This window comes from Rhododendron vialii, chromosome 6a, assembly GCF_030253575.1.
Source record: "Rhododendron vialii isolate Sample 1 chromosome 6a, ASM3025357v1".
Taxonomy (NCBI): Eukaryota; Viridiplantae; Streptophyta; class Magnoliopsida; order Ericales; family Ericaceae; genus Rhododendron; species Rhododendron vialii.
Window position 1 is genome coordinate 40,494,983 of NC_080562.1, and position 121,896 is coordinate 40,616,878.

A 121,896-nucleotide genomic window follows, 5' to 3' on the forward strand; every position below is an offset into this window, starting at 1 on the left:
CCTCTCCATTTTCTGTTTAAAAAATTAATTGTAACAGCTTTAATATTTTTCTAGTCATGAAATAACTTTATACTAAAATTAGTCTTAATGAGGTTTAATTGCAACCCTTTTAAATAAAATAAGGCTATCAACAACAATTACTTAAAGTAATGGGCTAGAATTAAATAAAAGAGTAAGTAATTGTTTAATATTGTCATTTGAACAAATACTAACATTGTTGTCATTTGAACAAATACTAAGTAACGGTTTTATGGTGTATATTTGTTTAATATTGTCATTTGAACAAATACTAAGTATCAGTTTTATGGTGTATATTTGTCCGTCCTACGTATAAATCCTGGCTTCTTCCTTGGTCGTTTGGCTCGTTTTTCACCCCCTAAGTGCTTGTGATTAGCTAGGCATAAATAAATTTGAAACTTGGTGGGCCCAGAATGGGCTATAGCTTGGACAGGCCTGACCTGAGTTCAAAGAAGGGAGGGGATGCCGGGCCTTTAGCCCGGGGCTCGTATTTGGGCTCATCAGTTGGTGCCTCCTATTGTGCCCATGTACCGAAACATAAAGGTCCAATGAACGTCTAGCGAGGCTGAAACGACCTTTCACATTTAAAATTTAGAGGGGAAAGACATTTTCAGCGTTCTGACTATCTTAACCTTTCTCTCTCTATACTACTCTCACAGGCTCCCACAACCAAACCCACTTCTTTACATCTTCTCTCCTGAGTCTCCTCTGCTCTCTTTTTTTCCTTTCTCATTTCAATTCAATGCTTCGATCTGGTCTTATATAGCCGACAGGCCTGCGGCAGTGGGACAGAGTGGTGGTCTCAATTTCATCTCCCTCTTTAGTGAACCACCTTACCCAGCGCTCAATCTCTGTTTAGATTCTTCCATCTTATAATTAGAAAATACTAGAAAGAATGTAAAAGAGATAACCAACAACAGGCCAACATCAAATATGGAGAGGGAGGATTGTGTTTTTCGATTTGCTTCTAAATAATCAAAATCTCTCGGTCAATTACATGTCATAAGCTTAATTGTGTGCACGGAGAGTGAAATTTTTTATATGATCAAAAAGTGTGGGAGGTATAATTGTCAGACAAAGCATACAGTCGTGGCATTAAACAAATGCATCGATCATGGCATTATCAGCCACCTTAAAATTTTGCTAACCGCACTCCATAATCCATATGATATACTGTATGTTGGTAAAACTAAACAAGTATGTTGAAATAGAAGAACAAAATGCAGCAAAATATCAAAAAGTGCACGGTATTTTCATTTTTATTTTTTTATTTTGGCTTTTGTCCCTCAAATTAGGCACTTACTGGTCAGTGGCGGCTCTGGAAAACTTTGGCAGGGTCTTCATAAATAAGGAGAAAGCCGAAAGCTATGCTATGGTAAGTGCGCATCGAACGTAGAAATGATCCACATTCTTCTTTTTTTGACAACATGCAAGAAGCGTTAGTTGTTATCCTCTTCTTTTTTTTTTTGTTTAGTGACCTTACTTACGTAGAGGTGTGTACCTTGGAAGTACATGATACTTATAATTTTGGATCACTGTAAGCACGTAAAACGCATGTCTTGGCAATTGCAACCGGAAGTGAGGGACTAGGAAGGGTAGTGTGCCAAAGTGTTCTTAGAGTTGTTTGGTGTTCAACATGAATTGGATAATGGATAGGGTGTTCAATCAAGTGGGTTAAAATAAATATACAGTTACTCTCTTTTAGGGTGTTCATTTGCATACCCTAACAATGTTGAATAGGTATCCAAATATAATTTTTCACATAACTGATGAAAAGATAGCGATTTAAAAGATGAATCGTTCAGATCATAAAAAAATAAAAACATCTTGGTTTTCAATGACTTTTGTTTAAGGATCACATGAAATTGAATCAAAGCCTTTATTTTTTGTTTTAACAAAAACCAAGTACAAACTACAAAGCCTGGTTCTACACTTCACATTTCTCTTCGTATTTTTATTTGTTGGCCAGGATGCTTCCTCGTCATTGTGATGCATCTTGATCCTTATCATTTTAATCTTTGTACTCCCTTCGAAGATTAATAAATTCTCTTTTACCTTTCAAAAAAAAAAATAATGGACTATTCTCGAACTTAAACCCTGACTCTGCCACCGAAAGAAATAATTGTAGAGTTTATCCAAACTACAGACCATTACTTGTAACCAAAGCCCTTTTCTTGGAATATATGAATCCGTGAGCCAAATTTAAGACGAAATGAGAGGGAACAACTGCACGTGCATCAACGTGCTTGTCACATTCCTTAGGTTCCTAGGAACCGAAGACTCACCGACTGGCTATAGCCTAGTGAGTAGCCTTCAAGTTACCATGAGTGCATCATGCACTTAATCAATCAATGGCAAGTGGTATTGTATAGTCCCACTCCCGAAGAAGGTGGTAGAGGGGAGTCTAGATACAGGTCCATCTGAATTCAGGCATTCAGCTTGTTCATTCCTCTGCTCCTAGCTAGCTACATTTTCTACTACTACTGGTTGCCATTGCAAGCTAAAGGTTGTGCTTGTTAGAAGCTTTACATATTTTAGGTTGTCTGTGTCTCTTTTACGCACACTTCGACTATAATCTACGCATAACACAAGTTAGTTGTTGTTTCTAGGGCATTGCCTAATGTGAGATAAAAGGAGAGAGGGTTGATATATACTTTAGTAACTACTTCGACAGGGTTTAAAGAAAGAAAAAAACAAGGTTTCAATGAACTCGAGATGCTCACATGCACTAAAGATTGTAAAATATACGCGATCAATTTTTGGAAGCTGGTTCAATTGACCCTGAAACTAAGCTAGACTAGTCGTTCCTGGCTATGTGACGAAGAAGAGTCGTGCATCACAACTTAACGGTGCTTCAAAATCACATATGTATTGTATTAATTAATTAATTAATTGTGGGCTCCTAGATACATTTAGTACTAATACATGTTGCCATTACCCATCAAAAGTGTGAAAAAGAGAGAAATGATGTATTATTGCTTGTGTACAAACCATAACCCTAACATGCTAGGCTACAGGATTTTGTGACTAACTAACCAATAAGGAAACATAAATATTAACTTAGCCTAAATAGAAAATATAATATTGAAACCTAGAAAATACGGTACTAACATAATATTTTTTAATATTATGTTAACAAAAAGGTTGTGCTTTTTACAAAAAAAAAAATAGTTTGAAGGGCATTCCCCAAAGTGCTAAAAGAGTCGCACAACTATGTGGACCCGCAATTTATTGGCTCCTCTGATAGTTGGGGCGATGTCCAAACACTAGATATCAACTACTGGTTTCATACATTTTGGAACCAATTATTCATACACTAATCAATAGGACAATACTCCGTGTTTATGCAATTCAAAAGTCTCGATCGGGACCCAGAGCAAACTTTTTCCCACAAAGCCCGGTTATCTTTCCTCGGCTTTCATCGTAGTTTAATCCGTCTGTTGAATGGAAACCCAGTGCACCACCATTAAAATGGATTCCAACGGCGGCCCGGTGCTCCACCATTTCAGCTTTTTCTTTGGACAGTCCTTTAAGAATATTCTCTTATGTATCCACGTCAAAAACATCATGCGATGTATTTACGCCAAATTACTAGAATACCTAGACACCTTTGACGTATTGTTTGAAACGGCAAGAAATTTATTACTATAAGAAACTTGATCATGAGACACCTTTGACGTTGAAATCTGTCTCCAACTGATCCTTAATTGTCATCTCTATATTCTTGATGTATTAGCTACCCGTGTCCTTTTTCAACTTCAAGGGGTTGTAACCTGGCAGAGACAATGAAAAAAAAGGAGAATGCTACGGCTTAGGGAAGATTTTCATACGCTAGTTTGCGCAAGGGGTCTAAGCAGAGCCTCAAGTAGACTCTCCTCTTTCGAGTCCCTTGTGTCACTGGTTAATGTAGGTTTTGGATTATGGTTAGTGTGATATCATCTGCATGCCTTGAACTGACTCTTAAATCTGGCTTAGCCAGGTTGGCCCTTAGCGGCTTTGTCCCAACAATCTTTAGTCCAATCTTACTCACTATGCTCTCTTGGGCCTTGTCGTTGAGGCACTCCGAACGTCTTGTAGAGTATATATAAAATTGTGCTTTCCTTTCGTTGTCAAATTAACCACACGTTAAAAGATATCCGCTCACAATGAGATCGCTCGCACAGTTGGAAGAGGGATGTGTACGTCTCCTAAGTTGTGCACGAAAAGAAGTTAACGTATCTTGTCCTTAAATCAAGTGATGACACTGGTTTTGGAAAACTTCGTGGACGAACAATTGTTTTGCCACGCGCAGGTGAAAGAGAGGCTAGCTAGGTCCAAAGGTTTCGAGATGCCACATGGTATGAAGAAATTTTTCAGTGCTGGGTGGATATCACGTCACCTAGCTGACATGGTGCCCGAGCGGGCACATCCGAGCCGTCCAAAAGTGTATTGGACGGCCCAGATTGAAACACTCTGTCTCCTCTCACCCCTACACTCTCTCTCCTCTTTCTCTCTCCATTTTCTCTCTCCAAATTTGAACCGTCCAAAAACAGAAATGGACAGCGTGAATGCACCGAGCGGGCACCACGTCGTACCCGCTCGGCACTGGAAAATTTCTCCACATGGTATTTGCTGATTGTACGTGTTGAGATCGCCTCATGGATTGAGCAATCAGATCTTGTCAAGGATATATGAGTAGTGTTCAAATCATGTATCCTCTCTTGGCCGTCCTCTCTCTTTCGTTGAATACTAGTTCATCGGGTCATTTTTTGAACATGACCGTTAGATACAAGAAACTGGAGAAGGGCGTGTGCGATGAAGAGACGTGAAAGATAAATTAAACGCATTCAGATAATTTCGCCCCTCGATAAAATTTTGTACACATGTTGTATCGTGACTACACTAATTATTAAGACAAGGCATGAGATTAAACAAACTAATCCAAGAAAATATATAATTGCCATAACCAACGTCTTCAAATGTCCTGATCATAATCTACAAGACTACAACATTGTAAAAGGTGGGGCCAATTGCTTTCATTTTCCTCACCTACATTACTTGTTATTTATTTCTATCATCTTCAAGGCGTTTCATTGAACTTGGTAGGTTAGGTTGACAGTTGATCACTGCCATCGTTGTTTTCCTTACCTATAACTAACCGCCAACATCAACCACAACCACGTAGAGTTGTAGACTAAAAAGGCTAAAAATCAACACAACAAGTATCATGTGAGTGACCCGGGGAGTCGGGGACTTACTTCTTCCTTTTTTATGATTCGGGTGTTTGGGCTAACTCGTAGTTTAATTAATCCTAGGAGCCAATATTCTATTGTTCACTTACGGGGGTTTCAATTAAAGATAAAGAAAATCTCTGTATGAACTAATCCCAAAAGAGATGATAATCCTTGAGAGGTTTCGAACCTAAAACCTTGAAATAAAACAAACCCTTAAGTCTGAGACATTGACCAACCAACCCTGGTTAACCTGAGTTCTACTTGCCTTTATCACACTCTTGAATTGCAAGCAGAAAAGAGTGATACTAGCTAGTAGGGGTTAGTCAAAAATAATGATTGACCATCTTATTCTCACCTACTACTCTGTGTGAGCTTTCAATTATTTGGCCATCAAAATGAAAAATATTAATCCCTAATTAGTTTTATTGATTCCTTGTTGGGTCTTAGTTTTTGAAGGAAAGGGTACGTTAAAAGTTATCCATGCCCTTTTTCATTCTATTTCCTCCCTTCTTCTTTTTTATTTTGGGTCGACTTTGTAAATTTAAGTTGTTTAGTTGTTTCTTCTTCTTTGTAATATGACCAAACAGGATAAAGTTATCTTTTTTATTTTCTTCTCAGCTATACAAAAAAAAAAACTTTTATTTTATTTTCTTCTCATAGTAAAAAAATGGTAAAATAACCAACTTTGCTTGAAAATAATTTCACTTCTCATGTAATTGTTCATCTTTTCTCCGTCACTTTCCCTACTTTTCACAAGTTCCAAAAAAATATTTAAGCTGTGTGAATTTTTGAATGTTTGGAGAAGTAAGAAAAGTAATACGAAAGAAAAGTATGAAAGTTGGATACCTAAGGATCTATTCCCCTATCAAATCTATTAAAATGAAATAAAATCCATTCAAATCAATCAAAACCATAATTCAATTGTGAGAAAACATTTTATATGTGAATTATCATAGACTGGCCTACGATTAAGCTCTATAGTCATCGATTAAATAATACTTTCATGCTTGAAAATATGTATACGTGTGTGTATATATATATATGGATCTTATCAAATCGATTTGATTTCCATAACCATTATATAGAGTGGTGATAATGCCAAAATTATTTTTGCTGGTACCAAATTTTCAGTGCATAAAAGTATTGTACATTGCACATGGTACAAGTCTTTTATGCACTAGAGTTTTAGCACCAACAAAAACAGTTTTGGCATTATCATTTTTCTTATAATATATATAGTGGATCGTATCAAATCGATTTGATTTCCATAACCATTATTATAATCAGCACACCAAACTATTTAAATTCGATTGCTTATTTTCTTAGGGGCTATTTGATAAAACTTAAAACTGAAAGCTGAAAAATTAAGTACTGAAAGCTGAATGTTGAATTTTTTAAGTTAAAAAACTGTTTGATAAACATATTAAGCATTAAATTAAAATCAATGAATTAATTTTAGTTCTAATTTTTTTTAGTTTTGGTGATTGTGGTGGTGGTGGTGATGGAATTGTAGTGGTGAGGGTGGTGGTGGGATGGTGGCGGTGGAGAGATGGCGGTGTGATAGTGACGGTGGAATGATGGTGGTGCAATGGTGGCGTTGTAGTGGTGGCGGTGGCGACGGCGTGGTAGTACTGGTAAGGGTGATGTGGTAGTGATGGTGGTGGCGGAGTGATGGTGGTGGCGTGGTGGTAGTGGTGGCGGTGGTGGCGGAGTGGACTAGTGGTAGGTGGTAATAGTTGTGGTGGTGGTAGCATGGTGGTGGGGGTGGTGAAGTGATGGTGGTGGGGGTGGGTGGGGTGGGTGGAGTAGTGGTGATGGTAATGGTTGTGGTAGTGGAGTGGTGGTGGTGGTGGCGGCGGCGGTAGAGTGATGGTGGTTATGGTGGTGGTAGTGTGGTAGTGGTGGTTGTGGAATAGTGATGGTTGTGATGGTGGTATCGTGGTAGTGATTGTGGTGAGAGTGGTGGCGGTTGTGGTGCAATGGTGGCGTTGTGGTGGTAGGGGTGGTGTGGTAGTGGTGGTGGTGTGGACTAATGGTGGATGGTAATGGTTGTGGTGGTGGTAGCATGGTGGTGAAGTGATGGTGGTGGGGGTGGAGTGGAGTGGAGTAGTGTTGGTGGTAATGGTCATGGTGGTGGTAGTGGTAGTGGAGGTGGCGGTGGAGTGGTGGTGGCGGTGGCGGTGGTGGAGTGATGGATTGTGGTGGTAATGGCTGTGGTGGTGGTAGCGTGGTAGTGGAATAGTGATGGTTGTGGTGGTGATAGCGTGGTAGTGGAGTAGTGATGGTGGTGGTGGAATGGTGATAGGAGTGGTGGTGGAAGTGGTGGCGGTTATGGTGGTGGTGGTTGAGTGACGACGATGGTGGAGGATTGGTGGTGGTGTGGTTGAATGCAAGCATATAAGAATTCAACCAGAATTAAATAGCTCAAAGCTACTTAATTTTTATCAACTTTTTACACTATATTTTAAGTGGCACTTAATCTGTTAAGTAATGTAAAATATGATTATCAAATTTACTTAATCACTTATTACTTAATTGTTTCAATTTTAAGTGCTAAATATGGGATATCAAACAACTCCTTAATCAGTTCCAAGTCACTCAACTTAAAACTAAATCAAAGGCGTGGATTCGGACTGGTTCGGACTAGATTTGCGGTTACGAGGAATTTTTTCTCCTCACACATGAGCAAAAAAACCAACAAAAACAAAGGGTATTTTGGGGCACTCTGTTTTTCATGTTTTCTCGGAATCATTTTTCCCACCCTCTCCCTCTCCCGTAATCTGCTCTCAGATTCCTTCCCCCTCCCCCCAACCTTCGCATTTCCTTCACTCAATTGTGTTTCTCCAAAACTGTTTCCTCGAAACACTTTCCTGTTCTCTGGGTAGTAATTCCTCTGTCTGCTCACAATCACCAGGTAACACGAATTCGCAACAAATTTGTACCCACCCGTTTCTAATTCCGTCTTTTCGGACATGGGTTTCTGTTTTTTTATTCAGTTTTTTGTCATTCATTCTTGATCTCGACATTCTCCTGTCCGTTGGCTATTTTTTTGGTTTCATTTTTTTTTTTCTCTAATCCGTTGTTTGGATGTTAAAGAAAAGTGATGGAATGGCCAGAGAACTGGTATTTAACCGTCGTTAATAAGTATTGGACTTGTTTGTTTTAGTCTCGTTTTAGTGTAATAATTTTGTTTTGTCAACCAAACAAAATAAGAAATGGATTAATCGAGCAGTGAATCTATCTAGCTTCTGATTAGGTAGTTTTTCCTTTGAATTTTTCTTCACTGGTAGTGCTTCTGTTTTTGTTCTTGTTGTTTCCATCCCTATTGCTCTTCTTGTTTTTTGCTCGACGAATGTTACTATTGTTTGAATAGTTAGATTAGCACGTTAGAGGAGCCGAACTCCTTACCCCTAGCACCTAAGTGCATCCCTAATGCCGTTAGGCCAAAGACAACCTCTTGGTGTTTCCATCCCTATTGTTACTTGTCAAAGGTAGAAAATTGAGAGATTAGGAATTCTGTCTTGCATGAATGAAATTCAGTGGTTTCACGTTCATATTGTCCTACTATTGTCATTCATAAGGGGAAAGCAAATTAAGTTAGTTTTTTTTTTTTTTCACAACCATAAGTAGAACTTGTCTATGGTCTAATGGCCAAGAATTTTATGGCCTTGCTAAATGAAGTTTGGGACTAGGATTCACAACTGTTATGGTAGTTCAATAATTTACGGGAACGGGTCGTGTTTTTTAGGAAAGCTGGATTTTTATGTGTATCGATGAAGTTGCATACACAATGACTTATTTGAGCTTACTGTTTCTTACCGTAATCTTTATTTTTTTTTCCTCAAGTTTTTTGTTAATATGTTGGCTTAATCCCCGATTTAATTTTTCCTACCTTGAAAATTCAGCATCATTGCTTGTTAAGAAGATTGATGTTTATTGTTGTCTAAGGCTTGTATGCCCAACTTAGAGCTTTAGTGTTGTCTTGGAAGGATGTCTTCAGGTCTGGGCTTACTTTCCAATAGGTTTATGTCACTTCTCTTCAAGTAAATTAGACCCTTTTTTGAAAGATAAATGCCCAACTTAGCAAGCCAAAATGCATACTGGGGAAAAAAGTTTACGTATTTGATAATCACTTGGAAAAGAATTGACACCTATTTGCTCATTTGTGCTTCTAAAAGTTGTTTAAATCACTTCAGGTTTGTAGATGGACTGGATGCTTGAATAGCAAAGCACAAGCAAGGCGATGAAAGTACAATCATCTGGGCTGATAATTGGGATCTCCATAGGGGTGGTAATTGGAGTTCTTTTGGCTGTGTTTGCACTGTTCTGCCTTAGGTACCATAGGAGACACTTGCAGATAGGGATTAGTACTTCTCGGAGGGCAGGAACTATCTCAATCCGCTCTAAGGGCGGTGATCCTTGTACAGAATTATCGGACTCCTCTGTTTGCACAGAATCATCTAAAACATCTAAACAGAATGGCATGCCTTTGTGGCTTGGATTTGGAGGACCTAGAAAGTCTAATGTGGTTTCTGCTTCTGGAATACTCGAGTATTCCTACAGGTATCCCTTTGACAGACTTCCTGATTAAATTACCTTAATAACTTTAATTTTCTTCAGACACGGACAGAACTATGGAAGTTTTCAGTATGACGAGTTGAAGTGTGAAGAGTATGTGTATTTAAACTATGTGAGTTTAGTTATAAGAAGTTTGGTTGTAAAAGAAAGGGCAGTGGACTATATAGTTTTCATTTGGACAAGTGGATCTTTATCTTATTCTCACAACAGCGGCGGAGATGCTAATAACTTTTGAATACGCGTATGATCATCTGAGACACTAACTTCATGTGATTGTTTGACTAATGAAGTCTACAACACAGTATGGATGCTTTATGTTTTATGCTTGTGGAGTTCTTCTTGGTTTCTGTCTACTTAGCCTTGCATCATCATAGCTGCAGTTTCTCACTTCCTGTTGTAAACAAAAGCCAAACTTACTTTCGCTGGTTGTCTTTTGATTTTCATCTTTTGGTTCTGTTTGTGGTGTTAACTTGAATTTTTCTTACCAGGGATCTCCAAAAAGCAACCTGTAATTTTACTACCTTGATAGGTCAAGGGGCATTTGGTCCTGTTTATAGAGCTCAGATGTCAACTGGTGAGACAGTTGCTGTTAAAGTGCTTGCAACTGATTCAAGACAAGGGGAAAAAGAGTTCCAATCAGAGGTTAGTGGTTATTGATCAAATACTTGAGACATGTGGAGTTCAATACATACTAACATATACAACTTGCTTAGACAGATGTGTCGTGAAGTTAACGCGTCTGGTCATTTACTAGTTAGTTGGCAATTTATTTTCCTAAAACCCTCTTTAATACTTTTTTTTGATGAATGACACTCTTGGAACATTTAAGAAATTTAGAAACTGCTTCTAAACCAAATCGAAATTGGCTTTTAGACCCTAGTTCAGAGACATTACTTCTCCATTATAAATGCATCTCACATAGTTCCTGAAATCTTTCGTTATTTTTATTTGTTAACAGGTCATGTTATTGGGAAGGTTGCATCACAGAAACCTAGTGAATCTGGTTGGATATTGTGCAGAAAAGGGCCAGCATATGCTTATCTACGTTTACATGAGTAACGGCAGTCTTGCTTCCCATTTGTATGGTAAGCTGGCAATGAACTCTATATATAAGAGGAGCAATTGTTTACACTGAAAGCTGAAAATCTTGAATCATTCCCATATGTGCCCTGAGAAGGGGATCTTGCTCATACTTCGTGATTTAATTTGAGATTTTTTTTTTTTTGAACGGCCATGATTTAATTTGAGATGAGCTCATACACTGTGTAGAAATGAGCCTTCTTATATATCTGAAACATGGGTCATGCTACAGGTGTAGGAATGATGTTTTTTCAGACTATAATCTCTGAATCAGTTGGTGCTAAATGCTAATCAAATAATAGTTATTACAAAAGAATGCACTAAAGAAAATATATGATTATTCATCAGTCACTTGACTCACTACTTCTTGCAGCCGCAGTATATATTTGTTTTCAAGAAGGATAGCATGGTTTTTATTCTTCAATGTTAAATTTTTTTGGAAATTTTCAGGGGAAAATCATGAACCCTTGAGTTGGGGTTTAAGGGTTCAAATAGCTTTAGACGTAGCAAGGGGCTTGGAATATCTTCATGATGGGGTAAGCAGTTTTCTAATGCAGCAAGAGTGCTCCTGTATTTTCATGATGCACTTCATGTGCCTTATGGTCTTGTTATTTTGGTGTTGTTTCTTGCCTTTATTAAATTCAGGCTATTCCTCCTGTGATACACCGCGACATAAAATCTTCCAACATTCTGTTGGATACTTCCATGAGAGCCAGGGTATGTCTCTTCTATTGACTGTTATTTCTTTAGGCCAAGTATGACAACTTAACATCAGGCTCCTTTATCTGGCCATTTTGGTATATTTTTCCAACTGATGCTTTCTGAAAAGAGGCAAAAAGAAGCTATAAGTACATATGGTCTTGGGGGGCTTTTTGTGCAATTGAATGCATACTATACTGCTTCAAGCAGGTAGCTGATTTTGGGCTTTCTAGGGAAGAGATGGTCGACAAACATGCATCCAACGTACGGGGGACTTTCGGGTATCTTGATCCAGAATATATTTCGACGCGGACTTTCACTAAGAAAAGTGATGTTTACAGCTTTGGAGTGTTCCTCTTTGAACTCATTGCAGGCAGAAATCCTCAACAGGGTCTAATGGAGTACGTTGAACTTGTATGATTTCTCTCCCTCTTTATGGAAATTAGGCCAATTATAGTCCAAAATAACTTAACAAAATATGGCTGGCAAATAGGTAGCTGCTTTAGTGATGGAAACACAATAAAACTTTGGAACTAGTAGTTCATTGTCTGTTGTTTGGTAGTTGCTGGTTATCTAAAGGAAACAGTGGTGCTAGTAAACATTTGTACAAAGTGTATAGTCGCACACTGCTGAAATTTCAAAACATATTCCACCCATTTCAATACACTTTCACATATTTCTGTACGATTTCTTGACATATTCTTTGAACCTTATCACCGCCTATTCAATGTGTTTGTCATGGATAGGCAGCAATGAATACAGAGGGGAAAAAAGTCGTGTGCGAGGAGATTGTGGACTCCCATCTGGAGGGGAAATTCGACGAGCAAGAACTCAACGACGTGGCAGGTCTTGCATACAAGTGTGTGAAACGCGCACCAAGAAAACGGCCTTCCATGAGGGACATTGTGCCAGTGTTGTCACGTATCGTAAAATCAAAGCACAATAGAAAGCATCACCGGCATTCCTTGTCAGCGACTCCAGATGAGGTTACCGCCAATGGGGACGTACCAGATCGCCGGAGTCCACTGTCTGAACACCTGCGGGTGGAGTCTATGGATAGTGCAGTTGATACATATGAAGTTTGAATGGTGATGCTTTATTTTCTCGTTTGTGCATATGTTTTCCTTTGGTTGCTTTTGGTTTTTCTTTGTAAAACATTTTCTGCTCATCGCAATTAGAAGCAAAGCAGCCTTGGTGTCTGCTTCCATATTTGTGCTCTATGCAATTATTTTTTCAAAAAAAAAGGTTCGGTCTCCACAGAAATGGTTAAAAAAAAAAAAAAAAGTTCGGTACCTCTCAGCGGTCAAAAGAGGGAGGATTATTGGAGCGACAGAAAGTACAAAAATGGACCAACAACGGTGGACAAGGGAGCAGAAGAAGAAGATCGAGCTCAAAAAAAAAAAGGAGTACAAGATTATGGGATCGGTTGTGTTTTCTCGGGTATTAAAAATATAAAAATATGATTAGAACCTTTCATTTTTTTTATCTCATAAAAATTTGTCGAGTAATAGAAAGTTAGGTTTATCAAACTGAGTTGGACATTGGTACCCAAATGAGCCAAAAAAAAAGTTTTATTGACTTTGTATAATTCTGAAAATGAACTTCAAGATAAAAATGTTTCAATCATGTGACTAGTGATCATGTATGATTACTGCTTATAAAATTATATATATACTCGACCAGATAATGGTTCAAATTGTTGGTTTTAGGGCACAAGCATCGAGACCAAAAAAAAATATTGCTACCACAACTGCTACCAAATAACAATGGATACTCTCGGGAGAAAAGGTTCATTTGGTACGAAGCAATCCAATGAAAAATTCCAATATAAGCATAAAGTTGAGAAAAGTTTCACTAATGGCAGTGTAAATTAGAGAGACATGAAAAAGCCTACTAAATTTTGAGTAATGATTTGAGTCTCCTGGTTTGAGGTAAAAATTTGAGTAAAAGTCACTTTGATAGTTTTAGTTTGAGTCAAGAAGTGCAGTTGATTTTGTGGTGTTTTTACTCAATTTTTTTAGTTTAAGTGAATAAATGGGCAAGACCTTAGACATAGGGGTTTTTTCTCGACAATAAAGCTATAGGTACATATGAGATTGTACATATAATGTACACATGGGTTTTGTTAAAGAAGATTCGAATCGCCCATTATTTTTGAAATATTTTTTTATAGAGCCTTATAAAAAATCAGTTCAAACCGATATCGATAAGGATTTTTTTTGAATTTGTGGGGGTAAAACTACTTAACTGCTCAGTTTTGCCCTTACAAATTCAGAAAAAAATTCTTATCAATATCGGGTTGAGCTGATTTTTTATAGAGCTTCATAAAAAATGTTTTTAAAATAATGAGCAATCCGAATCATCTTTGAGGGACCTGAGATGGGCCTCACAAAAGCTATATGTACATCGTATGTACAATTTCATATGTACACATAACACTACTCTTTTCTCTAATAAGTTTTTAGATTAGATTCTTCTTTCCAAAAACTTTCGGGTTCTCTTCGGCCACATGCATAAGCATGTGAAATTGTTGTGGGATGAACTATAAAAATTACTAATTCCAAGTGCACACGAGTTGACTTGGAACACCCGCGTTACCAAAAGAAAATGGGCAAGGGTAGGACATGCTTTAAGTTCTACTCCCTTCGGTCCTCCACTTTTACCGTTAAGACCTCTTACAAAATTGTCTATATTTTTAAATTTATAATATATTTTATGTATAATATAGATTTTGTTTGATAAATTTAATTAGTTACAAATTTTTCAAAATTATATACTCCCTTCGTCTCTTTTTTAAAATTCAGTATTTTATTTTGAATTATCGCTTAATTAGTGTCAGCAGACCCTCGGAGGGGACTCCCTCATCAGAGTCAACAAATTTGCCTCTCTAAAAGTGATATTTCTTGAAAAGTCAGTATGTGCGTCCAAAATAAACCATATGTAAGGGAGGGAGGAATAAACAATCAATATGTAACAGAGGGAGGAATAAACAAACACGTATCATGGATGCACAGTTGAAGACATATACTACTATATTTTTTTTATTTATGCCATTGGAGAGGGGTTGAGAGAGAAAATCAACAGGGAAGATGGAAGAAAAAGAAGAAAGAAGGGGGAAGGGAAAGGGGAAAGGGCTGAGCTACTGTGTAACTGGGGCAACAGGGTACATAGGTTCATGGCTGGTCAAGTCTCTCCTCCGAAAAGGCTACACGGTTCATGCCACGCTCCGTGATCCTGGTCTGTCTGTCTCCCTTCCCACCCATCCCCTTCTATTTCATTTGTTTTTAGATAACTTGGTATCAGCTCCAATGGACTTTTTTCCCATTTTTTCTACTGCCTTGAGAAGTAAAATTAATGGAGAAGTACTCTATTACTTCCTCAAACCAAAACATCAATGGTTGATTGGTGGGTTTGCTCTCCACGTAATTTGACCACGTTCGTTTTTTGGGCTTAAGCTGCAAGAAAGTGATTTCTTGTGATCTTTTAGTCTCGGCATGGATAGTCTGCCTTTGATCGGGACGGGAGGGGATTAGTCTGAATTGTGCGTACGCTGACACCCTGATTGTCGAACCGAAAGAAAAGAATGAGCAGAAGGCGGATTAGCTACGGCGATATAGGGAAGGGACACAGGGCTAGACTTGTGGGCAGGCCAATGGGCACACCCATTACATTAGCTGCCCGATTGCGCCACTTTAAGAAACATGTTGTAGTTGCGGTCAAAATTATCAACCTTTGACCCAAGAAGACGGTTTGACTCACCAATTGGCTGAGGGCACGTGGCAGCAGGGCCGGCGCGATAGGAAAACTTTGGTCACCAATTGGCTAAGGGCACGTGGCAGCAAGGCCCGCGCGATAGGAAAACTTTGGTCAAATCTTGACCGAGAAAAGACGGTTGACCACCCAATTACAAAAGAACACATGTACAAATTTTGGAGAAGTATCTGCGGAAGATGTCCGCGGGGAGCAACCTCCGCAGGACAGAATCTTTAGCCCGCGGAAGTCCGCCAAAGCTAGCGGAAGGAAGACGAGCCCCACTACCAAGGCGGCCTCTGCAGCGGAAGACCGTGGATCGAGTCCCGCGAGTCGCTACGATTTCAGAATTACAAGAGAGGGACTCAATTAAAGAATCTCTAGAGTTCCATCCGGGCCATAAGGAAGGGCTCCGCAGCAAGAGAACAATCGTCGCGGGTCGCGACCTTGCTCCAACGGGAATGGGGGAGATTCTCGTGGCTTGGGAAGGAGGTTGCGTTGCGGGGATCCGGCTCTCCCGCGGGAAGAGTCCGCGAGAGACTGCGTTTTCCCCAAGACCCAGAGGTACAGTAGGGACATGCGTTGGGATTTTATAGGGACGCCGTCATGGGCCTGACCTAGGCCTAGGTGTCCTATAAATACCTTTGACATTCCCCCTAATTTGACAGTGCTGACTTTTTCTAGAGAGAGAAACTGGTGAGTACTGAATTTGAGAAAGGAGAACATTCTTCCCCCGAGAAAAGGTGATCTCATCCAGTCAATCTAGGAAAAGCCGGTCACTACCCCCGCAGAAGAAACAAGGGACACGCTGCCTTTGTCTCTTCTGTACCTCTTGCTCCTTCTCTCACCCCACAAGATTACTCCTCCTTTCTCCTCACTAATCATCAACCAATTGCACCTCTCCGGCTCACACGCAAGCACACCTCAGCGTAAACCCAACCTACGCATGCTAAAACATATGATAGCATTAACGATGTTTTGAGTTTCCCATTGCCCTTTAGATCCAGCCTGAGATAGAAGGTTAATGAGCATTTGACAATCAGATTCGACAACCATTCTACTCAGATTCCAAGCATGAGCCATAGCAATAGCAACTCTGATCGGTCCACATACAGTGTTAATTCTTTTCTGTCCCCTGAAACTTTCCAGACCTTAGCATAAAACTGATTTATAGGCAAGCCATCTTTCTTATTAAGGAGTTGCATCATGGTTCCTACTTCCATAACAGTAAAAGCTGCATTTACCTCCGAACATTAGATTGCGGCCAATTATGTAGTGTTTGGGTCAAGAATTTGTGGAGAGAAAGGAAAATGTGAAATGAAAAGGCTGAATTTTCTTGGCTTTCCAATTATTTTCTTTAACCTGTCATAATCCTACAACAAATCCCAAAGGGTTTTTACTTTCTGGGGAAAAACTAAACATCGTTCCATTTCTGCCATATCTTAAAAGAAACATTCCTGTATAGGAAATTAGCGTACTAAGTTACTAACCGCTTTTTAACAGTTACTCTCAAATTAGTTAATGAAAACAGGACCTGTCAGTATTATAATGCCATCTTTTTCCTTAATATTTGAGTTATCTGAAATGCCATCTGTGCTAAAATATCTTAGCAAAGGCGTTGCATCTGATACCATTGTGGAGTGGCGGTGACCGCTTGAGAGTGTTCAGAGCTAATCTGCAAGAAGAAGGAAGCTTTGATGAGGCAGTGAAAGGCTGCAGCGGTGTATTCCATGTTGCAGCTTCAATGGAGTTTGAAGTTCCAGCAAATGAGGACATTGGTATTACATACTTCTACTATCTTCAACTTCTTGAGCTTGTTAGACCAGCTTGAACAGATGATAATTGGAAACAAAACTCTATTATTTGTAGGATTCTTATGAAGTTATCTATCAGAATGACATGACAGTGGCATTTCCGCATTTGTAAGCCACCCATACAGAGACTTTGGTTTTCGTGAAATTTGCGTAATTATAAGCCACCCGCACAATTTTTAATGACAATGACATGACACTCTTTTGATGTTCTGAGCTTTATAAATAGCAGGAATGATGTGATTCTTAACTGTAATTCTTGGCTAGAATGATGTGACAGTCGTTCAGTAACTTCAAGACATCTAGATGGAAATTTTGCTCTAAAATGATGAAGTCAAGAGTAGTGACATCACTCCGAATTGATTTGCTTATATTTGTATGGCATTACTGAGATGGAAATGTTTCACACTTGGTTTTCTTTTGCAAATTTGAAGATAGTTATGCCCGTGCAAACTTCATTGAGCCTGCAATCAGTGGAACCTTAAACCTTCTCAAATCATGTTCAAAAACAGAATCTGTGAAGAGGGTTGTCTTCACATCATCCATCAGTACCTTGACTGCCAAAGATAGCTCTGGAAATTGGAGAAACGTTGTCGATGAATCATGTCAGACTCCTGTTGATCATGTCTGGAAAACAAAAGCTAGCGGCTGGGTAATAATGCCTTCCCTTCCCTTTCTCATTTTCTATCCTCTTACAATTGCCCTGACTTTTAGTTCTCTGATATTAGAAGACTCGTGTCTTTTGTAGATTTATGTACTTTCAAAACTTCTAACAGAGGAGGCAGCATTCCAATTTGCAAAACAGAACAAAGTTGATCTTGTATCAGTCATAACCACTACTGTAGCCGGTTCATTCCTCACTAAAACGGTTCCCGCAAGCGTTCGAGTTCTCTTGTCACCAATAACAGGTGATCATGCTTTCATCTATGTTCAATGTTGTTGCATTGAACAATACATACAATAGCATCATGTTCATGGTCAATTTGAAAACATGGCTGTCATTGTTGGTAAAGTTGTAGTAAAATTAATTCACGACATATAGCCAATAGAATTCTTGTGGAAGAATAACCGAAAAACGTCCATATCCTGCAGCTCCTACTCATTCCCAGTATCCTAACTTACCCCTAAATTGATCCAAAGAGTGAGAGTCCCAATTATATTCAGGCTGATGTTCTTTACATCTAAATGTTGTTCTTTCCACCATTCATGAAAGATAATTGGTTAAAAAACGGATCCTGAATGAAGCATTAACATTTTCCATAGCCTGCAATTAATGGAATTCATGCTATGTTTGTGCACAGGTGACCCTATGTTCTCTAACATTTTGATTTGGGTACGCACAGGTGACCCTATGTTCTCTTCAATCTTATCTGCTGTGAATTCAAGAATGGGTTCAATTGCTTTAGTTCATGTCGAAGATATATGCAGTGCCCACATGTTCCTCATGGAGCATGCTAGAGCAGAAGGTCGATACATTTGCTCCGCCCGCAGCTGTGTAATGTGTGAACTGGTTGATCATCTAGCTAAAGAATATCCTTTCTCGAATTTGCAGAGGTACTTCTTTCTATGAAATTGGGGGTACTGATGTAAAAAATCAAATAATGTTTTTAGTTATATCTCTTTCTCTATTTTCAGGTGTGCACTTGTAGAGGAAGAACATGGTTCTGTCCCGTCGGAGATTTCCTCAAAGAAGTTAAGAGATTTGGGCTTCAGTTTCAAGTATGGCTTGGAAGATATAATGAACCATACTGTAAATTCTTCTGTAGATTGTGGCTTCCTATACCCTAATGTAAAGCTAGACTGACTATTTAGACACAGAATGAAACAATTATCAGAAACATGAAGCAAAAAATACAACAAAATCCAGGATTTGCAACTTGTTTGAAGTTCTGTACTCAATTACCACCTTGGGAAAATTTTAGCCTTGTTGTCAGTTGTGGAACACACTAAATTTCTGTCCCTCATCAAATTTTTCGGTCACGAGCCTTAATCTAGGGATCCTAACCATTTTGTTCTGCCTGGAACCATTTTTCCAATACGTGGTTCTCTCACTCACTCATTTTCGCTTTCATGCAATTTTTTTGCGTAAGCACTTCATGATAAAAGCTGTTTTGGTCAAGGAGCTACACGATTGAAACTTAATTTGCCATGGAGCATTTTGGAGCTGGGATCAGTGTAAATGCCAGTGCCATTGTTTTCTTCTTCTTCTTTTTAGAATTGGTAATATGGGCTATTGTTTCTAATACATAGGAAATCATTAGCAGTGATTATATTGTACTACTACTACTGCTGGAGTATATGCCTTCTAAATTTAATTTGATAACCTATATAGGTGAATATAATAGATACAAGTTAATGAACATATACAATAGATGAAACTCTGTCCAAAATCATAACTTTTCAAGAAAACTATTTGCCTATTAGTACTAACACTATGTCCAATTAACACAATTTAGGAAAATCCAGGACCCAAAGCCACAAAGCAAATTAAAGTCAAAAGCAAGAACAAAAGGGTATCTTCCCAATTGAAAGATTCACCTCCATTGAGCCAAAGAACCAGGGGCTAAGAAGAACGTTCATTAAACAGCCTCAACAAACCCATAGAACAGGGCCCTCCCAAATTCCTCATTGACTGTGACGTAGCCAGAGTAGTGTGCAAAACTCGCATTGAAAGCTTTCCCAGGAAGCTCTGTACTCTGAAGAAAAACTAGAGCTACAGTTGTCCATATAGAATGATCCTTGTACAGAATCTACGAGCGTCGCCGTTTCCAGTAAAATGGTTTTGATACAGTGTTGCCAAATTTATTTTCAGAAAAACAAATTCATTCTTATCGTCTACGATCCTATGTTTATAGGAATTTGATTCAAATAATCTTTAACATGGTTTATGATCTTGACAAGATCTGAAACATGAACGATTTCGATTGTAGAAAAAAACCAGAATCAACTCACAATTTGACAAATTCTCGTTTTCAAATGACTTGGCAGGTTGAAGACGTGAAGTTTTGCGAGTATGGCGACGTCGTTTTGGAGAAACCTCCTGTGGTCGAAGCCGTTTTGACAAAGGCTCACGTCTGTCATATAGTAGGAATTTCTGTGAGTGCCAACGTTCAAAAAAAAAAAAACGAACACCAATCGTGCTCTCTCTCTCTCTCTCTCTCTCTCTCTCTCTCTCTCTCTCTCTCTCTCTCTCTCTCTCTCTCTCTCTCTCTCTCCGTGAATATATATTTATATGCATACTGTATTTCATTAAATCCGCATTCAATCAATCCTCTGCAAACTGATTATGACATCACATTTTCAAGTATGCAAAAGCTCAAGTTTTGACCAAATTGTATTTCACTAAATCTTCGTTCAAATTATGCTTTTGATTTCATCATTTTATGTAACAAGCAAATAAAATGGGTAGGAGGAAGTGTCATTATCCCTTTCTATAGATTTACCTCTATGGAATATCTCGAGTGTACATTGGATAAGTTTATGGTATAGGTGAATTTGGAAGTGTTATTGCCCTATATTAATTAGCTGCTGGATCTTTGGCTATGGTCGGTTCTTTTAGAATAAAGCCCGATTCTAATTTCAGAAGGTTTCATATCATAAGCTGTTATAGTGCTATGTCATTTGAGTTCGTTCAAAAATGCTAGGCACGCATCAAGATTATCTCAACTTTTTGAAGTATTCCTAACATACATATCTTTTCATATTCTCAACTACTATAAGAAACTGAGTTCATTATTGGCTTTTTTGCCTTTTTGGTCCCTAAAGTATTAGCGAGTTGTCAATTTCGTCCCCAATGTATGAATTTAGTCAATTTGGTCCCCAACGTTTAAAATGTGTGCCAAAATGGTCCTCCTCCCCTAACAGCGTTTGCCTCTTCCGTCAAAAGGGGGGCATGAATGGTATTTCACCCCTATACACATTTCCTTCTCATGGAGAGCTTTTTCCTATCAAATGTCATCCCCCACCTCTTATATAGATTGTAACACTCAAAAGAAAACACAGAGAGAGAGAGATTTTGTTTACTCGTGATTTTTTTGTCGACTTATTTATTTTGTCCTTGTTCAAAAAAAAATTGCATCTATTAGTTTTTTGTCGATTTTTTAAGGATTATTGCTTCTTCATGACAAGAGGAATTTGAAAAGTAAAAAAAATTACAATCAAACCCAATCTTTTTTTAATAAAGACAAAAGAAAAACCGATAAGCCAATTTTTTCTTCTTTATTAAAAAAATAGATTTTGATCTTAATTTTTTACTTTTTAGATTATTCTCGTCATGAAGAAGCAACATTCTCGAAAAATAGACTAAAAACTAACAAATGCAATTTTTTGTCCAAAAAAATAAGCCGTTTGTCTTATAATGCCAAACTAGGCATAAGTTACGTGTAAAGGGGGTGAAATACCATTCATGCCCCCCTTCTGACGGAAGAGGCAAACGCCGTTGGGGAGGAGGACCATTTTGGCACACATTTGAAACATTGGGGACTAAATTGGCTAAATTCATGCATTGGGGACCAAATTGACAACTTACTAATACTTTGGAAACTAAAAAGGCAAAAAGGGGGTTCATTATTCGTCTTTCATAGCAATGAGAGAACCTTCGTTAGAATGAGGATTAAGAGCGGAAATGTCAAGCGATGATTGAGAACGGGGGTAGAAAGTCCTGCTGGATGATTATGTGACCTAGATTTTAACCATCTGATTTCAATTGTGCAGGTTAAGGCTTGTTAGTTGTTGCCTTCCACGAGAAAATAACATTGATTGCTATGGTTGACAAACAAAACAGTCATTAATATGCTTTCTCTTCACTTCAATGTGTCTCAAGCGTATGAAGACTTGAATCCGTAAATTCCGGCACCAAACTAATTCATAATTTCAATTTTCTCGTCAAGAGACATCAACCAACTACACCTTCGCACATTTCAATGATCTAATTATTGTTAATACAGCAGCTATGACATCCCTCTTTGACAAGTTCTATGATTTCTGTACATGCAGTTTAGATATGCTCTAAACTTGGCCCGACGGCTAGATAAGACTATAACGAAATCACTCTCTCTAACAAACCCGACGGTTATGTAGCTAGTAGCTACATTTTGGGTACAATGAGATTGTGGGTTCAATTCCTATGGAGAGGTGCCCAAAAAAAAAAAAAAACCTATGGTGATGAAGATGATGTCAGGTTGGGTAGGGGTTTTGGGTGGTATAAATTCTTCTGACTTGTGACCCTAAAATGATTACTGTTCTACATCTTTATTTCCACGACGTAGAGATTGGTGCGTGGCATCCGATATTCAGGCTTCTTCGACAAAACTTAAAATTTTACACAACTTGATTCTACAAATCAAAATCTAAATCAAAATGCATCAAAATTAGCTTTTAATTAAGCAGTTTTAAAGCTATTTTTTGACACCAGAAATCAGAAACAGAAGCTGACAGAAAATGTTTGAGCAGCCAATATCGAAAATCACCCAACTCCAAAGCTCTGCGATTCTATACTACCATCCAACCTCTAGATGGTTCACGATTGGTTTCCCCTATTGTCTAAACGGGCTGAAGCTCACAAAAAAACAGATTTCGAGACATGTCATTCAAAAATTGGTAGTTCTCTTGATGGGTTCTTACTTCTTATCTTAGTACACTACAATTCAGCAAATTAAAATAAGTCAGAGAGCTCAGCAATTTAGCATCTTCACCAGATGAAGGGTCTGAATCCCAGCATTTAAGAATACCAGCATCTAAACTAAGTGAATGCCAGCTGCACACATATCTTCTCTTGTGCTCATCTGCTCCCAGGCTGCTCCTACCCAGCATTTAAGGATACCAACTGTTTGTACTCTATTCAATCTTGTGGATTCAAAAGAGCCATTGTGGACCATTTACTTTTATCTATGAGTTGTTGGTTCCTACCAGAGTCCTGGGACTTCAAAAGCTATGCCGAAATTGTGCAGCAGTAAGGAAATGTTTATCATACCCATAAAGATGCTTTCAAGACCCTTCCAAAAGAACCTATGGAAATTACCATTTTGAAATCCTAAGGAAAGAGATGGGGTCCCCATTCCCTAACCCTCTTTTCTACTTTGCCGGCGTGATGGGTCCCTGACCTTATCTTAAATGGTTGTTGCATCCAGACCCAAGAAGATCACAATCTCCTAAGGAAAATCAAACCCAACAGCTGAATTTTAGGACTGGAAGGAATTGGGGTACTCCGACATGTGGACGACACCTACGGCTGGTGCAGCTGTTTGACACTTCTACTGTGACGAAGAAGACAGATAAAATTACATCAGAGTTGCAGTATCACTATAGCATTGAAAGTAATATGACTTGATGTACAGTATTATCATATTCCACACTCGAACTGCATAGCACAGCGGAAATTCTAGTCGAGGAGGGGAAGGGTAGAGACAAGTTTTTGTGCCCAGACAAATAGCACGAGACATGTAATTCTTGATCTTTGTCTGCTAGCACTAAACTTTTTGCGAAACATAAACATCAAACTAAGGACCACATGCCCTTATCACACTAAATGATCCATGTGGAGGAATATTCATTAGTGTTTACGTAACCATCCTAAAGTGCAGATATATGCCCATGATGGTTCCATCATCACAGAAATTTTTGTGAACCTCCTCCAAATCACATGGAAACCAAGTTGATAGCATAATTTCTAATCCATCATTCTACAGAAGCATGTGGGTATGACACTGTCTTGCTTGTTGAAGATTTCTAAGCACACAGTTGCCATTATTGCTTTGTTTTATGCAGCAGCTGAAGTTCGAGGTTTAAGGGCAAACTTGACCATATAAGCAACTAGCTCATAACTAAACGGGCTATAGCCCACAAGAACACAGATTTCGAGACAAATCATTCTCCTCGCATACATCAACTAACAGTCCATTTAGCGGAAACAGATTCTCCAAAGTCCTTGAGCTATAGACAAACTTTTTAGGAGAAACTAAGCTTGAGGTAACCCAATTCGTTCAGATGTAATTCCCTACTTAACAATCACCTCGCATAATATGAAAACTAAGATATTGTTACTTGTAAAACACAGCTCCACACATGGTCAAGAGAATATACAGATCCTCCACGCAGAACAAAAGGAATGTACAGATTTTTCTGAGTATCTGATTTACCAATACAAATTACTAATCATGTAAAACACAGATACCATAAGCATGGAGTAGCACTGTAGCACAGATATTGATCTATGAGCAAGAAAAGAGATTTCTAGCATAGGAAACCCCCAAAAAATGACTCACACCTACTTCATAAGAGTAACTCAAGCATTTCTTTTGATTTTAGGGTTTGCAGATAACCACAAAGCAAGGGAGGAGAGCTTTAGGATTGAGCAAATAAAGCTCCTCAATATTTGAATAAAGACCCACTTTCCCAGCCAACGAATCGAACCCCGATTGGCCGGCCATTTCTTGTATGTTCTCCAGCGGCCTATGAACCCTTCCTGCAATGACTCTGCATACTATCAAAGCTTTCTTCACAGATGGATCATCACCGTACATTTCAATAGCTTCAAAAGCTCTCGCACTTGTAGAAGTGGTGAAAACACCTATTCCACCTTTGCTTTCCTTTTTGGTGGAAAACCCATTCCTTATTATTTGACAAACACAGCATTTTTCAGACACACAGAGGCTGGAGGAGCCATGGATGCCGAGAGAGCAAGCCACGGTTGTCCCATAGAACCTCAAGAGCTCATTCCCATCGGCTAAGCACCGCGGGTGTTTCTTGGGGAGTTTGCTAGCTTTGGTTTTAACCGTTTCTCGATACTCTTCAAACCGGGCCAGAGTCTTCTGCATGTTGTGAACTTTCAAAACCCTCTCGATTCGACCCCATTGATTCTCCGATTTCTGCCAGCTTGTCCGGCAGATTATTTCGACGATTTTCCTTGACGAATCGCCCTCCACTAGTTCAGTAACTGCACAATAGAGCATTGAGTGAGCTGGTGACAAAACTCCAAATTTCAGAGGAATTATAAATTTGTGGAAACCAATTTCTAAGATTGCTGAATTTAACGATATCAAGAAATTGGCCAATTGGGTATATAAACTTAATAATATGTGGATATTCTTAGCATTTGAACAAATATGGAGGTTGAAATGTCAAAATCTTTCACCAAAGGATAACGAATGCCTAGTAAAACAAAACAAACCTAGCCTCAAGTCCCGATCAATTAGGGTAGGCTACTTGAACAAGGATAGCAAATGCCTAGTAGTGCCTTAAAATGAAGGCAAAATTGCAAGGGAATCAGGATATGGGATTCAAGCAAACAGCAGATAAAGAAAGAAACTTTGTCATCAGAGTAAGATAAACAACTGACATTGATCCAAAAAGTTCACGTTTTCATAATTCACACTCGTCTTTTTGGATTTGCAGTGAAGTGCACTATTTTCTTTGCGAAAAAACAATAACCCATTTTGACTTTTGATATCAGGGAACATAATCAAAAAATCCAGAAGTGACAACAAGCAGAAGATTACTACCAGCATGCTTAGACAGATGATGGGCCTCAAGAGCTTGCCACTTCCCAAACTGTTCTCCACACTTGTGGCATGTCACAGCTGATGGCCCATTTGCATCTACTCCCAATGTACCCTTAGGGTTTGAGAAATTCCCACCAGAAATACCAGAACCCCCAAATCCAGACCCTGCCCTCTCTGACCAAGGAGAAGCATTAGTACTCTTTCTTTGAGTATTGGAAGCCCTAAGTGAAGGATTGAAGTAGTGCATTGTAGGGTGCCCTCCAGGGCCAGGTGTGCCAGGCCTTAAAGTACCTACAAATGTTGATCCACCTCCACCACTCTCTCCGCCGCCGCCGCTTAACCCTTCTTGGAAACTCCCAAAGCCAGTGATTTTGAGCTCACACCTTGAATTACTCAAAATCACTTCATGGGTTATTGGGTTGAGGAACTCATTGCTCCCTATGGATCTTGGACTACAACTTGGGGGCTTCTCCAAGTGCCTTTTGCTCCCATGAATCACGTCCTTGAGGTTTGCTATGGACCTTGAACAGCCAGACCTAGCTACTTTTCTAGTCAAGATTGTGCTCAAGTGTTTCTTGGCCTTAGGATCATGGACATCTGACGGCTCCGATTTGCAGTGCAATGATCTCTTCAAATTCAACCAAACTGTTGGCATGATTCTCTCTCTCTCTCTCTCTCTCTCTCTCTCTCTCTCTCTCTCTCTCTCTCTCTCTCTCACCACTTCAAATCTCCATGCCCCCCTTCAAAGAAACCTCCAGCCTTTTTATTGCTCACAACTTTCTTCAACAGCATTACAAATCTGTTGCCATTTTCCTTCTTTTTTTTCCCTTAATGAAAAGTTGAAAAGTGCTGCCTTCGGTATTCCCCCTCTTTTGCAAGAATATTAGTACTTTCTAGCTTTGGTAGAAAATCTCCTCCCATGCGATTTCCTTTCCATTTTCAGAAACCACTAATAACCCAATCAAAGTTGCTTAGGAAAAAATCAAACAGTTTTCCAAAACCAAATGATGGTAATAAAGAAAGCCACTTTTTGAAAGGAGACTGCAACAACCAAGAGAGAAGGGCTCATAGCAAGAAACCAAGGGGAAAACCCATTGGAATGGAAATGGGGAGAAAATCAAGAAAATGAGAATCTTTGGTTATTGAGGAACATGACAGCCATACTGATAGAAAACTAAACCCTTGTGCATTGGACCAAATACTCCAAATGGCAGTAAATTGGAGTGAGAGACAACTTCTCAAGAAAGGGACACATTGAATTGACTGACACTAATGAGTCACCTCAAGTGAATTGGAAAAAGTAAAGAAATTCACAGGTCTGGGGGATTTTGTTTTAAATGAATCCAACAAGGATTTGCATTCTAGACTAGGCATGGTTCCCTGTCGTCCTATTTACTGTAACATGAACCTTTTGAATTCGGCGGTGAGGCACATTTTATTTCAGGCTATTAATTTTTTCATTTTTTTTTTAACATCACTGTAAGTGTATTTTTGATATAAAAATACACTTGTTGGGGAGTGCTGTTAATAAAAAAGGGAGTGACAAAATTATATCCCTTATTTTATTTTCTTTATTCCTTTCTTAAACAGAAAATTCAGTTTTCAGAAAAGAACTCTTTTTGTGTAAACCCCAATTGGGAAATCTGACAGAAGACAAGAGAGAAACTCTTTTTGTGAGAGAGGTTTGTAAAAAGAAACTTAAGTCATAAAAGAGGTTAACATGCATTAAAATCATTTTGTAACAGAACTTAAGTACTCCAAAGCCTAGCTCAAGCGACAACAAAGACGAGTTGTAAATCGAGACATTCTTAGTTCGAATTCAAGTGCAAATGAGTTACTATAATACTATCATAGCTTAAAGTCCATGCTATGCACATGAAGAATTCAAGTGCAAACACTTAATGTAAATTAATCGAACAAATTTATGTTTAGTTTAAATTGTCAAGTCATAAATCATTTGCCACATCTCAATAAAGTTAAATTAAATATTGTGCACATGTTTGTGTTCGTAGATTTCTCTTAATAGAATCGAAAAGCAATCCCTTCATGTTAGTGGAATAAATCGTCATCACATGTTTGCATTTATACATAAACCAATCTCCAGATCATGTGATCCCACAAGCAAATCAAAAATTTGAAATGACATGAAAGAATCTCAAATGGTAATCAATGAGAAAAGCTGGCCTACTAATAAAAGGCCTTAGATTTAGGGACTCTGAGTGCAAGTTTAAACTAATGTTTTGTGTTTCCAAAGAAAAAAAAATGTTGCACATGCACAATACAGTTTAATAAGTTTATTAGACTAAAAAACAGCTTCCTTTCAGGAAAAAAAAAAAAAGACTTAAAAACAGCTTAGTGGGTATATTTGGAGGCCGTTGTTTTAGGCCCAAACTATATACATCATTTGGTGTATATCAAACGTACTACATCAGATTGAGCGAAACCCATTTCGATATCTCATACTAGTGAGTGCGGTTGTTTTATTTGTCAAAAATATTAGTTTAAAGTTCTTTAAAAAAAAAAATTAGTTCATTCAAATAACGGTAAGTATTTGGTCAATTCATTAAGTTTTTGTCCTTTTAAATTTAGATACAAAAATAAATCAAGCCCTTACTAATATTCAAATCAGCAAATTTTTTTATCTAAACTCTAAGAAACATATTTCAAATAAATTGAATCGTTTCGATCATTTTTGTAAGACTCAGAGCTAGATCCCATACAATCTAATGTATATTTGGTATACTCAAAATGGTATATCCATAGTTTTTTTTTTTTGTTAAGTATTATTTTAACATCGTGCCATGAAATTCCAAATAAAGATGAAACATGGCCCTGACCCATATGTTGACATATTTACAGCTAGATTTACCCCACCTCAGAAAACTTTATGGATTCCAGGGAAACCATAATGAAGTTCAGAACTCCATAGAAAATGGTAAAACTGGAAAAAGAGGAGCTTATTTTATTAAACTCTCGACACTATTCTCCATGTAAGTGAACTAAATTTGATAAATAATTTCATTACAAGTTGATTCTTCACAACTTTCATTGCAAAAGGAAGTGTTTTTTTTTCCCCCCTTACTTCAATGGGTACTCCAGGCAATTCTATAAGTTCTATATGGACTCAACTTTAACGGGATCAAATTCAAACCCGTAGTAAAATATATGCTTCAACCCTTAAAATTATTCTGCGTACAACACTCTTGTTAACACTCGTGTCGTAGACATCCACCCTCTGCACCATACCATACTACGAGTGTGGTGTGAAAAAAAAGGGACAAAATTTGGGACATTGAGGTCAAAGTTTTGGGGAGGGGGGTTGGAATTTTGAAATTTTCCGTATTTGCACCCACAATTTTTATTAGGGATTAGTCCTGCTGTAGGGGTTTCATGTGCCTTTATTTTTTGTTCCCACCATTAGCTACTAGCTAGCGAGGAAAGGAGAAGAGGGGCTAAGGGGGAGGAATCAACAATACTACGTACACTTCTACCGATCACTCATCTCTTACAAATGTGTCGGTTCCACATATTTAACTGTGAAATAGGCTTCGCACACATGCGAGAGAGGAGTGGTCGGAAAGTGATCAATAAACGTGTCTGTAGCATTATTGGGGAGGGATAGGGATGGGCCTTATACAGTAATACCAGAAAGAAACAGTTGGAGGGCCGGTATGTGTGAACATCTACCAACTTCAATGCAAGCACATGTTTGTTTATTTATTTTTACTTTTTTTAGAACATACAAGCACATGCATGTTTTGGCCTTCTCACATTTCATTTCTCTCTTTGCCATTGACATGTGCCCAAGAGAGTTCAAGACCGTTGCAGCTTCTCTCTTGTTCAGCTTTGGTTTAATTATCGACTTTCATATTAGCTGCCTGTTGGGCGGCTCTAGAATTTGAATTTAGCAGTGAAAAACGTGTAGATAAATTTTTTTGATATAAAATTCTATCCGAATGATCACACTGAGATCCTTTGAGAAGAATTTCTTGAAAAAGTAGTCCAAGGACCGGTGGCGTGTCCGGTTCGTGAACCCTCTAACAATCAAGTTAATTAGATTGGTGAAATGGAGAAAGAGTTTCTATATAAGTTGGGAATGATCAGTGCGTACCTTTTCTTCTCTTTTCCTTCCTATACTTATACATTGCATCTTTAGGTGTGTGGAACGTGGGGTCACCTTCCAAGTCGTGGGGCTACCTCGTGGAATGATGGGAGGAGTGGACGTCGGTCATGGGAAGTTATGAGATCTTGTGAGGGAGTTATAACAAACATGTCTGTCTCATGGGAGAGTGATTTTAGGCATGATACGCAGGATGACTCTACTTTTTTATAAATTTTCTTACCGTGCAAGTCTGCCGACCGATTTGAGCTTTGCCGAGCACCTGACCACGTGTCATACCTGTAGTGCTCGGCATTAGTGATAAAAACTCATACTCGTCAAATATTACATTTTAACTTCGTGCTATTGATACAATACAGATAATGCTAAAGAAAAATCAAAGTGCATATAAAAAATATATGAAAAACTGAGCATATTTTCCGAACCTAAGGGTTCCCTTGAACTCCCTCGAGTAGTAGCGGAGCCGCCCATGGGTGCTTGCTTGATATACCGTCGCTGCAAACGAACTAATTTGTTCACAAGAGGATGAGCACAAAAACTCGTTTGAATTTGGCTCGTTTTGCTTAATAAACAATCTCAAAACAAGTATCAGTCTTATTAACCGAGCCGATGTCGAATGTACCTGTAGGCTGGTCGGCCCAAGGAAGGAACATACACTTTCCAGTCATTCCCTCCAAATAGCCCTGGGCCTTGGGAAAAGGGCTTTCTTGGATCGGGTTGGGCTCATGGGCCGTGGAACTTAACAATGGCTTAGGTCCAATGGCTAGACAGCAGCCCAAATGGATCACGTCACCAGCATGTCCATCAATAATATTTTCAACTCCATTAGGCCCAATGGGTTTGGTTGCTGGGTAGATGTATGAGAAAATGACGGTCAATGACGTATTTTGATAATTAATACCCACCAAAGATATTTTTAGCATTAGCAATTGTTCTAAGCATGTCCTTGGTGGGTATTAATTATCAAAACACGTCTTGGGCCGTCATTTTCCCTAGATGTATATGAACACATTCGTCTTTAAAAGGGAAAATGACGGCCCAAGACGTGTTTTGATAATTTGTACTCGTTAAGGACATGCTGAGAACACTTATTAATGCTAAAAAAGTTTTTGGTAGGTATTAATTATCAAAACAAGTCCTTAACTGTCATTTTCCCGTCTCTAAATATTCTTATCTCTCAATTTATTCTCATCTTTAAAAATACTTTAACATATTATTTTTATTCTCATATTAATTAATAAATAAAAAGATATAGTCTCACATTTTTTCTACCAATACTTTATCATTGTAATTTTTTAGACTTGTATAGCTTATGTTTACCAAATAATAAAAACTTCTCATAGTATGGCATAAAAGAAAATTTACACTTACTTATGTGACTATACTAAAAAAGTCTCGCATTTTTCTTGGAATGCTGTAAACTCAAAATTTATCAATTTTTTCTAATAACAATTTGATATGGAGTCGACATCTACCGGAGAGCTCTAGTAGTTGCTTGGAACAATTTACAGAGATAATTTGTTATGGTAACAATTTAATGCAGAACCGACACTTGTGAGAGAGCTCCAATTAATTTACAGAACATTTACAGTAAAAGCATTTATTGCAAGTATAAATTCCTTTTGGTATGCATGCACGAATGTAAAATAGGGTTACGAAGGTCTTCACAAATGGCTACACAAAATAATCTCCATGGATAAAACAGCACTGACACTCTGACAGGGGGTGCATAATTATTTATGAAACGCGGAGGGGTGGGAGTTGGCATTAGATGAAACCTCGGGGGTTTAAAGGTTCTAACAGATCTCCCCAGGGCCCAGACAATCGCAATCCATTCAAAGAGCGAGATCAACAGGAGATGCCAATCTCCACCGTTACTTCCTCTCGAATCGAACGGCTATCCACCTCAATCCGCGTACTTCTCCGTCATTGGTCCAAATTCAAAACCCAACCACTATATAAACGAAGAGACCGACTCACCCTCCTGCACCAGGAGAACCCGTACCCCTCATCCTTCTCTCTCCTCCACCAGTTAAACCACCCACCCTCGCTCTCTCTCTCTCTAGAATTCCCAGTATTTCCCATACGAATTAGCAATGGCCGGCCGAGGCAAAACCCTAGGATCCGGAGCATCGAAGAAGGCCACGTCGAGGAGCAGCAAAGCCGGCCTCCAATTCCCTGTCGGCCGTATAGCCCGGTTCTTGAAAGCCGGAAAATACGCCGAGAGGGTCGGCGCCGGAGCCCCAGTCTACCTCGCCGCCGTCCTAGAGTACCTCGCTGCTGAGGTGAATACATCCTCTCCTTCCCCTCATCTTTCAATTGAATTTGAGTTCTTCAAAAAAGCCCCAATTTCTAGGGCTTTCATCTCTTGGGTTTAGAGGTTCCGTGTGTTTGTTCGGAATTATGTGATTACATCAGCAATGGTGTTTCAGATTTGATACCTTCTGATCCATTTCCATGAGCTTGTTCTTGGGTTTGTCGAGTTCAAGGGATTGGCCCAAGTTTTTGAGTTTCTAATTCTTTTCTCAAAGAAGCCCTAATTTCTATGAATTTTGATTCCATGTGCAATTGAGTTAATTCTAGGGTTTGCTGAATTCAAGGTTTCGGGCCCAAAGAAGCCCTAATTCTGTGGTTTTTCCAATTCTAGGGTTTGTTGAATCTCGGGTTTCTAATTTTTGCTCTAAGAAGCCCTAATTTCTCTTATTTTCGGTGCGGTCTCAGGTGCTTGAGTTGGCTGGGAACGCAGCAAGAGACAACAAGAAGACGAGAATTGTGCCTCGACACATCCAATTGGCCGTGAGGAACGACGAGGAGCTGAGCAAGCTCCTTGGAGACGTGACGATTGCCAATGGTGGAGTCATGCCCAATATCCACAACCTCCTGCTCCCCAAGAAGACCGGTTCATCAAAGCCTGCTGCTGATGAAGATTAGTCTTGTTGTCAATTTGAAATGATATGAGAGTCGTTAGTGTTGTTTAGGTTGGAATTAGGGTTTGAGAGTTGGGTTTCTTGTGACGTATGTTTTAGTAATTTGTAGTAGTACGAGTAGTGTGTAGAAGTTTCGTTTCAGATGTGAATATCGATCGGTATTCTGTTATTGTAGCAGATGCGGTTACACTGATGAATGGAAGAATGATTGTTACCATCTCCTATGGTTAATACATGTTTTGATTCCTGCTTTTTGTCTTGTGATATCCAACTTGTTTGCATCTCCTATGATTAATAAGTTGCTGTTTGTGTTATTGCTGAATTGGGAATTTGTTTTCACTGATTCGTGACTCTTTCTTTGCTGGGTAAAACTCTCTGGAAGTTGGATTTGGTGATGTGATTTGGTTGGGTCATGTACCTGATTGCCAATCAGCGTTATACTGATGATGTGGAGATGAGTTGAATGTGGTTGGCAAAGAGTTGCTGACATTGATCCGGAGAATTGGTTTAGCATTGGGATTGGATTGGATTGAATTGCCAAATTAACAGTGTCATTGTAAGGACATACTAGAAGGAACTAATAATAGTAGTACCACATTATAACGGAATTGTGTATTTGCCACTCAATTGAGTCGTTTGTTAACTGTTCAATACGTGACAATGGTTGAGATTTGTTTACGGTTTGATACGTGACAATAGTTGACATACAAAAGCCAGTACTTCGTGAGATGTGACTAGAAAAAGTGCCGTGAAGCTTACTTTGGTTTGTATTGGAGATAAGCAATTCCGTGAGCATAAACAGAAGGTTAGAAAGAACAACCAGATCTTGAGCACCAAAATGATTCCCAGAGCATTTCAAGAAAAACTTGGCAACGAAGAATTTGAGTTCTGAGAAGTCTGAGGTAATGTAGATTTTTACACAACCTAAAGAAGACAGTTAAGTAAGAGCATCCGCAATGGTAATAATCAAAACCAATAACTAAAATGTGTCATGTCAGCATTTGATTATTCATTTAGTCTAAAATCAAACATAACAACATTTACCTTCACATTGGTTATTTTGCATCCCTAACAAAAAAAAAGCCTCACAATACACATCTATCCAATCGCAAATAAGTTTCAATCAGCACCTCACCACACCCAATTATTCATCTCAATAAGATGATTCCAAAACTGAAAAGCCGGTCTCCGGAAACATTTTCACACGCCCTCACGCGTCGCCTAAAGAGGCTGCGCGTGATATCACGCGCCTTTACGCGATTTGGCGCGTGATGCGAGTGGACCTCACTTGATTCTTCCTTATGTGAACAACACAGTCAGGTTTTGAACTAATTTTATACCCCTTGTTGAACACTTCAACCGTAAGGATGGCAACGGGGCAAATCGGAGGCGGATATTGCAATATCCGAATCCGAACTCTCCACCCGCCCTCCGAACTCCGAACGAATTATATTTTTTGTCCTCCATCCCCGCTCTGAACGGGGAACGGAGATCCAATCGGATATCCAAATCCGAAATTGGGAAAAAAAAAAAAACAGATTGGAACTCGGAAAAAAAAAGTCAAATTGAAAAATAAATAAATAAATAAAACTAACATGGGGAGGGAGTCTCGCTGCTGCGTTCCTAAGGGGAGATTGCCCCACATCTCTTCATTGCTGGAGGGTTTTTTTTGAGAGAGAGGGAGGGGGGTTGGGGAGGAGAGAGAGAAGGTGGAGAAGTCATGGGCGAGGAGGGTTGTGTGAAGTGAAGTTGATTGGGTAGGGGACTGACTGACTATTGACTAACCCTAAAAATAAGAGGTATTGATATAGTCAGATATTCGGAGGTGAATCGGATATCGGATTCGGGACGGATCGGATCGGAGGCAGACTAATATAGGTCTTAACTCCACTATTGGAGATGGCCTAAGAAAAGAAATTAAAAAAAAAAAAAAAAGACCAAAAAAGAGAGGCTACTTCTCTCCCCCTTATAGAGAAGACTGATCTAATCCCTTCGTACCAATTTATTTGTCTACTTTTGACTTATTATTATCCCAAAATATTTGTCCATTTTAAGTTGACTTTTGAAAGTTTTCATTAAAGCCCTTCCTTTTTCAATGTATTGAAAAAAGTGCCCTTATTTAATGCTAAAAAGATGAAAATATTTTTGGAAACTCTATGTCTTTTCATGGTAATCATTATGTTTCCTTAAAAAGTTGTGATCCCAAAATTAGACAAATAAATTGAGACGGAAGGAGTAATATCTTGAGCTGGGATTGAGGTTGCAATCTCTGATCATAATATAGGCCAAGTAGAAAAAGATTTTTAAACAACTACTACTAGAAATTGGAAAAAGAAAAAGAAAAAGAAAAAAACCACTACTCAAATAGCAGTCAAAATACCATAATACCCCTGTAGAAGTAAGCAAAGACATTGAATTGCAAATTAAAATGCTCGAACTTTCGGACATTTCAATTGTTTGAATAGCTGATTTATGCAAGTACTCAGTAGATGATAGAGGAGACTTTGGGTATTAAAAGCAACACAGCAATCACAGACTTGGCCACTCTGCCCTTACTTTGATAGTTCATTTAACACATAGAATGTTGATAAGAATGACATCCAATGGGAATTTCTTTTAAGAACTTGATGAATCAAAAGTTCAACAGCAGAATTTCATACATCTTTCCTTTAACCAAATCATTCACTACATCGGAGTAATCCCTACATTTTGATACAATTTACCCACTACACTTGCGATTCCCAACTGCTGAAAAAATTATCGACAAAATTGTGGCTACAACTGTGAATAGAACAATAAATAAATAGATTTTTCAGGCACTGTTTTTGCTGCGCGAAGGACTAACCAATGTTGAAAGTACAGAACAAAGCCCTCCGGTCCAACATACAACAACGTGCTGGTGTTAGCTTCTTCAGTCAAGATGTATATTCACCAAAATTTAGTTTTTGTGAGTTCCACAAGGTGGTTTATCATCATTCTATCAATTTTCTTTTAACTTCCGCGGACTCTGAGCCACCTGATACATCCCAGGGCAAAACCAACAAAAGTAAATTTGTTAGATATAGTTTGTTAATCCAATTACTTTAAGCAAGACAAATGGATGAGAGGTTCCTAAGAATCTCATATACCTATTCTTAGCAAAGGCTTAAGGTGTGTCGTCATCTGAACTAGAACTATCCATCCGCCGGTCTGTGATAGCTGGAAAAAGCCGCTGACGAGGATCAGAAGGCAAGCGAGGGTCAGGAGAAGGTTTAACAGTGGACCCCTCTCCATTGGGTTTCCTATTTGGCTTCTTTGGTGCGTCTTTAACCTCTTTGCATGCCTTATCTAACATTATCAAGAAATCCCTTACAGTAACAAATAGTCGCAGCCCCTCATCTTTTCCGGCTTTCCCATGGAAATAATCAGCTGTACTGTTAACCAGAGCCACTATTCTCTTTTCTTCCTCTATCAATGACATGATATCACCCTCAGCATTCTGCACAAAACTCTTTAAAGCTCGGTGGAACCCATTTCCTTCGTCAACATTCTTCATATCTGCGTTGAGGAAGTCCCTGGCTTTTACAATTTGACGACCAAGTTTGGCAACAACTCCTGTTAAGCTGTCAGCATCCAAAACTGCAGCTCGCTTCACATTCTCAAGCTCTGTGCTCAAACCTGAAACTGCCTGAAGACCAAGGCTACGATAGTGCTCTTCTGAATCACTGGACGGATCGTCAAGGAGATCATCAGATCCGATGGTGGACACACTCTGGCTCTCTCTGGCTGTGCGGGCAGCCCTTACACCTTCTGAGCGTATTATCTCCAGCACAACAAAGTGGAGGAGAGTAGTTTTTCCGTCTATTCCTTTTACATCTGATAATTTCAAAAGTGTGTCGAGTTTGAAGGCTTGTGCACCACCACGGAATGTTCCAACATTCATGCGATTACCAGTTTTAAGAACAGCTTCTAGGAGCTTGAGGAACAGCCTACTCTTCCTAAGTTCAGTGCAAGCAGCCTGCGATAGAGATACCACACGGTTTAGACACAATAACGGATATTCATACACTTAACGATCTCCATATGAACAGTTAATCTTGTACACATATATATGAAGTGTCAAGTTTACACACTAATTAGGAAGGAAATTCTATCTCTTGGCTTGCCAATGGCAGATCCTGGCTGCAGAAGGTCAGCTATTTATCCAAAATATCTTGCATTGAACTCTCTCAATGGTATATGATTATAGACCTCAACTAAAAGTTATCCATTTTTGTCCGCTCCATTATCCATACAAAGATTGGGATACAAAGGCGAAGTTGTAGGCTTATTTTAGAAGGTAACTGTTAAAGCTTATCCCACATTGTGGAGTAAATGATCTAGGATGGCCTCTTGGCTCATTGCCAATTGATTTGGAGTTGGATGTTTTAACAATAACATTAGTTCAAATTTCAGCATCCATGTCAATGTATTCTTATATCCACCCAACAACAATTTTGTGGAAATGCTACAACCAGAGGGATACAGAAACAATTAAATGATGCATTTCTGAGGTCCAATGTCTTACCTCTAAGGTTGTGAAGGAATCCTGAATCATCGAAACCTCCTCTTTAAAAGTGCCCATGAAAAGCAACGACTCCATCCTTTTAAAGGCAAATGGAATGTCACCCAAAACTTTTAGAAACCGGTCGGCAGGCCCAAGTCGAGAAAGATCACCACTGAAAAGCCTGAGTTTGAGTTCTTCTTCTGATGTTGGTGCCATCTTGAACAAAGTCTGAAGGAGCTCTGAGGGAAGCTCATTTCCTGTTTAAACCAACAAGGTTATATATTTTGTTCCCAATGTGAACTGCGTAAATTAGTGGCTATTAAGCTCACAAGCTGCATCTAAAAACAAACCAAATGTTGACACAGAGTGCCACCATTCCAACTATGATACTCCAGTAATGATAATTGATAACCCAGGCAGATAGGTACCGCATTCATCTGCCTCCCTAAATGCGAGTGTTTCACTGCTTCTGTCTGCTTTTTGAAAATCAGTCAAACAGAACCAAAAGCAAATTGTTATTCCAGTGACAATAACAATGTTAAACTTGTGACAACTCGGGTCCACATAAATATCCAGCTTTACAGATGAATTTCACAAACACCAGGTGCTAGTGGAATGTTGCATTTGTAAAAGTCGTTAAAACACAGATCATGTTATTTAGGTGGATATCTGATGTCAATGAAAGTATCTGATATTATGTTTTGCCGTCAACAAATAATTGACTGTTTTCCAATAAAAGCACCATTAAGTTCCAACTTCTCAAATCAATTATCAAGACAGTGCACAGCCAGATTCTAGTAGACAATCAAAAGTTTACTAACAATCCAAAAAAAAATTCACTTCTTTATGGCATAAAAACTTGAAAAGGAAAAAGGAATAGAAATTTACCTTCTTGAAGTGCATCACAAACTTCTTCTGTCGTCACGTTCAACGCACGCAAAAGAATCGACAAATTTTGAGCTTTTTTTGAATCAATAATTTGAATATACTGGGTTGAAGGGTCTTGGGATGATGACTCTTTCTTGGCCTCATTTTTGTTTCTCTCAGGAGTGGCATAACCAAATAGAGTTTCTATCATCTCTTCATTGAACCTACAAGTTGTTACAAACATATTTACTGCACTTCAGCAGGTAGAAATATTTAAGAATCCACGAGTACCATCAATAAAGCAAAAAATTTGACTTACTGGAAAGAACCTGATCTAATTTCATTCCAAACCATTGACTGATCGGGGTTCGCTAGCACCTTATCCCAGAAGAATGGCTTTAGCTTAGCTTTGGTACCATCAGCTTCACTTCCTTCACCAGCAGGATTTGGCGGATGATTTGGTCCAACGGGTGAAGGTCGAAGTGGCTTTGAGCCCACTGGTGGGGGCCGAGGAGGAGGAGCACCACTTCTTGGAGGTGGCGGAGGGCGGGGACCTGTTTTTATGCCAGAAGGTATAGGTGGAGGTGGTGGGCCTGAAGGGGGAGGCCGTGGGGTGCCAGAAGAAGCTTTCAGAGAAGATGCTGGTACAGGCGGCGGCGGCGGAGGACTTTCCTTGACAGGAGGAGGTTGTTTTGAAGGCAAGCTATCTTCCCTGCCAGGAGGAGGCTTTAAGGGAGGGAATCCAGCAGGATTGCTCAACCTTCCAGGTGGCGGCTTCAGAGAAGAATGAGAAATTGGTACAGAATCCCATGTTGAGGTTTTGGCAGCACCTACTGACTGAGTATCAGCTTTTGGAGCACCGAAAATATCTGATTCACCGTAATAATTGGCATCCAGAGGTGAAGCCGCATTACTATTGTTTAAGTTGGTATTGAATGACTGAATATCATGCTTCTCTTTGTTGATAGAGTTCCGCGGAGAAAACATTCTATATGCAGAACCTGAAATGCCAAAGTTCAAATAACATCAGAATGTCTAAATGCAATTAATGGTAGAAATTAATAAGATTGCAGAGGTATTGTGTATCTACCAATGGAATAGTCGCTTAAGCTTAAGCTCAGAAGAGGCCTCTCATCATTCCTTCCACCTCCAGAACCCTTCCTACAACGGTAGCAGATAAAAAGCAATGCAGCAAAAACGAACGACAATGTTGCAGTTACAACAACAGCGACAACAACTGGTTTGCGGTTGCTATTTTTTTTATTTGTTTGTCCACTTGTGGAAGAATTAGAAGTAGCAGAAGAGTGTCCATCAGCTGTAGGTTCTAAGGTCGAACCACTGAAATTGGGTTGGGAAAAAGGGACCATTGGAGATGGAGATGGAGATTGAGCAGAGAGCTGAGAATCTGAAGGTGATGGAGCAGAAGATGGTGACGGGCTAGATGCCGGGGATGGGGCAGGTACTGGTGCAGGACTCTGAAGCAAATGACGCCGTCCAGGAGCATCAGTTCTGGCAGAAAAGAACTCCAGATATTTGGTGTACCAATTCTTAGACCCACCCTCTTCTCCATAAATAAGGGTCTGGAGATTTTTCTGTCTTAGACAATCCAAAATCTGATTTACCTCCGGATTCAGGACATGGACAGGTTTCTGAGTGTCTTCTTCTGCTAACAGTGTCCTTGAACCAATTGTGGTATCAAAACCGAACTTTAACTCTGCTGCATATAATTGAAGATCTTCAACAGCCTCCTTTGCATTGATCAAGTCAACCCCACAATGGACCCATAACAGCTCTGCCTGCATAAGCAATGCTTCATCAGATATCATTTACACAAATAGGACAAATATGTTAAACCTCAGTCACATGTAGAACCAAGCGTATACTTCTACTCCATCAAGGACTCGCCATGTGCAGTAAGTCAACGTAGAGAATAGAATCCAGTGAAATCTTCATTGGGGTATCTCCGTAAACAAAAACAAAACCTTCATTGGGGATGCCTCTATTACATAGTTACACTTAGTTTGTAAGCATGTCTAATGTATTACACTAGCTGGGTTCAAGTTCAACCGTTCAACAGAACATAACATGCACGTAGAATGTACGCATAGCATCTTAAAGACAATAGCATGGTCAAAACCGAATTCCATTAAGTAACAGTATTTTAATCCCATCCAAGTGGAAATAACACTGCACAGCAGAAACTTCTATTGACAAGGAAACTGTTTTGTTAAGAGTTGAACAATGGACAAGGTAATTGTTTCCTCAGACTTGAACAAGGGATAATACAGGACCCCTCTGTTCAGACTCGAGACTATGTATAATAAAGTCACCCCTCTCCAACCGTTTAAGCTATTAGATGAGTTGGCAGTCCACAATCTAATATGGTCATAAAGCAAGCAATATATAATGGATTCAAAACACATCGTCTACCCATTAATGAAAATATTTGCATATGTTTGAGACTACAAATAATAAAGTTCCCCTCTCTCTGATAATGTAAGCTTTCAGAAGAGGTGGTAATCAACAATCTAATACCCTGCTACTGGTAGCAAGCATACATGACTGAGATAAGATGAGTTTAGGTCTTCCTCTTCCCCTAGCCCGACTATCCACTACTATCATGTCACTCTTCTTGTCTATTGTGTCTGTAGGTCTACAATATATATGTCCAAACCACCTTCATCTATTTTCTCTCAACTTATCCTGTAAAGGAACAACTCCTACCATCTCACATATAGTTTCGTTTCTAATTCTATCACTCCTAGTCTTACCACACATACACCTCAACATCCCATTTGAGCTACACTCATCTTACTAACTTGTTGCTTCTTAATAGGCCAACACTCCGTCAGTCCGTCCTGATTCTACCTTAAATAGAACCATTGGAAGCAAATGGGATAAAGCTTAATTGCTGTTACTGCATTCACTCTAAGGACTAAGTTGGGAGTCTTGCAGCATGTTGAAGGTTGAAAAACAAAAAGATCAAGTAAAATGTGGAGAAGAACCGTCAAGTAAAGAAGATGACCAATTGTGAGAAAACAAGGACTGTGCATATCAACCAGTGCAATTATAGATGGACAATACATTTTGTCAACCATTGATCAACCCATATGCTTTTTCCAACAGCAAAACTAAAGCATCATGCATGGTGCCATTCAACAACACACACATATATCTCGTCTATAAACATGTTGATGAAGTAGTTAAAGGATCATTCATTTTGCCACTATTGCATTGCCGAAAGTGGCAACACACTTCTACTGAGTTCTCATATCTTCTGCACCTAATACCAGTAAGCATTTAAGATAATTAGAAAAAGAATGCCCTTTCAAATCCTTCTGAAACTAAGCGGCCACAAAATTGAACCTCACAGGAAAAATGTGAGAGCACTTAGATTAGAGCCTCTAGAGGTACTTGTCGGCATTGGGAAACAACATTAGAAGTCCTTGTTTGCATTGTGTAAGAGTTTTGGCTGCAAAAGCAAAGTTGTATTTCCACAATATAAAGTTCCCACAGATACCTAGCACAAGATCAGGCTTCGTATACTATAGTATCCAAATAAGAGTTCCAAGAAGCACTGAACCAATCATCACGTAAACTACACTAAACCACAGTAACAGCATCAACCCATGAGCAAATGTGCATTAGGAATAAAACATATCAAAGCATAAGCATATGCACATAGGTATCTAAAGTCCAAACATATTAAAAAACACACAGAAACTGAATCAAGTTGCATTCATGAATGGTTTCACTGCTCTTAAGTAAATATCCAACTGTACCAGGTCCTCATTTATCTGCCCCAAAGCTGAGTAGAATCGATATTCCAAAACTAGCTCATCAGCCTTCCTATTGCCTTCTGAACCAGCTGCTGCCAAATTGGAACACAAAAGAGCAATTGCAAAGAAACGAAGCACTCCTCTGACATCCATTTGAACCTCAATCAATAGTCTAAAAGCATCCTATCTAATTCAAAAAAGAAACCCAAAACCTTATCCACACTGTAATTCCTCAAATCTACCTCCAATAAACCCAAAAAAGCATTAGCCATAAATAGACACCTTGAAATGTGCAATATTTCCAGCATTAATCACCCAAGCAATCCAATTTTTCAAAAGAAAACCCTTGAAACGTCCCAATCACAATTCCACCAATATTCTTGCTGGCCCACCGCAAGAATTACACAAAAGATAATACACAGAACGTCTGATCGAAATCTGTCAATCCAACCAAAACCCAGAAAATTTTCTACCAAAAGATAGAATCTTTGAGATACCCACCCCGAAAAATCAACCAATTGGAGCTCCAATCAACTCAATCATTCGAAAGAATGCATGAACGTGTCTTTTCATCTGAAATCTGACCCAAAAAGGGAATTACAAAGCAATTCCTTCACTTGGGTCTTTTTGTTTATCAGCAGATCCAACAAAAAGAAGCCGAAAAAGCGATAGCTGAAGAGAACGGGTACGAGGAGCCAAACGAGTTGACCAGGAAAATTCTACGAGGAGAAAAAATTACTCCCTCGGAAAGCTGCCGTATAATCAAAGCTACGAGGCTTTTCTATTGCTGTAATTTGTAGGAGTTCTTGTGTCTTTCGTGTGAAATCCTATGTGTCTTTTGTGTGAAATCCTAATGTTATTCCGTTCGAATCTCGATTGGATTAATAAATCCAAAAGGACGCGGAGAGGAGCCTCTATTGGGAATTTCCTTGGATGTTCTTCGAGCTGTGATCCTGTGTTGGAGGACCCACAGTTCGTATACTCTTGGGTGGCCCCAACACACCATCACGGGCACACCAATAAATAGGAAAAAGAAAAGAGATCACCTTTCCATCGTGGTAAAAACGGTGAGTTTTCCACCACTGTTGTTATATGCCTTACTGTGCATTTATTGCTATAATCTGAATCGTTTACTTTGTAGAGCCCATAACGTAGTATATTCGCGCAAAAAATTAGATTAGTCGGACATCGATAAATATATCAAAAGTTTTAATATTGGTTCATAAAATGGACGGTCAGATTCTTTAAAATTAAACTATCCATAACCATCCATTTCATAAACTAAAATTCAAATTTTGATTCATCGATCGATGTCCGATCAAGCTAATTTTTTTAATGAATTACATTATTTTGCAAATCCTACAAAGTGAACGATTCAGATCACATAACAAAATGAACGATTCAAATCACATGCAGTGAGGCCTGTAATGACGGTGGTGGAAAATTCATGATTTTCACTGTCGGCAGAACGCATTTAATCTCGAAAAGAGATTAGATTGGAGTATAACTTTTTCTGCTTGGTTTGGTTTATATCCAGATTTTTTTCCCTGGTCAATCTTTAGGTCCTTTTTTCTTTTAATTTAACCACATGTCCGGATCAACTTGCGGGTTAAAGTTAATGATCAAACAAATCTTTCAGTGGCCCCAATATTTGAAATCGTCAAGCTTTCTTTAGAATAAAGGGAAAGGAAAATAAACCATGGGAAAGTTTAAAAAAAAAAAATCATTCTCTTGTTTGGTTTGAAAAAGAAGATTAGAGAAAATAGTAAAACAAAAATAGAGTATCAGGCGTAGTAATTTTTCGTTCTAGACTTTTCTAGGCTTCTCACATTTTTTCTTAATTATTTTCTCTCGTCCTTCCTCTTTTTCCATAAGGTCCAAACATTAGTATTTAGAAAGAGTGTAAATTCCATCCACTTGTGGTGGAAAATCGGGTTTTCCACCACTATCAATTGGGGGCCCCACCGTGCATATTTTATAGTAATCTGAACCGTTCATCTTGTAGGGCTCACAAAGTAGTACATCTTCACAAAAATCAACTTTATCAGACATGGATAGGTATATAAAAATTTGAAGTTTGGTTTAAAAAATCGACGGTAGATAAGTTTAAAGTTAAACTATCCATAGTCGTCTATTTTATAAACTAAGATTTAATTTTTTATATACCTATGCATGTCTAGTAAAGCTATTTTTTTTTGTGAATATGTACTATTTTGTGAGCCCTACAAAATGAACGGTTTAGATTATTGAAAAAAATACACGGCGGAACCCGCAATGCATGGTGGAAACCATGGAATTTCCACCTAAGGTGGAAATAATTTGTTCTCATTTAGAAAGCCTATTGGCCATGTTGTTTTTTTTTTAAAAAAGAGAGAAAATCTATGTTCTTCCTTTGTTTTTTATACTCGATGGAAGACATGTTCAAACTTTATAAGAGTTATCAAATATCTAGATTCGGTCAGTGACATAGTTAGAAAAGCCGCTGATTTTACTATTTCTTTTTTTTGTTAACACCACTCCTCTGCAAGTATGTTTTTAGTGCAAAAATACACTTACAGTGGAGTGGCGTTACCAAAAAATAGAGTGGCAAAATCATTTCTCAGCTATAAATTATGTGAGGGGTAGCAATTATTGCATTGAATCTCATTAATTTTTTTCAAACTAAGAAATGACTAGAATACTAGGTAAAAGGACAACAAAAATAAAATATGAATAGTTCAACTGTCTTCACCATTTGCCCATTTGTCTCATGGGTATTGAGAGTATCGGAGTGTAATATAGTTTATCAGGACGCGGGGGGCTGCTGTCCCAATTTTGGGGCTCACCCCGGTCTCGCTCCGATAATCTGAATCGTTCACTTTGTAGAACTCGTCGAGTAGAACAACTATGCAAAAAATCAGCTTAATTAGATATCATTAAGTACCTGATCGGAGCCCATATAACTCTCAGTCCATGGGTTACAGTGGATTTGATCCAGTGTTTCGGATCCATTCTTTTTAAGATAAAAAGGTTCCGATCAGGTACTTAATGATATCCAATTAAGCTGATTTTTTTGCATAATTGTTCTACTCGACGAGCTCTACAAAATAAACAATTCAGATCATCGGAGCGAGACCGGAGTAGACCCCAAAATGGGGTGCAGCAACCCCCCTCTCCCTCCAGTTTATCAAATGCAATGTAACCGGTGGTTGGTTAAATTATGAGATTAAACTCACATTGAATATGTGATTTTACAAATTGTGAAATACTATCTATATCTATCTATAAAATATGGAGCAGCGATTTTTAAATTATCTATATTTTGAACCATCGAATTTGTACATATTTTTTCGTATAGTTGAGATTTACGGATAGTAAGACAAGAAATATACTTGGAAAGAATTAATATTTGGAAGAAGAATAAAAAAAAACTAAAATTAATGTTTCCTAATCTTATATATTCTGATTATTTCTTTTCGATTTTTTCTTACTTTCCTTATAGTTATCAGTAAAAAATGATTACTGTGATCTATGACTGTCTCTCTCCCTCACACGTTAATCCCAAAACGGATTTCAATTTTGAATCCAAAACTGCTCTCTCTCTCTCTCTCTCTCTCTCTCTCTCTCTCTCTCTCTCTCTCTCTCTCTCTCTCTCTCTATATATATATATATATATATATATATATATATATATATATTCAAATTGCTAAATGTTTAGTTGGTTGAGCGATTGAAGGGAAAAAATTGATTAATTATATATTTGGTTAATTGATTCATTGCAATATGTTGGTGATAGCAAATGTATTGATTTTGTTATATCTTTATTCTAAGTCATAGTTTCATCTTCGCCTTCATTGGGTTGAAATTTGAAAGCCAATAAAAATATACATGTGCCTGTGTTTCTGCATTGGAGTTAATTTTCTTATTTAACTTAATTTTCTATAGTACATAACACAAGGGTGCAGGGTCTATCCATACTTAACAAAAAATAAGTTGCTACAATGGATGATTACTTTGATCCAATGATTTAGGCTCATTCTCCTCCTTTCAGTGATTGCTCACACTTTTTGCACATATTACACAATTACCGTGTGGGTTTATTTACTCCTAACAACTGTACATTAATGTCTCTGTGAAAAAAAAAGGAGAAGACTACCAAAACTTTCCAAATTCTGTGCTAATTTGAAAAAATATATATATAGGGGATCGTTCTGGAGACATAAAAAAAGACACTTCAGCTCAACCATTGAAGCCAATGACTGATATTATAAGTTCACAAAGATTTACTATTGGCCGCAAAGAATCAGTCTTAGCCACGATGAATTACTCTTGGCCGCAAAGAATTACTCTTGGCTGCAATGAATTACTCGTGGCCTCAAAGAATTACTCTTGGCCAAGAATTACTTTTGGCTGCATCGAATTGCACATGGCCGCATTTAATTGCACTTGGCCGCATTTAATTGCACTTGGCCGCTACTAGTTGCACTTGGCCTTGACCACATCGAATTGCACTTGGCCCCTATGAATTGCACTTGGACGCTACGAATTGCACTTGGCTACATCGAATTACTTTATTGTCTCGCAATTCTTTGCGGCCAAATGCAATTTGATGCAGCCAAGAGTAATTTATAGCGGCCAGAGTAATTCTTCGCGGCTAGAAGTAATTTGATGCGGTCAAGAGTAATTCTTCGCGGCCATGAGTAATTCTTCGCGACCAAAAGTAATTCTTTGCGGCCAAAAATAATTCTTCGCATCAGATTCTTTTTCTTTTTAACTAAAATGGTAAGAGAACAAAATTGTTGTTCAATACAACTTGAGCTATTGGTTTAGATGATTTAGAGTTTCATGATCTATCTGGAATTGAAGATTATAGGTTTTTTGATGGAGTCTTTGGGGTGGACATAGTTTCAAACTCTACTCCTTACTTTGTTATATGTAATCTTGGCACTATTTTGCTTTTCTATTTTTCTAGGTCAGTTAAGAAAATAAATATGATAGTGGTGTCACTTTTGAGTAAGTGGACGTTCAAAAAATTGAATTCGAGTTGGAATCCTATATGATTATACATTCTTAATATCTCTGATGCTATTCCTGAATGCAACTAACGGAATAAGAGTTATATGTAATTGACGAAATTCTAGCAAAAAAGTAAATAGAATATTAGTGAATGAGAGAAATAGAAATGAGTCTCTATTTGGGAGGTGATTCTCCAAATATGGAGAATGAGAATTGAGTCTCCAAAATGGAGATGGGTTGGAAGACATGAATTCTCCAAAATGGAGTTTTGGTGTCCAAATGGAGATGAGTTGGAGATGCTCTAAATAGAAGTCAAATCATAGTATCCACGCTTAGCATGGCCGCATAGGCTCATACTACACATGCCTAGCTAGAGTGTTGCACTCCGTTTTTTCGCGAAGGGAATGATAACACCTTCATCATAACAAGAAACTATCACCATTATTTCCATGCTTTGAGTAAAACCTTAATCGTAACAAGCGGTTCTTTGGTCAATTTTACACAAATTTCCTGTAATAAGAGCCCAATTGTGTTGAAAGCGCAAATACTACACATGCCCAGCTACTTCATGTCATGTGCTGTGCCCCACTGAGAAAAACATACTGTACTTGTTCCAAAAAAAAATGGGTCACAATCTACGGTAGACGTATGATTCCAGTTGATTAATTTGTAATGGGAATTACGTACAACACTAATCATCTTTGATTTGGAAACACTATTTTCATGGCAGGAAATTCAAATGCTCACCAATCTGATACTTACCAATCCTTGAATGGACAGGTTTGTGTGTGTGTGTGTGTTTTTTTAATAATTGGATTTCCTGGCTAGCTTGCGCGCACCTCGACTAATTCCGGAGCCCTGAAAGTAACGACCGGACGTATTCCCCAGTGACTCTAAAGTTTGGAATGTTTGACCTTCACGAGAATAAAACATGTGACCTCATGAAAGAATATTTATTGGCTATTACTATCTCACAACCATTTCGCCAAACCTCCTGGGGTTCAGGTTTGTGTGTTCCCAAGCCTTTGGGCTTTCGGGCTGTCATAGAGCAGGAGAGGCCCATTGAGAATCTGAGTATCCCCGCCTGCATGAAATGGATCAAAGTGGTATTGTTATTAACAAGGGATTGGAACAAATAGTCCATGTTATGGTCAATGCCTGTGAAATTAATTCAAACACTACGACCCAAAATGTTGAACAAGTTTTTTGGTTAAACAAATCAATTGTCTTATTTTTCGTCTTTATTCAAAAAAAAAATCACATTTGTTAGTTTCGCGTCAGTTTTTTGTAAATTATTAGTTCGACTCGACGAGAGGAATCGGAAAAGAAAAAATTTATGGTCCAACCATAGTTTTTTTTAAAGTCGAAAAAAAATTGGCATATTTTTGTCTTTATTCAAAAAAGTTGGGTTTCGATCATAAATTTTTACCTTTTAGATTCTTCTCGTCATGACGAAGCAATAATCCACCAAGGATTAACGAAAAACTAACAAATGTGGAAAAAAATGAATAAGCACAAAAAAAAAAAAAAAGAAGAAAAAAGAAGCCAAAAAGATACCCACAACTGGTTTTGCTCCCGTAGACTAGTTTAAGTAATTGGCCGAAAGGATACATCCAAAACCTCCTTTTATATATATATTTTTTCACAATCAACAACCAAATCAACAACAATATATTTTGAAAATTCAATGCCCTAGGCCCCTAACTAGGAGAAATTTTTCAGGCTACATGGTGCCGAGCACCATCTTGGTCGTCCAAACGTGTTTTGGACGGCTCAGATCTGTTTGGGTAATTTTTAAGTGTAAAATTATCAAAACACCCCCTCAAACAAATCTGGGCCATTCAAAATACGTTTGGACAGCAAAGATGCGTGCTCCGCACCACGTGACCCGTGCCCATCCGGCACTGAAAAACTTCTCCCTAACTAGACATTTCTGAACCTGAATTAGGTAAACCGAAATGATATTGGTACCGACAAGTACCGTAGGAAAAATACATCGACGGTCGCGCCAGATAGTCTCCGGCCACCGGACGGCCGATCCGAGCCGTCAAATTTTTTTTAAAAAAAAAGCCGAGTGAATTTTCGCGGTAATCATCGGTATCCGACGTGCGTAGGTACTTGATCCAAACATTCATTTTTTCGTATATTGGTCGGTACCAATAGCACATTCTTAGGTAAAATATAACGTAGGGTAAACTATAGTTAACCGCCTCTAACTAAGCCTCGCGTGCACTTTGCCCCCTCTAACTTCTTTTTTTGGCACTCAACCCCCTCTAACTAACTGAAATTCAAACGGTCATAATTTCAAACGGTCATAACTTCTTTGTCTGAAATCGAAAACATGCAAATTGTATATCGTTTCGAGGTCTTGAAGTCAACTTTCTAATGACACTAAAATCACATCACGATTCAAAGCACACAAAAAGTTATGATCAAAAGAGTAAGGGCTGGTAGACAGAAAGACCATTTTGATCATAATTTTCTGTGTGCTTTGAATCGTGATATGATTTTGGTGTCATTAGAAAGTTGACTTCAAGACCTCGAAATCGATATACAATTTGCATGTTTTCGATTTCAGACAAAGAAGTTATGACCGTTTGAATGTCAGTTAGTTAGAAGGGGTTGAATGTCAAAACAAAAAGTTAGAGAGGGGAAAGTGCACGTAAAGCTTAGTTAGAGGGGGTTAACTGTAGTTTACCCTATAACGTATACTTCACTTATCAGAGGTAATGGGACAAGTACTAGAATTTCATTGGCCGGAGAGATTAATTATAATTAATTAATAGTCTGAAAAACGAGCAAAGAAGGGGATGTAGCTCAGATGGTAGAGCGCTCGCTTAGCATGCGAGAGGTACGGGGATCGATACCCCGCATCTCCAATTTTTAGTTCCGAAGATAGATATATAAAGATCCCGTTCGTTCCCAAGGTTTTAAATTTTGGATTTTAATAATTATTCTATCTCTTTTTAATTATTATTATTTTTTTTCTATCTCTCTCCAATCATTAACCCTATTTTCAATCATTACTCTATTTCTTTTTACACTCACTACCTGCAAATCAAAATCCAAAATTCCAAAACGAACGGGGTCAAAAGCCTTCTTCCATTTCTGTTTTTTATAGTACTTCTCTTTCCCCTAAGCATGTTCAGTAACCAAGCATAACCGCATTGTGAATTAATGGTGCGTTTCTACTAAACAAAATGGACAGATCCGTTCCGCTAACTCAAACAAGTACTTAATTTTTGAATTAAAAGTAGCGTATTACAAGAGAATGACCAATCTCGTATAGCAGAAAATTAATAAATACTTAAAAAAATAAGAACCTTAATGGAAACAGCACTTAAAACTCATGTATTTATGAATTTTTAGGCAAAACATTCTTCTCACATATATAAACTAAAATACTATCTAGTGAAAACAATTTGACTATTGCCATTAGCTTGTAGTCCATTTAGTTTAGCGGGAACGCACCCTAAAGATATTACAAATGAGTGAAAAATGAGAACTAATGCCAAGTTCGAATTTGTGTTCGGCTCGTTAAAAAAATTAGTTTTTTTTATATAAATAATTAAGCTCGTTAAAATTAGTTTAAAAATTAATTTTTAAACTCTCTGAGTTTTCAAACCAGATTTAACGAATTCAGTACTCGATCCATTCGTCTCGTTTATCATCCCAACAAAAACAAAGAGAGGTAGGTACTGATCATTTCAATGCTGCCATTTGTTTTATTTATTTTAATGGGCAGATACAGCGTCACATTCTCTATCCACTTTGTGATTCCTACGTACCCTTCGAAATTAATGAGCCCCTATCCAGTCTATTAAAATCATATATATTAGTTGTTTAATTAATTTAATCTAATGAAGAGGAAGTAAGACATGATGGATCGATATAATTAAACACACCACGAAGTATTTTCAATTCTTTTCTATCAGGAGACGTCCCCGAAGAAACAAGCCAAAAAAAAAAAAAAAGTATTTTCATATTTTTTTTGCCGAGCAAAAAAACATGTTTTCAATATTTTGCTGCCCAACCTATATATTTTGAGGAATGCTAGGTACAAAGAAAATTTATCCTGAAAGTATCCCGAAAAAAGCAATCCGTGGTTGAGAATCACTTTGATGATTGGGTCACACACATCAAAGTGAATCTTAACTACTAGTTGCTCTTTTCGAGGTACTTTCGATCATGATAAGTTTTCTTTGTACCTAGCATTTTTCATTTATTTTCCATGGGACCAAGAACTGGGGAGAACTTAACTAGTGTCAAGGTCAACCAAGTTGTGCATGCCCTCCGGGCCTCGAACCTAGTTTCATGCTAGATTTTCCTATTGTTAAACGGGTTAAAGTCCACCAAAACACAGACTTCGAGCTAAATTATTCTCCTAACATACACTAGCTGAGAGTTCATTTAGCGGAAACAACTCGTCTAAACTCTAAAATTAGTAAGCTATAGACATATACTCCCTCCGTCTCATAATATTTGTCCGGTCCGTAAAACGAGGACTATAAAATAATGTATTTCTTTCAAGAAAAAATTCAAATTTTTTTCATAAGTTAAAAGAACTCGTCAAGATTTAGTAAATTGTTGAATTTTTTTCCAACTTTTCTTACAAAAATTGTACTCCGTATTATTTTTACGTCTCCGTTTTGCGGACCGGACAAATATTATGGAACGGAGGGAGTACTTTTTAGGGAAAACTCATTCTTAATAAATTGTATTCAATTCAACAGCTCTAAAATCTGACACTTGAATTGCCTCTTTCTTTTTTTTTTTTGTGTGATTGGTTCTGAAATCCTTAGGTTCTAGTTCAATATAATTTAGGTCTATTGTTTGCATACTACTTCTGTTTTTTTAGAATGGTATATAGCATTCCATAAAATAAGATTCGATGTCAACTTTATCATTATTATTATTTTTACCTCATGTCAACTTTTATTTCTGAAAGGCTTTAACTTGGGTGGCTTGTAGGGGAAATTATCGATTAAGTTCAAGATCTTGTATTATCTTTACGTTTGCACCAAGTCAAGAACTAGAATGCTTGATCATGAGGCAAATATGAAGTGAGGCTATTGCTAAAAATCTTAAACGGCCGGCCCGAATCTATGATGAGGCACGCATCACACGATATCACGTGTACCTAAATTTAATTAAAGATCGATCTTAAATGGACGAAGACCTGTGATGAGATACGCATGCATGATCTTGTGTGGTTTTATGTTGAGATGCATATTTCAACATCACACGACATCACGTGTGCCTCAACTTAATTAAAGATATTAACTGGGTTAGGATCTATGATGATCAGACACAAACGATCATCTGTGAATTTATGTTGCGATGTATATATATCTATATAATCAGTATTCAATCTTTTGATAAGAAAAGCAAATGAAAATAATTTTGACACTTTACTTTTATCCCATGCACTACTTTTATATTGACGTCCTTGTACACATGGAATATCAAACTATCCTTCTTAATTTAGTTTTCAAATATGAAGAGTAATTTCCTAACGCTATGTGAACATGGCCAAAAAAAAAAGTGCAGAAGAATAAAAGAAGAGTGTGAAAATCATTTATAGAAATTAACAAAATTCACAATTTGTATATAAGATACTTTATTAATTGCTATCGAGATCCACAATATCCTAATTCCTAAGTTATAGATGGAGCTCTTAGCTTAGCACATCTGGTTGTACCTCTTGCCTTGCAAGGGGCGGGAAGATCTAGGGTTCGAATCTATAGAGAGAAATCAAACACTTTTTGATTGTTAACAAACTAATTAATTTTCCGCTAATCTTCCAAAAATTGTATACGACAATGAAAAAAAAAAAAAGTACTGTAACTAGTTACCTAAAAATGGCAAGCAATTAACATCAACAGCTTTGGAAGAAGTTCAGTCTTTGTTCTAGCTAAACTAGGTACGGAGAGAACCCAATTGTCCAAGTGGGCATGAAAAACTAATAGTAATGTTTATTCTTCATGACGTTGCATGTTCGAATTTTGACGGAACGTTAGTCGCTCGAGGATTTGTCCGGTCATTAATTTAAGGGCTTCTGAATCAGTTGAGGTGCGCAAGTTGATCCAAACATACCTAGTTGTTAAAAAAAGAAAAGAAAAAAAAGCATGTTAGTACTACTCGATTATCTTTTCAGTGAGAGCTGAGAAGTGTTAGTGCTACACGTTTGGCATAAAAAATGAGAGAGAGAGAGAGAGAGAGAGAGAGAGAGAGAGAGAGAGAGGGGCTAAAGAAGAAGACTCCCAAAGGGAGAGTAGGGAAAAAGACCACATCAAAGCACCAAGAAACGAAATGGAAATTCCAACTGCTAACACTAGTACCCATGTGAGACGGGCATCTTTTATGTTTGGTATCATATCCAAAGAGGGTGGAAAAGTTATAGGAGAATTTAGGCTCTGAAAAAAAAAATTCTTGACGGCCATTAGACGCAAGTGAGAAAACATTTGTTTTGCTTTTAAACATTTGGAAAGAACTTGGGAACTTTGATGAGTCATTTGGTTTGAAATAATTGCATTTAGTACCTAGAGATTTTGCAATCGAACTAAATGCACCTAAAGTTTGCTGGAGCAAACCCCAGGTCCTGTGCTGGTTAAGACTCGCAACTTAGAAGTTTGCTTCATTGCGAGGTTGTAGGTCCGAAACTTTCGACTTACTATTACTCTTATGAGATCAGTTTATAAGAGACTTTTGTTCGGAGTTAAATGACATAGCTAGTGGATGGTGGAATTGGTCCTAAAGATCACCCATGATGCGCACAAACTTAGCCGGACACCCTGAGGTCTGAAAGGGAGAAAACATTGCTAGAGCCTAGAGCAATCATTAAGTAAGAGATAGATTGCAACTACTTATATGGCATTTTGCTTTGAGTTTCATCAACATGAAATACATTTATCTGTTTTCTTAGGTACCTAACAATTCTCCTATCTAAAGAAGGTACCTAACTGTCTATGATAAAACCAGGTGGTGACCGATAATTGACTTGGTTCGTAATGGAGTTTGGCTCACCCTAACCCCTTTAACTCGGATCCGGGAACCTTGCCAAGCATTCTCTGTCAAGCGGGCAAAAATACCATCGTTTTGACCATGCAAGCAGTACTTGTTTGGTTGGCAGAACACTTGTTATTTATTGTTGATTTTTGTGGGCCCATTATGGGTCCTACAAAGATAATTTAAATCTCAAATTATTCTTAAGATGTTTTTTTATGGGTTCTTGAAAAAAATTAGCTCAATTCGATATCAATAGTATTGGATTGTGCTAAATTTTTTTTTCTTCAAAAAGTCATAAAAAAAAATTTAAGATTAACTTGCGATTTGAATAATCTTCATATATAGGACTTACCCACAAAAATCATTCTTCACGGGCGTAACGTTTGGCACGATGCTTGGCAGGCTGCCCGGATCCCTTTAACTCCTAGCATATTGTATTCTGTTCTTGGTTTTCTTGAAAAAATAATCACATGCATGATGTGGTCTTACAAAAGTGATCCAAAAATAATTGACTGATTGGATTTAATTAGTAGTTACCTCATAAAATGTGCACCATATTCTATGGTTCGTTCGAATTTCAAGACAAGGCTAAACTATTATTTTGAGTTTGGTCGTTGAGCTTTATGCATTTTTAATGTCACTTTCTATTGCTTTCAATTGTGCCCTCAAACTTTTATAATTCAACCAATATACGTAGTCCGACTCATTAACTACTGTGTGAAAAAATTGTATCCTAAAAATCGCTTGTTATTTCCCATTATTTCTTATTTTGTATCTTCTATGTCGGTTTATTTTTTATTGGAAATTTCATAATTAACTTGAATAAAAAGCATAGGAAATGTCATCCTAGTTTTATTGAATTAATATATGTGTTGCTTTCTATGTAAGTAAAAATATTGACATCCTCTATGAGAGGGTTCAGTGAAACTCAGAATCCAAACTTAAGGTCTTGAGTTTTTACTCCTAAGAGCCATTCCTTAGCCTCATCGACACAACAGCTTGGTTTGGCAGCATTTTCCTTTAGAATTCGTTAGAATATACATTTTTACATTTTAGATATAATTTCGAAAATAACGTCAAGTCACACATAAAAATATACTACTTAATAACTTCATATACGTAAGCTAAACGAGTCAAATAAATAAAAAGTATTAATATGTATGAAAGCTGAAGTGAAATGACGTTTCAGATGCTTTCTTCAATTTATTGTTCATAGATTTTTCTTTTCTTTTTTTCTTCTAGAAACATGAAAATATCGTTTTCATAAATACTAAAGAAGAAACAAGAAAATATTTTTTGCACTCTATTTTCTTAAAAACGAATTTTCAAAATTCATCTTGTCGTGCGAGAAAGTCATCTTCCAAGGAAGAAAAGAATTATAAATGGAAAACCACAGTCGGCAATATCACCAAATGATGGGGGCATACTGGTCATTAAAGATTTCTAACGAATCTGTCCCCCACGGCCCACACTACCGCCTGATTCCAGTTCAAAAATATTCAAAAGCCCCAACGCTCTCCTCTCTTCCTCCAACTCACTGAGTCAATTCTATATCACCAAAACGTCCAATTAGGTTTAGAGAGAGAGAAAACTGGTGGAAAGCTTCACACAGAGAGAGAGAGAGAGAGAGAGAGAGAGAGAGATTTCTTTTCTTTAACTTCTGATGTCAATATGTCACTGGTAGGAGTATTTCTTTGTTTTCCATTATTTTAGGGTTTAACAATTGATTTTTTTTTAAAGATCATGAGTTCCCTGCAAATCAAAGCAACGGCTCTGATGCGTCGATAGCTTTGATTGCAATCCACGGCCCCACCAGAATCAAACCCAACCCTCCCCACAAACTCACTCTCTGCTGCTCTCTCTCTCTAAAACCCTCTCTCTATCACACACTTCAAATGTCTACCAAGAACCAGAACAAGCCTCCAGTCCCCTGCGCTCCTGCTCCCCCTAGCCCTTCAAATGTAAGCTTATTTTTTACCCATTCCTGACTTCATTATTTCTTTTGATCTGTTCTTTTGGACTTAATATTTGTGGGTTTTGAATCTTTTTGTGAAATTCGTTGTGCATTTGTACAGCAGTTCTGTCTTCTTTGAATAAATATTAGTGGGTTTCGAATATTTTCCCGAAATTTGTTGTGGGTTTGTATAGCAAGTGTAGTTTTTTGGACTAAAGATTTGTGGGTTTTGTATCATTTTGTCAAATTTGTTGTAGGTTTGTAGTATTTTTGGACTAAAGAATTGGGGTTTTTGAATCCTTTTCGCGAAATTTGTTGTGGGTTTGTAGAGCAAGTGCAGTTTTTTGGAATAATGATTTGTGGGTTTTGAATCACTTTGTGGAATTTGTTGTGGGTTTGTAGAGTAAGTGTTTAGTTGATGAGGTTTCGGTAGATAAGCGGCGAAAGATCGGAATTTCCAAGATGGTGGGGCCGGCAAACGGCATTAGAACCAGGCAGGCCTTTTCCGTTGTCAATGGAGGCCAAGATCTGCCTATGGCCGGTGGGCCCGGCCCGGGTAGCAGTGCGGGTTCTGAATGTGGTAGTATTGAGCTTACAAGGGAAGATGTTGAGGCATTACTGAATGAGAAGATGAAAACAAAGAACAAATTCAATCTCAAGGTAATTGCGTAGATTAGGGTTTTGAGATTCAAGTAAATTTTAATGATAGAATCATGTTTTCCATTGATTGAACCATGAAGTTTTTTCACTTAAGTATTTGATATGCGTTAGTGGGTTTTGAGCTTCAAGTTAATTTCAGTGATAGAACAATGAGGGGTTGTTTTTTGTTTCTTCGTGTTTAGTAAAGCAAGCCTTTGTTATATTCTATAGGAAAAATGTGACCAAATGATGGATTATATTAAAAGGCTTAGGCTCTGTATAAAATGGTTTCAAGAGCTTGAAGGGAACTATCTTTTGGAGCAAGAGAAGCTAAAGGATTTGTTAGAAACGGTGGAGAAGAAATGCACCGATATGGGTAATGATTGGTTTATTTTGATTTACCTGAGTTCATGAAAAATTTAAACTGGTTGTTAATGTCAGTTAATTTGCTTGTGATTTAGAGATGCTAATGAAGGCAAAGGAAGAGGAATTGAATTCAATTATTGTGGAGCTGAGGGCAAATTATGCATCTTTGCAAGGGAGATTTACATTGGCAGAATCTCATAAGTTGGTAAGACCGGTAGAATTGTTATTTCCACTTCCTTAGTTGTTTGCTGAGAAGAATTTACATTGTGAATTCAACAATTAGGCTGCAATGGAATCTCTGGCAATTGAGAAAGAGGCTAAAGTTGCTGCAGAGAGGTCGCAAGCTTCTCTTTCGGAAGAGCTTCGCATTTCTCAACGAGAGAACTCAAATGCCAATCAGAAGGTGAATAGAGAGATGTGATTTCAATTTCAGTAAAAGATCATTTATCTCTGTTCATTGTCCAGAAATCACTTCATCTTTTCCTCATGTGGGTTTGTTCGATTTGCAGATTTCTTCACTTAATGATATGTACAAACGATTGCAAGAGTACAACACAAGTTTGCAACAATACAACAGTAAACTCCAGTCAGAGCTTGCTACAACCAATGAAACCCTTAAGCGTGTTGAGAAAGAGAAAGCTGCAGTAGTTGAGAATCTCAGTACCTTAAGGGGTCATTATAATTCCTTGCAGGATCAGCTTACGTCATCTCGAGTAGGTTCATGTAGAGTTCATTTCATTTGCAATATAAACATTTTGTATTATGATATCTCGGTATAGCATTTGATGTGTTGTATGTGAACAACCACGTGCTTGATTTGTTACTTTTTGTCTGTCTCAAAGTTCGCCGGCTGCAATCAGTCGGAAGAATCATAGAAGAATAAGAAAATGGGGTTATATATATTATGCATTATCCCATTCAATAAGTGGCTTAGTAGCTCCATGGTCTAACAGTTTTTGATTACCCACCTAGGTCTACTGGTTAGATGTAACTTTCTTTTGTCCAGATCTAGGCATTCTGGTATCTATCGTCGCTAGGAACATGTAACTATGTGTTGAGTCTGCTAGGGACATTTGTGTCTTTCTTGGACAATGTGTAATTGTATAGCTGATTCTCCAGTCAACTTGATTATCTCTATTGCCATGCTGGGATCAGATTGTGTATTGTTATAATATGCAGACGTCCTCTCATTTTTTGTTCCTTACTGTACTATGTTTAGGTTTCTCAAGATGAGGCTGTGAAACAGAAAGAAACTCTTGCAAAAGAAGTGGGGTGCCTTAGGGGTGATCTGCAGCAAGTGAGAGAAGATCGTGACTGCCAATTGTTACAAGTACAGGCCTTAACAGCTGAAGTTTCCAAATATAAAGAACGTAGTGGAAAATCCTTAGCTGAAGTGGAGTGCCTAACATCGAGGTCAAATGAGTTGGAGGTTTGTTTTTCTGCTGCTTTATTTTTTTTTCTCAAACACAGATTGTGCCTTTCATAAATTAACTTCCACAATGAGTTTTCGTTCAACAGGCAATGTGTTTGTCTCAAACCGCACAGATACGAACATTACAAAGTCAACTTGCAATTGCAGAGAAGAAATTGGAGGTATCATCATTTGGAATCTTGTGTTTCTGAAAGATGAATTACTAGTACAAGGAACATGTTTGCGTTGATATCCTATGCCAGCTACATCTCCGAATGACTTTGATCTTGTGTCTCAGATGTCTGATTTATCTGCATTGGAGACAAGAACAGGATATGAAGAGCAAAGAGAACTTATTCAAGAATTACAAAGCCGTCTTGCAGAATCAGAAGTGAAAATTATTGAAGGAGAGAATCTAAGGAAAAAGTTACATAATACAGTATTGGTAAGGATTTTTTCTGCAACATATTTACTGGTGGTAAGCAAACATTTTCATCAGCTAAACTCTTTTCTGCTGCAGGAACTGAAAGGTAACATCCGCGTTTTCTGTAGAGTACGACCTTTGTTGCCCGAAGATGGTGTTGGTACGGAACCAAAAGTTATTTCTTATCCCACATCACTTGAAATGCTTGGACGGGGCATTGACTTGATACAAAATGGTATTCTTTTATTTCAGAGCCTTTTCGTTTTACGCTTTGCTTTATGCATACAACGATCTCACTCTGTGTTTCTCTTTTCTTCAGTACAAAAACATTCTTTCACATTCGATAAAGTGTTCATGCCTGACGCCTCACAAGAGGAGGTTTTTGTGGAAATCTCACAGCTTGTACAGAGTGCTCTTGATGGTTATAAGGTGACTTATTGCCTAGTTTACTCCAATTATTGTATCAACATAAAATTTTCAGGAGCTCTAACCAATGTTTTTCTAGATTGGAGTATGTTTTGTATTGTGATTTATGAGGCACACGTACATGTGTAGTATGGGTATTTCATGCTGCCATGCAACAATCCTATGAGTAGGATAGGCGATAGGGGTAAATTATGTCTCTTAAAGATGTATTAATGCATTGTATATTGTATGCAACAATTACAACACCAAATGCAAAATTTAGTGAAATGGCTGAGTTGATTATTGTTCTTACCTACATTCAAGAATTTACCACCGCGAGCAAGGTATAAATTGGAGTTTAATGCCATCACGTAAAAGAACTTGCAAACCAAAAGCTTAAATCTAAAAGAATACTGAACACGAAATCATTCTCATTATGCTAACTTCATGGGTATGAAAGCGGGTGGGCTAAGTATTTGGAACAAACTGGTTACAACAGGGATATGGAACTTTTAGGAATTGTATACATGTTTCATGTACCCAGTACGCATGCAGATGCATCATGCAGTGTACCAGTGCCTGAGGCAACATGTTTTCTTGAGTACCCATGCTTCATAGGGTTTGTATGAGGAGGCTAGATTATTCAAGTTGTAGATATATTTCCTAATTCAACTGGTGACACATTCTAGGCCGTATTTGGATATCAATGTACCATAATCAATTAATTATTGTTTTTAATTTTTTTATATTTTCCATCTCAATACTTGAAAGTTGAATGGCAAGGAATTGTCAGCCATTGTCTTCTCAACTTTCTTGAGTTTTCGGCCCCGTTCTGGTCTGTAAGAAAAGGAACTTTTAGAATAAGGAAGGTAATTTCAAGCTCAAAAATCATGTGTTTATGCAAATAATTTTCGTACCAATATGGATCTTGTTTGATAGATCTCATTGAGATCTTTTAAATGGTGTAAAAAAATTAAAAAATTATTTTTAATTTTCATTATATTTGAGTTTGAAATTACCTTCTTTTTAAAAAGGAAGGTTTAAAAAGAAAGCGGAATGGCACCTTCCTTCTTTTCTTTTTCGGTATTCATTGAGTTTCCCTTTTCACTCTAAGCGTTTTCACATTTTTTTGATACTGGAGCTATTACTGTTAATCTCATTTGGTCCTATAATGTAAGTCGTTCTTTCATAGTTCCTGCAATCTGTGGCTGACTAGTGTGGAGCTCAAAGTTACTTTAAATATCTTGCATTCATCATGGGATCACCATGTATAACCTGTAATTCCTTCGAGCTCATAGAGAATGATAATGGTTGTTCCCTTGCAGGTATGCATCTTTGCTTACGGCCAAACTGGCTCCGGTAAAACATATACTATGATGGGCAGGCCTGGAAGCCCAGATCAGAAAGGGCTGATACCCCGCTCATTAGAACAGATATTTCAGACCAAGCAATCTCTTCAGCAGCAAGGATGGAAATACGATATGCAGGTGTGTGATAAGTTTGCCTTCTAATTTTCCCTCTTTGATTGCTGTTGTGCTTGTGATGATGGTTTCTGCATGTTGGCTCTAACAATGTTTGTAGGTGTCAATGTTGGAGATATACAATGAAACTATACGTGATTTGTTGTCAGTAAATCGATCATGCCCTGATGTGTCGCGAACAGAGAATGGAAAACAGTACACAATTAAACATGATGCAAATGGCAACACTGTTGTCTCTGATCTAACCATTGTGGATGTTCGTAGTAGTAGAGAGGTTTCTTATCTTTTAGATCGGGCTGCACAAAGCAGGTATTCATAAGTAAATGATCCTTTCTTTATTGCTTTATTTCTTTTGAATCTAAGTGGAAGCAAGGTTATGAATCCTGTACCGTACCGGACGGTACGGACCGGGGTGTTGTCTATAGCCGGTACCTTACATCTCTAATCCCGTCCCGGCTCAAATACCGGTCGGTACCGGCCAAATACCGGATGGTACCAGAAATACCGGTCAGTACTGGCCAATACCGGACTACTTTTAAATTTATTTTTTTCTTCAAGTACCGGACAATACCGGACGGTACTGGGCAAATACCGGAATATTTTTTATTTTATTTTTGTTTTAAAAAGTGTATATTATACTATAAATTCTTTTAGGTTGGATTGTTGGAAAATAACACTAATAGCGATCAATCCGAAACGGTACCCGGTATCTCACTAGTACTAGTACTGGTACGTACCGTACTTGTAAGAAAACCGGTACTCTAGCTGGTACGGTATTCAGAACCTTGAATTGGAAGTATCTCAAACTATTTTGATTGTGTTTATGATGAGAAGTAGAGTTGTACATACCATTCTGTTTTAGTTTTTTGTTCCTGATTTTTTGGGTCCAAATGGTCCATGTACCTCTATTTATATGTCCAAAACCTGTATTTGTTCTTATTTAGGTCTGTAGGCAAGACCCAGATGAATGAGCAATCTTCACGAAGTCATTTCGTCTTCACTCTGCGGATATCAGGTTATAATGAGGTATTAACACTCATAAGACTTGCCCCTCTCTCTCTCTCTCTCTCTCTCTCTCACGATACATGTGGGCCTGCACTTGAACGCACCACAGACATGCCAATCGATGATTAATGCTGTTCTTTTATTTTGTAGAGCACTGAACAACAAGTACAAGGTGTTTTGAATCTTATCGACCTTGCTGGTAGTGAGCGTCTCTCAAGGAGTGGGGCAACGGGAGACCGGCTGAAGGAAACTCAGGTAATAGAGCAAACCCTTGTAAGCAGATTTCTAGCCAATCCTGTAATCTGTTGTCCAATGTGGAAATTGCCTAAGTTACTTTTCATTGCCATGCAGGCCATTAATAAGAGTTTATCATCTCTAAGCGACGTCATATTTGCCTTGGCAAAGAAGGAGGACCACGTCCCATTTAGGAACTCAAAGCTCACATATCTTCTCCAGGTAAATTGCTTCAAAATATAGCAATGCAATTATGTTATGTTAAGTTTTCACTTCAAGTTTCAATTTGCTATCCTTAGGGGCCAATATAGTGGTTGCATTTTCAGTAGAAGTCCTTAGAGCTAGTCTTGAACGTGTTGAGACTCGTAAGAGAAGTATGCAGAAGATAACATTATAATCCTCGTCATTTAGGTGTTCTTTCCAAGGCCAGTTACGAATACTATACATGATCTGCTATTATTCCAGCGTCTACCATGAAATGCTTCATTTTGTTTTTTAACGTTATGATCATGATTCTGCCTTTTGACCCATGTTTGTAGTAGGGACAGTAGGAAACATGCGTGATTACCATCTAACATAGATAAGGCCAACACAAAGAAGGAATTGTTGCATCTTCGAGGATTTCTTCATTTCAATCATGTACACTGAGTTGTTCTGTGGCAGTGTGGCCAAAATATGTAGGTGGATAAGACTATTAGTCCATGCTGCAAAATATAAACAAGAAACATGTCAGACGTAGTTTAGAGCTCCTGCAAAAGATTTCTATTTATATCTCTTTTTCTATCGTTGTGGATTTCTTGTTTATTTGATCTGTTCTAATGGGTCAATGGTTAAGCAGCCTTGCCTAGGTGGGGATTCAAAGACTTTGATGGTTGTCAATGTTTCTCCCGATCCTCCCTCAGTGGGGGAGTCACTTTGCTCACTCAGGTTTGCAGCAAGGGTTAATGCTTGTGAGATTGGGATTCCTCGGCGTCAAACCAACACTGTGCGGTCCTTAGATTCTCGCTTGAGCTTTGGCTGATATTGATGTAGTGTTTTCCGATTTTATTTGATAAAATCTTTTTCGTATTTTCTGAATCTGCGTGGCTTAATTATCACCTAAATGTGAAAGCAATTCTAACATACATTTCTTCGTTTGTAATTTGTATAGAGATGAGAATATTGGGCTTGTATTAGTGATTTAGGTTGCCCATTGAAACAAAAAATTTGTATTCACAACGATCCGATGGTGAATTTGATACGTGTTGCTTCTATCGGTCGCTGTACCACTGTAATGCCTTGTTGCTTCTTTCTGTTAAATCAAAGAGGATCACCATTGGGATGGATCAGAAATCGGCCCTCGGGCCTTTGGTTGCCCAAGGAGCTAAGAAAATGTGATTTCAACTCAATCAAGTGCTTTAAAGTATGATGAATTCTTGGGAATAATAGCTATTAGTCTCTTGACAAAACATGATTGTGTCTGGAAACAAGGACTAATTTGGATGTAGTGTGAGAATACTTGGTGTAGTTCCCTTTTAGATGTCATAACTAGGTCAAGTGGTAGACTAGAAAGCCACCTACAGATGTTATACACTGTGATTGTTAGCACAAAGTTAGCCAATGCATAGTTCTTACGTACCGGTACCGTCATTGCTTCTTTTCAAGAAAAGTAGTACTCAGTTTTGGCTCTTTTCAAGAAAAACATGTTAGCACCAACTTGAGTCTCTCTGCCCAGTTTTGGCTCTTTTCCTACAGTTGAATTAATTATGGGAAAATGACGGCGAAGGACGTGTTTTGATAATTAATACCCGTTAAGGATATTTTCAGCGTTAACAAATATTCTCAGCATGTCTTTGACGGTATTAATTATCAAAATACGTCATGGACCGTCATTTTCCCTTGAATTATTTGAATCCAGCATCGATCTTGATGAGGATATTATTTGATCTCGGTTAGGCTCTGGCCAACTTGGTAACAGTTGCAGAACTCTGTGTGCTAGCTCCACCCACCATATCTCATGTCTGATGTCTCATTGACCTGTGTGCCGCTGGAAATGAGAGACTTCAGCTTATTCCCTCTCCCCTCCTCAAATGGTACATTCAAAAATGCTAGGGAATTGGAGGCATGAGACAAATTTAGATGATTGTGATTTGTGGGTGGTTACGTGAGGAGATTTAATTGTCTACGGAGAAAGGAAAATTATTTGGTCTGGGTCTAGAATCACCACGTTATCTTTAGCAGTTTGAAAATCATGATCGATCACCTCAGAGCGATTCCAATGGTCTAACATACCCAGTACCGGGAACTCACCTTTATCAAAAAATATTGAGCCTATTCCAAAAGGCGAACATGTGGAACCTCGAGTCTAACCATAAATAAAATAGCCAACATATGGGTCAGTAATTACTTGTTGAAATGGGTTTGTCTAAGCCTGCAAGATAGGAACAATTGCCATCAAATTGCAAGGCTTTTTCATTGACTCCGGATTATATTTTTTCAAAAATAAACAAATAGTAGAATTTTGTGATACAGGGCCACAAAACAGAGAGATTTTTCAAGAGAGGACCCCATGATTCCTATACAGATATTTCTTAGCAGATGTGTATTAAAAATAATGCATGATTATCATTTGAAGCCCATAGAATTGGATAAACCTCAGGAAATGTATTCTGGATAGGTGTGAAGAAGTGGCTATCAAAGTGGGCCCTACCTCAATCAATTCAATCCCATCTCCATTCAAATTCTATAAAAATTAAATTAATTAATACTAAACGAGTATGAGAGCAATTGCAAGTATTATTACTACTATATATTTCCCAAAAATACATTAAAATTCTCTGGCCAAAACCTATCTATAAATATCACCATCTTCTGGTACAGAGAGGGGGGGAAGGAAAAGAAGAAGAAAAAATGGCAGGGGATGAGCAGCTTGTGAAAACCAGAGTCATCAAAATAAACTCTGAAGAATCATGGAATTCCTTCACAACTCAAGCTAAAAACGAAGGCGCCCCTGTTAGTACTTTCCTCTTATGCTATTATTATTGGTATTAAACTGTTGTATTACTAGCTTTTCTTTTGGTTCGACGGTCGTGCCAGCTTTCGCGCATCCCAACTAATTCCCTCCCCGGTATCAATCTTGATAAGGTTTTTTTTTTTTTTTTTCCCCTGTAAATTGCAGGTTATAGTGCATTTTACAGCTTCCTGGTGCATGCCTTCTGTTGCCATGAAGCCTTTTTTTGAAAACCTGGCCGTAACTCACCAAGATATTCTGTTTCTAGTGGTGGATGTCGATGAAGTTAAGGTAATCTACTAATCTAATCATAAACAGTTAAGAATAAACATGGAAGGGACACAGGTTTTTGGGTACATTTCACCTAGTCCAAAATGGTATCCTAGACTGTTTTTTTTTTAAAATCATGTTCCACCTAGCTATGCGCATGTCGACTTATCACTGGGGTCCAATACCACTGTCTAGTAGTGCAGCCAATAAAAGTCGGGGAAAAGGCTTGTATGGACTGGCCCATTACAGTTGATAACAGTTAGAAAGATTCAAACTCGAGATCTACGAGAGAAAAAGCCTCTATATAAGTTTCAAACTTACTATCGAACCTCTAAGTTTCAAACTTGATAGAAAACTTCTAAGTCTCAGACATTAACCACTGAGCCAATGGTTAAAAATATCTTAAACTTCGATTGTTTTTTCCTTCAATTTATTAGTTGTCCTCACATCCAATAATAATTTTGCGGGCCCGATGTTTTCCAATTTACGAGAACATAATACCAGCTGCAATTGGTTATGTAAACAAAATCAAGTCAGTGCTATATTTTTTTGTGTGCTTTGACTGGTTGAAATAAATAGGAGGTGTCCTCAAAGATGGAGATAAAGGCCATGCCCACCTTTGTGTTGATGAAGGAAGGAGCTCAGGTGGATAAGCTTGTGGGTGCAAACCCAGATGAGATAAGGAAGAGGGTTGCTGGTTTTCTCCATTAATAATCCCTTTTAATTAATTCCTTCCTTCATATTCCATGAGTCGATTCCAATGGTGGGGTGATTCATCACTTTGGCAATTTCATAAGTTAATAATAAGTTGATGAAGTGTATCAGGATTGGCAGTGTGCTTTCATTGTCTAAATGGGTCAAAATTAAAGGAGTTGTAATATTTATTCTGTGGTTTTCTGATGAAACCTCAAACATTTTGTTATGTAAATGTTGTTTAGTCTGATTGACATGGTTGCATATTGAAATGGTTGTTTTTTGAGATTACTTTCTTTACTTGAAGGATTTGTTTTTGATAGCTCAAGTGTTCGGGCGAGCTTTTTCTTTGTTTGAACAACTGCAATGAAATGAGTTGTGTACGGACTACGAAAACGGGAACAAAAAACTGAGCAATCATATTGGGTGAAATAGTAGTGAGTTGAGAGTTTGAAGCTAGCAGATGATAACAACAAATACACTATTCTATGCAAAGGTAGCGCGACAAGGATGGTAAAAATAATAATAGATTGGGTAGAAGAAGAATCTCTAAAGATTGTCCAATCGAGAAGTTTTTGGGTGCCGAGCAGTACCACACACATGGTATTCCGTCGGCAATTTCAGTTATTCAAATGTGTTTTGGGCGGTTCGGATTTTATAGATAGTAAAAGAGGAGAGAGAGAGGTGGAGTGAGGGGAGAGATGAAATAAATCTGAGCCGTTTAAGACACGTTTGAATTGTTGAAATTGCCGACGAATACCGCCACGTGATACCCACTCGGCACCCTAAAATTTCTCTGTCCAATCATATGACTCAAAATTTTAGTAAACTACAGAAAATGAGGAGAGTGGAATTGGGATCCTGACCAAGCTTTTAAGGACTCACTATTTTAATTTGGCTTTAACCAATTGGCCTGTCCAAGGACATTAAAAATATGATTGCTCAAAAGTTATTGGGAAAGAGTCTATCCAAATAACGTTAAATCACATGCCCTTTTCTTGGAACCCATGATGAGGGTAACTAATTAATCCCTCCGTCCCATAAAATTTGTGTCCGATCTGCATAACAAAAACTTAAAAATAATATTTGTTTTAAAAAAAATAATTTTTTTAACAGAATATGACTAGATAATATCACTGAGTTCTTTTAATGCATGAGAAAAGTTTGAATTTTTTCTTAAAAAAAATGTGTTATTTTTAAATCTTTGTTATACGGACCAAACAAATTTTATGAGACGGAGGTAGTAATTAGGAGTGGGCATTTTCGGACACACATGTTAATACGACTTAACTATACGAAAATTCAACTGGAAAAATTGGATGAAACAGGTTGTTCATGAGTTATTTAATACTTGAATATTTTCCTTACATGTTTTAAAATTCTTTGAACTAAGATTCTTAACTGTGTTACCTCAAATACGACACGATTTTAAAGCAAATCGGGTTAGTAACAACATATATGACAGGTTCTGACATGAACTTAAAATGAGACAAAACAAAAAATGATGGGACTCCAACAAGACATGACACAATGTCCCGGTAATTCAACATCAGAAAGATTTTGTTTTCTTAATTTTCTTTGCCCAAATGTATTTCATCTATGGAGCTATCGATGTTCAATCAAGCATAGAGGAGTCTACTTGACGAGCCTTACAGAATACAAGTAATTCATTTGAATAACTATTGCGGGCTAAGGAGAAAGCCAAAAGACACATATTAGAGCGGATCAGACCATAGGGTGATCAGAAGGGAGCTTCGGCTCCACTATAGAACATAAATTCACGTTTAAATTAACAGTAAGTCTACAACCACACCCAAATCATACACCACTCACATAAATAGAGCCCACATACTTGTGTGAGTGGGTGTGTAAATGGGTGTTTGATTTGGGCATCGTTGCAGCAGTTTTGTTAAATTAATAATGGTAATTAATAGGGTTTGACACAAAAAATGAAATGGTACAATTTGAATGCAACACAACATGATGGCTGCCTCATATTTCGATATTTACTTCGTCTGTTTTTCATTGCGCAAATATATTCCGTTTATGAAGCTATTGATGGTCGATCAAACTAACTTTTCATGTGAATGATCTACTCGATGAGCTTTCAAAGATAAACGATTTCGATCATTTTGCAGTCTCTGAACCCATAAAGGCCCAAAATAGACCAAACTGGATCATAGGGCTTCTTCCCAACTATAGAGCCCAAGCCCACTTTCACTAAGGCTATAGAATATCGAGTGGAGTAGGCTGCAGGCCTAGTAGCAAGTCAAACATCTCAACACTCGCCGAATACATTTTCCCCCATTCGTTATTCTGAGTGACAGATACCTTTTTATTCTCCTAAACCACACAGCAAAACCCTCCTGCATGAACCGCATATGAGTTTGGGATGATTCAGGCTACGTTTCCTCTATATTGTACTGACTATCGTTGATAGTTAAGTTTTTTTTGTTAAATGGTGTATGTGAGAAACATGAGTTATTAAGAAATCTGTGAAAACATAGACCTTAGGATGAAATGAAACCATGCTTAGGCTCCATTCGGTTAAATAAGCCACTTGGCTTATTTTTTTGTCATTATTCAATTTTTTTTTTTGCATTTGTTAGTTTTTGGTCAATTTTTTTTGGAGATTATTGCTTTTTCGTGACAAGAAGAATCTAAAAAGTAAAAAATTACGATCGAAATCTAATTTTTTTTTTTGAATAAAGACGAAAAAATTGACTTATTGACTTATTTTTGTCTTTATTAAAAAAAGGTTTTGCTCGTGATTTTTAACTTTTTAGATTTTTCTCGTCATGACAAAGCAATAATCCCCAAAAAATTGACGAAAAACTAATAAATGCGAATTTTTTTTGAATAAGGACAAAAAAATAAGCCAAGTGGCTTATTTAGCTGAACAGTCCCTTAGTGTCCTAGGACTAGGGCTGCAAACTGTTTGAGGCACCACTTGGTTCGTTTGTAAACGAGTTGAGCTCACGTTTAAAGTTCGTTTAGTAAACGAACCGAGTCCGAAGAACTCAATAATAAATAAATCGAGCTCAAGCTGGATTATTTGGCTCCACTCGAGTTGGGCTGGTTTTCACAAACCACTAAACAACTACTCAAGAATTGTTTTTTGGGTGAACAATTACTCAAGAAAACGTGAAACGGAGAGTGCGAGGACCAATTATTCGGTACTCGCGAAGTATCATGTGGCATTGCCTTGTGATACTCCCTACAAATAAAAAAATTGCCTTCCTTTGCACAATGTGGGTCTTTTCTTATCTCTCTACCACTCAACAAAAGGAAAAAATAGTGTCTCCACCGCATAGCCAAATAATTGAAAGTATCACGTAGGCAACGACATGTGAAACTCAGGAGTGCTGAATAATTACGAGTGTGAGAGAGAGTTTGAACTTGAATGTGCAACTATATAGAGCCCAAGCCCACTCCCACTCACACTCAAGGCTGCAGACCGTCGAGTGGACTATGGGGGACAAGCCCAATAACACGTCAAAACGTGGTCATCGTGATGCTGTCTTGAGAATCTCAACACACGCCAAGCCAAATACCTTCCCAAGTTCCCAATTCCCCATTCGTCAGACACCCTTTTCCTCTCCTGAACCAAAGAGCCAAACCCTTCTGTCAATTCCTCTCCATCGCCACAACCTCGCCGGAAAATTCTTCAAATTCCCCGGCGGTTAGCCGGAAATGGTTTCTCCGGAGAACACCAATTGGCTATTCGATTACGGATTGATGGAGGATATAGCTGTACCGGCTTCTGGGTTTAGCTGGCCCGTTCAACCCTTGGATGGTTCCTCTAACGTGGGGTATGGATATTTTGTTGTTGTTGATATCTTGTGTTGTCAATTGGCCTTAACTGAAATTAGATCAAATGAATAAAAAAAAGCCTAGTGGGTTTCAATCGGTCTTTACTGAACATAGATCAAATGAAAAGCCTTGTTAGCCCCGGGGGTTAGTTGGTAGGTTTGCTCCCACACAATTGATCAGGGTTCAATTATTGGGTCAAGCCGCAAGAAAGGAATTTATTGGGAATACCTAATTCCGGCGTGGATGGTCTGACCGTGGAGGGGATTAGTTGAGGTGCGCGTAAGCTGGGCCGGACACTTTATCGTCGAACAATCGTCGAACAAGAAAAAGAAAAGCCTTGTGGGTTTCGTACCTTTTTCAGTTTTTAGTGATTGTAGAAATTATTTTTTGTTGGTACTGTTTCTTGGTTGGTTGAAAATTTATCTAAAGTTTAGGTTTTTATTGATACCCATTTGCCAATTTGGTGTTTTTATTCAGCCCTTGGATGGTTCCTCCAACGTCGGGTAGGGTCATTTTTTGATATCTTGTGTTGTCAATTGCTCTTAGCTGAAATTAGATCAAATGAAAAGCCTTGTGGGTTTCGTATCTTATTGCCTTTTCGGTGATTACAGGACTTCCTTTTTGTTGGTACCGGTCATTTTTCTCATCTTTGTTCGATAAATTGTCTAAAGTTTTGGTTTTTAGTGATGCCCATTTGCTCATTTTGTTTGTTCTTGTTTGTTTTTCTGAATTCCTCTCGATTTTGGTGCCAAAGAGTGTTTTATTTTCTGATTCTGTTGTAGCTTTGGGTGAGTTGTTTTGCTTCTCTGAAAAGGGGAAATTTTGATGCTATTTGGTAGTTTTTGCTATTTCAGTCACCAGTCCAGTTTTATAGGTCCGGTTCTCTTTCCAATGGTAATCTCATGGTTAAATTCTTGTTCCTTTCCTCTGGCTGGCAAATTTTATCACCTTCTGATATCTATTCATGCTAGTCTTGTTTGCTATTTGTCGTACTTACATTCTGATGAGTGGTCACCCACTTCCATGAGGGAAGTAAATGACTTTTACACTTAGAGTGAGTTTCCCGAACGGGCTAAAAACTTTTAGCCCCTTCAGCCCCAAAAGATATGGATTTCAAGATAGGTCATTCACCTCATATACATCAATTTTTGGGTCTAAAGAGGCTTTTTTTTCGGAAACAACGTGGCTAATGTCAATAGGGTTTACCCGCGGCTTATTTTGGGAAACTCATCCTTACGATATGGGGTTGGTACTTACGGAACGTTTATATTGGGCACTGCAAAATTTCTTTCCACTTGTTTAGTTTCTTGGAAAGGATCAGATAAAGGTTAAGGGATCAGCAACTAGTATTCTTTTTATTGACAGAAGTAACATATGTGTGTTCATTCATTGTTGTTAAACCATATTCCTTTCCATCAAGCAATTTTTGTCCCGGTATTAAGAGGAAGCTGCAGGGGTGCATAGTAAGGATTCTTAGTCTTAGTCTTAGATAGTCTGGTAAACTCTGTAGCGCATGGAAACTTCAGAGATAAGTAAAAGTAATTGATTTTGTGACTTTATATTGGTGTCTAGGGACCGGTCATCGTACTTCCAGGCTAGCCTCAGTCTGATTTAGCTGTAAATATTTTGGCTTGTTTAGTAGCTGTGTTTGATGTAAAACTTACCGCGCTTTCGGGAAAATTCTGGATTTGATCCACTGGTAAAACTTCTGGAATGGAAATACCCGAGATAGTTTTGGAGTTTTTAGAGAATTATCTTGATCTGGAAGATGGGATTCAACTTTAAAATTCACTGAACTCATATTTAATTTAGTCAGGTGATCGCGAGCAGAATTATGCACCTGTTGTTGCAGATTATGAAGCTTGGCTTAAGTGGCTAGGGTTTAGCACATTTAAGTGGCCATGTTGAGATTTTGTATAATGTAATCCAGATACTTTTTGATTGTTCTTATTCAATTTGTTTAGTAACTTTGTTCTCTTGTGGTATCTGATATGTGTCCAGTGTGGAAATCGACTCATTTGGTGAATCAGACAGTCTCAAGGAAACTGGCTCGAAGAAGAGGTAAACATTATATTCTCCTCTGTTGATACCTTGTAGTTAAGTGCATGGTAGGAGCTAATAATCTGAAAACTTTCTGAAAGTTCGTGCCTACACACACATTTAAAAGTTTCGACACTTGTTCTGTTGAGTATATTTTCTGCCGGTTTCACAATTTTTTGGTTGAGATTGTCATTCTTTGGCTAGCACACTTGGTATTCATGCTTTCTTATCTCCCTGTCAAGTGTTACCATCTTGGACAGTGACAGTGCAACTCTTGTTTATGTTATCAAGGGTCTGTGCTAGGAACTGGCTGCATTCTGGTAGAAGGGTCCCTGCATTTTATTGAAAGAATTCCATCTGTTGTTAGGCTTTGTTCAAGTTTAGGAATATCATACCGGAAACTAATTTCTGCAAAGGTGAATTCAAGGAAAGAAGAATATAAAGCATATTTAATAAAATTATTTTTTCATTACAGTTTAGCTTGCAAGAATGTTTGTTGCACTATTAGTCCATCTTTTGCTTTATGCATGGGGGGAAGATTTGAGTGGAAATGTTTCCTTCAAGGAAAATGTTGGGATCCCATTCTCCTGCGGCAATTTATTGCACGTACTTATTTTCCTTTTCCTTCCATATTCTATCAATCAAATGAAGCCTTAGTGACACAAAGTTGATGTCGTGGGTGCCCTTCATTTTCCTATGGGTTTTCTTATGTGCAACTTGCAATGCTAGTAACACAACTTTAAAACAAAATTGTGTCCGCAGCTGTATCCAATGTTTCTGGACTTTTTGGTTTTATATTAGCTTTAAGCCTTAAAATTAATCATGATCCGTTGATGTGATTGCCACGCTCTTGCTGAATCTAGGACTTTCATATAATAGGTCGAGAGCATCTTAGAGTCTCCTCACAATCTAGAGCATGTTATCTTCACAAGTTGAGATGTTTGATATGAATTGTACCGACTTGCAATTAGGTAGAACAATGAAGCATACCAACATATTTGGTATGGTTCTAGCTTTATGTCCTTCGATCCTTTTATCGATTTCTTGCCAATGGAATCTTAATCCCTCCTCCGAGCTTGTCGCACCCCTTATCTATATATTTTTGTTACAGGACAAGACCTGAATCATGTGGTACATCAAGTTCCAAAGCTTGTAGGGAGAAGCTGCGGAGGGATAGGCTAAATGACAAGTGAGCTTGTCAAGATTTTATTCCAGTTACTCTCTTTCCCCCTCTCTTTCATAACCAGTTCCGTTTTCCTAGGTTTATCGAATTGGGATCTATTCTCGAGCCTGGAAGGCCTCCCAAAACAGACAAGTCCGCTATCTTAGTTGATGCTGTTCGAATGGTTACACAGTTAAGGGGTGAAGCTCAAAAGTTGAAGGATTCCAATTCGAATCTCCAGGAGAAGATTAAAGAGTTGAAGGTGAATTATACATCATCCAAAAACAACGATTCTTACTGCTATTCCTCTTTCTTCTTCTTTCCTTTCATTTACGAGGGAACTCGTGAAATCTAGGCCTGTCGTATTAAACAGCCGTTTTTTACTTCGATAGGCCGAGAAGAATGAGCTTCGTGACGAGAAACAGAGGTTGAAGGCTGAGAAAGATAAGTTGGAGCAACAACTGAAGACAATGCCTACCCAACCTGGGTTCCTGCCTCCACATCCGGGAATCCCAGCTGCGTTTGCTGCTCAAGGCGGCAAAAATTTCATGCCGGTTGTGAGCTACCCAGGGGTTGCCATGTGGCAGTTCATGCCGCCTGCTGCCGTGGATACCTCACAGGATCACGTGCTCCGCCCGCCTGTAGCTTAGTTGGAGCCCTGGCCTGAAATGGTCTTGTTTTGTAAGGCCTTAAAGTGCCCATTTAACTTGTGAAGTGCTGTTGTCTGTATTAGTCTTTTGTTGACGTGTGTTAACTGGATTTGGTGGTTGATGTAATACTTCTGGTAGGAGTATTTTGGAACTTGCACAACATGCAATTTGTAATTGGAAGCCTTGTGAATTCAGCTGCTCATTCTGTTGTATTTTGTCTTCGGCAGTCCAATTTTGGCAGGGAAAAAGCAATGCTACTCGCACCGCATTTTATATTTCATAGACACAAATGTGGTGGTTTAGCCATAAATGTTTTTTTAGAACCCATCACACTTGTGTATATGGAGTATAAAATTTGGTGTCAAAATGCGGTATTAGTAGCATTGCTCTTTCACTGCAGTCAAATGGGGTTTCAATTGCCAGGAATGGAAAAGCTGCATATTGTGGTGGCAAACATCACTTTATGGGTCCCACATACTCATGTAATGATTACTCATGTGATTGTCCCTCATGTGACACAAAATGAAACCGATTGTGGGTTCATTTGACGATCCCAATAATTTATATTGTAAGTCTTGATGTGTTTAACGTCCTTACAAAAAATTAAGTACATTGGAAATCGGTATAAAGTTGAATGATTCATATTTGTCACAAGTGAAGTAGCATGTCAAAGTATTTCGCTTGTGAAAAAAATCATTCAACAAGTTTTTATCGATCTTCGATTAGCTTGATTTTTTGCATAGACGCTGAGCATGTTGGGACCTACTAAATTAACAATCGGATCATGAATTAGGATTGCGATGAATCTCGGGGTTTTTTTCTCGACAAGTGTTCGAGCGTTACAGGCATAAGTCTCGTTTTGCGTCACATGCAGATCTTCATTCACCTCCTAAACAGACTATTTATGCATAAAATCAGTTTTACCGGAGGTGATCAACTTTTTTTAACTCTCTCACCAACGGGAAGTGAATTTTGTTTCCCTCTGATTGAGGCAAACTTTATGATTGGTAAATTCAGGAGAGGATACTGACATACACAGTCGACAACTCTTCAGATTTTGTCCCAGCCTAGAAAACAGAATCCAAGATAGAAAGATGTGCCAATGATATCACTCACTCCTTATCTATAAGCCTCTTCAACTTATGTTCTCAAACCAGTACGCTACAGCACCTTTCTTCTTGATCTCAGTTCTGCTCAAATGGCTTCTATTCTTCTCAAAATCAACTTGTTACAGACCATCCACACTTCAGATCATTCATTCCAATTACAACTAACCAGAACTCCCTCCCTTTCTCTTCAATTCCCAACACAAAACCACCATCTTCCCCATGCCCACCTCTCTTTCTTCCCCTCAAGAATACCCCTTCACAGAACAAAACCACTTTCTCTCTCCATCCAATCTTCTCTTTCCTCCCCCACCACTCCACCCACCACCAAAGATGAAGCCATCCTCCAAGCCAGAACCTGCCTCTCAGCTGCCTTGGAAAAGACTCTCAACAGCACTTTCCTAGCTGTAAAAGTACTCAAGAAGCTGAGCCAGCCCAGGTTCCAGGTCGAAATTCCTGTTGTTGATGATTCACCTTCTTCACTGTCCAAACTGGCACTCCAAGTCTTTGGAGAGATACCCATCAGAAGAAAAGGACCTCCTGTCAAGATTCTCATCATATGGCCAAATCCCACCTTAACCGAGGCTGCTATAAAAGCCTTTAAGTCTAGCTCATCGGAATTCGTCAAACACTTGGATATTTCATCATTTGCTTCTAATGGGGATACCAGGGTCCTTAAGTCTGCTGAGGTGGCTGTTTTCTTTGCTCCAGAGGCTTCACAATTGGCAGTTATGAAAAGGGTAACCGACAGTTTGTACCCAAAACCAGTAGTGATTTTCAACCCCGGATGGGGGTTTGAGGAGGAGAGTAGTTTTGGTGGGTTGAGTGGGTTTGTGGGCTCATTTGAGGTGGTTTATTCATTTGTGGGGTTGGGTGTCACAGGGGTTCTGAGTAATAGGAAAGGTGTGGTCTTCAAGTGTGATGCAGATATTGTTTCGAGTGGTGAGAAATGGTTTATCTTTGTTGAAGAAGAAGGAGGAGAAATGAAAGCGGTTTCGAAGTTCAAAGCTCGGCCATCGATTGGGGAAGTTGAGAATGTCCTGTACAATGTGATGGCTATTAACTCGCCTATTACGAAGTCTGTAAAGTTTTTCAAGGATTTGGTGTCGAACGTAACAGGTAAAAAGTAAGTTCAATAGACCATTTGGAAATTTACTGCTTTTGTTTGTGCAATCAGCTCTTGAGAAACTCTTTCGTGGAATGCCGGAATGAATGCAGTTGCGCTTGACTGTTGATAAACGCCACATAGCATTGAGTTGCTTGCTTGGCAATAAAATTTCTATCAATCAAATTATACTTCTGTTTCTTTCTTGCTTTTGATATGTAGAATTGATGTCTGAGGTCTCTGTGTTCTGTGTTGTACCGTCATGAAAACATAAGGTGCGATGATTCTTCTTGGCATGATCATATTGCTCAATCACAACACATTTACACTATTTGTTCATGTTCTTGGTACTTGGTGTTGTATTCTTTGTAATTAAGATTTGGGAGAGAGAATTCTGTAGAATGTTGAACTAATATGTCATAAGTTGCCTGAAAAATAATAGGAGTGCAGTAACTTCTGGTTGTTCTGCTTGCATTGACCTTTCTGCTTAAATCTCTAAGAGCGGGCATTCAATTTCATATAGATCAGTGTTAGTCCCCGCCTAGGCACCCCTTTTTTGCCCGACTAGCACCTAGCAATTTTTAGAACATTGATAGAGATGCATAGGTTTATCTTCTATTGGTGCAACTTTATTAGTGGAATTAGAGAAAATGTTAGTCTAAGATCATCCAAAGATTTCTTGATGCTGCAAGTCATAGCATGTCTTGATAGAACTCTCCCAGTATTTTATAGTAACATAATCAAATACCTTAATAATGGAATAATGACTCTGAAGTAGAATAGACAGCAGCAGAATTCCCACGCATATTTTTGTTCGTCAAACGTGGATAATGTTGAAGACTTGAAGCCAATATAGACCAAATTTCTGAGATCAATCCATAGAAATAAGGTGGAGAACTCTCTACAAGTGTTTCACCATGTATGTATCTGTTTTATTTTCATGGTAGTTTTCTTTCTGCCGGTTTATTCATAGGCATGCCATGCTCATTGGTTTTGCATTGAAACCTCACTATATCAAGTACCGGTGGTGGATTACAGGCCAGGAATCAAAGATGGTAAAATTATTGCAAAATTGCGAAAAAATATATACTTCTTGCACCTTAACTCTGGTCTAAAGTAGTTCTCATGGAGGAAACAAAAATGAGGGTGTCTCCCATCTTGCATCTTATGAGTTTATTTACAGTACCATTATACATTACCTGCGTGGATAACCAAAAGGTTGAAAAACTACACTCTCTTCTCAAAAAATAAAAGAAATATAAAGCAAAGAACACAGTTGAGTTCATAAACCGCGAAGCCTGGTGCTCTCATCATCTCCCCTCCTGGATTTGTGAAGAACTCTCTCCTGCTTTCGGTTGTTCATATGAAAGTGCATTCTTCATCAGCATTACGGGTAACAATTTCCTCTCAAAATCCATATTAAGATGCCCTGATATGACACCCTTTGATGAACTTATCAGAGTAGTTCACATACTTGGACCATAGGGGTCGAAGTTGTGGGAACGCTATATCCAGCCATGGTTTTGCTCTTCCATTGAAATGGACAACACCGGCACTTTTAGCATCTGCGATGCTTGTATTGTCTTGGTACCCTAGTCCCAACATGTGCCAAAAAGGATCAATTATATGGACATGCCCGTGGAATGCTATTAAACCAGGAGGTAAAGTCCCCAGCTGCCACAAACTTAGGTCTGATTTCAAGTTCTGCATTTAGAAAGAAGAGATTAGTACTTTTGTACTGCAATATCGGAGAAAAGATTTTTCTTAGGTTATTTTCTTACCTCTTCAAGCCAATAATGGTATGTGCGGCTTATGTTTGTCTTCCTCCAAGCCTCGAGATCGAAGATGTTCATGCCATAGGCCCAAGCACACTCATTGGGGTTGAAATTCTTTGAAATCAAGGGATGGGAAAAGTTCAAATAGCTCTTGAGCCGCTTTGACATTACGTACTTGTCATCTCCCCTGCATGTTTCTACTGCTCCATTTACCTTTCCATCCATGTCAATGTCCCATAGAGGTGACAGATCAGTTTGAATTATGATATCATCGTCCAGGAACACCACCTTGTTTAGACTAGGAAACAACTGCAAAGATAAGTGATACATTTAAGATGTGGGTAGTGATCCACAATTAGATATATTCTGTGCAAAGTTTATATTGGCCATGATGTGGTAATTATCTGATTATTTTATTGCTTAAAGCAAAAGACCATCGAGGGTAGCTTAAATTTCACAAATACTACTGTCGCATCATTCTGGCTAAAGCAAGCTCCTCAGAAAAATCTTGTAAGCGTATCAATTCCCTCAAGATTTACCTGAGGTAGATGAATTCGAATGTGGTTCATCAACGAATTGTACTTGGGACTAAGCGCTTGCAGCTTGGCAGCAATGACCTTGGGCTTCTCAGTGTTATTCGCAACGATTGCTGAAGACCCACCTCTGAACTGTGACCGAACTTTCTCGTCCTTTTCCATGGCCTCCAACACCGGGACCTTCCCCTTAGTAAACCAATCAAAATGATGCAGCCCTTTAACCTCAATTATGGCCGGTGTCAAAGGGTGTAAAGAGAACCAAGCTTGCATTGGGGAAAGAGTCTTTCTATCCGTGATTATGTGAAGCACAACCTTATTAGGGTGCAAGGAGTTGCGAACGAGAGATGAAGCGACAACTGAGGAAGCCAAGATGTTGTCTGAAGCGAGGACAAAGTGGAAGAAGGAGTTGTCGACGAGGGAAGGGACCAGTTCAGGTGCAGGGAGCTGGAACCGGGCGTTGGCATTGGTTGAGTGCTCATTGGCTAGTTTTAGAGCTAGACAGTGGAGCTGTTTCGGTATGCTGCTGGAGGCTACATGCCGGTAGAGGTACTCTTGGATTTTGGCTGTTCTAGTCCTCTGTTCAAGGAAGGTGACCTGAGAGAATACAGAACAAACGAGCTTTAGTTGACCGATCATGAAACAGGCTCGAACATATCTTAGTTTCGTTTGTTTTTCAGCGCAGATAAGCTTATGAATCCACGTTGGAGCTGATCTCAAGAACCAAAACAAAATGTATTCAAGTTTGGTTTGATTACATACTAGTGAACATATTTTGAACGAGTTTTTAACGATTCAGACATGAGCCGAGGTTGATCAACATCGAGAGAGAGAGAGAGAGAGAGAGAGAGAGAGAGAGAGGAGTAGTACCATGGCTTTGAGCCTGGAAGCAAATGTCCTGGCGTCCGGTCTAGTATCTCTCATTTCAGCGACGAAATCTTCTAATGTCTGCGGAATTTCGGCGTCGCCTTGTATTTCATCCTCATTTGCGGGTTCTTCTAAAACTTGGTAGATTACTTGAGGAACCTTTTCAAAAGAACAAAGAAAATTAATAGGAGTACTCTATTTTTTGTTGTTACATTAATATGCTAAACATGACAACGTAAGTTGTACTAGGTAAGATGATTACAGTTGGTTCAAGCCTTCTTCCCAAGATCCTTGGTCCTAGTCTTTTCCCCAAGCAGCCTAATATCATTACATCAAATTTGAAGTTATCTCAGAAGCCATGATCATAAAGAAAAATTGTAGATGACATTGGAATATATTTATAAAAGGTATTTCAAATAGTCATGTAAAGTAATAAAAGTGTTTTCATAGGTGGAGAAGGCTAAGGTACACCAACCCCAAAAGTTTTGGTCACCAAAAAAAAATGAATAACTAATTTGCAAAAATATGTTACCATACACCAAAAATCAGCGTGCCATCCTCCAAAACCATTTTTACCATACCATTTTCGTAACTAACCAAAAATTTACGTAACATACACTAACAAATTGCGGAACATATTCTATGGCCCACTGTACACGCAAGATGTACCATACATTTCTCTTTTGTACAAGATGACACATACTCGATAATATTATGATATCTTTGGGAATAGATTCTATTTTTATTAATCTGTTTGAAACAAAAAAAAATTTATAGTACATCTGTCGTGTGTTCTCTATGGTATTTCTTTGCACAACGCTCTGACTTCTTCTTTTTTTCTTCTCTTTTTGGACGATAAATTTGGCTTAGAAAAATAGATATTTTTGAAAAACATGGAGTGTGGATGTTTGATTTGAGATTGAGACATTGATGCAAGTTCTTCACTTCTGAATGAATGAGATAGATTCATATTTGAAAAAGATTGACGATAACTTCTTTCAAGTTTCAAACTTTCAATAACAACGATTTGGCTTGTTAGGTTATTTGTAGCAAATCAAGGGGGTTGTGTGCAATGTCTCTAAACTTCCCATTTGATTGATTGATTGATTTGGGCTGGAGACCAAATATGACATATCAATTTTCCAATTCTGCCCTCTACCACCCTTCTTCTCTTTTCTTTTTTTTCCAATCAATAGAAGATATCATTTTACATCGTGCAGAGTACAAACCCGGAACACTATATCTATTGTGAGAGTCTACGAGACAACCAAATCCAACAACTCAACCAATACAAGTCCAACAACTCAACCAATACAAGAAATAAATTCATTATAGGGTAGAGACAAAGAAAGAAAAGAAAAGTCCTATAAGGGAAGAATACCCACACACAAGTGGGGAGACTCGAACTCCTGACCTCCTAATAAGATGCAAGAGTCCTGACCAGCAGAGCTAGCTTCAATTGGTTACCCTCTACCACCTTCAACCACTTTAAACTTGTCATAAAATTTATTTTGCCAACGGGCTCTAGTGAATTCAAACCTCGCCAAGACTATCTTATGTTATGCATATATTATTTTTCACGCTGCAGTGGTTGTAGAAATTTTAAATCTAACCCAAAAGCGCGCTTAAATTATTAGGTGAAGGGGCACCGACAGTATTACTTTTGAATAACCGAATGTCCAAACCTGCTTGCTTATAGATTATCATCCTTTGTGATGGTACAACGTTGACAGAATAAAACACACACACACACACACACACACACACACATATATATATATATATATATATAGACTCCCACAATAATGCAGGCCAACAAGTTTTCTGGTCAATAGCCAATGTATTTCTTTTATTGTTGGCACCGTAGTGAGGTGAGCTGTACTAGTACAAGTTGATTTTAAAATTTCCCTAGTTTAAAAAAAAATAAAGTTCAAAGTTTGATTTGCTAGCAATCGAGTGGATATCAGATAAATTTTAATTGAGGTCTTGAGTCATGCTCGAGTTCGAGTAGCTAATTTCTTTGACATAAATATATAAATGGACCTGGCATTAGAAATGTACACATTATATTTTACTGTAGAAATATGCATTGCGAGGAATAATCATGAGATTTCAACTTAAAACAGTTGTTTGTGTTTATCAAAAACATTTATTAATTGATTATAAAAATCTAGAAATCCCGAAAAAGATCTAAAATAAAGTTTCACATAAGCGAGGTTTTGAGGTGTTTTTTTGGTCCAAATTTTAGATTTTGAGTAATTTTCTTTTTAATTTGAAGAGTGCTCCATCATAATTTTAAAAATAAATCTACTCCTACTAAATAATTTCGTTCGTTTGTGCGAGAGTATAAAATTTATAATCTAAAATAGAATATAAAAACTCTACTTCAGAATTTGTTTCTCCAGTTATCGCGAACACCCCATTACGAAAGCTTTCTAGTTCAGTTCTATTAGCTAGCCTCAAAACTCAAAAGAAATAAATAGCGTTGTATTCCACTCAACTATTACAAAATGCATGATTACAACTTTATGGGATAGACAAGTATAGATGGAGATAGAGATTTTTTTTTCCTAATTCAAGTACTGTCAGAGTCAGTTTACGCGCACACACCTCGAGTAATCTTGAATGACCAATCGTATCATACCGTCCCACTAGGGGGCTCTAAATAAAGCAATGTCTACGCACTTGATTACTATACATCTAACATATATCTAACATTAATTGACTTCAAACGGTAGCCTTAAAACTCAACGAGCTTCAATGGATCCTACCATGTATATGGTTTGTCTAATTTTCCAATTTTGAGAGAGGGTACGTACGTACGTACCTATATTGGAGCACTTGGATTGTCCATCAATGCTATCCACGGCGGTCAACACGAACACGAACCGGAGAAGAAACGTGAAGAACAAGAGCGAGTAGAAAACCATGCGGTACGAAAACCTTCTGGATCCGACCTTTACTTTGATAAACTCCCTCAACCCTTTCGACGGCAATACAGTCACGTGCCGCAGGCTCGGCGATATGTGAAGCTGCATTCCAACGAGAGGGAGAGAGACAATGAGAGAGAGAGAGTATATAGTATTTGCGATTAATCACTACTCAAAGGAGGAGCATTGCAAGTGGAATGTAGGAGGGAGAGAGAGAGAGGAGCAGTAAAAGGGGGGAAGTTGGGGGGTTGGAAACTGGGAAGTTGTTTGGAGTAGCTATCCATTACCTAAACTTGCTTAGTGTTTAGGTTAATTAGTTGTATCATTGTATGTGTATGAAGATTTGTTTAGTAGATTTATATTACATGTGTTTGTTTTTGTGGTGGAGCTAGATATGAGAAAAGGGGGGGTGGGTTTGATCAGCGAAAGAGACTTGGGACTGAGAAAAAGCCAGGGGATCATCGACTTGTGTTTGATTCTCAGGCACACATTATAGGTACAGAGAGAGAGAGAGAGAGAGAGGTGCCGGTGAGAGGGCGTTGGTTTGGTGTTTGCTTGGCTTTGACTCCAGAATGAGGAAGTTTAAAGAATACGAAGGGTGATGAAGAATATGGGAGGCTGGGAGAGGGGGCTTTGGGCTTTGACGCAAACAGCGTTTCTAAAATGGAAAAGGACCTCTCTCTCTCTGTTGACCCTGGTCCATGGTGGTGACAGGTGGGAACGCACAAAAGTTTCGCAAAGTGAAGATTACATACGTACAAAACAATCAATAGATCATGATTTTAAAAAATTACTAGTAAATCCTCTTGCTCTCCTTAGCTTTTTGAGTTTTTTTTTTTTTTTTTTGAGTTTTGACGTTTTATTCTTATTAAAAAAAATTTAAGTTTTTTTTTTTTTGCTTATTGTTCTTATTAAAATGTTTTGCGCTAAACTTTTATGAATCATTGATTTATCTTGATAAGAGGAATAAGAAAATTAAGAAATTTTACTTTTACTCAAATATATTTGAAAATTATAAAATGCCCAAAAACTATGGACAAAATGCCCAAAAAACTAAAGAGAACAAGGCCTCAAATTATCAAGATATCAATAACTCAAAACACTACTAGATTTTATAAGTAAATACCAGAATATACATATAAAAATGTAAAATTATACTCCATTAGAGTCTGGGGTTGTCATGAGCCTGTCCATACCCACTTAGTCAAAGAGCATATCAAAGGGAGGCAGTATGATCTTATACCAAATATAGTTAAAACTTTAAGTTTCTTTATTACTTTTTTATATTTTAAGGAACCACTTTGTCAAAAAAAGTTGATTAGTTCACTAATAAAAAATAAAAAATTTAACGACATGCAAGTTTGAAGAGTCATTTCTCACTCTGCATACTTGAAGAGAGAGAGAGAGAGAGAGAGAAAGAGAGCTACACCAAAATGGTGTAACAAATTTGCTACTTCCCTTGACTAGATTTTGCTGACATGTCTTTTCAAATATAGATTAGTTTTGGTTTTACTATCTCCCTCGGAGATGCTCTAAGTTAGAAAGAGCAAACAAACCCAATCTTCTAACATAACTGCTACTAAAAGTATGAACTCCCCAAAATGACTATAATTAAGAATTTGTTTGTTTGGGGGTTTTAAAACCCCTACGCACGGTTCCTAATATAATTTTTTTTTATCTATCTCTCTCCACTCAAACCTTCTTCAAAATCTCATTCAAAATCCAAAACGAACAAAGGTTTTCAAGCTTTGCTAAAAGAAATCCAAAGACTCGCAAACAAGCACTTACTTGAAAGTATTATCCGCTTCGGCCTAGCTAGCTAAAAATTAGGCTCACGGGGTTCGTCTTTCTATTCCGTAAAGCTTAAAAGGTGTCTCCTTATTGAAGTATATGTTCATTTCTGGACATCATCATGAGTCGAGACGAAACAGAAAGAACGAGAAATTGATCAACGGAACTCCTTGCAGGGATTTGAGAGTTTCAATCTAACCAATCTGTCGAAGAGATTACTCAGTACCACTAGCAGTGGGACATGCACATGTTGTCTTGGACTTTACATCAACGTGTGGTGAAAAAGATACCCCGGGCGCGCACTACGTGGCGGTACCAGGCCACCAAAAGATTTTCAATCTTTTGACCTCTCTTAAACTCCTGGGCTATTTGACATGGCAGGAAGCCCATCCCAGCCCGGTTTCTTAACGGTCCCACGTAGGCTGTGGACTGAGAATCGCGGACCGAGTCCAGAAGAAATACATACAAGACGTTGAAATGGGCTAATCTTGGCCCAGCACGGCCTGGCCCAAATTGTGATTATTGTTGAATTACGTAAAGGGCACTTTAAAAATGAAAACGTGAAGTAACAAAAACAACATTCGGATCTCTTTCCTTTTAGATCCCCTTGAAGTAAGCCTTTTTCAGCAGACTTCGGAAAACATCCAGAATAAATATAAAGCCATATTACTGAGTTGTCCAAGTCAAGTTATGCGTATCTCAACTCTAATGTTACGGATATATTGACAGTCAAATGTTGAGAAGTTTTTCGTTTCGAGCTATGAGTAGCGCCGGCCCCTTAAAGTAATTTAACTTACTAATTCACTAACGCTACCGATGATAAAGATAAAGAAATGTTGAAAGCCAAAGACTCTGTCATTTGATTTGCTTTGCTCAGCAGCTGGTCGAAATGTAGTTCCTAAGAGCATCCGCAATGAGAATAATCAAAATTAATAACTAAAATGTGTCACGTCAGCATTTGATTATCCATTTAGTTCATAATCAAACTTAACAAACTTTACCTCCACATTGGTTATTTTTGCATCCCTATAAAAAAAAACCTCCACAATACGCAATGCACCTATGTCAAATTGAAAACGAGTTTTAATAACGCACCCGACCACATCAAATTATTTGTCTCGATGAGACGATTCTAATGTGGGGTGTTTTTTAGTTTTGAGTTTGGTTATTGGGTTTGGTTATTGGGTTTGGTTATTGAGTTTTGGTTATTGGTAAAAGTTGTTAAGTTTGGTTATGGAATGGATGGAATTTGATTATTTGCTAAAAGACTTGTAACTTTGCTTATTACAATGTGAGGTGTTTTTTTAGCATTGTTGTTAAGTTTGCTTATTCATACCAATTTGCTTATTACAATATGGATGCTCTAACTGCCCATGTGCTGGTGGCGTCGCCCTAAGCCGTTCTTCTGTGGCCATTACATTTGTCACTTTTACATCGATGAGCAATTATCAAATGTTTAGATAAAATAAATGAAAAGGGATTCGGCTCCTCGTCAGGACCAGTAAGACTGTGTATACCGGTCAAAGTGTATGAGAAAATCTGAAAGATTAAATTCGATGATGACTGTTTCCTCCCGTCCAAAACATGTACCGGAGAGGATGATTCCCAATGAAAAGGGATTGGGGTCCATCATTCAACAAAAAAATTAACCAAGAAGCCAAACCAACAGTTATATATTAATCGAAATTTCCAATTTTTTCGTATTGTTGTACCATATTTTCCCCCTTATTATTTGCTTATGCGTTTTATTAATATTCTTTAACTAGCAATTAAGCAACTGAAATCCATAAAAAAAAATAATAATAATAATCTTGCAGAAAGCAAGCCGAAAAAGGATTGGAAAAGAAATATAATCCAACGTCAGAAAGAGAGAAAAGAATGGAGAAAAACGTTAGTGAGCTGGAATATTCCCCTAAATTTCTTTTACAATAAAATAATACTTTATGGGAGCAATCTCTCTATACTTCCTGTCTCCTGAACCCACCATTTTGGCCCATTTGTAAAAACCTTTTTAATTTATTTTATTGATTGAATCATTTATTTATAGAGCTTGTTGAGATAATTAATCACTAGGGTTGTACGTACACACGCTCGGTATGTGCAAGTGTTACTATGTGAGGAGTATGAGCGAGTACTTTCTTGGGGGTTGTGGGAATTTTTTTGTCAATATTAGCGGAGTGTTAATATGTTAGTTCACAAAAAATTTCAGAGGCTATCCATAATCTTGAATCTCAAACGTCCACAGTGGAGCTCGAACCCTAGCAGAGGACCGGGAAATGCCAAACGGTGCTAGAGCCCATTGGCTGGGGGTTGTGGGATTCAGTGGTTGAGTTTGAGTGATTTTACTAATATTTTACCTTGGCGATGAGTTCATTTTATATCAAAAGCAATTGTAAAATTTGATTTTTTTATCACCATAATATTGAAAAATCACAACTGTGACGTAGTTTCAAAAAATTGTTCACATCAATTGATGTTTATGGTCCTTTATTACAATTGATGTCAAAACAATGTTACTATAGAAATGAATATCGCTACATATTTATCAAACATAAATGAATTCTTCAGTGTGACAATGATATACATATTTCGCAATCGTTTTCGTTGATATTTGATGATCTCAACAAATTTAATTTTAAAATATAGTACATCATTGAAAGTCATCGGGTGAAAGGTTTCCAATTGGTCAAAAGAGAATTCGTCCTTGTCACTCCAAACTTCTTTATCAACAAAATTAAACAAAGCGGATCAAAAAAATAAAATAAAATAAAATAAACAAAGGAGGAGTATAATAATAAGCTGCAAGAATTAGTCTGATAGGTTGACAGATTTATTTTCATCACAATTGATTAGGATTCTAATTTTGGAGTCAAGTTGTAAGAAAATAGTTTATTGCGAATTCTCTAATTCCCAACATAGATTACCTATCTTTGAACCACCAGAAAAATGATTAATTGAGATGCGAGTAAGCCGATCTAAAACCGGGAAAAAAACAAACCAACCAAAGGAGTACTATGAAGTTGAGATAGTCGTTTTCATGAAGGCTCCATGTTCACGTAGCGGGGTAATTTCAGCTGTTTATTCACGCAATCAATGGCTCAGATTTGTTTTCAATTATAATTGTTCACAATTAACTCTTTCTTGAATTTTTTATTAATATTTTAACTGTTCAAAATACTTTTGAACGGTCACAATTTGGTGTTGTAAACAAGTAAAGAAGATTTTCTCCTATAAAGTTTCCCCAAAGCATATACTCCTTCCGTTCCAAATTGAATGTCAATTTTTAATATCCGTGTCAATTTCAACTCCTTATATCTTTCAATATGAATCTCAAAATATATGCAATATGGATCTTGTTTGATAGTTTTCCATTAGTTCTGTTATATAAAGTTTTCAAACTCATGAAAAACATTATAGATTGAAAGATATAAGCGATGAAAAATGACACGAATTTAAAAATTGTCATTTTTTTTTGGGACGGAGAGAGTACCGTTAACCAAAGACTCCGACAAATCCTCCTCTGACAGACGGAAACCTCCTGGACTTCTCATCCCAAGGCCGCGATCCAATCAACGGCTGCGATCCTCTCCACCTTCCCATCCCCGTAGTTTTCTCCAACCTCATCGATCACCGTCCATTCATTCCCAGGCCCCACTATCTTATTCTCCATTTCCCTAATTTAATACTTCAATCACCGATCAATGATTGGGCCTCCACCGAAAGCATTAATGAACTGGGCCCCGCATACTTTGATTGAGGCGGCTAAATTTTACTTTTACTCCCTCAATTATTCATTTTGTTTCGAACTTATCCCTAATCGATGAATTAAATCTATTCAGTCCTTAGACTTTTCTTGTTGATATGCACTTAGTCTTATTTTGGTTTGGTAGTCTATTTACTGAATGACGCTGAGTAGGCGAGTGATTTGTTGCTGGAGTTGACATCATTCCTTAGTAATAGAAGAAAAGTTGTGAGATTTGCTTATGTGTTGATTAATAGGTGTAGCAGAATTGCAAGTCTACGTTATAAAATGAGTGATTGGCAAGTAAATAATATTAGATTTTTCCTCCTCAAAATGTAAACCAACCGCAGCTTTAAGTTCAAAATTGTGTAAAAAGTATAAGCCAAACAGAGGCAGTGACTCTCGTCCAGTAAATAGGCGGGTACGTAAAATTAGACTTAAAGTAGATATCAATTTGCAAGACTCAAAATAAGTTTAATTGATACATCAATGACGTATTAAGCAAAAATGGAACTATCGAGGGGATAAAAGCGCAATTTAGCCTTTAAAAACACCAACCTGTTTTCCCTCGTGTAAAGTGTAAACCCACCCCGCCCCCATCCCTCTGCGTCGTCGCTTCAAAAACAAAAGAAGACAAAAACCGCGCCACCGCCTTCGCGCCTAAGATACGGCGGTTTACGGTGTTCCGGCGACACCTCCACCGCCGTCTCCTCCGCATATCACCTCCACTCGCGCTCTGTCTTCCCGGCACCACCTCCTCTTCCCGTGACCCCAGATCTAGAACATTCTTGACCACTCCGAGGACTCTGTCCTGATTATTCTCTACAAGTTCATCGGGGATGGAGTCGATTTTGGCTCGAGCGTTAGAGTACACGCTCAAGTACTGGCTCAAGTCTTTCTCCAGAGATCAGTTCAAGTTGCAGGGCCGAACCGTACAGCTCTCCAATTTAGGTATAATTCGCTCCGATTGCATTTCTAGCTTGTCTAAATCTAGGGCTTAGATTGTATCTGATTCATTGAAATTTGGTAGATATAAACGGCGACGCTTTGCACGCTAGTATCGGATTGCCGCCGGCGTTGAACGTCACGACGGCGAAGGTCGGGAAGTTAGAGATTATGGTTGGTAACTTCTTAATCCCGTCTTACAGCATCTCTAATGATTTGAGTCTTTTTTTTTTTCGGAGCCGAAACTTCCTTTTTGTTATAACTCAAGTGTCCGGACCAGCTTACACGCACCTCGACTATTTTTTTACTTGTTGTAGAAGTGTTTTGTCAAAATTTTGGCAAAGTTGCTCCGGTGGTCTCAGAGTCATTGTTTTTGCCTTAATTCATGACGGCTGTTGGATTGCTTGAATCGCTTTCATAGAGATTTGAGCCAAAAAGGTTGCGCCACACCAATGCTGATGCAAACTTAAGAGCAAGTCCGTCGGTTGGTGCTAAAATGGCATTGCTGAAGTCATTTTTTTTGGCTTGCTAGAATGTAGAATAGCCAAAAAGAAGTGAGGTCGTTGCACCGGTATGGTGCCATTTTGGCACAATTTCAAATGCACACCATTGAATCAAACTCATTCCATTCTTTGATGCAATTGAAAGGCTTGGATGATGTGCAAGTTTCGGATCAGAGTGGGGATGGTTTTGCCATTCTTGATGCCAAATTTCAGCTTCGGCATGGGGTTTGGCACACAGGTGGACTTGCTCTAAGTGGCTTTGCCATTTTCTGTGCCAAATCTGGCTTAAGAAATGGCCTACCATTGGAGCTTATTTTTGGGGATCTCATGTCAAATGATGGCTTTGGCTTGAGAAATGGCTTACCATTAGAGATGTTCGTTCTTGTTCATTCTGTTAAAGTTTTCTTTGGCTATTTACTGTAACAGTCTTATACTCTGATTGGTTGGTGAAAAACCTATACAAGGAAAAGAAAGTGAAATCTTCAATCCTCTGTCCTAAGCTGAATAGTCCCTGTTTTGTTGTTGTTTTCAGAGTCAGTTTAGCAGAACAATTATCTCAAAACTTGTTTGACAATGATGTTTGTCCTATCCTCAGAATCTTTTTTTTGATAAAATTGAAAAACGGGAAAACATATGAATTCATTGATTGGTTTTTAAAAAGCAATTTTGGTAAGTGTTACGCCATTCCGATTTTGTAAACAATTAAACATCAGCCAAACTGGGCCTACTTTTTTGTCCAATTTTAAGTAATGGTTTTTGTTTAGAAATCCAGAAACTAAGAACTAGGAAAAATAGGGTTTTTTTTTCTATTGTTTTAGAATCTATGTTCTTCTACAACCTAACAGAGCCTTGATTACTTTTTGGCTATCCACTCCCATCTTTTCTCTCACTATTTTGCGGTGGATGTTAGCTAATGAGTATGATTGATGTAAATTTTGAAGCTCCCCTCGGTCAGTAACGTACAAATAGAGCCGATTGTCGTGCGAATTGATAAGCTTGATTTGGTTCTGGAGGAGACTGATGATTTGGATGTAAGTAGCAGCTCAAGTAGGTAATGCCATTCTTCTTCGGCTTAATGTTAGGTTTGAGGGTAAGGTAAGGTTTTATTATTAGTGAGGTCTAATGCATTTTGTATCCTATTTTGCTTGTAGTGCACAGTCATCACCCAACTCTGGAAAGGGAAGTGGTTATGGATTTGCTGACAAGGTTAGCCTCTGTCATGTGCTGTTGACTTTCACTACTTGCCACTCGGGCGGGTTATGTAGCATTTAAGGACATAATTACCTTAAATTTAAGTATGGTTTATGACTTAGATTGATTTATTTTGAGTAAATAAGTCCATATAGCCCACTCCAATTACTTATGCCAAATGCTTATTGAGTTGAGTGATTAAGCGTGTTAAATCTTGCAATAACTAATCTTGGGAATGTGATTTATTTTGATGTGTTCTTTTGTCATGGAATTCAGAAATGGATGGAGTTTTTTCCGGTATACCTTTCATTCACCATCTTTGGATTCTTAGCAGGGGCAAAACATCCATAAGAAATTGCCTTCATAGTTGCTTTCCATGGATAGAGTTTATACCTGCACTTCGTTAATATTTAAGAACCTGTGAGCTGCCAAAAAGTTACTTCTGTCACTCTTTGGAGTTATCAGAGATGGAAGCCAACCTTAATTTAGTTCATTACTTTTGATAGCGCCGTGTAAATTCATGTTGAATGAAATTATCTAAACAGGCACCATGTATGCTTCATCTTGTCCAAACCAAACCGAGCCTTATATCCCAATCACTTGGGGTCGGCTACGTGAATCATTTTCCTCCATTGGAGCTCTGTCAAGGGCCACTTGTTCACACAATCCCATTATACTCATATCTTTGCGCAAAACAACATCTAATATCAATTTAGGTCTACCCCTCCCCGTAGCATTGCTACCTAAGCTATCTTATCCGCTCTTTTAACTACTGCATCTACTGGTCTACGGTAGACATGCCCAAACCACCTTAGCCTATTTTCCCTTAACTTCTCCTCTATGGGTGTTATACCTACCATCTCACGAACCGTTTCATTTCTAATCATGTCTCGTCTAGTTTTATCACACATCCTCCTCAACATTCTCATTTCCGCTACACTCATCTTGCTCACCTGTTGTTTTTTAATAGGCCCACATTCTGTCCCGTAAAGCATCGCTGATCTTATGGCAGTTCCATATAATTTTCCCTTTAATTTTGTGGGTACCCTCTTGTCACATAGTACACCAGTAGTGCTCCTCCACCTGAGCCACCCCACTTGGATCCTATGGGTCACATTATCGGCAATCTCTCTATCTCTACTAATAATTGAGCCTAAATACCTAAAATGATCACTCTTTGGTATCTCCTAGTCTTGAATCATCACTCTTTCTTCATGTGCACTATTGGTACCACTAAAGTTCTACACCATATACTCAGTTTTACTCCTACTTATCCGAAAACCCTTTGACTATAATGCTTCCCTCCAAATTTCTAGTTTCGTATTAACACCTCTAGCGATTTCTTCTACGAGGACAATGTCATCTGCAAATATCATACACCATGGGATATCATCTTGAAATTGTTTAGTCAATTCATCCATAACTAAGGCAAAGAGGTACAGGCTCAAGGCTGACCCTTGATGCAATCCTACAGTGATTGGAAATTCACTCATTTCCCTTACTGGTGATCTAATGGTAGTGACCGCACATTCATACATGTCTCTAATCACCTCAATATACCCTTTGGTCACTCCTTTTCTCTCCAGAATCCACCATATGATGTCTCTAGGCACCCTATCATAAGCCTTTTCTAAGTCTATGAAAACCATATGGAGATCCTTCTTCTTTGCTCTGTGTTTTTCTACCAATCTCCTTCATAGGTAGATAGCTTCTATGGTTGATCTTCCAGGCATGAACCCAAACTGTTTCTCAGACACCGTAGTCACCATCCTCAAGCGATGCTCAATAACTCTTTCCCATAACTTCATCGTATGACTCATCAATTTAATACCTCTATAGTTGTTGCAGCTTTGAATATCCCCTTTATTCTTATAGATTGGTACTAGGGTGCTCCTTCTCCATTTGTCGGGCATCTTCCTAGTCATAATAATCTTGTTAAACAACTTCGTCAACCAAGTCACCTAGGCTTTTCCACACTTCAATAGGGATACCATCTGGTCCTAAGGCCTTACCCGGTTTCATCCTTTTCAAACCTTTGACCACTTCGAACTTTTGTATTCTCCGATAAAACTCATTCTTTGTCCTCGCATAAACTTCCTCCCCACCAAAGCCTCCTTCATATTTCTCATTTAACTTCTCCAAATGAGATTTAACATCTTACCTGTGCACTGTGCACTGAATGCTGATACCTCAATATGCTTGGCACATTATTTGAGCAAGGAATGTATCAAGATCTTTAAGTCACCGTGTTGTAGTCTCTAGCCAATATAAGAGCCAACGTTCATATGCTGATTAGTACCAGTGCCCCTAACTACTGGAATAATGTGGAACCTCCTACTTTATTTCTTTTGCCATTATGGAAAACCTTGGAACACCACCTTTATTCTCATATTTTTGTTTTCTTTTCGAGTGTGTGAGTGTATTTGTATCTGAGAGAGAGAGAGAGGTATTGGTGGTGCAAGGCTTATCAAAGGGTACTAATACTATCCTTTAGTTACTTGTGTTCATTCCATATGTGTGGCTTACTAAACTATTTTTAACCCCCTCGGTTCTGTTTATGTTGTTATTATTTTTAATCTGCAAGAAAAAGAAAAGAAAAAACGATAATTAGTAGAATGACCTTAAGGTTGTCTCTTTGTGATTCCATGCTTTTTACCATCTTCTGGTACTTAGAACTTGGATTAGCTTGGGGTTTCTCACTATTATTATAACAAAGACATGACATATATTGAGAATCGTTTTTCCTTTGAGTGATGGTTCCTGCTTCCTGCTGCCCTTCATGATTTATGAACTGCGCTGTCTGTTTGACCTTTTTTGGTCAGATTGCCGATGGAATGACAGTAGAAGTGCATACTGTCAATATTCTAATTGAAACTCATGGGGGAGCTCGACATAAAGGAGGAGCAACTTGGTGAGTCTCCTTGCTCAAGGCCCTCAGTTCGTTGATATTTTGGTACCCAGTCACCAGTCGTCTACCTATTTGTCTACCGTGACACAAAATAGCAGTTGATAGTGTCTCCAAATATTGGCTTGGTTAACATCACAAAATTCTTTGGGCTTACTGCCAAATTTTGTATTGGATAGAAATGCTTAACTTTAGAAAACATTATCTCTTATGCGGACACTGTGCTATGAGGAACTTTCTACAGTTCACATAATTATGGTCCTCATACTTTACTATCGAAATTACAGATATTGCATACAACAGCACTTTCGTGCTCTTTAAAATCTACACTAAGATCCAATAGCCTAAGGCCCAATAACTGGCATTGTTTTGTTCAGTTGAGGCTGAAGGACTACCCTCATGAATGTGCGCTTTCCAGAGGGTAGGGGCTAATTATCGCAGTGTGGAAACTCTGTTCCTTACCCCTATGGGGATTCTGCCTTTATACTAGCTGGGTATGTTTGTACGTATGTGTGATTTTTTCACTTTGTGACCAATCAGGGCATTGCCTATGGCATCTCTTACTATCCGTAATGTTCTGCTCTTCACAACTAACGAAAGTTGGCAGGTAATTTTCCAACAGTGCAGTACAATTATCTCTACCTGCTCACCAAGCAGTTGCTTAGTCACAAAATCTACTGTAACAGGCTGTCAATTTGAAGGAAGCAAGGGACTTTTCCAATAATAGAAAGTTCATTTATGTGTTCAAGGTAATTATGCCGGCATCAATGTCTATTTTCTTTTCCAATTTTCAGCTCTGTAGGACTCTTCTTAGTTTAGAAGAAGTATAGGCTGCAAGACTAGAGAAAATACCAAGTCATGTCTGGGATGTGGTTTACTAGTTCTAACTGCTTTATTACGTTTTCTCTCAACAATTTAAAGCATAGGGATGCACGCTTTCCTGAATTTCCTGTCTTTGAGGCTTTTTACCATTAGTTGTTTAAGCTATTGCTAGTCTATAATGTCTAGGCTTTACTAGTGCTGTTGTGCTCGTGACAGTCTTGATTCAATGTAAGTAATGCCTTTTCTCATTTGTGTTTTAACCAGAAACTTGAATGGGAATCCTTATCCATCGACCTTCTGCCTCATCCTGACATGTTTTCTGATGCTCATTTTGCGTCTGCTCAAGACGGATCCAACAAGAAAGACGATGATGGGGCAAAGCGAGTGTTTTTTGGTGGGGAGCGATTTGTTGAAGGAATATCTGGACAGGCTTATGTAATGCAAATTTGATGCTTGAAGTTGATTCTTATTGAACTTCGTTTTTTGCTAGAGACTGGTCTTATGCTAGGAGCATTTACTATATATTTGTGATTATGTTCAGATTACAGTACAGAGGACAGAACTAAACAGTCCATTGGGGCTTGAGGTTCAGTTGCATATCACAGAAGTTGTTTGCCCAGCTTTAAGTGAACCAGGCAAGTTATATGTTTTATGTTGCACTGTTACATTATCCGGTGGTTTGGTTATGAATAGCAAGGTATTAAGACAACATTGTATGAGCAGGATTGCGTGCTCTTCTACGCTTCTTCACGGGATTATATGTTTGTATAAATAGAGGAGATTTGACTCCAAATGCTCAACAGGTATTGAGTTGCCATTATCGTTATACTTTGGATCACATTTGCTACTAAAAACATTATATAGTTAGCTAGACATAGACAGATAGTAACCGAGTTCTCAGGCTCTCTCTGTCTCTCTGCGTGTGTGCATGTGTGTGTGAACCCTTCAGCGTGCTACAGAAGCAGCAGGACGTTCCCTGGTCTCTTTTACTGTGGACCATATTTTCTTTTGCATCAATGATTCTGGTTAGTGTTTCTTTGCCCTTGAAATATCTAGTTGTTCCTTCCTTTCTTTCTCTGAAGATATATTTTTGCAGTCAATTTAGTTGGTTTCTTGAAAGCGTTTGCTAACAGTTAATTGATTTTACCTGCAGAGTTCCGGCTTGAACTTTTGATGCAGTCGCTCTTCTTTTCTAGGGTATCTTCTCATAACACCTGAACTAGATTTACACAGAGTCACTTTGCGCTTCTATAAATTCCCATAGCCCTCACGTCGTGCCGTTTTTGTCTTCTTTTTATAATTAGTTTTCGGTCACATGTTGTGTATACTTTTTGCAGGCAAGTGTTTCTGATGGAGAGAATGGCAGATGCTTGACGCAGGTGAGGATAGGCGGACTTTTTTTAAGGTATATGTCAATGTATTTCACTGTTGTACATGTTTCTAGCTAGTAAATAGTTTTTATTTTTATTTTTATGTCAATTGTTTTTTGTTCTACTTCTTATGAGGTCATTCTAGGTCATTTATAGTTGATTAGATTCCTTGGTTTCTGTCTGAATGGTTTGCATGAATGGGACCTGGTATGTTTTTGTTAATGTTAAGAGGTCAAAATTTCTGTATTTCACCAATTCCAAATCCATTAATTCTTCATAATGGATTTTACCATTTGACAAATGAGTTCGAAATTTTTCTGTTTTATATGGGTGGCTTCTGGGATGCAACATTGTGTATTGTGAGCGAGCGATAACACATAGGATTATATGACAAAAAGGATTATCTTTTGCACTTCATGTTGTTGGTTGTATTTGTCCATTATGGTCAAGCCAGTATAAAACTGATGCTTAATCTTTATGTGATCGCTTAAAATGCAGGGATACCTTTTCACACCCTCCATCCACGTTAGTGCAACCATCAATGCAGGCTGCTGCAGAAAATTTTCTGCATACTCCAGAGTTTGGTATATTTGGATACACGATTCGTCTCGGAAGAAGTTACATCCAACTATTGGATATCATCTTGTAGAACTTGATTCTGTCAGTAAAGTTTGTCTTTCTTCTGTTGTTTAAACAGGTAAGAGCTTTTGTCCTCCAATATATCCCCTGGGGGACCAGCCGTGGCAATTAAATGTTGGTGTGCCTCTAATATGCCTTCACGAGATTCAGGTCCAGCCCTCCCCAGCCCCACCATCTTTTGCTTCAAAAACGGTTGTGGATTGTCAGCCTCTTATGGTATGCAACTGTTATTTCAGCGACAGGCCTCTTAACATTCACTTCTTCTAATAGCATTTGTTTTGAACATTATTTTTGTGTCTATGTTCAGATTCACCTTCAAGAGGAATCCTGTCTGAAGATTGTTTCCTTATTAGTAGATGGAATTATGGTCAATCCTGGTGCTGTTTTACCAGATTTCTCAGTTAACTCCATCAAATTCAATCTCAAAGGCCTGGATATCACTGTTCCCATGGACATGGAAAACCCTATCTATTCTGTGGCCAGCAGAAAACCTAATTTTCGTAGCTGTTTTGCTGGAGCAAGGCTCCATATTGAGAATTTGTTTTTCTCAGAGTCACCTTCCTTATCTCTCAATCTACTGAACCTGGAGAAGGATCCTGCTTGCTTTTGTCTCTGGGAAGATCAACCGGTTGATGCTAGTCAGAAGAAATGGTGTACTGGAGCCTCTCTCCTTAGTTTGTCCTTAGAAACATGTGATGACGCAACTGGACTTCAGAGTTCTCTTAACTCGTCTTCAGGATTGTGGAAATGTGTCGAGCTGAAAGATGCCCGTGTTGAGGTGGCCATGGCTACTGCAGATGGCAGTCCATTAATTATTGTTCCTCCTCCGGGAGGTCTTGTCAGAGTCGGTGTTGCTTGTGAACAGTTTTTCTCAAATACATCGGTTGAGCAGTTATTTTTTGTCCTGGATCTGTATGCCTATTTTGGTAGTGTCGGTGAAAAGTTGGCCATAATTCGAAAAAGTAACCAAATGAAAAGAACTAGAAATGAAGGTTTAGGTGGAAGAATAATTGAAAAGGTTCCTAGTGATACTGCAGTCAGCTTGGCAGTGAAGCTCCTCCGGCTAAGATTTCTGGAATCTTCCCTAGCAGATATTCATGGAATGCCGCTGGTTCAGTTTCTTGGAGAAAATCTATTCGTTAAAGTTACTCATAGAACCCTTGGTGGTGCAATAGCTATTTCATCAAGTTTATGTTGGGAGAGTGTTGAGGTGGATTGTGCAGATACTGAGGGGAATTTATCACATGAGAATGGTGTTCCTTTAACTACTTTTGAAAATGGTCATGTGATGGTTGGGAATGGACACCCTCAACTGAGAACTGTCTTTTGGGTGCAAAAGAGACTGAAACTTCGATCACATGGTAACACTTCGTTGGTTCCATTTCTGGACATAAGGATGGTGCATGTGATTCCATACAGCACACGGGATATGGAGTGTCATAGTTTGAGTCTGTCAGCTTGTATTGCTGGTGTTAGACTTGGGGGAGGAATGAATTATGCTGAAGCCCTCTTGCATAGATTTGGAATACTTGGACCAGACGGTGGTCCTGGGGAAGGGCTCTCTAAAGGTTTAGAAAACTTATCTGCTGGGCCTTTATCGAAACTTTTCAAAGCATCACCTCTGATTCCAGATGATCTCCAAGAGAATATGAACAGTAAGTTTCTTTCAGAAAACAAAAGTATTTTTGAATTGTCTTGCTGTTTTCCTGGAATCTTTACGGTGATGGCCTCCCTTGCCCCCAATTTTCCTTTTTGTATCAGATGGAACTTCAGGAGACGGGAATGACAATGTTTTGTTGCACTTGGGTACGCCTGATGATGTGGACTTAACCATAGAATTGAAAGATTGGTTATTTGCGCTTGAAGGGGCACAAAACAATACAGAAGGGCAGTGGCTACAAAATGATGAAGGTCTTGGCAGAGAAGAGAGGTGCTGGCATACAACTTTTGAAAATTTGCAAATGAAAGCAAAAAGTAGCCCAAAGCATGTGGTGACTGTAAAAGAAAAATCTCATCGACTACACAACTACCCTGTTGAATTGGTAACGGTGAGCAAGCTTTCCAACATTCTGGTTTAATTGTTGTCAAGAGGAAGTGATAGAGCATTGAATGTGATCTCATTTATCGTATATTGGTCGTAGATTACTTACTTCCCTTCTTATAAAACCTAAATTTTTCTCCAAGATTTTGTTTGAATTGTCTTAATGAGATGGCCTGTGGACATTTTAGTATACTAAAGCTCCAATCTTAGGATACTGTGTTTATTGAAGTTTGTTCTCAGATGGTTGGGTAACTTTATAATAACAGGGAAGCTGTTTTCATACCAACTTAGACGTGTAGTTGTCTCAAAGCGAAGCGCAAGTTATTGAGCCTAACGTTATTTGGAAACAGGTTCCTTTTCAGATTCCTTGGAGTTGAATGTTATGATCAGACAATACCTCTATGGAGGTAATACCAATTTTTCACATCAGCAGCTGACTTATCTGGTGGGATAAATTTAGAGTTAGAAACTTCACATGCTGTGGTTTATTCTCCAGAAGTATAATATTGGTTTCCTTTGTGTGAACTTGCCTGCTTTAAGAGTGTGGGTATTTGGTTGGGTCTCTGGGTACCATATTGGTTTGTTTCGTAGCTTATAGTCCTATTATTAAATTTCGTTGTGCAGTTTGTGGTGTCAATTAAATCCAACTTAATTGTTGTATTCCTTGTAATTGGTGGTATCTGATGAGCGTTTGCTAATAGTCGTATTACTTCCCATTTTCTGCATGACAACAAGTGGAAAAAATTTGTGCAGGTTGGTGTGGAAGGTTTGCAGATCTTAAAGCCCCAGGCACAAAAGCGTATCCTTCAGGATGGATTACCTCTAGAAGGGCCCAAAGAGGCTGTTGACTCATCTGGTGGGATAAATTTGGAATCTAGCATAGTAATATCTCAAGACGATGTCAATTTGGAGATGGTGAAGTGGATTGTGGAAAACTTCAAATTCTCTGTTAATCAGCCGGTAAATAAAATAAAAGTTGTAACTATTTTACTGTTCTTTTATGATTACACGTGGTGATAAGTCTTATTTGGTAGATTGAGGCGGTTGTGACAAAGGATGAGCTGCAGCACCTTGCTTTTCTGTGCAAGTCTGAAGTTGATTCAATGGGTCGCATAGCTGCTGGTGTACTGAGGGTTCTAAAGCTGGAGGGATCGATTGGAGAGGCAGCCATCAATCAACTAAGCAACCTAGGTATGCTCTTCTTTGACATAAGTTAAGGGTATTTTAAATTCGTACTATCGTTGACATCCTGAAATACCAGATAGACTGAGTGTGATATTTTTACCAACACTAGTCAATAGCAAGGGTTCAGGATTGGTACAGGTCCTACAGGATCATAAGAATTGGGGAGGTATAAGGGATGACTATACCTAACTTAATGCTTAAATAGTTGTTCAAACATTTTTTAGTGGTTGAAGACATTTGTGGGAGATTAAACATTGTCTTCATCTGTTAATCACGCTCTATAGTTCTTAGCTATCGAGTAAATCCTAGTGAAACAATGGGGTGGATCTTTCCGGAAGAGGATCTGTCTCATTGTTCTATTTTGTTTAAATAGGCACTTGTTTATTGTCTCATAAAAGTGTTGCCATGTAAGATCGAATTCTGAAAAACAGTAATGTATCTATTTCTGAATGTAGATGAAGATTTCTGATCTCTATTTGCAATAACCTTGTAATTAATGTACTTCCGTTTTGCATGTTCTAAAAAACACTGAATACCAAGGGTAGGTAGGTGGTTCTGGTCTGTTGCTTATATGAGCATATGAGTCATAGGACCTTACATCGTTGTCTACGATTTTCATGCAATTCATGACTTGTTTGCAGGAAGTGAAGGGTTTGACAAGATTTTTGTCCCAGAGAAGCTTAGTAGGGGCAGTTGTGTTGGCAGTAATGGGTTCACTCCACCTTCAAATACCACCGGTGAAAGCGCGTACTCTTCAACTATGGAGTCGACAGTGGTTTCACTTGAGGAATTGGTAGCGGATTCTCAGTCAAAGTGTGCGGCCCTAACTGCTGGATTATGCAATTCAGAATCTTCCATACAGCACCTTGCTGAAATTGAACAACTTACTCAGAAACTTGAAAGCATGCAGAGTTTATTGACAGGATTACGGACTCACATATGATTGGCCTTTTTCTTGTGATTCGTTTGTGTACAAGTTAGGATAAAAGTATCCCAATCGAAGAGTTTGTGCATTCTTTTTGTATATAGATAGGCATACAAATACATGATGTGTGTATGTACCAATTAGTCATATAGAAGGGAATCAAACCATTGATCCAACTGGAGATCTTGGATGCCAGTTTTGTAATGTACCTGTATTTATCAGATATGAATACGTTTTGTGCTTTAGCCCCGAAGTTTCCTCGTGACAAATGACAATCCTAATCTTTATTTCAGAATATGTTGTTGTAATGCACTGGTTATGCGCCGAGCAAATGCAAGGTTATGTTTGGATCATGAATTCATGGAGGGATTTACAGACATCTTGTGAAAACAAGAAAAGAAATAGAACTTATTGATTTCATTATCTTCGTATATTTTGCTTGTGGACGATTTGATTCTTTCTTATTCCTCCATAAGGATATGGATTTATACCGTATCATGAAATTATTTTCTTATCTTTTTGGCTTAGAACTAACCTTTTTTTTTTCCTCTTTCTTGCGATAAACACTAGTTCGTGATCCAGACACAATTTAAATTTTAACAAGGAGAGGGGCTCCAGTGTAATTAAGACCTCTTGCCAAACACAGAAGAAGATATTTTTCCATTTATCTTGCTCTCTTATTATCAAAACTGGTAAAGAACTATCAACAATAGGGACAAACCACCTTATCCGCTCCCCTCAAACTGCCATGGCTTCCACTTTTGCTAAATTCCTCTCTCCTGCACTTACCCTCCCTCTGCTTCACCCTTGCCCAAAACATAAACACTTCACCATAAAATGCACTTCAAACACATCCCCTGAACCTGATGATTTCCCACCCCCAGACTCTGAAACCACCAACAGCGCAGAAAAGTTCCCCATTGAAAAGAGGAGAAAGTCTGCAATAATAAGAGACAGAAAATCAAGAGTGGGTCTTGTAAAGCCCGAGCCGCCGAATTACGAGATAGGGTGGAAGAGAACTAAGCCGATTCAGGTGGAAAAGCCAAAAGGGTACGTGATTATGGACTTTTTGGAGAAGTTGGTGGGACTCATGGATAGAGAATATGGATCGACAACGCTGCTGGCGAAAGTCGGAGAGATCGTGGCCGAGAGGGTGAGAGAGGAGGCAGAGGTGTTGAGAGAGGAAGGGAAAGTTGATGACAGAATGGTAACAGAGTTGTCCAGAGTTTTGAAGTTGATGGAGATGGATTTGACTATGGTTAGAGCGGCTGTGAAAGAGGAGACAATCAAAGAGAGGCTTGAACAGGCCAAGGCTAGGTGTAGGCAAGCTATTCTAGTTGCTAATTCTTTTTGACTGTTTGTTGTGTTTTGAGGCAACAAAGAGTGAAAAAAATACTCTGTTTTTGGGGGTGAAAAATCAAGTTCTTGGGTGAAACAAAATCCATCAAGTTTTCTTCAGCAAAATTGGAATGGAGTAGGTGTTTTGATATTTCATGGTGTAAAAAGAGATCAAATAAATGTACTTCAGGTGGGAAGGCCCTGTTTATTAATCCTCTAGTCCATCTACGTATCTTTTGTTGTGGAATTCGAAAATCTTTCGATGTGATCATTTTTCACAGGGGTTCTGCATTCGCCAGTCGGATTATTAGCCTAAAAGTTAATAAGCCAACAAAGATGCCTTGAACAATTTCCATAAAAGCAGAGGAAACAAGAACAGAAGCTTGCCAAAGAGAATTCCTTTGCTCGACTAGAAATTGGCAGGTGTAACTTACTTTTCTGCACTACCCAGTTGGTACTTCCATAAGTTTGGATTGGAGGGTTCAATTCCAAGACCCCCGCTCTCCCACATCGTCTAACTACGAACTTCCTGGTAATTATAAATAGAAATAAGTAAGATCTCTAATAATGATTTAGGTTGTTTATTGGTTTTCTAAATTGGTACCAGAGCTTTGTTCTAGATTTACGTTACATTTCAAGAACCTTGCTCTGATACCAATTGTTGGGAATTAACTGCCTAATTTTTTTGCCCTTCTGATGTCTTCTTAATCATAATCTCCTAGAAAAAGAAAAAAGAAAATCAGTATGGGGAAAAGAATTTTCATCCTATATGCATAATACATATACTTTTTTTTTTTTTTTTATGTATGTGTGATTATGCTGCTCAAAGTAGTGATTTATACAACAACTTTGAAGCGGTTGGTGGTGTAGTTTGTCGAATGACGCGATTATGAAGCTAAACATTAGTGGAGTTTGTTTAATTTCCCTCAAAACCGAGAGTTGAGAAAAACTGCAAAAGGACAATGCTACTATTAAATTTGATTGGCTTAAATTTGCTTCTCTGCATTACCCACTTGGTACTTCCATAATTTGGGTTGGAGGGTCCAATTCCAAGCATGAAATACAAACGCCAAAGGATTCACTTCTTTATGGGCGTGTTTGATAGGAGGTTTGGGAGGGGAGGATTGGATTAATAATCCCATGGGGCTATTAATTCCTTGTTTGGTTAGGTTTTTGGAGGGGGGACTAGTTGTCCCATGGGATTGTTAATCCCTCAAAATGGGGGTATTAGCAATACCATGGGGGAGGTGTTACTAGTAATCCCATCCCCATGGGATTGAGCAATACATGTTTAAAAACACACTTCAATCCCAATCCCAATCCTAATCCTAACCAAAACAAACATGTTATTTACAATCCCTTCCCATTCTCAATCCGAATCCCAATCCTAATCCCGTGCAAAACAAACATGAATAAATAATTCATCTTCTCATTAATAATCTCACCTCATTCTCAATCCCAATCCTAATCCCACGTCATTACGAATCCCCTCAAAACGAAATCTGCAATCAAACACGCCCTATAGGTAAGGCCAGACCCTTACTCTCCCACATCGCCTAACTACAAACTTCCTAATTATTATAAATAGAAAAAAGTAAGGTCTCTAATACTGACTTAGGTTGTTTATTGGTTTTCTAAATTGGTGTCAGAGCTTCGTTCTAGAATTTCACTTCCAGAACCTGACTTTGATACCAATGGTTGATAATTAATATGCCGCCTAAGTTTTTTGCCCTTCCAAGGAAAAGAAATGTCTAAATCAGTATGGAAAAGAATTTTCATCTTATATACGTATATGTGCGATTATGCTGCTCAAAGTAGTGATTTATACACAATAACATAAAGCGGTTGGTAGTGTAGTTTGTGGAATGATGTGATTATGAAGCTAAACATTAGTGGAATTTGTTTAATTTCCCCCAAAACCGAGAGTTGAGAAAAACTGCAAAAGTAAAGGGCCATGCTATTAAATTTGATGGGCTCGAATGGGTAGTTTTATTTTTTCTGATTAGTCATGAAAACGCCACCCACGTTTACAATTTAGATTGAAGTTGAAGAGGCGAATGTGTTGGTTTTTGAAGTTGAAGGGGTCAAAGTGAATTTAGCTCAGTACATGAGGTCAAAGTGATAACATCCCACGATTTTCACAGGATCATTCACCACAAGATAAGAATAACCACCGGTGGCGGGAGATCTTCATGTCTATACATGGAGAAAGAACAAACTAAAAGCATACAATTTAAGACATCCAGTCGTTTGGTAAAGATTTTGAGGGAGATTTTAGGGTAATAAGGGAGAGAGAGAGAGAAAGGGAGGGAAGTGCGTGGGATAAAACTTACTGAAAACCGTACTGAAAGAGAGGAATGGTTATGGAAACCCAAGTGAACAAAACCACGGCGTCGAAAAGCAGCCCATACACGACTTCAGTTTTTCTTTTTTTTTCAAAGGAATGACTTTAGTTGCGCCCCCTAAATCTAGCTGAGGGTTAGACTATCTGCTCTGCTAAAACTAGTTGTAACCACTTGTAAAGTTCATGTTTTCTAAAATGAGGTTCTTATTTTGACAAAAAAAGAGAAAGGGGAGCAAAGCAAGTCCGAACTTTTCTGAATATTAATATTAAATTAAAATAATCCGCTATTTGGATACAAGGCTTAAGCAACACTGCAATGCCGACTGCACATTCTTCTCACCTCCTAATTTTCATTTCCTACTTCTCATTGTGAATCCACATGCATTTTATTCCCTCGCCATTTCCTTTTTCTTCTTCTTCTTCGTCTTCTTCTTCTTATTCCCCATACCAGAGGCCGGCTCGATGTAAGTTGCTTTGCATGCTTTGATGACACACTGAACATGAGGATCATCTTTCGGCATTTTGTTTAGAATTTTCGTTGCAGATGCGTGAGCCCCTGAAGCCAAGAGGGCTTGATACATCCTGCACATCAATTAATAAGAAGAAAAAACCATTTAAGGAAAGCAAAAAATGTAACTTGTTTAAGATTTGGAATGCCCCCAAATTTATATGCTCTATATGCTGAAATTCACAACAATCGATTCACTCGAAGTTTGCATAAATGGGAAAGCATTCCAGTACGACCACCAACCTGCTAAATGAGTGAGATTTTTCTTCTTATCATTCAATTGAGCTAACAATACACAAGTGGTACGTCGATTCCAATTTATTACAGCAGTTAAAAATACCCAAACAACATTTTATGGCACCAACATAGTAGTGACAGTATTCTCAAAAACAAAACCCGTGGGAGTGACAGTCAAATGCTTCCACTTTATAATCATGAGATGTGCGTTGTATGGCATACTGATCAATAACAAGACATAAAGGACTGGTGTATCCCTATGTATGTTTTCCAGCATTCCTCAGCCTAGTGATGCTTAGTTTTGGGGTTGTATCCCTGTTTCTGTGTTGTTATGTTATAGCTTTCCGTCCCTAGTTTAGGTATACAGTGTTCTGGAGTGAATTTTTGGTTTTTCTGTAACAGATTTTCAAAGCCATCCCCTTGATTCTTTTGGTTTTGGTTCCTTAATAAAAGAATTGTTCCCAAAAAAGAAATATTAAGGAATTACTTGCCTTAAGTAACTTAAAACATTATAAGGAAGCCCAGCTATCTGATACTCTTTCCAAATTAGGTTAGAACTCTGCAGGTCTTTGGCACTAGCACAAGCACCAAGAAGAAAATCAAGACTTTTTCGTGAAGGGCGAACATCAAGCTGTTCCTTAATGGCTTGAAGCAAATTCAGGCCAAACTGCATATCTGCACGCTCCGACTCGGCAATTTTTGAAAATACCTGCTTCATGGTCACCATTGAAACTAAAGAATTATTACAAGACTGCACCCTATGATCTCTGAATATCGGTAAAGTACTTACGAAGTTATTCTTTGTATCAAAATGAACATTTCAGGTCCTTGAAGATTCCCAATACGAAGTATTACCTCTGTCCCATATTCTTAATCTTTGTTCACCATTTCAGGCATCTCGAAAAATCATTGTATTTCTCTATAAATATATGCACAATTGTTTAGAAGATAAACTAATCAAGATCCCTTTAATTGGTCAAGAAAATCTCAAGATTTTTCCGAAAAATATATAATCGGTTGACAATATTAAAGGGTATGACTGCTATCAAGAATACGAGACGGAGGAGGCAGGAGTACTTTCTATCATGATTACAAAAGTAAACAACTAAACCTCATCAAAAATAACTTCTGTAGCGACTTCATCATCGCAGAACTTGTCCACTAGTTGCTTCAGCAAATCAACAGCAGAACTAAACCAAAGAAATCAAGACATTTAATTAAGTGGATACCACAAGAGCTCTATCAATAAATAACTGGGTGGCACATTACCTTAAATGCTTGAATTGTACACAATACAAAATGACTTTGCAGCAGCCATCAATCCACAAATCTGAATCCTTTAATTCCTCAAGTAGTTGAATCAATCTACTCAACTGCCCTTCAGTTTGAAGGTGATCCTGAAGGGTAACTATGAATTATGAGTCTTGATAAGGTAGAGCACACAAGGGATACATTATGAATCTTACCATGAGACATATGATGGCTTTGGGCTCAAGATTGCATTCAGCTTCTTTGATTTCTTCACAAACATCAAGGGCCTCTGAAATCTGCCCGTGTGATGCAAGAGCTGAGGCAAGTACACTTTTAATTTCACTTAAGCTCTTTACGGGTACTCCTTTGTCCAAGACTACCTATAACCATGTGTTAGAACTATGAGATCTTCGTACATAACTTCACATTAATATATCACAAGGCCCTAGGTGACTAAGAGCATCCGCATTGTAATAAGCAAATGGATGTGAATAAGCAAATTTAACAATAATGCTAAAAAAACACCTCACATTGTAATAACCAAAGTTACAAGTCTTTTAGTAAATAACCAAATTCCACCAATTCCATAACCAAACTTAATAACTTTTACCAATAACCAAAACTCAATAACCAAACTCAACAATTAAACTCAAAACTCAATAACTCAAAAACACCTCATATTAGAATCGTCTCATCGAGACGAATAATTTGGTGTGGTTGGGTGCGTGATTAAAACTCGTTTGCGATTGGACAATTGTGCGTTGTGTATTGTGGGATTTTTTTTTGGTTAGGGATACAAAAATAACCAATGTGGTGGTAGAGATTGTTAAGTTTGATAATGAACTAAATGGATAATCACATGCTGACGTGACACATTTTGATTATTGATTTTGATTAGTACCATTGCGGATGCTCTAACAGCACAAGTTTCCAAAGACAATACAATGGGAAATACCACTTAGTTGACCAAAATTGGAAGGTGCAGAAAAATAACCAATTGATTGCATACTCTCTATACAACAATTGGAAAGAGGGTGGAAAACCAACCAATTACCTCAGATTAGATAGGTGAAAAGAAAAACCAACGAGGACACTGATGCACCACATTCTGACAGAAAAGTGCTGAAAGGTCCATATCATTTTTACCGTTTACTTGTTAAGTACTATTTATTAACTGAATTATTATTGGATTTTCATGGGGAAAATTTTATGCTCTCATAGGAAACTAAATTTTATTAAGTAGACCAGGGGAGCAATGAAGACCCTGAAATTACTGAACGGTATTAGATTGAAAATTTTTGTAAGCCACGGTCGCAAGAATGTAACTTCAACAAAGACATAATTGGATAGTACCAGAATGACAGTTCATGAGTTTTGTGAGAAAAATATGCAAAATCAGTAGAGATACTAATAAGAGATGACCATGCATAACTCTGAGTGATGACCAGATCAACACAGACAATAAGATATTTCCAAGGTTACAATAGAAAATGAATTAAGGGGTGATCCAGAAGCTATGAAAGTCATAATTATACCTTCTTCGCCTTCTCAAACTGACCGCAAGCAGCATATGCGTTTATAAGTGCCATGAAGATATGCTTTGTAATTTGAACCCCAGAACACTTCAGTTCTTCATAATACTACAAGAAGATCACTAAATCAGCCTCCTCAATGGCATTAGAAATACTTTTCTTCTTCCATTTCTTTTTACTCCCTCTTTTGTAAAGAAACATGACACTATAAACTGGTTGAAATCACAAACAATCTTCTGCCATCTGACAAGAATACATGAGATTGCCTACTCACGTAATTCAAAGATCAAACAGGCACCCCAACGTGACTTGCAGTGGTTATTAGAAACTAACCTCTATGAAGCCCATGTAGAATATTAGAGAGGCAGTTCTACAGTTATGTAAGTTCTAAAATATTACAAGCACTATATTCTACCAAAGTTAGCTGTAAGCCATTTTGATGTGCATGGATCATTAAATGGACTAATTGGCTAATTTAGTGTTCAAGAGATGTATGAGCAGTAGGCCATGGTAAACGTGAATGAGATGAACGAAAGATGAATTCCATAGGTCACAGATTCAGTCAGCTGCTAGACATGAAATGTTAACTAAAATCAACAAATTAAAACCAATAGCCTCATTCTGAAAGGGGGAAAACTTATAATCAACTTTTAGACAAGAAGGTGGGCAAACTTCTACCATAGCTTATATAACTGAACCAAAGATCATAATCTAAGTGCAGGACAGGTGAGATTGCCAAAACGGAGTTTAAACTACCTTAACAATATCCTCCTCATGGACACAGTTCCCTATAAGATAGGTGAAAGTCTGAGAATCACGTTTTACATCTGCATCCTCCATTTGCTTAAGAACCCTCAAACCAGCATGCATGTTTTTCTGTAGAGAAATATTGAGATGAAGCAGGTCAAGCAGAAAATCCACACTGCATTGTAAGCAGGAAATCACACTTTAGAGCTTAAACACCTTTTGATGCTAACTTGACAATCCAGTGCATAAAGCAAAAACCGTGTCTGAATCTTGACAATCATAAGTAGCCATAATTACAATTTACAATGCCTCTAGAAAACTGTAAAAAATGTGTCACACAATCTCATCTAAACCACCAACACATGAATACAACAGTATGGCATTATGTGTTCGCATATGCAAGGAAATTTGAATATACAACTCGATGTAAAAAGGAAGAAAACCAACACTGGTCAGGCAGACACATTGGTTTCAATGACACAGAGAGTTCAACCCGGTTCATGAAATTGGCCGATACTTCTGACATGGTTACACCTAGATCATGACAAGGCTGTCCGGTCATCTTTGTTTAGGAAGAAATAGGTTGTAAAAAATTTCTTCTGGTGGAATCTTGGCCCACCATAGTTTGAAGATGGCAAACTGGTCCAATCCCAACTGGTTCTCATTTAAATCTGAATTCAGCATTTGCTTCTTTTTCTCACAAATCTCTTCAGCAGTTTGTAATGTCAACATTATCATCCACTTCAAATTTCAGGCAAAGATAAGATCGTAACCTAATTGCCCATACCCACTCCGTGAAAGATCCAATGTGAAAGAATCAAACAAAACACTCTGTAGTTGAGATCTATATTCTGGGACGAATTGAACAAAACATTCATCTAAACCTCTAGAATACTGCAAGCATAATGTTTTCTAGGACCTATATTCAAGCCATTTCTAACGAATACTGACAAAAGCTGTATCAACCAAAACGACAAAAGCCTGTAAAGAGATCAATTAAACAATGTTGAGTAGTCAAGAAGCAGCTCTACATGCTAGCATGAAGCAGCTGATAGTGACTGATTACACACACACAGATACAAAGCGGGAGAGAGCACACTCAAGCGGTTATGCATGAAATTCGCAAAGAATCAAAAAGGTTGAACGTAATGTCGTTTACTCTTCTTTTCTAATTCCCGATGAAAGCCACCAAGTAAATAAAGAAGACACACATACAAGTTAATGAACAGGACATGTGCATCCCTGACCTGTAAAACTGGGAACGCGTAGCAGGAAAAACAAGATATGCACTGAGGTGAATGTCAAAACAGCAATGTCAAAAAAGTTAAATAAACCAAAGCACGCATCACAAGCAACAGCCCGGAACAAGAAATATTGAAGCCGACACTATTGACTTCTAGACTGCAGCACAAAACCGTATAACTCGAGGAAAAGTAATCTGTGAAACAATACTAATGAGGAGTTTACTAACTGTCAATAAAAATAGAAAGACTCAACAGAGGAAGAAACTGAGGAAGTCACCTCCCGGAAATATCCTGCCATTATCGCATTGTACATGCCTGCTGTAGGCATCAAGTTCATATTCTCCAGATCTTTGATCATGTTGTATGCACCTTCAAACTGCAGTGAAGGAATATAAAGGTTACACGCTCCACTAGGTAATCAAACAATTTATCAGCATATGAAGAGTAAACCAAAATGCAACAACAAAGAAAACTTACATCTTTCATTTTTACCCTCAAATTTATCATAGCCCTGAAGGTCTCATTGTTTGGCTTCAAGTTGTTATGACAAATCATTGAGTAGATACGATGAACCTTAGAATCATAAGACAGAACGTAAGAATACTTTCAACTACAAGTCTACAACTGATATGGCCCCAAAAACTTTCGCATTTAATTGCTGGAATCCCCAGATAAATACTACCATACACTGCCTCCTCAAATTATTAATCACAGTATCTTTTATACGCAGACAAACAAGTATATGGCGGCATATATACGCATTCTGGTCAAAAGTCGAAACTCCCCCCCACCCCAACCCCAAAGTAAAATCCTGGTCTGAATAAGTTAAACTCACTAGCGAACTAAGCAGCCATACAAAGTCAAGTGAAAAATATGGCAACAGCTAGAGAACTAAATATTTTCAAAAGAAGACCACGCATATAAGTTCAAGGCATCTGTGTTAATTACTACTTTAGGTTTTAGACCTTATATCATCCGATGCCTAGTATCATCAAAAGATCCTATGTGGCAAAATGAACACACTCCAATATCAGTCAATGTATGATGCCTAACTATCCCATACTTGATTTGCCAAGTTGCCAGACTACCTGATGGCAATCTCATTATGTCAGGGTGCCAGAGGAGCAGTTACGTAGACACTTTACATCGGCTTCTAATCAAACAATGTGTCACCCATCAGACTGGAACCTGCATTTTTGTTATCAGCAGCATGCTTATCCTTGATTTACCTCTGTAACTTAGTATCACTAGGAAAAGTAAGACAGTAGCCATGCATTCACTGTCTCTTCCAATTGAGCAAAAGCCCAAATTTCATACACAAACTCAGGCGGTTAAACCGCGCTAATAAGACTATCTTCTAGAATATCCACATAAGCATTCATACAAATATCCTTTAATGGATACGTTAAAGAAGATAGCACAGGTTAATAAGAGAGAAGCAAGAGAGAAGCTGACATACCAAATTGTAGTCACAACTTTCCTCACATGCACATAATATTGAATGAAATGTCTCTATCGATAAGGTCAAACCTGCTTCAAACATCTGATCAACTATATCAAGAGCTACATGTGCCTACATTAAAATGATTCAACATATGTCATCTCAAACCAACATACAGAAGAAAACTCAAAAACTTATAGGAGTCACAATGCCAAGTAGATCAGTTTATACCTTCAGCGAATTGCAACAATGCCCAATGAGCTTCTCGTATGCTGCAGAAGAAGGCACCACCTCTAATTCCAAATGCAGATGCTTAAATTTTGAAATGACATCATCAACCTTCAATGGACGATAGGTGCGCATTCAGGAGAAGAACAACTTTAAAAAACAAGAAAAATAGAAGACTCGATGATCAAAATGCTAGAAAATCAACCTCGTCACATGGACTCTTCACAATGTATGTAAATACCCGTACCGGACATCGGACACTTGGACAAGTGTGTGGAATGGCCATCAAACAAATGTACCCAATTTAGAAGCTTGGATCCTTAATTCTATGACTATTGAAAGGGGAAAAAAACTCATATATGCTATAAAAGAAACATGTCTAACCTTCCACCTGATGGGCAATAGAAATTTTGCATATTTTCTCAACTAGTATTTGATATAACGTATCCCCATATTACGTACACCATATAGCTACAAGTATTAGAATGTCAAAATCAAAAAGAACGTTCAAGAAGTGTCCCGGTACACATAACTAACATTCGGATAAAAATCACAATAACCTCACAAACATATTTAGGAAGGACTAACAGTTAGACACACCTGCAGCAGATACTAAACAAGTTCACGATACATGGAGGATCGACTCCCTTGAAGATTGATACAATATTTAATGAATAAACTCTCCTAGAAATGATATGACCCACAAGACAACTCAAATAAGGCTTACTATTCAAAAAGCTACAAGTGTCCATTCTTCAGATAACAAATCATGCAATGGGCGAAATGAACTAAGTTGTTCATGAATAGCTAGAATATGGCATGATAATGAGCTAATCATTTTGTTAGATAACCTTGATGTACATTGTTGGGCCCATTTCCTAACAGCTTAAGCTTTTGGGAGAGTCAGTAACTTAACATGGTATCAAAGCTCAGGTTGCAAGAGGTCTTGGATTCAAGTTTCTCTGTCTGTATTTGTTTCCCGGTTGCATTATGCTTCTCCTCTTCGTATTCTGTTTCCTTCTATTTATGAAAATTTGCATCTCCACGTGCAAGACGGGGTTGCATGTGAGGGAGGGTGTTAGATAAGCTTGATATGCATCGTTGAGCCCATTTCCTAACAGCTTAAGCTTTTGGGAGAGTTGGTAACTTAACACATTTATCTTACAAAGCAAGTTTGAGCTCCATTTTCTGCTTAGCTGAGCCACAACACAACCCATGGAAACCGGTTAACACAACTAACAAGAGCTTCTCCGACATCCGATGATTATCATCTCCAAAACTAGTATATTAGCTCTCCACTCAATGCATGTTGAATTTGAGGTAGATGCTATAACATGATATGAGAGCTAGGCTTCTAGAGGCTTTTGGGCAAGTCTCTATGGGTAGTCCATAATCCTCAAGAGAAATAGAAAATAGCCAAAGGATCCCTACTTATTCCGTCCTAATTTGCTGTTTTAATAGAATATAGGAAATCTTGTTGGAGAGAGATAGAAAATACTCTTCCATATCTAGAGTCTAGACATGAATAGCTCACAACTGCTCATCACCGGTGTCCAAATAAAAACATTATAGCATCACTTGAAGTGGCAATCGGTGATGAGCATGACACTTAAAACACCTCAGAAAGAACTAAGACTGATCACTTAAGTAGTACTGTTTGCCAGGGGTTCATGCAGTAGGTCATAAAGTTTGAATTAAAAGAGCAGATTGCTAGTAGTGCAGAAGAGCCACAAAAAAATTGTGGCCTCGAGGAAATTACCAGTAGTATTCATGAGAAGTTCCTCACCGCTAAGTTTGGCACACTAGTTGCATAGCTATAAATGAAGTTTGAGATATTTTCTGCCCCAGTATCTGCATTTGTCAAGATATCCATATCAAAAGGAAATATCAAGCTGCAGAGAAAAATGAAAACCCAGGGTTTTGTTTTAATTCTGAAATACAGGCAAAAGTGTTTGGGACCTGAAGTGATTGCAGCAGCAGTGTGTGCCTATGTTACATAGAATCTCCTAATTTTGCAACTTGCAGGTCAGTTCATCCACTTGGTAAGACTATGACATGAGTCTGATATGTATAGAAAGATAGCCAAGCTTACTACTTCCCGGATTTAAACATAAAGAACAATCTATTAGGTCCAAAACATCGTTTTACGCTTAAAAATTTAAAGTTCTTAAGAAATTTCAAATCTAGCCTTCCTGTTGTCTATGGACAAATGAATAAGATGAATCCCATGCTTGACCCATATCTCCAACTGAGGACCATGCTCGAGTCCATGTGACACAAGGCATATTCTCAAAATAAAAAAGTGATTGATGATAGGCATGAAACAGTACTCGAACTTCATGATGAATAAGGCATACAGCTATTAGCGAGAAAATCTCTTTACATTTTTTCAAGAAGATAAAGTTGAACCAAGTGGTTTCCAAGTTTCACCAGCACCAAAGTGCAAACAAGACCTTGACGCCTCATCACAATTTGACATCATCAAAACAAAGGATCATGGGCATACCAGAGCCTTTTAATGCCCTTATGAATTTCTCTGCGCAGGACTCCAATGAAAGCCTCCCCAAAGATCCAAAGATATTTGTCAGATTATCCAAAGAGGAAAACTTTGTTATGTCAACAATTCCCAGTAGTAGCAAAACCTCTTTCTTCCGATCACTCTCGCACAAGGCCAACAAATAATGTTCTGCAACATCAGTCACATCAAATAAGATTTGAACATAGACCAAACAAATGGGCAACCGTCATGCTGAATTCAAAAGAATAACTTCAAGACCTTCAGTGGGCCAAAAAGACTGTTTGAAGTTTGATTTGTTTATTACTTAAAAATAGTTGATCCATGGACGCACAACATACATTGTTTGTGTTACATTTTTCATGTTTCAAAGCACGTTTTGTAGAGTTAAAATGTGAATCTTGAAAGAGTTAACCGAAAACATATTGACCAGGCAATAGCAGATAATGTTGGGATTTGTCCCACATCGGTTAATTATCTCCTCCAAAACTAGTACATGAGCCTGGGCAGCCTCTCCACTCTTTGCCAATTGGTTTGGAGTTGGATGCTTTAACATGGTATCAGACCTAGGTTTTCGGAGGCTTTTCCCCTTTGTTTGTGCCATAGTTGCACTTCGTTTCATTGTGATCCGTGTGTTCCGGATCCTTTGTTAACCTCTCCACGTGCGAATCGGGGGTCGCACGTGCAGGGGAGGGTTGGGATTTGTCCCACATCGGTTAATTATCTCCTCCAAAACTAGTATATGAGCCTGGGCAGCCTCTCCACTCTTTGCCAATTGGTTTGGAGTTGGATGCTTTAACAGATAATATGAAGCATAACACTCCATAATTCATTACCCTGACCAAATAATAGGCACTACATATTACATAATGGTTTCCACTTTCTATACATCTCCCCTTCAAAGCCATACAAGACAGCAACTTTAAAGACTCCCATACGAGAAAGGGCCCAATATTAACACCTAAAAAGCTAATGATTATGTGCAATTATATCAAGGAGATATCACCATCTCGTTTCGATGTGAACTTCAATTAAGTTTTAAAATCCTAAGAGAGGCAGTCCGGACCAGGCTCCTGACGTTGCAGGGTTGGGGAGGATCATACATACATATACATGTACATATATAAACCCACATTCCATGTTTTGAACCTATGACAAGTGGGTTACGGAGAAGAAATGTCATTAATGCACGTTTGCAGCGTGGGTCTCACTCACCGACAAACACAAACACAAAGTAAATAAAATACTTGTGAAAGGACAACAATAAGCTTCCCGTGCTCACTCTGATCACCAAGGAGAGTACAACTTTCCATTCCCACTATTTCCCTAAATATATAATATTTCACATTATGTAGAACCGATGTGTGCCCAATTATTTTTGCTAATAAGAGGACTATTATACTAATCTATGTACATTTTGTTAGTTGCCACCATGTGCCCACTATTTTCATGGTTTATAGCGTTAAGTGTCTTTATGGTGCAAGCCTCTACACCTTATGTCAATATCCATGCTTGGCGATGTTCAAAACCAAATGAAAACTAAGAACCAATTAACTTCTAAATAAACAAAACAAACATAAACGAATAGAAAAAGTAACAGAATTATCATGACGCAACTAAGAGATAATAGGTCCTTAACCTTAATCTAGTTCGAGGCAAATAATTTTGTTGTGTACTTGTTTCCATACCACTAAGTTTGTACATGCATAATACCTTTCCCACCAATGCCAGGTCGGGATGTCGAATTTCAATACCTTATAGCAGGAAAAAATACCATAATATGTAGTAGAAAAAGCTAAACATTTGTATAAACCATAAGTAAGTTACAAACCTTTAAAGTTGGTTTTGTCCCCCTCATCATTAGTAGCAATAAAATCACAAAGCTCTTGTATTTTAACTTCATTATTAACCCTAATCCATAGCAGCATTTCATAGTAAGCAAATCTTGATAACGAGTTCGAATTGCCGTCACGAATAGCTCCACAAAAAAATTGGAATTCTTCTACCATCTCCATGTCGATTAAAAGCATCAGAAATGGACCATAGCTTTCTTCCTCTAACTTAAAACCTCGTTCTCTCATTAACATCAAAAGTTTATACACCTTGGAAATCTCTTGTAGCCAAACATCTTCAGATCGAGTTTCCCTGGCCTTCACTATGCAAAGTCCTATTAATGCATTAAATTCTTTGACACCTGTTTCCCGTCCCAGCTTACCAAACACCTGAATAGTAGCATCTGTCCCCAACTTTTGTCCACACATTTTAACTAGCCTGTCGAAACGATGCGTTTGGGTGCTCTTAAAAATCCACTTTTGTTTCCTGTCACGCGATACTTCTTTACGGCGGAGCGAAATGTTACTGTGTGACAAGGTTGAGAACCATGGCGTATCTAAAACACTTCCTACATATTCATCATTTTCCTCTATAGAATCAGATGAACCCGCATCCAAAGTTGAAGCACCTGTAAATGAAATCAATGCACGTTAACAATGTTAGGAAACACAAGAGAAGAACATCAATACCCATTTAGTGCAAGACACTATCGTATATTCAAGAAGAGGAGTGTATAGTAGCAGAGGCAAACATCGCAAATCAAACTACGAAAATTTGTTTGGTTGTCCAATAAAGCCAAGAGTAACATGTATGGAAAGAGTAGGTCACATGTTAAAATTCACGCACAAGTTTCTGCAAATTTTCCAGGAGAATATACAAATGGAATGCAAGAGTATAAGGTGTAGTAATATGCAGTCCCCCGGAAATCAAAACATGAACTGGAATGGATGTAGAAAGATTCACTTCACCGCCAAACTGTAAATCAAAACACTCTTTCTATCGTCCCAAAACTAAACATATAAAGAGCTAACGACTAATCAGAAAAGTAAATGATCTAAAAATGTTCTTTAATTCAAGTTGAGCTAAAGATGCTTCACTACAGTGTTTTCTCGCCCCAACAAAATAATAACCAAATACATACCACACTATATGGAAGAAATATCCTTTGATAAATACCCCATCCCCGTCCTACGGCCTGCAAACAAACATCCAAATCACACACATATATACAAAACCATAAATTAACTCCAAAAATCTCTCAATCTGTGTCACTCTGGTGACAAAGTAAAAACTTTCTTCTACTTTCATGTTACTCAAATTTCTTGGGAACCAAATAAGTACTCCTTCCTTCTCATTTTGTTTGCTTTCTACAGGACACTGTACTTTTTTTTACCTCCAAAAGTAAACTGCTTTCTATGTTTTTTTCATTTTTATGCTTTTGAACTGTGAAAAAGTTCTAAAAGCACCTTTTTTCTGAAGCTAAAAGAATGGCACGACCTCTCGTACCAAGCAAACAAAATGGGACGGAGGGAGTAAAAGCACAACTTCAAGTACTCTACTATTTTGTTTGCTTCCAATGAGAGACAAAAGGTCATTTTTTTTACAAAAGCACTTTTCGAAGTTAAAATGACTCGACTTTTCTAAGAGTGCCTTTTTCCTGAGGCTAAAAAAATGGGACAGGGGAGTAAAAACACGACTTTAACAGCTCATTTGGATGCTGAGAAAGGGAGATAAAAGAAAGGGGAGCCCTTTCTCACCAAATCTCATCATTTTTGGTGAGATTGGATGAGAAAGGGGAATGGTCAATCAAAACATTTCTTTTTTGTACCTTTCTCTCCATTTCTCACCAAAATGTTCAATCCAAATGAGAGATTTCACAAGAAGCCATAACCATTTCCTTTCTTTTCTCATGAAACCCCTCCATCGAAAGGGGCTAATACCATTTTGTTTGCTTCCCACGGGAGACAAAGGTTAACATTTTACAAAGAACTTTTTCAAGGAGGTTAAAATGAAGCGACTACGGAAGAGCAAGATGGCCGAGCCTAGCTAATTTACTTAACGAGTCTCCTTAAACGGGCCGAGCTAAGCTTTTGAGTGTCGGGCTCGGCTCGTTTAGTAAACGAGCCTAAAACTTGGGCTCGAGCTCGGCTTGATTACTAAACGAGCCAAGCCACGAGCTGATCGCTTGTTTCGTTAACAGTCCTAACCTCAAGTATTCTACTACTATTTTGTTTGCTTCCTACGGGAGACCACGTCATTTTTAACCTACAAAAATAAATTACTTCCCATTCTCTGAAATTCTTGCGACATTTGCAAAAACCTTGGTAAATTATTCACGAAAGCACTTTTTTGAGGTTAAAATGACGCGACTTTTCGAACGGAGCAAACAAAAATGGGGCGGAGAGAGTGAAAGCTAGCAGGAGAGCAAGACGGCGTGTTACCAGGATACAACGGCTCGTAAATCTTAAAGCTATCGATTGCCAAATCGCTGAAGGCTTTGGAGACAGAGGCCTTGGAACGAGATTTGGTGGAGCGTTTGTGAGGGGTGGAAGTGGTGGGAGAAGAGGAGGAGGTGTCGAGGGAGCCGACGAAGTGTTTTAGGGTTGCGTCGTCGGGCTTTGAGGCGGTGGTTTTGATGGCGGAGCGGAGGAGGGAGCTCAGGTTCTTGGCTGCTTTGGACGGGGGCATTTGGTGTGTGTGTGTGTGTGTGTGTGTGTGTGTTTGAGAGAGAGAGAGAGAGAGAGAGAGAGAGAGAGAGAGAGAGAATTTTGGTGGGAGTATGGGCGCCTGTGGCGATTTAGGTTTCCCTCCGTTTGGGAGCCATCCTTTTCTCTTTCTTTTCCTTAAAGTCAGCTATTTTGAACAGGTGACGTTTAACGGGCGCATATGATCAAAAAAGAAAAAAGGTTTAACGGGCGCATGGCTGGACAACTCTGGTCACATAATTATGTGTTCACATTCGCGGGTCTCACCGTACATTTATTGTAGTAATGTGAATAGTTTATCCGGTAAATTCCACAATATAGTATATCCATGGGGAAAAAATGAGTTTGGTCGGACATTGATCATTAATCAATATGTCAAACGTTAAATTTTTTATTTATAAAATTGGCGGCGGGGATAGTTAAATGTTAGAATAACTGGACAGTTGAATTTAAAAATGACTTGACTGTATATTTTATTAAACAAACTCAATTTTTTATATACTTTTCGATTTTTAATCAAGCTAATTTTTTGTTAGGGACAAAATATTTGGCGGAAGCTGATTTTTTGTTAGGGATATAATATTTGGCGGACTCTGCAAGATAAATAATCCAGATTATAACAAACGGTGGGGCCCACAAACGGTAGCGGAAACACCATGGTTTCCACATATGGCGGATAAAATTTAATCCCACAATCTCCTCGTAGGAACTTCTGCTCTTACTCTTTTATTTGATATGTCAAAGCATTCAACTCGATTACTATCTAGAGGAGCAATCTCATCATCCACTAGTGGAAGTACTTCGCATGGATGGGCCTCATAATAGGTTACAGCACCTGGTAAGTTCGAATCGGAGACTTTAGAAATAAGCAAATCCCTAATTCTCGCTCTCAGAGGATTTTAAGTAATTTGAGATGTTTTCGGAAGATTGTTTGCTCACGCGCATCAGGCTAGGACTAAAGCTCGCGACTATAAGAAGACCCTTGCATGAATCTTTGTGTATAAATATGATCTGCAGTACAATTTTCATCTTTTAAACAACAGTCAACAGTGAAGCACAAGAAGGAAAAATGAAAAGGAATAAGCCAAGACATTGCTCTTAAGCTCTCAAAGGATGCGATCCTCGATAGGACTAGAAGCAATGGAAGTTTTATGGAGGATGCACACTTTCTAGTGACAGCAAAACCAACAAATATTTGAAGGAAGATTTTTGTTTCCTTCATGGTTTTCATCCTTTTTTGTTTCCTTCATGCCAATTGAACTGAACCTCCGTTGCAAAAGACACTGAGGTCGCGTTACGAATCTTTTGAGTTGGCTGAACTGAAATCAATAAGGAAGTAGCCGAAACACAAAGTCATCTATTAATAAATTTGGACTTCAGCTTACACATGCGATAAACCAAGAACTGATATAATTCACACTGCGAAAAGATACTTGCAAAGTAGAAGACAAACAGACAGTTACTGACATGGAAAAACGACCCTACTGCGTAGCACATGGTACTAATATACGGCTGATTTGCCATGACAGCGGTAACTCCTGCCGTGAACGCGACAACACTTGATTGGAGCGCGATATGCATGAGCAAAGTGGCGGTAACAAAGTAGTAAAGGTAGGTTTCCTTAGCAATAACAGATCCCCAGAAAATAACGCAAGCCGCAATCATGGAGGTGCTCATTGCAATAGAATCGGAAATGATGAACCACTCAAGGGTTCCACTTGATTGCAAAAGAGCCAGTCCTTGGTTGGGTCCCACGTCGTTGTTGAATCCTCCGGGCATAGTGAAAGCAGCAGCGAATGTGACTGTTGCAATTAGCGTCGCGACCATTAGGAGGGTGTGGCCCATTTGCTTGTAAGTTTGCATTTTGCTAGCAGCTTCTAGTTCCTCACTCTCGCTTGAGAATATCTTCCCAAATGAGTTTCCGTGGTCAACGGCTGTTCGGCCCATATTGTTAATGGCTCTTGGATCCGCTCTCTTGTCCCACATTAAGTACCGCACTATCAGAGTTTTTCTTTCCATTGTTGCCAAATGCAGTGGCGTGTTTCCCTCGTTATCCGATTGGTCTATAAGTCCCTCTAGCTCTTTTGTTTCCAAAACATACCTTACGACGTTGAGTTTTCCACTCAGGACAGCAGCGTGAAGAATGTTCCGGCCTCTCAAGTCCAACAATTCCCCTGAATCGGGACAATGGTGAACGATGACTTTGATTATGTTGCTGTGGCCTTTGGAGGCTGCGATGTGAAGTGGTGATTGGCCCTCTTTGTCTGACGTGTATACTGTGGCAGTATCAAGTTGAAGCAATCTTTGAACTGTCCTGTGGTCTCCTGAGGACGCTGCAGAGTAGAGAGGGGTTCTGCCGTGATGATCGGTTTCTTTGACTAGTTGTGGTTTTGCTCTTACAAGGGATTCGATGACATCTAAAAAAACAAATAAAGTGATGCTTGATCACTAACACAAGTAGATAAAAGGAGGAAATCAGCTTACTTGATCTTCCACTTCTAGGACAAGGAAACCATGGATCGCAGGAGTAAAATGTGTTCAAACCAACAGAGCACCCAAATATTGCATCTACTGTACTAGATTTCCTGTTAGGGTACTCTTGCAACTAGGAAATGCACAGACTAAGGTATATTGTGTTTACATAACAGAACAAAAAATGAAGGGCGAGATACAAAATTACCAAAATGCACCTGTACTAAGGCAGCATGTGGAGCTGTTTGGAAGGGAAGAGCAATAGTGCAAAAATAGCTATTTGACATAATAAGGTGAAAATTGGTTTGCTGTAGTTTCGGCAAGGCTAAGGACATCATTGATCAAAATGGTGGAAACATGACCAACCACCATAGCACCACAAAATGCCATGTAGTTGACCATTTGATTGTACTTCAAAGTCTTTTGGGATACTGTTGTCGTTATTCGTTAACAAATGTAAAAATCAAACGAAAGCATGTTGACGTAACAAAAACACAGAAAAAAATATGGGTAGGAGCAAATTACCAAAGTGCCCCTCTACAACGGCAGCATGTAGAGCTGTTTGACCATCAGAGCCACCACAAGCCGAGGAGGGAGCTGCTGTAAGTATCCAGTTCACAATTTCCAGCATTCCCTCTCTAGCAGCAAAATACAATGGGGACTCGCCCACGTTGTTGACCAAACCTGCCAGTTCCGGATAAACCTTTATCAAAAACTCCACCACTCTAAGATGACGGTTTCTCACGGCCTCATGCAAAGCTGTGTTTTTCGCTTTGTTTAACAATCTCAACATCTCAATCCCCATAGTTGGCCTATTTTCGATGTCTCTAAAAGATGAAGATAAGATCTCTTCAACTATAAAAAAAACTGTTGTAAAGTGACCAGCTCTGGCAGCAACATGTAGAGGCGTGTCTCCGTCCAAGTTTGGCCAAGTGAGGAGGGACTTCTGTCGGTTATAAATCTCGGCAACAACATTTTTGTTTCCAAACCGTGCAGCAATATGAAGTGGGGTGTTCTCATGAGGCGTCAAATTTAGAACTAGGCCAGGATTCTCATCGAGAAGTTGTATGAGGAGTAAAGTGTTGCCTGTTTTTGCTGAGTGGTATAGTCTTGGATCCATTGTGGTTTCCAACCAAGCCACCAGCGTACGAATTTATGTGGGTGACTCCCACCAGAATTTATGTGCATTTTTTTTCCTGTTTGGAAGAGAAAATGTGAATGCATTGACTTCTAATTTTCAACATAGTGAATACGACGCTAGATGGCTTGACTTAGACGAAGGAGGCACTAAATTGTGCATTTGTGTGGCTACTATATGTGCACCAATGAGCCTGTCAAGTTGGAAAAGCAAAAATTTCAAAAAACGCGTTTGAGCTTGGACTGTTATAGTAATTTGCGTTGATATCAAACAAGATTTTTTTGAGTAAAAAACAAGTTGGACTTGAATAATTTAATTTGGTTTGTTTACCATCTCAAAAAACCAGGAAGAATGTGAGGCAAAGTACAACCCCAGTTTTAGGCATACATATTAAGAGCATTCCGAATCCTGCCCGCCCCATCTTTTTCTTTGACCAGCAAAGGTCATAGCTTCCTTCAAAAGTTTGGGTCCACAATGGTCTAAGACGCTCAATAGTAGCATGAAAGGGAAAAAAAAAAAAACTGCTTACCGTATGATCACAAGTACACACCTCTGGATGTAGATCATTAGCCATTAATCCGTCG

General features: G+C 38.3%; 14 protein-coding genes and 1 non-coding gene across 24 annotated transcripts; 10 read left to right on the top strand and 5 right to left on the bottom strand.

The window, feature by feature from the left end:
• The first annotated feature begins 7,885 nt into the window (after window positions 1-7,885).
• Window positions 7,886-12,797, top strand: LOC131330411 (calcium/calmodulin-regulated receptor-like kinase 1). The gene is made up of 8 exons (XM_058363974.1): window positions 7,886-8,145; window positions 9,428-9,794; window positions 10,298-10,451; window positions 10,768-10,894; window positions 11,340-11,425; window positions 11,535-11,606; window positions 11,799-12,002; window positions 12,335-12,797. Exons 2-8 carry the CDS (start codon window positions 9,475-9,477, stop codon window positions 12,671-12,673), a joined length of 1,302 nt encoding a protein of 433 aa, XP_058219957.1. The 5' UTR covers window positions 7,886-8,145; window positions 9,428-9,474; the 3' UTR covers window positions 12,674-12,797.
• A 1,812-nt stretch (window positions 12,798-14,609) lies between these two features.
• LOC131330412 (putative anthocyanidin reductase) lies at window positions 14,610-19,025 on the top strand. Of its 6 annotated transcripts, none has more exons than XM_058363975.1 (6): window positions 14,610-14,825; window positions 16,949-17,116; window positions 17,542-17,801; window positions 17,898-18,057; window positions 18,451-18,703; window positions 18,785-19,025. In XM_058363975.1, exons 1-6 carry the CDS (start codon window positions 14,678-14,680, stop codon window positions 18,951-18,953), a joined length of 1,158 nt encoding a protein of 385 aa, XP_058219958.1. In that variant the 5' UTR covers window positions 14,610-14,677; the 3' UTR covers window positions 18,954-19,025. The 6 variants fall into 6 exon arrangements, with proteins under 6 accessions (XP_058219958.1, XP_058219962.1, XP_058219960.1 ...); XM_058363979.1 differs by having other exon boundaries at window positions 14,611-14,825; window positions 17,662-17,801; XM_058363977.1 differs by having other exon boundaries at window positions 14,612-14,825; window positions 18,493-18,703.
• Window positions 19,026-24,212: 5,187 nt separating this feature from the next.
• On the bottom strand, window positions 24,213-27,015 carry LOC131330414 (uncharacterized). Its single transcript, XM_058363982.1, has 2 exons — window positions 25,648-27,015; window positions 24,213-25,082 (listed from the first exon to the last, which is right to left on the bottom strand). The coding sequence occupies exons 1-2, from the start codon at window positions 26,300-26,302 to the stop codon at window positions 24,451-24,453; spliced, it is 1,287 nt and encodes a 428-aa protein (XP_058219965.1). The 5' UTR covers window positions 26,303-27,015; the 3' UTR covers window positions 24,213-24,450.
• A 4,730-nt stretch (window positions 27,016-31,745) lies between these two features.
• LOC131330415 (probable histone H2A.1) lies at window positions 31,746-32,911 on the top strand. Its single transcript, XM_058363983.1, has 2 exons — window positions 31,746-32,052; window positions 32,489-32,911. The coding sequence occupies exons 1-2, from the start codon at window positions 31,864-31,866 to the stop codon at window positions 32,696-32,698; spliced, it is 399 nt and encodes a 132-aa protein (XP_058219966.1). The 5' UTR covers window positions 31,746-31,863; the 3' UTR covers window positions 32,699-32,911.
• Window positions 32,912-35,278: 2,367 nt separating this feature from the next.
• LOC131330416 (formin-like protein 5) lies at window positions 35,279-42,860 on the bottom strand. The gene is made up of 7 exons (XM_058363984.1): window positions 41,869-42,860; window positions 39,177-39,882; window positions 38,406-39,087; window positions 38,108-38,310; window positions 37,241-37,476; window positions 35,823-36,691; window positions 35,279-35,710 (listed from the first exon to the last, which is right to left on the bottom strand). The coding sequence occupies exons 1-6, from the start codon at window positions 42,016-42,018 to the stop codon at window positions 35,840-35,842; spliced, it is 2,829 nt and encodes a 942-aa protein (XP_058219967.1). The 5' UTR covers window positions 42,019-42,860; the 3' UTR covers window positions 35,279-35,710; window positions 35,823-35,839.
• A 6,806-nt stretch (window positions 42,861-49,666) lies between these two features.
• TRNAA-AGC (transfer RNA alanine (anticodon AGC)) lies at window positions 49,667-49,739 on the top strand. The gene has a single exon. It is a non-coding gene; the product is annotated as a tRNA-Ala (tRNA).
• Window positions 49,740-55,404: 5,665 nt separating this feature from the next.
• On the top strand, window positions 55,405-63,038 carry LOC131330419 (kinesin-like protein KIN-14N). Its single transcript, XM_058363991.1, has 17 exons — window positions 55,405-55,829; window positions 56,225-56,482; window positions 56,693-56,837; window positions 56,923-57,032; window positions 57,111-57,230; window positions 57,337-57,540; window positions 58,047-58,256; window positions 58,346-58,420; window positions 58,537-58,683; window positions 58,759-58,897; window positions 58,982-59,091; window positions 60,393-60,554; window positions 60,649-60,857; window positions 61,493-61,574; window positions 61,704-61,808; window positions 61,905-62,009; window positions 62,626-63,038. The coding sequence occupies exons 1-17, from the start codon at window positions 55,764-55,766 to the stop codon at window positions 62,806-62,808; spliced, it is 2,430 nt and encodes an 809-aa protein (XP_058219974.1). The 5' UTR covers window positions 55,405-55,763; the 3' UTR covers window positions 62,809-63,038.
• A 1,510-nt stretch (window positions 63,039-64,548) lies between these two features.
• LOC131330434 (thioredoxin-like protein CXXS1) lies at window positions 64,549-66,011 on the top strand. The gene is made up of 3 exons (XM_058364009.1): window positions 64,549-64,778; window positions 64,945-65,067; window positions 65,626-66,011. The coding sequence occupies exons 1-3, from the start codon at window positions 64,677-64,679 to the stop codon at window positions 65,755-65,757; spliced, it is 357 nt and encodes a 118-aa protein (XP_058219992.1). The 5' UTR covers window positions 64,549-64,676; the 3' UTR covers window positions 65,758-66,011.
• A 3,248-nt stretch (window positions 66,012-69,259) lies between these two features.
• Window positions 69,260-73,616, top strand: LOC131330425 (transcription factor ILR3-like). The gene is made up of 5 exons (XM_058364000.1): window positions 69,260-69,551; window positions 71,554-71,613; window positions 72,704-72,781; window positions 72,854-73,016; window positions 73,147-73,616. The coding sequence occupies exons 1-5, from the start codon at window positions 69,433-69,435 to the stop codon at window positions 73,402-73,404; spliced, it is 678 nt and encodes a 225-aa protein (XP_058219983.1). The 5' UTR covers window positions 69,260-69,432; the 3' UTR covers window positions 73,405-73,616.
• An 824-nt stretch (window positions 73,617-74,440) lies between these two features.
• On the top strand, window positions 74,441-75,816 carry LOC131330424 (uncharacterized). Its single transcript, XM_058363999.1, has one exon. It carries the CDS (start codon window positions 74,603-74,605, stop codon window positions 75,638-75,640), a length of 1,038 nt encoding a protein of 345 aa, XP_058219982.1. The 5' UTR covers window positions 74,441-74,602; the 3' UTR covers window positions 75,641-75,816.
• An 860-nt stretch (window positions 75,817-76,676) lies between these two features.
• Window positions 76,677-82,183, bottom strand: LOC131330422 (probable galacturonosyltransferase 12). Its single transcript, XM_058363995.1, has 6 exons — window positions 81,618-82,183; window positions 79,053-79,108; window positions 78,794-78,949; window positions 77,930-78,520; window positions 77,397-77,699; window positions 76,677-77,319 (listed from the first exon to the last, which is right to left on the bottom strand). Exons 1-6 carry the CDS (start codon window positions 81,826-81,828, stop codon window positions 77,035-77,037), a joined length of 1,602 nt encoding a protein of 533 aa, XP_058219978.1. The 5' UTR covers window positions 81,829-82,183; the 3' UTR covers window positions 76,677-77,034.
• Window positions 82,184-87,834: 5,651 nt separating this feature from the next.
• On the top strand, window positions 87,835-100,024 carry LOC131330417 (uncharacterized). 3 transcript variants are annotated; one of them, XM_058363985.1, is made up of 20 exons: window positions 87,835-88,204; window positions 88,284-88,372; window positions 89,643-89,752; window positions 89,853-89,907; window positions 92,715-92,803; window positions 93,338-93,404; window positions 93,484-93,546; window positions 93,884-94,054; window positions 94,161-94,254; window positions 94,343-94,422; window positions 94,569-94,644; window positions 94,773-94,816; window positions 94,957-95,024; window positions 95,488-95,573; window positions 95,687-95,844; window positions 95,936-97,283; window positions 97,390-97,676; window positions 98,423-98,629; window positions 98,704-98,860; window positions 99,496-100,024. In XM_058363985.1, the coding sequence occupies exons 1-20, from the start codon at window positions 88,093-88,095 to the stop codon at window positions 99,795-99,797; spliced, it is 3,663 nt and encodes a 1,220-aa protein (XP_058219968.1). In that variant the 5' UTR covers window positions 87,835-88,092; the 3' UTR covers window positions 99,798-100,024. The 3 variants fall into 3 exon arrangements, with proteins under 3 accessions (XP_058219968.1, XP_058219969.1, XP_058219970.1); XM_058363986.1 differs by lacking the exon at window positions 87,835-88,204 and having other exon boundaries at window positions 88,287-88,376; window positions 89,643-89,732; XM_058363987.1 differs by lacking the exon at window positions 87,835-88,204 and having other exon boundaries at window positions 88,295-88,376.
• A 422-nt stretch (window positions 100,025-100,446) lies between these two features.
• LOC131330428 (protein CHLORORESPIRATORY REDUCTION 41, chloroplastic) lies at window positions 100,447-101,329 on the top strand. The gene has a single exon (XM_058364002.1). It carries the CDS (start codon window positions 100,528-100,530, stop codon window positions 101,131-101,133), a length of 606 nt encoding a protein of 201 aa, XP_058219985.1. The 5' UTR covers window positions 100,447-100,527; the 3' UTR covers window positions 101,134-101,329.
• A 2,372-nt stretch (window positions 101,330-103,701) lies between these two features.
• LOC131330418 (pentatricopeptide repeat-containing protein At4g21880, mitochondrial-like) lies at window positions 103,702-117,758 on the bottom strand. Of its 3 annotated transcripts, XM_058363989.1 has the most exons (16): window positions 117,439-117,583; window positions 116,139-116,192; window positions 114,996-115,625; window positions 113,156-113,335; window positions 112,436-112,500; window positions 110,653-110,760; window positions 110,440-110,553; window positions 109,458-109,553; window positions 109,258-109,356; window positions 107,746-107,865; window positions 106,993-107,097; window positions 105,673-105,837; window positions 105,476-105,603; window positions 105,318-105,396; window positions 104,698-104,915; window positions 103,702-104,043 (listed from the first exon to the last, which is right to left on the bottom strand). In XM_058363989.1, exons 3-16 carry the CDS (start codon window positions 115,423-115,425, stop codon window positions 103,848-103,850), a joined length of 2,103 nt encoding a protein of 700 aa, XP_058219972.1. In that variant the 5' UTR covers window positions 115,426-115,625; window positions 116,139-116,192; window positions 117,439-117,583; the 3' UTR covers window positions 103,702-103,847. The 3 variants fall into 3 exon arrangements, with proteins under 3 accessions (XP_058219972.1, XP_058219971.1, XP_058219973.1); XM_058363988.1 differs by lacking the exon at window positions 116,139-116,192 and having other exon boundaries at window positions 117,439-117,758; XM_058363990.1 differs by lacking the exon at window positions 117,439-117,583 and having other exon boundaries at window positions 116,139-116,283.
• A 1,282-nt stretch (window positions 117,759-119,040) lies between these two features.
• Window positions 119,041-121,543, bottom strand: LOC131330420 (protein ACCELERATED CELL DEATH 6-like). Its single transcript, XM_058363992.1, has 2 exons — window positions 120,700-121,543; window positions 119,041-120,119 (listed from the first exon to the last, which is right to left on the bottom strand). The coding sequence occupies exons 1-2, from the start codon at window positions 121,292-121,294 to the stop codon at window positions 119,056-119,058; spliced, it is 1,659 nt and encodes a 552-aa protein (XP_058219975.1). The 5' UTR covers window positions 121,295-121,543; the 3' UTR covers window positions 119,041-119,055.
• Between the last annotated feature and the right edge of the window lie 353 nt (window positions 121,544-121,896).

Excerpts from the sequence above, each read along its gene's own strand:
- LOC131330411 (XM_058363974.1), top strand. The coding sequence starts at position 9,475 with ATGAAAGTACAATCATCTGGGCTGATAATTGGGATCTCCATAGGGGTG. Across the intron at positions 9,795-10,297 it reads ATACTCGAGTATTCCTACAG|GGATCTCCAAAAAGCAACCT; the intron begins GTATCCCTTTGA and ends TTTTCTTACCAG. Across the intron at positions 11,607-11,798 it reads ATACTTCCATGAGAGCCAGG|GTAGCTGATTTTGGGCTTTC; the intron begins GTATGTCTCTTC and ends TGCTTCAAGCAG.
- LOC131330412 (XM_058363975.1), top strand. The coding sequence starts at position 14,678 with ATGGAAGAAAAAGAAGAAAGAAGGGGGAAGGGAAAGGGGAAAGGGCTG. Across the intron at positions 17,117-17,541 it reads TCCAGCAAATGAGGACATTG|ATGGAAATGTTTCACACTTG; the intron begins GTATTACATACT and ends GGCATTACTGAG. Across the intron at positions 18,058-18,450 it reads TCTCTTGTCACCAATAACAG|GTGACCCTATGTTCTCTAAC; the intron begins GTGATCATGCTT and ends GTTTGTGCACAG.
- LOC131330414 (XM_058363982.1), bottom strand. The coding sequence starts at position 26,302 with ATGCCAACAGTTTGGTTGAATTTGAAGAGATCATTGCACTGCAAATCG. Across the intron at positions 25,083-25,647 it reads TCATCTGTCTAAGCATGCTG|TTACTGAACTAGTGGAGGGC; the intron begins GTAGTAATCTTC and ends TCTATTGTGCAG.
- LOC131330415 (XM_058363983.1), top strand. The coding sequence starts at position 31,864 with ATGGCCGGCCGAGGCAAAACCCTAGGATCCGGAGCATCGAAGAAGGCC. Across the intron at positions 32,053-32,488 it reads TAGAGTACCTCGCTGCTGAG|GTGCTTGAGTTGGCTGGGAA; the intron begins GTGAATACATCC and ends GTGCGGTCTCAG.
- LOC131330416 (XM_058363984.1), bottom strand. The coding sequence starts at position 42,018 with ATGGATGTCAGAGGAGTGCTTCGTTTCTTTGCAATTGCTCTTTTGTGT. Across the intron at positions 39,883-41,868 it reads GGCAGATAAATGAGGACCTG|GCAGAGCTGTTATGGGTCCA; the intron begins GTACAGTTGGAT and ends TTGCTTATGCAG. Across the intron at positions 39,088-39,176 it reads CTTAAGCGACTATTCCATTG|GTTCTGCATATAGAATGTTT; the intron begins GTAGATACACAA and ends TTGGCATTTCAG.
- LOC131330419 (XM_058363991.1), top strand. The coding sequence starts at position 55,764 with ATGTCTACCAAGAACCAGAACAAGCCTCCAGTCCCCTGCGCTCCTGCT. Across the intron at positions 55,830-56,224 it reads CTCCCCCTAGCCCTTCAAAT|AGTAAGTGTTTAGTTGATGA; the intron begins GTAAGCTTATTT and ends GTGGGTTTGTAG. Across the intron at positions 60,858-61,492 it reads GATCGGGCTGCACAAAGCAG|GTCTGTAGGCAAGACCCAGA; the intron begins GTATTCATAAGT and ends GTTCTTATTTAG.
- LOC131330434 (XM_058364009.1), top strand. The coding sequence starts at position 64,677 with ATGGCAGGGGATGAGCAGCTTGTGAAAACCAGAGTCATCAAAATAAAC. Across the intron at positions 64,779-64,944 it reads CTAAAAACGAAGGCGCCCCT|GTTATAGTGCATTTTACAGC; the intron begins GTTAGTACTTTC and ends TGTAAATTGCAG. Across the intron at positions 65,068-65,625 it reads TGGATGTCGATGAAGTTAAG|GAGGTGTCCTCAAAGATGGA; the intron begins GTAATCTACTAA and ends TGAAATAAATAG.
- LOC131330425 (XM_058364000.1), top strand. The coding sequence starts at position 69,433 with ATGGTTTCTCCGGAGAACACCAATTGGCTATTCGATTACGGATTGATG. Across the intron at positions 72,782-72,853 it reads AGGGATAGGCTAAATGACAA|GTTTATCGAATTGGGATCTA; the intron begins GTGAGCTTGTCA and ends CCGTTTTCCTAG. Across the intron at positions 73,017-73,146 it reads AGAAGATTAAAGAGTTGAAG|GCCGAGAAGAATGAGCTTCG; the intron begins GTGAATTATACA and ends TTACTTCGATAG.
- LOC131330424 (XM_058363999.1), top strand. The coding sequence starts at position 74,603 with ATGGCTTCTATTCTTCTCAAAATCAACTTGTTACAGACCATCCACACT.
- LOC131330422 (XM_058363995.1), bottom strand. The coding sequence starts at position 81,828 with ATGCAGCTTCACATATCGCCGAGCCTGCGGCACGTGACTGTATTGCCG. Across the intron at positions 79,109-81,617 it reads ATCCAAGTGCTCCAATATAG|GCTGCTTGGGGAAAAGACTA; the intron begins GTACGTACGTAC and ends TAATGATATTAG. Across the intron at positions 78,521-78,793 it reads CTTCCAGGCTCAAAGCCATG|GTCACCTTCCTTGAACAGAG; the intron begins GTACTACTCCTC and ends GTATTCTCTCAG.
- LOC131330417 (XM_058363985.1), top strand. The coding sequence starts at position 88,093 with ATGGAGTCGATTTTGGCTCGAGCGTTAGAGTACACGCTCAAGTACTGG. Across the intron at positions 94,645-94,772 it reads CTTTTGCATCAATGATTCTG|AGTTCCGGCTTGAACTTTTG; the intron begins GTTAGTGTTTCT and ends TTTTACCTGCAG. Across the intron at positions 98,861-99,495 it reads CAATCAACTAAGCAACCTAG|GAAGTGAAGGGTTTGACAAG; the intron begins GTATGCTCTTCT and ends ACTTGTTTGCAG.
- LOC131330428 (XM_058364002.1), top strand. The coding sequence starts at position 100,528 with ATGGCTTCCACTTTTGCTAAATTCCTCTCTCCTGCACTTACCCTCCCT.
- LOC131330418 (XM_058363988.1), bottom strand. The coding sequence starts at position 117,685 with ATGCCCCCGTCCAAAGCAGCCAAGAACCTGAGCTCCCTCCTCCGCTCC. Across the intron at positions 110,761-112,435 it reads CTAGTGTGCCAAACTTAGCG|GTTGATGATGTCATTTCAAA; the intron begins GTGAGGAACTTC and ends CGTCCATTGAAG. Across the intron at positions 109,357-109,457 it reads TGAGGGTAAAAATGAAAGAT|TTTGAAGGTGCATACAACAT; the intron begins GTAAGTTTTCTT and ends CCTTCACTGCAG.
- LOC131330420 (XM_058363992.1), bottom strand. The coding sequence starts at position 121,294 with ATGGATCCAAGACTATACCACTCAGCAAAAACAGGCAACACTTTACTC. Across the intron at positions 120,120-120,699 it reads CGTTGTAGAGGGGCACTTTG|ATGTCATCGAATCCCTTGTA; the intron begins GTAATTTGCTCC and ends TTGTTTTTTTAG.